A 140,223-nucleotide genomic window follows, 5' to 3' on the forward strand; every position below is an offset into this window, starting at 1 on the left:
GCCTTCTTCCTTTACAAAATATGTCCTCTCTCTCCCTTTCTTGTGATATAATATTACTGTTGCTTCCAAAATATTCAGTCCTGTTCAAGATTATTAGCCATTTAAATAAGCATTTTCTTCCCTCTTGAATCAATGCTGCCTTTAAGAACAGCTGCAACAGTTTGCCTCTGCCAGATACTCGAGAGAGAGGTCTTCTGTGATTCTTCGCTTATAAGCTATGCAATCCAGCCCAGGTACACAATGCTTGGATGTGTTCAGTTTATTGCACAACAAATAGGAGGACTGCAAGAGAAGACTCTGCCCGTTTTACAGACAGGTCAGTTGACAATATTAGTGCAGATAGCTACATAGAATACCAATGCTGTTGAATACTATTTTAAAACACACTTGAACTTTCTATTATCCATCTTGGGGACTGAAATGTACTGAAAAATAAATAGTCCTCAGTGACCAAAATTTCCCCTCTTAAAGAGATAACAAAAATAAAGAAGATAAAATGCAAGAGACATGCAGTCCATAGAATACCGGCCCCCCCCCCCAAAAGAACTGGAATGTAAAAACCTAGGATAAAGAAGTTTATAATATCTAGTTGTTACTCTCCCCTCAGCAAGATAAATTGGGGCTTGGGACTCTACGGGGAATCTGAAAGTTTAACTGATACTCATGATTAAATTGCAGATCAGCGGGTCCAAAGATCTGCAAAAGACTCATGATGCATAATTGTCTGCCGAGCCCTTCTCTGGTGGTGGCAAGGTGGGTGCGTCAGGCATACTGCCAGATGGACCACAGTGTGCCAAGGGTGATGCTGTAGGCCAACACTGCCACCAAGTAGGCACGGAAGAGGAGGACGTCCAGGACGTAGCCCACCTGCAGCCACTCGCGGGCAATATCTCGGAATTCATCCCGCTTCTCCAAGAACTGGCGGATGGCTGCAATCTCTTGCAGGATGTTTTCGACTGACAGCGGGCTCTCGCCCTGCAGCTGGGCTGTGGCACCACCTGCTCTGCCTTCATAGTCGCGTGCGCTGTCGCAGCTGTAGTGGTTCAGCTTGGCTGGAGGAAGTGGATGGAGACGGAAATTGGTAAAGCTGAATCAGGCCCAGAGGATGAATTTGCGCCCCTCGTTGCATGCCGAAACCAAGGCCCAATACTTTGCTTAGCCCATCCTAAGCATTCAAGAACCTTCAAGGCTCATAAAATAAGATCTCTTCTGCAGAAGAGAAATATCCATCCAAATATAGCTAGGCTTATGCATCACACGAAGCCTTATCTTTTTGTGTGGCAAACCCAGCCACTTGTGGTGTATTTGATAAACCATGGCTTAGTGCAATGTGTCTGCAATAGCAGGTGGCTAAATGATCAGGCCTTGGTTTGGGACATTAGCCATCTCACCTGTGCTGCCATTATTCTCTGTGTTCTTGGAGATGTCTGAACTCTGAGTGCAGACCGGGTGGAACGCCCTCCTATCCTGGATGCAGAGCAGGACAGTGGCCCGTTCTAGGACCCAGCGCTTCGCCCAGTCGGGAACGTGCGGCTGCAGGTCTTGTTTGTGCACCAGGCGTACAATGAGGATGGTCTCCGTCAAGCTGATAACCAGCAGGGCCATGCACACCACAAAATAGATGCCTGCAGGGGCAAAGCCAGAGCCCTCAGCGAAGTCCCTATCACCAGGAAGGACCAAGTCCTCCTCCTCCTGCAACCCCTCATTTCCAGCTCAGCGTTCTCTACTGCTTCCATTGAGGATCCTAGTTCCTCCTGATCCTCACCCGTTCAGATCTCCTCTTCGGGTTGATGCTAGATTTCAGCCTAGCAGTTTTAGTCCCAGCTACACCTTACATGCGAAATTCTCTGGTCTGAGCCATCACCCCCAGCGCTACTGGCTAAAGCAAACCAGAAACATTCTCGATAAGCCAGTCAGATAGTCCTCTTGGAATGCATCCGACTACTGCATCTCAGTAGTAAAAGATAGGAATCTCAGGAGGGTTCCTTCTTTTCCTCAAGCCAGCTGAGTGCTGCCCCTAAGTTATCATGCCCCAGCAGTGCACAAGACTCTAAAGGTATTATTATGCTGTTACCTATAAGGGGGGTTCCAATAGCAGTTGCAGGCAGCGTGTCAGACACAATGATCAGGAAAACGGAGTAGCCAAGGAGCAAGGTGATCTTGAATGAGACTCTTTCCCCACTGTCAGGGGGTAGGTAGAAGCCCACAATATCCATGACCATTAGAAAAATACTGGGGAGCAGCAGGCTGACAGCATAGAAAAGGGGACGCCTCCGGATGACCACCTGCCAGGAGAGGGAGAAAGATCTAGAGCCTTTGATGCTGCCCAGAGATGTGAAGGCCCAAAGCAAAACCTTCAAACTGGCCCAGTAGCTAATAGGTCAACAGCTTCTTTGACTGGCCTTCACACGCTGCCCCAGCTGCAGCTTCTAGAGTATGGGAAGGGTGTACGCTATAATTATCTGAGCGGGCAGTTACTGGCTCCTTCCAGGATTTCATCTGACCCTCCCAGCTCCAGTCTTTTCCACAGTTGCTGTGCCAGTGGTGCTCCTGGCATCCACCCCAGCTTCCCCTCAGGTGCCCACCCCAGCAACGTACAAAGAACTTCATCTCAGCATAGTGATCGCTGTCCCCAACACTGAACTCTCGAAACTGGCTGAGCACATGAAGAAGTTCCCATTCGCCCTGGTTCATGAAGACGCTCCTATCATTTTTCACCTCCTCCGGGGTCCTCCACAAGGAGAGGTTGATGTCTCGGACTGAGGATAAAGAAAGAGAGGAAACAGAAGAGGATGCCGGGAAAGAGTGATTTGCACCAGGCACTAGACTGGGTTGGCGGATGGTGCAGCGGCTGGTCAAAACCCAACCATTGACTTAAATGGGGTGTGAGCCACACCCTCATAGCAAGCCATGGGTACAGCATCTTACGAGAAGATAGCCAGTACGTAACCCAGATTAGGCTTTAGCATGTGGTGTGAATCCAGGTGCCGCGTTATCCTTCTACGAGGTGTCCAAATGAGAGACTGACTGGCCTCCCTACTCAGGTCACCTCACTTTAGTTCCCTGGCAACATAGCAAAGGTCCATTACAAAAGAGTCATGCCATTCCTGGAAAGCGAAAGAGAAATGGGCTATCGCCAACCCATTCTTAAGTCAGCTCAGCCTGTGATCAAGCCTGATTCTTTTCGTAATGGTTCTATAGTGACAATAGAACTTTTTTGCATTGGATCCTCCCAAAGGAAGGTCTCTGCAGAAGACTGTCTTCAACAGTGGCAAATACTCCAGGGACTCTCTCATGGAGCAAAATGGCAGATGGCTTCTGATTATGGAATTCCACCAAGCTGCTGTGGACAGCAGCGATTGCTAGACTAAGTCTCCATAGTCAAAAGGATTGCCTTCAACAGAAGGTTGAAGAGAGGAATATCTGCAGCAACCAGAGATGGCAGAGACCAGTGTGACCCTCCCCTTCCTAGTTAGACTACAGACATGGCTTGTCCCCCCAGCATACAAGAAGCCCCAAGGATAGCGCAACGCAGCTCATGACATACTGTTATGCAGCCAACTGGTGAAGGTCAGAGAACAATTCTGTACGTCAAAGGGGAAGTTGTAGATGTCCAGGCTACAGGCTGTTACGACTTGGACAGGCTTGAGATTCCTCACTTCCCCATTATAGAGGATGTAGACATAGGGAATTTCAGGGGATTTGCCCACATCCACACTGCGGGAAATGGAAGATGAGAAATAGGAACACAAGAAAAGCTACACCAATGGTCTAACATACAGGCAAATTCATAAAAGTAGATCAGCTATGGAACATCCCCAGGCCAGGTTTCCAAAGGTGGAGGATGGATTTTGCAAACGCATCTCATGATCTTCAGAACGGAAATGCTGACCTCTTCTTACAACAGTCAGTTTGTTATCTCTAGATCTACCACTCCAAATGTCCAGTTATCACAAGATTTATGCCAGGCCCAAGGAAGAGAATTGTAGGCTTGCATAGCTTCAGTTGCAAGCAGGCCACAGTCCCACCACTTGAGTCTTCATTGCCCACATGGACTATACTGATACTGATATACCTACTTTGCTATCACAGCTGTAAAACTAGCTTGCCCCTGAGGCAGAGGAGATGTTTGTGAACAGAACAAATCTCAGAGTGGCAGGGATGAAAGCGAGTGAGGTCTGGATTGATAGGTTCTTCCATGCTCTGCAACAGGGAACTTTACCCAAGACAACCTGTTTTTCTGTGCCCCTTGCGCAGTAGGCTGGAGGAAGAGCATTACTGCAGAAACTCTAATCATTCTCTATCTACCCCATTCCCGATCATGGAAGGAAGAACTTTAGAAAGTTTCCCTCCTGCTCTGGTCACTTTAAGTATTGGAAGAAGCACTGGTCTTGCAAATGGAACAAGGAGTCCCCTTTCCCAGCTTTATGGATCGGGGGCTGGAGGGGGAATTAGGCAGCTGTCCAACTCTGCAAATCTCGAGGGGGGGAACAGACACTGCCCTTCTGTGTCCTTTCATCAGAACTTTCCTCTAACTGGGTTGCCACAAACTGGTTTCCCTAGAGCTATTTCTCCCCTTACCAGAGTCAGTCCCAGGAATGACTTCTGTACCAAGCTTACGTTCCATCCTTTTCCTTCCATACCTTCCTTGAGAGCATGGCAAGGGTTTTCTCACAAAAGGGTGAGTCAGGCCCGTAGGAATAATCCCATTCTGCAGAAGACAGACTGGTTTGGTTGCTCCCTGCCTGCCTCCAGGTGGGTCCCAGCCACCCAAAATTCCTTTTGTTGTCTTTCTGGTCACTTTTTCAAACAGGACACGGTGTGAAAATCCCCTCCCCTCCCTCTTAGGATCCTTACTGGGCTTCTGTGATGGCTAAAAAGCAGCCCTGGAAGTCTGACATTAAAGGAAAATACTTTGCTTTGCAGCATGCCTGCTTCCCATCAATTAATTCATGTAAAAGAGTCTGCTAAAAACTCAGATCAGGAGGAAGAGGAAACAAGAACAAACAAGGGACATTTCGGGCGCATGGTTGCTTCTGTACCCCACGTTACTGTAAGAAAGCTGGTGTTTGCCAGTGAAGTTGTTTGACATTAATAAATTGCTATGGAGATGGGGCGAGTCTCTCCTCCCCAAAGGACCCTTCTAGTTGCACTTGCAAAGGTCTTGTAATGGCAGTAATAGGAGGCCTGTTGGCAACCACAGATCCACTCCCCTTTCTCTCACTCTTTCAGAAAGAGCTTGGCAGCTCTGCAGCTGCCCCTCCATTGTCTCAACAAAGACTTCCTCAGAATGTTTGAATCCCACGCCCAGCCCAGCAAGGCTAATTATGACTGTTTATAGTTTTCCACTACTGGAACCATCCCAGTTCCTCAGCCTTCTCTCCATCTGCAATGTACAGTACACAGAAGATGGAGCCGGGTTTGAGCCAAAGAAAAAGCATCACCGAGAATACTAAGTGCAAAGCAGCACCAGGGAGGGAGGGAGAGGGAGGGGAGGACCAAGCCAAATGGTCTGGTTTCCCCCGAACCTGTCCCAACACACACAGCGGGGAGGGGAGGGGAGGGGAGCCCAAGGAGGCTTCTGCAGACTTACAATTCGTTGATCAGAATATCTGGGACCCAGATGGCTTCAGTGGGAACAGACATCTGGGTGATATTGTCAAAGTCCTCTGGATTCCATTTCAAGAATTCATCAATCCAGTGCTGCAAAGTGAAAAAAAAAAAGGATGGGAGGGATTGCATTTACAGGTAGGTGTTGAACCACTCAAGTAGACCCCTCTTTTCCAAAACTCATGGCTCTCTTCTATTGTGGAGTCCTTGGGGTTCTCTGAGCTTGGTTGCTTTCTGGCAGATGTTTCGTTACCCAGCTAGGTCACATCTTCAGTGCTCATTCTTCTGTTGGTCACCAAAAGGACAGCCTCTTTCCCCCATGACATCCATCCATCCATCCCTTCTTCATCTAACCTGAACGCTACTCTACCACTCAACCCTTTGACAGTGCCGATGGGATTCTTCAGCTGCTCTTGCCCACTAATACCAACCATCTCCAACCATTCATCTGATAGCCAGGACTCTCTTCTTTGGGGCAGTGGCACCATTTTTTTTTAGGAGCTGAGACCATCCCAGATAAAATGACTCTTGTCTCTCCTCCCTGGAAATTGTGTAATTAAATGCCTCAGCTCTCCATTTCTGCAGCTACCTCTGAGGAGGTGGATAAAAGGGGAGGACCCCAGAAAACCAACTGTGACCAGAATCTGGTTTCCTACATTGCACTAAGCCACAATGGGGTTTGTTTCTTTTTGACTTATGTTGTTTTATTATATACTATATGAAAAATACTGTATATGACCCGCCTTTCCAATCCAGATGCAACACTCAGACCAGCTAACAACATGGAAGATGAATTCAGAAATTAAGGTCGTTTCTAAGAAACCAAAGCAAGGGAAACGAAAGAAGGCTAAAATCTACAGTCCCAGGTTACTTAACAATCCATGATTAAACAAACCATGCTTAGTACAAGGTGTGAAGGAGAGCCAACAGGGAGGGGAAAAGCCGAATGCTCTGCTGCCGAGAGGAATCAGCCTCCTTACCTGCCTGTACCAAATATACGTTGTCAGAACTTGGTTTTTTTCATCCTGCGGAAAGCAGAGAAGCAAAGATGAGGCTGAAGAGAGAGAAAGGCTGGTTCACTCCTAGGCCCACTTGCAAAACTAGCCGAGGTAGGGAAGGAAGGAAGGAAGGTTTTGCCCCCTTCCCATGCCTCAAGGCTGAGGGCTGGCTTGGAAGCAGAGTCTACAGAAAGTCCTCACATCTATATCTATCCCCTCTCTCTCTCTCTCTCTCTCTCTCTCTCTCTCTCTCAACCAGTCATAACTGTGCAGTTCTACTGCCCAATAGCAGGAATACTTTGGATAGTGTATAACCAGATTAATTGAATTAGAAAAAGTAAAACTATATAAAAAGCCACATTAAAACAGATTCTGTCCTTGGCATTTTTGGTTAATAGGTTCTTTGGTGGAAGGAGAACCTCAACAAGAAAGCTCTGTGAGCAGCTGTCACTTAGAGGAAACAGCCCTGAGTCTAAACAATTATTCTGATTATGAGGCCAGTTTCTGAGTTCCAGCTTCGCAGCGACAGGGAAAATACATGAAGCAGAAGAAGCAGCTTTAAATGCTTTCTGCCTTTAAATGCCTACAATTTCAAACACCTACATGTTATATTCACATTTTCCATTAAAAAAAAAAAAAACTTAGGTGCACAGCTGATAAATACAAGGTGGGGAAATTTTCCAAGGGGGTCTTCAGAACTAAAACCCTGGCCCAAACCCTGATGGCGTGTGTGACTTGGTCCCCATCCATGTAGCCATGGAAGCAGAAAAAAGGGAGTCCCTGCGGGAGGAGACGGGTCCTACCACACTCAGAATAGCATAAATCATGACATCGATGGCCACGTTGGTAGTCTTCCTCCAGTTCCAGACGGGCCGGACGTCCTTCTTGTAACTGGCGAATAAATAATCGGAGAGTTGGCGGAGGGCTGCCTTATTGGAGCTGGATGCCTTGCTGGGTGTTTTCTGAGAAACTACAAAACAAACCATGCCATTGTGGGAGCTACTCCATCTTTCCTGCGTAGCACTTCCTCCTCCAACGCCTTTCCATGCAACAACAATCCTGTGATACATGTATATTGGACACAAAGACAGAGTGTCCGGCCTAAAGTAATCAGTGAGCTTCTTGGTCTCCCAGTCCTAGATCATCACCCTAACCATCACATCACACCAACTACCTTGTTTTGGTCTTACCCCAGCCACTTTCTGCAAGAATAAGTTACTAATGACTTGACATGAGTGGGCTCAAATTTGGAAGAAGGGGGAAAGGATGGGAGGTGTTCCGTCTTCTGCCCAGTTATACCTGTTCTGCACCAGTGTCTCTGGGCAGAAGCCTATGCTGAATCTGAGTTTGGTAAATGTCTTCCCAGGCTGATATGTCTTCTGGGAAACAGCAAGAACTCTGGACAAAGGGTCTGACGCTAACCAAGAAGACTTCGGTCCCCAGAGTAAACATCAGTAGATACTCTTGAAGGACCTTCAGAATATGATGGTGCAGTATTCAGTGCAGAGGAACTGCCTTTCTTCAGTCCCAGAGGACACTAGTGCAGGAGTGCTACCTAAGAGCTTGGAAGCAGAAGTACCCTTGAGCATAAAAGGGCTTCTCCTTGTGTATAGGATTCACAAGACATGTGAAAGTTTCATCTCAGCCTAGAAACAACCACCAATTTGACTTTCCTAGATCTCTGTTGGGCCTTGCTTCCTTGACAATGTTTATATCATTGCTCCTGAATGTTGGCTTTACTCAACATTCTGGTTTATTAATTCCACTCTAATATTGGATTTTTATCCTGTGATGCTAGCACCCCATCCTCCCACCAGCTGGACTACAATTGGGTGTGGCTCTGAGCAAGATAGGAAAGTAAGAACTACTTTTAATTGAGGTCCTCTGAAGAATTGTTCTTAATAGAGTTCTCATGGAGGAAAGGGTGATAAGCACCAATTCAGTCTTCTTGGCCTCTTAATTGTAGCAAATAACTTTGATCTTTTATCACTGGGGAAGACTCATGCTCTACCACCCAGCACCCCTCTTTGATGGTCTCCTTTCAGGATGAACCTGGGCATACCGGTCTAAATGCAACACTGTTAAGAACATATCTATCTCTATCATCTCTATATCTCTATCTATCTTGCCCTTGGCTTCTCCCCTTTCATGATCTTCTAGCTCCAACGTTGTAGTCTCATTCATTGTCTTTTCTCCTAGTCCTTCTCCTGTCCTTGCAACATTCTGGGCTCTTGGTCTCCTTCTCTCCTTGTCCCCCAAGGCTTAACTCTGCATCTTTTCTTTCCCTTTCTATTAACAGATGTTCTACTGTGCAGCACTGGAACCTTCCTATGTACTTTTTGTGGGTCTTTATTCATTGTCTCAGTTCCTATTCCGCTGCTACATGTAGTAAGCCTTTTGCTGGTGTCTGTCAGCCCTTTGAGGTAGGCCAGGTCAAGAAACAGGCATGGCTGGCATTTTAGAAATCTTAAAAGCTTGTCAGAATTTCTCTGTGCCCCATCTCGTACCCAACAAAATTGGGTGGGGTTATTCTGAGTTTCTTTCTCACACTCACACCTTTCTTCTTTTTCAGGACCGAGTCATCTTTTCTGCAAGTCCCCCCTTAATGACTCACTCATTTCTTCCCCATTCACAAGGCCAGGTGTATATGCCTTCACGTTCTCAGTCCTGCCTGTTCTGCTTTCCATCCATGCTACAGGTAAAATTCAAGATACAACAGTAACAATATCCTTTGACTAAACCCATCAGGGGCCATGGAATCCTGCCTAGTAATTTACTGGCATTTAGACTGAGTTTCTTGTGGCAAAGTCCTGTGCATTTGTGCAGAATTTCTTCTATGCAAACAATAATAAATAACCACTAACTATGCAGAACTTATACTGAGAGAATATGTTTTCTACGAAGAAAGAGTCAGTTGTGTGGCCAACTGATGGGCAACCTTTTGAATAGCATATTTTGCTAATCTTGTGATATCCCCCAATTTCCCAGGAACAATTCTTCCAGCATCAGCAGCATAGATATTGGCTTCTGATGCAACTTCATCTTGTAAAGCAACTCACGATGAGGGAAGAGAAGACATAACCCCGAAGCTGCTACCTGCAATGTCTCTTTCTGTACATGACTTTCTACCATTGGGGCACAATTCACACCTTCCAAGCAGTCCCTAATTGGAATAGATCTACCGGTGCTTGGGGGGAGCAGACTTGGAGGCGGCTTTTCAAGCAGGCCTCTCTGCCTTTTCACACAATCCCTAATTCCTGCAAGCTCACTGAGCTCACGAGCACCAGGCAGCTGGATGGAGAGACTCTGGGGAGGGCAGAGGAGAAGGAAGAAAACAAATTAGGGGATTCAGCAGCAAGCAGGCTGCTCCCCTAATTGTGCAGCAGGATTTGCCTTCGTTTTTTCTCAGTGACCCTTTAAAACGCAACTGACATGTGGCAAATTCTACAGCTGGCCGGGCTCCAGGATCAGCCCTTAGACGTGTTGCTTCCATCCCCCTCCCCCCCCCGCCCCCCCGCCATGGGCAGAGTGTACTTTACTGTTATTACAAAGGAAAAGGGATGGTTTTATGGGCCGTAATACAAGTCTCAGATAAAAAAGTTTCATCAATTCAGGAAGGTCTTGAGTCAAAGCATTTGACATTCTCTTGGAGTCTACAAGTGTAGCGCCAAAGCTACCTGACACAGTTCTCAGGAAGAAGACTTTAATCTTTGGAAGGAGCTGGGGGTCTCTGCCTCCATTGCTCAGCACGTTTTGAAGATTATGGTTTCTAGGAATACCATTACTGATCTTACCATCTCTTCTGCCCCCATATTTTTTGCATGCAGCAGTTGGTCGTGGGATCTGTAAAGTACCCTTAGCGTTTGTTGGATTTTTATATGCTAGGAAGACAAAGTCCACAGCACCATGGAAAAGGCAAAGAGGCAGCTTGTATGGCAGCAGCTGGACCAGCACTGTGTCCATATGCAACAGGATGAGATCACATTGAGCAGAATGGGAAGAGATCTGAAGATACAGCTTTCCATTTCACTCAGTTCCCAAGAAAAGTGGATTCGTGAGGGAATGGAAAGACTCGGATTCTAGAAGGCTCGGTGTGCAACTCATCTCTTGGGTTTGGAGTTGACTGGCTGCATCTTGTTGATGGAAAGTCCCTGACACAACCCTAAATGCAGTTACCTAGAAAGGGTTACAGATGGCATGTGTGGCTATTTCCTGGACACCTGAAGACACAGATAACTGTTGCCAGCCCAGAAGATCATTCTGGGGAAAAGCAATCAACAATTTCATGTGCTTTTTCCCAGGACTAGAGATAAATAACTTTTTCATGTGGCCCTATATTAGGACATTTCTCTTGAGCTGCATGTAATCACAAGACATAGTTTCCTGTCATTACAAGGTACACAGGAAAATACATTGGAACATGTCCCCGTAGTCAATAGTATTGGTTAAAACTGACCACATTTCCTGCACCATGGCAGCATAGCAAGATCAGTTTGAGGACAAAAGAGGCTCTCTTTCAGCTTGCAGGAGGATCTATTTATTTATTTATTTATTTAGATTTAGAATTTAGGCACCACCCATCTCATGAGGAAGTGACACAAGGATCTAGGAAGAGGCTCCTTGAAAAGCGCAGGTGAGTCTCCTAGAACCTCAAGTGAATTCCAGGAGCAAGATGGAGCTAGTGGGAGTAAGGACCTTTGGGTGGAAACCACCTGTTGGGTTTTGAAAAGGAACTGTTCCATCTCTACCTAAGCTGGATCTCTGTCAGAAGCAGTTGGGTCAGGCAAGAATTGTCCTTCACCAGAATTCTTCCTGCATTCTGGAGCTGTCCAGTTTGCATCACTTGCAGCTCATCCCTTCAAGAAGGCAACATGCCACCAAGCCTAACAAGGAGAACTACTGACCTGACAGTCTTAGGAAGCCTTCTTCATTCTGATGCCCCATTGATGCTTAGAGAAGGCTGGTTTAGGGGACTGGTGTTAGTGTAGTAAGCTTCCATATGGAGTTGACTGAGCCTCTTCAAATAAGCCTTCATAAAGCTGCTTTGGATGCTTCTGGTTGGTTGCTAAGAAAGCAAATACTGGACTAGTCGCTCTTTTAGTCTGATCCAACACAATGGATCCTAATGGATTATGGAAATTTCAGGAAATAGCCCTTTCAAGTAAGCCTGGTGTGTGGAATCACCCTTCTTTCATTGGGAATCTCCAACAGTTTCTGCCACCTGTCCTTGACCACAGGAAGATGTGGATCTGTAGATCTGTAATCCAGTCATTTTCCCAGAATGATGGTGTTTGCTAACTTTTGGGGGATGCATTTGTGTGTCTCAAAATGTGTCTTCGAAGGGCAACCAAATAATACCAATTGTCCCCCATCAGCATTTTCCAGCTCCTCACGATTCTGCTCTTGTGGCTTAGCAAGATGAAAAGCTCCTAATTAACAAATTACCATTATGAGCAGCAGCACATGGTGCTTGCAGGAACAGGAAGTCTGAACAGCTATGCAGTCATCTGTTCTCTGGGCTCTTGGTATCATCCAAGGATTCAGCCCCCATTCCAAGCAACCAGGAATTTGGGATTGTTTTTCTGAGTCTGCTGGCCTTAGACTGTAGCTTCACAACTTGGTTTTATTATTCATTGGTATGTTGTTCTCAATAATTCTACAAATTTTTATAATTTCCCAGATGTGCCATTCTATTTAGTTGAAAAGCAGAAGAATGCTTTTACAACGGAGAAGACAATTAATGGGACACTAAATGTGAGTTCCTCTTGCAGCAATGGTGAGTTTATACTTAACTTTTGCAACCACTAAAGAACTATGTTTGAGAATGCTCTTAACATCCCCTAATAAACCCACCCAGCACCAGGAGCTTCAATGAAAGGATATCGGCTCTGAAGTGTTGGACCAAAAGTCTATTGAGCATCTTGTTTCCAAGCATGGCTAGCAATGGCTCCCTATCCCTGGGAGTATCTCATACAGGGCATGAAAGCGAGAGCCATCTCATGATTTACCCCCTGCCTCTTTTCTTTGGAAGTAGACCATCTCTGAACATGGAGTCTCTGCATTAAATTATCATGACAAATTTCTGTTCAAGACCATCCTTCGTGGATAGCTCTAATCCTCCTTCATTTTTTTTTAAAGGCATCTATGCCAGTATCCACCTCTGCCTTTTGTAGCAACCCTTTCCACACCTATCTTGGATAAGAAGGGTTTTATTTATTTTCTTTATCCGTGCAACCTCTTTTATTATGATGAATATTTAGCACAAACTCCAGCGGACTGCCCTTGACCAATTCATTTTCACGCCAAGATCAAGGGCTGTTCACCTGCATTCCTCTGTCACTGTGCCTCAACTTCTGAAGTAGAGATGCGTCACCAACTTGGAAGACACGGCCCTCTCTCTACGCGGACCCCGCTCGTACAAATGCCTCCACGCTACAGTCACCAGCCAGGCATCCCCAACCCTTTGAACTTTTGCTCGAGTTTCCTTACCTTTGCTTTGCACCCTGGAAGCAAATGCGAGCAGGAACAGGGAAACCCACAGAGCAGAGCGAGCCATGGATGCCTCCAGGAGGGTAGAAAGTGTTTAATTCGCCTTCCTTCCTCTGATCGGCTTGACAACAGCAGAGTGAGCCTTGCAGTTCTCCCGCACCCCTTCCTCTATCTTTGCCTCGGCAGAGAAATTAAATGTAATTAAGGAAGCAGGGAGTGCTTGGCTCCCCTCCTTTCTTGCTTTTCCCTATCTGTTGGATTTTTAAAAAATGCATAATTAATGTTGCAATCAGTCCCTCTCCGCTGCCTCAAGTTTCAGGCAGAGAAGATTCTAAGATACTCACTCCCCCCCCCCGCCCCCCCAGCTGATGTCATGCAAACTGATCGGGGATGGGTCCTCTTGGCTGCTGCCTCTTTTTTAGACGGCCACCAGGGGCAGAGTCCGCACGAAGTTTCAGGGACCGTCCCTGCAAGCAGGACCAGATAATGTTGGCGCCATCCCTGGCGGAGCCCACCCTCAGCCCCACTCAACAAGAATTCTAATGAGGGAACAGCCAAGATCTCGGGCAGACACCTGATGTGTGCAGGAAGTGGCTGTCACCCTAAAACAGCACCCACTTACCGACTGGGGCCTCGTGTTTGGCTAATTCAAACTCCATCGGCCTGGGGGTTGGAACCCATGAGCAGGGGCTGGAGAGAAGGGATCTGGCGGCCCTTTTTATCTACTCTTCTTGACCCTTTGATCTTTTGTATGAGGAGGACAGCAGCAACAATGCTATCTGGATCAGCATATATTCGGCCTTCCCCCCTCAAGGGTTCCGGGGAGTTTCTGTGAATGTCCTCTCTAATTATATAGAACTGTGAGTTAGGTGGGTGAGAGAGAGAGAGAGAGAGAGAAGGATTGGCCCCAGTTCACCAATGAACTTCTGTGGCTGAGCATAGATTTGAATCTGGATCTCTCCAGTCCTACACCATCCCCTTAACCACTGCACCAACCGATCCAGTTTGGGTCCTAATGCTCCATGGCAGCCCATAGGGGCATCCTCAGTGGGGAGTCAAAAAGCCCAACCATAACCAAGTGATCGAAGCCCATAACCACCACTTCCACCACGCCTTGCAGCAGCCAATTTCTGCCTCCAGTGTGTAAATCTTGGTAGGAGACAAGGGTTGGTCAGAAATCCCAAGCTTCAGCAGGATGTTCTTGGGAATCAGCCGGGGGAAGCGAGCACCAGCACCCCCTGGTGATGTTTATCCTCTTGTTAGTCCCTTGTAGATGATGGTTGGTAGATGGTGATGATGATGACGATAGAGATAGAGATTGATAGATGATAGATAGATGGAAGATAGGTAGATAGGTAGATAGGTAGATAGGTAGATAGGTAGATAGGTAGATAGGTAGGTAGATAGATAGATAGATAGATAGATAGATAGATAGATAGATAGATAGATAGATAGATAGATAGATAGATGATACAGACAGACAGACATAGATACAGACTTATATAGGGAGAGAGATAATCCAGTCTTTCATCCAGCAGGTCAGAAGGAAGGGAAAACGGAGGATGCTCGCCATCACCTTGCCGGTCTCCATCAGGTCAGTTGCATTCGAGAGCAGCACAGAGTCACTTAAGGGAGTTAAGAAATTAGTGCGCGGTGCTGATGGACTTAGCCCTTGACTGCCAGTTGTCATGTCGTGGAGAAAGTGAGTATAAAACCAGTGCTAATTTGATTTCCTGACTCTGTTAGCAGATAGGAGGCCTCCTCCCGGCAAAGTGGAAATGACTCAGAAGGGCAGTTGGCTTTTATTGAATTTTGATAATAAATAAAAAAAAAAAAATGCAGAGAGTAGTTGAGTTCCAGCCGGCCAGCCATGATGAAGCTTTCCATGTTGTTAAACTGCGGTCACCAGTTGTGGTGATGGCCACCCACTGAAGAGTTTAAAAGAAGCCTGGAAAAATTCATGGAAGACCCAACTATTAAAGGCTATTGGTTGTGGGGAGGAGATTCTATGGGGCTTATTACCCATAGAAAGGCAAAGTCTGGGGGGCAGGTGGTTCCTTTGTCCTTGGCTTGGGAACTTCCTGAATGCCTCTTGTTGGCACCCATGGGTGAAAGGAGGTGGACAAAAGAGCCCTTGGCCTGATCCTGCCCCACGGCTGGGCTTATATTCTTGAAGTGGGAGGCTATAATAAATTTAATAAAATGAACAAACAAACGAAGGACTCAAAATAACCCCACCTTGAATTGTTCACTCTAAGCTGGGACCCAAAGAAACTTGGACTGGTTTTCAAGATTTGGTTACCGTGCCCTATCTAATTACCCTGCCAGACCAGCATTTTGTATTTTCCGCACCTCCATGCCTTTGCCCCATCCATTTAGGACAGCTAACAGGATGCCCTGCAGAATGGATGCCTATGTTGTGGGCCATCAGAGATAAATTGGCAACATCCCAATCAGATTTACTTTCTGAAAATGGTATAATGGGATTTTATTAGCGCTCTAATCTGCTGTTCAGTAATCGGTTTTCCAGGAAATCAAAGACGCTCAGTGTCTAGAGACTACCAAGCAGCGGAAGGAAGGCGCTCTCCTTGGGCCATAACAAACTTCGCTGTCTCCAAACAAATCAGCCCGTTGCTGAGCACGGGGTCCAAGCCGAGGACTTTGTGCTTCAGTTGCTCCTGTTGTACAAAATTCCAGTCTGGCAGGCTAATTAGATAGGGCACGGTAACCAAATCTTGAAAACCAGCACAGTTGTTGTGCAAGCAGTTTCATGTCTCCCCCTTTGCCCACAAAACCTAGGATTGCAGATCCAAAGCAGGTGGGAAGGCCATTATGCCGGAAGGTGGTCAAGGCCCAACGGCAGAGGGCATCTTTCTTCTGTGCAGAAAGTCCTGGGTTTCACAGGCAAACAGTGCTGACATCCTCCTCCTCCTCTTTACTTTTAGAGGAAGCCGTGCAAGGTGACTTCAGTGCCTGGCTAACCGATTAGAAGAGGACTAAGCAATTGATACTCAATCTAGATAAAATGGGAGTAACTGATAAAGGGATTCATTTGATAGTTGTGTTTGTCATGTACAAGAAGATGTTGAAAGGACAGGTCCGTCTACCCTTGTCCCAGGAGGCACAGATTTGCACCATTTACCAGCCTAGAGTGTGGGTCCAGCGACACTCCTTCAGAACAGAGGTCACTTGGCCTCAATCCCCCATACTCTGGTAACTTCCAAGTTAGACTACATTGTGTTATGCTAAGTTTAGTGTTGGGGCATCCTTTGCAGGCTATTTAAAAATTGAAATTAACACATGAGGTGAAGATTAGATTAACCCCAGGGGCAGAGAATTGTGATCATCTGGATGGTTCCACATGACCTGAGATTAAAAGTGGGCTCTCACTTATGCAGAGACCCTGCACGTCCTGGAGATGCTCCTACCTAGACAAAATGAATAGCAACTTTTACTTCCAGTGGGCAAATTATAGAGTAGGGACAAAGTTTCTACCAAGTCAGTACACTGACCTGCTAAGTTTTCCACCTTCTGAGTGCAAATCTCCTTCTCCTTCTCCTTCTCCTTCTCCTTCTCCTTCTCCTTCTCCTTCTCCTTCTCCTTCTCCTTCTCCTTCTCCTTCTCCTTCTCCTTCTTCTCCTCCTCTTCCTCCTTCTCCTTCTCCTTCTTCCTTTGTACAAGGCAGGTTGAAAAGAAAATGGTGCCCCCTAAATTCTACAACACCCAAACTCTGCCATCTTGCTATGCAACACAAGAAGACCAGCCAGAGTTGATTAGTGGCCAGGTTTTTTCCCACAAGACTGGAAATGAAAACAGGCAGAAGGATGCTGGGCCCTTCCACTTAAAATACTGCAGGTAGGTCTAGGAATTGCATAGAAGTGAAGGATTGCATGAACTTGTTCCTTCCACTTTTCATTTCTTGTTTCAGAGAAGGTTATGGCCATTTTCTTCCAAGCTGTGGAAACATTTTTGGGAGCGGGAGGCCCTCTGCCAACTGTTTCCTTTCCTGGACAATTCTTGGGGATCCCTGTTCTTGGGTGCTGCTTGCTCAAGGAAAGTAGGTGAACGCATGACTTGCTTTGAATACCATTCCCAGAATTACCTCCCTGATTTTTCCCTACTTATTGAAATTCACATTCTCATTAGGGCATGGGGGGGGGGGCTGAGAGAAGTCTACATAAATACTTGTCACATTCTGCTGACTTCAACCCATTCCACTCACTGAATTTCTTTCCAATGTCCGTGCCTCATGCCCAATTACTTCCTGAGAAAGTGGGAAGGAGGAAGGAATAGGACTATTCCCCCCAGTTAGCATAGTTGCAGGCGCCCCCCCCCCCGCGGAGCTGCCGAGAAGAGGCCCCAAGGCAGAGCCCTGCCCCCTCCACAGCAGTGTGTCTGAGATGGAGAACAGCTTTTCGAATGGCTGCACGGTGAGCTATTCCTTTCCTTGATTGAGACAAGCTTCCCATAAAAGCTAATGGGTTTTTGAAGGATATCAGGCAGGTGGCGATATGTTGGGCTGCGCAAGCCTTCCATTTTGTGGATATTGACACAGCCTTGGGGTTGCATGCTATTGGTCACACCAATTCAGCTAGGTCTGGGCACACAACCTTCTTCTGAGATGAAGAAATGGGCAGGGGGCTAGCGCAGACCCAAGTCTCTGATGCATTGGAAAGAAAGCACTGAGGATGTCCCGGAAGAGGATATCTACTTGCAAATGAAAGAGACCCAGGTGAAGCAGAAGGTGAAGGGCATTAACTGCCCAAGAGGTCTGCAGGCCAGCCAAAGTGATGTGAACTTGGATTAAAACATGCCTCTTACTCTTTCTACTGCTGGTGGCTCACAAGCTGAAGATGTCCCCCATCTTCTACTGCAGTGCCTCCATGGCCAGTAGAGGTGGCCTAAATATAGTGAAGGCAGGGAGACCCATCTTGGGGCTCACAGGAGAGAGCTGCCTCCAGGCTCCTCTTTGCCACCCATCTCTTTGCCCCAAGTCATCAATGAACTCATTGCACAGGATGGGGCTACCATATCTGGGCTCCCAAGTTCCAGATGACCACAGGATGTCAGCAAAGAGTTGGCATGTTCTGAATCTCCTGGTTGCCATACTGCTGTTCTTCCTCTGCAGTCTTGACAAGACAACTGTCCCCCACCGCAGCCAAATTTTGCCAAAGTTCAACTGATCAGCTTGTGATCCTCACAGGAGTTTGGAAACCCAGTGACCCCATGGGGGTGAGTGACCACCCTTGTCACTGTAACATGGGCTTTATCCACGGCAGCCACCAACTCAACAGAGACTGCTGGGAAACGGAGCCCTTGGCAGTACTTCTCCGTGCTCCTGTGCTCCTTAATTCTTTCCGGTCTTTTTCCCACTGCGGCCTCTCCTTTAATGTCTCTCATTTGGGGAGTCAATTCTCTGTGGGCTATGAATGTGGTGCCATATCACCAGTCCGCAGAAGCAGAAAGCTTTTCTTCAAATGCCGTGGAGAGCTCTCTCTTGCTTCTCCCATGGCCTGGGTAGGGGGTGACTGTAATTCAGTTTTGCTGTGCAGCAAAATTAAACAGAAATGTAAGTACCTGGCCCTTCCCTGCAGCTCCTGGATCTGATCAGAGGAAAGCTTGGAGTACTTTGTGAGAAGAGAGGCAGCAATGCTACACACCATGCTAATTTAATCACTGTCATGGGTCATTTCCGACACTGATGGGTTTTGCTCCCTTACTAAGAGGCAGCTCATCACCAGCACTTGGGGGGGCAAGGGGGGGCTGCATTGTCTTGCTAATTATGAAGCCGTAAATGTCTCTTTAGGTAAATAACTCACCATAAAGAGAGATGGACTGGGAGCTACAGAGCAAAGTGGGACCTGAAAATGGCCCTGGTCTTCAGCTGAGTAGTTGAAAACACTTATGACAGGAATTTGCAGGAATGCAAATTACCCAAGGAACCGAGTGGGGTTGGCTGAGCATTTCTGGATTTTGTTTAAGGACAAGACTTCATCCTTGCTCACATTTGTCTGGCCACAGATCTGCTGGAAGCAAATTTGGTCACAACAAGGTCCATCAGATTTCGTTCCAATCTTCAATGGGCCATTGGAATGCTATGGGACCAAAACAGTGCTGGAAGCATGCATGAGCCAGTTGCAAGGAAGAGCCAAGGCACTATTTGTGAACATCGTCATGCCGTCAAAATGGTAACGTGAAAATCTTTGTCATCCTTTTATTTCTATTTGCATAGTCTTGTGTTCCTTCCACAGTTTTGATTTCATGAAGGCCAAATTCTAGTTCTGCTGAGTTATGTCATAAAGGCACGATTCCTTCTTCTCCTTCCAAAATGTAGTGTTAGTGTTGGCTAGAAAATACACAAATACGTGGTGCTTCTAACACGCCCTTCTCAGTGTGACTGGGACCAACTTAGATTCATGGAGAGTCCTCCCCCGCCCCCCGTCCCTAGCTTTCTTGAATTTTCATGAGTCAATTCAAGTGAGCAAAGTTGTGTGTACAGTAATGGCTTCTCAGTTGATGTGCACAGCTCTACGGAAATCAGAATTTATGAGACTGATAAGAAAACTTGCCCAATGTGTTTACATGCTTGATAATATAAGAGAACAAAGATAATAAAGAATGGTGCCGGAAGAATAAATGGCTGCAGAATGAGACCGAGAAGTCTCCTACTGTATTTCCGTGTTTAATTAGCAACTCCCTAAGAGCCAGCTCTGGGAGCATTTGAGCCCTGTGCTACTGAAAAACTACAAGTGACATCAGTGTTTCTCAACCTTGGCAACTTTAAGATGCGTGGACTTCAATTCCCAGAATTCCCCAGCCAGCTATGCTGGCTGGGGAATTCTGAGAGTTGAAATCCACGCATCTTAAAGTTGCCAAGGTTGAGAAACACTGATTTACATGAACAACTGAACTTGGCCAGGTGTGGAGGGACAGAGACCAGCTGTCTTCCAGTCCAGACTGAGAAGAGCACCAGCCTTGTTGTGCAAGGGTGGGAGAAACTGTAAGAAGGAAACTTCGCATCTTCTCCACAACTTGATTCCCTGCTGGCCTAAATGCTTCTGGCCTTGCTTGCTGGCTTGAAAATGGATGCTTCCAATGGCACGTGTCTGCGGGGAGTTGCCTCCAACATGAGTCCTGCCATCCAGGTTGGCTGAAGATCTTGAGAGTCTCCGGCAGAAAATGCTCAGGGATTTCAGTTAAGATTCTCTGTGCGTTCTGAGTGACTTCCTCTTTTTCTCACTTCCTTTAGAACTGATGTTTAAATAGCACAGGCCTCTAGTCCTTTCTCCACCTTAGCTTGATTAAGGATAATGGAAAGAGAACTGCTACTGTCTGTGCTCCTGTCCTCTGAAGATGCTGGTCACAGATGCTGGTGAAACATTAGGAAACAGAACTTCCAGAACACGGCCACACAGCCCGGAAGATCCACATCAGCCAGCATATTCCGGCCGTGAAAGCCCTCAACAATACATAATGGAAAGAAATACACATTTTTCCCCGGTGTCCTTGCCTCTGCGAGGTGTCCAGTCTGCACACATGGATAGATCTTTTGGTGCTTTGGAAAGTGTCATGCATAATTAATGCTGAGTGATGGCCACTGCACCTGTCCCTTGTATTCTCCACCCCTTGACTATAATAGAGGCTAAAATGGGCACCAACGATCAGGTCATAAATTGGCAGTTATCGCAGCCCCTTTGTTTACCTGATGATAAAAGTTCTGGAGAAGAGAAGTTGGCCTGAAGAGGGAGAATTGTGGATTTGGTCAGCAACGCTGTCAAACGTTCCCAGCTGTTCTGGGGAGGTAGGTGCAAGGGTTATTGCCTTCTACCGGGCACTGCATTTTGCTGTTGTTCTCAATGCTGGCAACCTTTGAGTGGAGTCTTTTGCAGGCCAGCTTCAGGCCTCCAACAAAAAGCAGGATGGGAGGGATAACATGGTCACTCCTCTTCCCTTTTCCTCTGCCTCTGTGCTTTATTAACTGTCTCTCCCCTCACCCGAGATCAGTAGTCTGAGCTTCAGTCCTCAGAAAGTGAATCAGAATCACAGACTACAGTGTGAGAGCTACTGTCAACCGATGCAAGCAGCGATTCAGATCGGCCACAATACCCTTGGTTGTCAGTCCTCCTTTCGTGTGGAATAGCCATGGAAGTGCATTTGGGATGACGGAAAGGCCCCTTCTCCACGCCTGCAGAAGTGACAAGATCCTCCTTGAAGCAACAGGTTCCCCAGCCTGCATTTCCCAGCAGAGATGGGGAGAGTCATGAATTAAGGATGCATATAACTTTAAATCTAATTACATGACAGTGATGAAACGGCTGGATCAAAACCAAGGATACTTAGCTCCTAGTCAACTGCCCCACTGATTTCAAGGGGTTGTGCCATTTAGTTTCCGGGGGTGGGAGAGGAGAGAGCAGGATATGGTGAAAGTAGAAGCCCAGGGGGGTTAGGAAGCAAATTAGAGTACTTGGTTGGAACTTTTTCAGAAACCACTTAAAACATTTTTATTTCACTCTGCTCTCTATTAATTGCTGCTGCTTCCCTTAATTGCTGTTGATATTTCAACTGCTACACTCAGACTGTAATATAATCTGAACTGGATGAGTCTTTATTAAATTTTATGACAATCAGGATGATATTTTAGGAAATCTTCTATACTATCTTGAAGGGGGCTATTGTGGCTCTAAAAGGTGCTCTCTCTCTCTCTCTCTCTCTCTCTCTCTCTCTCTCTCTGCGTGTGTGTGTGTGTATATGTAGGCAATGCCATCAAGAGTGTAAAGAGGATTGCATTGTCATCCAAGTATCAGAAAGATTTGGTGATCTTGGCTGCTTGTTTGTCGAATTTCAACCGTGCTAAGGCATAGAATCATTTTTTGGTTTGCTTGTTTATAAAAAAAAAAAAGGCTGTTGCCAGTAATCAAATGCATCTTCTGGATAGTAAATTCCACAAGGAACGTTCATCCAGGAGGCAAACTTCCTAAGATCAGCCACATACTACAAGATGGTGTGGAAAAGAAACACTTAAAAAAACACTTGGCTAGACCAAAGTGCCTGATGCACGACCTGTCCTGTCCTGATGGGGTACGGAGTACAGAGCTGCGGGGCCTTTTTACTAAAGCTGGTGGAAGTCAAAAGGAGGAGACTCCTAGTAGGGGTGGTATTGCTTGGAGAAAGCATCTGAAGAGTGTCTGAGGCTCAACATTTTGTGTGCATGTTATGGATAATTTGTGCCCAGTGGGCAAGGAACCAACCGCAGCAAGTAAGAGAAACTTCTCTTTGGAAAGTGGAACAGGCTGCTTTGGCAGACCTGGTGGCCAAAGATTAGAGAATGAGGATGGTGGCATTTTCCTCAGTGTGGCATGCTTTGGCCCAAATATTTGTTCTTCAAGAAGTGAAGTGACTCTGAGGCCATTCTGACCAGTCCAGAATACATCCCTCGGCTGCTTCTGTTGTTAGTGAGCTAGCTGCCCTTGCTGTCTGCTCCATGCCATCCAGAGAGAGTTCACTGTGACACAGTTTCCATGTTGTTGTTACCATTACTTCTATCCCTAGTTATACTTACTGATTAGGGTAGGGCCAGTTCCAGTGTTCAGCGGGATTTCTTTTGACTCTGAACCATCCTGCTTTTGAATGTTACCCTTGTTCCAGATTCTGAGGGTCCACAATTACCAAGAACTGGCCATTCATACTCTGACCACAGGGAACCTAACTGAATCCTATCAGTGCGGACTCAGACCAATTCCCACGAGAGCTTATGAAGTCCTCCTGGATCATGTCACCAGAGATCCATTGGTTGGTTATCCCAATTCCTAGGCTGGCCAATTGAATGCTACTTGGAAAACTCTCCCCCTCTAATGCTTTCTAGCAATACCTCAGGTTACCATGAGTTTATGAGTTTATCTTACACTGTCCTTCCCAATTTTTGACTACACTGGATAGGCATTATAGGAGCTGGCATTGAAGCATAAAGGATATCAATTTGGGGAAATCTGGCTTACACAGACTTACATAACTACCTACTGAAGTTATTCCAGATAATTTAAAGACTCCACTACAGGTCTGCAGAACAGCTCCCATTGAATGTACAACATTGGTTCGAATTGGATCAACTAATTTGATTTCAAGCTTAAAATCAATTTGGAAAGTCAAGTTGAATGGACTCAATACTTGAGGACGAAATGACAAATCAGATGATTTGATTCTCCAGTATTGATTTGGAAAAAGGCGCTTTTAGGCATGTACAAAAGTCCTTTTCAATCAGCTGATCAATGTAGAGGCATCTGATCTGATTCGACAGTTTGATTAGAGTTTTTGATTCAATACGGAAAGTTGGATTCCATCCAGAGAGTCAGTTGAATCAGTTTCAAATGAATGGCCAAATCAGCCAAGCCGCCGCCTCCTTCCGGGCCCACTTCCTGGGTGAACTGTCCGTGGTCCTGAATTACCTGCTCATCTCCGGGCAGCCGAATCCTGTCCCTTGTCTTACAGGCAAACCATTTCCTTGCCTTCAAATTTCCCAGCAAAGGAAAGGAAGCAAAAGAAGGCATAGTTTCGATTTAGCCACATCAACCATTAGACACCCTTCAGGTGTTAGCAATATTATGCCATTTCATTATCCATTACCGCCAGGTAATAATAAGTACACAAAAGGTATTTGCAGCCCATTGGCGCTAATGAATGGAATCAATCTCGTTCCATGCCCATTCAGCACTTGCATGCTTGAGCTAGAATATTACCCAAGGTTAGATGCCAACTGTCTCATCGGCAGAGGACCCCACTGGCACTCAATCTTGCATAGCTGCCTTCATGACACCAACAGAGGCTGACTTTCAGCCACAAGGTTGCAGATCAGGTTGTCTTCTCCCACCCTCCTCATTTCTCCAGCAAAAAAGCACTGAAGGATGTGGAATCTGTACAGAGAGAAGAGGAAGGCGGGCGGGTGGGGGGGGGGAGAGAAAGTCAGACAGCCTGCAATGCTGCTCCCAGTCTTTCGGTTATGTGAGCAATACTTCTGCAGCCTCAATCAGTGTGAACATTAGTGCTGAGCGGAAGCATGGGCAAATGCAAAGCACTGTGTCTTGTCTTTCAGTATGAGGTGGCTGAAGTTTACCCTTCCTTCCTTCCTTTTTTTTCCCCGATAAAAACTGATGGCTCTTGACAGTCTGGCTGCGTCTTTGGAGCACAGTTTCCCATGGGAATAACCCCATATTTTCTGGGGCTTTCTTGGAATTTAACAATAGCTGTCCCACTGGATTCACCAACCATGCCCACCACATGAAGGCATTTGTGAACAACAAAACTCGAGTTCTCAGAGGTGAGATTCGTAATCTATGAATCCACTAGATACCTGCTTGCCGTCCTTCTACGCTTCACACTTCTGTTGTCAGAAATCCTGACATGATGGCTCTTTGGGCTTGTTTGGAGGGCTTCCATCCTTGGAAACGGGGAAGGAAGCAACTGGCGGGAAGCCTTGCTTTTGCCCAGCTTCACAAAGACCAGTCAAGCTCTGAGAATCAGTTGGCCACATGCACATCTGGCTGGGTGTCTTCTCCACAGAAAGCATGTGCCCGCTTCCCCTGCCATCCTACAGAGGATGCTTCTGGCATGACTCTGTTTAAACACTCTCCTTTATTTGCTCCAACATTAATAAAGTTTGCAGGCTGGTACCTTTAAAACTAATGAAGTGTTTGCTCCCAGTTGAGAAGCTCATCTAAACAAAGAGGACATTTCCTTCCCCTTCATCCTTGCTCCAGTGAATGGCATGGAGAAATTAGCTCCCTCCTTTCTGCATACCTCAAGATAAAGCTCTCAGGTCTGCCTGAGTGCCCTACAATAGAGCAGGCTCACTTGCCCATCTGAGAGCCTGAGCTGGCAAGGCCAAAGGCCAGAGGCAGACCAGGGCACTACAGCAACCACACAGAGGGGCCAGCTATTGTTGCCCTGGCCAGATGAACCAACCCTGTTGGCCTGTTGCAAGGCACTGAAGGCTGCCTGTTCTCCCAGGCATTTGGGCCAGGAGGTTGAGCGAGCAATACTGGCTGGCGTGGTTTGTTGACCTTTATTATTTTATGTTGTTTTTATTGTTTGTGGACTAGTAGTGGCTTGTTTTAACTGCTGGTAGTTTGGGTTTGCTGCCCAGAGTCACTGCCAGGAGATGGGCGGCCGTATAAAATGTTTAGATAAATAAATAAACTACTTTTCCTACTGAGGAATGTGCAGCTCTCAGACCATTATGATGCAATGATGGGATCTACTCAATAAACCTGGGATCTACTCCATAAGTCCTAAAGTTTGTAGTAGCTGCTTTGATTTGTTAGTAAGGGTTTTTCTAGCAGCTGTGGAGGGGACGGTGTGTTCTGAGCTGTGTCCTTGACTCTCTGGCCACCAGCCTTCTTGATCAGGTATTAGCCTGGAAGGAGCCTGACAGACTGCTGCATTTCTACCCACAGAAGCAAACACGTTTTTCCCCTTTTAACAAGCTGGATTTTCTTGGAGTAGTTTCTTGCCTTCTTATTAATGCTATTAGAACCCACCTTTGCCCTAGCGCTAGCCTAAGAACTATGTTAAACTGCCCTGCCTATAAATGAATTAAAATATGAAGTACAGTATTCTCTTGGGGAGGTTGAGGCAGGGAAACAGAATAGGTATGCAGAAATAGAACAGGACAAGAGAACCAAGTTAGATGAGGATGTTTCCAATCTTCAGCTGAAACTGAATCTCAGCAAAGTGAGGAGAGAATTCTCCATGACCCGTATTATGAGTGGAGACCACACGATCTGCTTGGACCAAGTTTATCTGAACAGCGCTGGGGACAGACCACAAGGTTCTGCCCACTGAAGGAGGGTACAAACAACCTTTACCTAGCTGTATAATCAACTCTGACCAGTAACAATGTCAGCCAATCATAACATGGGTTAGATTTCCTGCTTATAGTGAGATTAGCAGAATAATAAAGTGGAGGTCAGCACCAGTCAGTTTCTGTGGTTAGTTATGTCGTGGTTCCAATGTAAAGATACAAGTGTTAGTTTAAGATAACCGATGAGCCAGCATCTGCAAATGCCTAAGCTATTGAAGCCCTTTAAAGCCCTTCATGGCACGGGACCGGGCTATCTGAGGAACCGCCTCGCCCTGGTCACTTCAGCCCGCCCCACTCGGTCCAGCAGAAGGGGCAGGTTGCAGACCCCACCGGTCAGGGAATTCCGATTGGTGGGGTCCAGGCAGAGGGCCTTTTCTGCTGTGGCTCCCGCCCCGTGGAACATCCTGCCTCCCGAGGTCCGGTGTGCCCCCTCCCTCGTGGCCTTCAGGAAAGGGGTTGAATCCTGGCTCTGCCAGAAGCCCTGGGGGCCGGAGGGGGGCTCGCACCTGTGGAGATGGCTGGTGGGGTGATGGGTTGCCCCCCCCCAGCATCTTACAGATTTTTATAGGGCCAAAATTAGAGGAGGTTTTTTACGGTATTTTTAATATGTTTTTAAATTATTTATAGTTTTTAGCCATCTTGGAGAGAATTGTATTTCTTCGTTTTTATTGTGAGCCGCCCAGAGTCATCCGTGGGGGAGATGGGCGGCATACAAGCCAAATAAATAAATAAATAAATAAATAAATAAATAAATAAATAAATAAATAAATTAAGGTGAGTTCAGGAGCCCTGGTATTTTGGAGGTCGTGGTTCAGGTATTTGTTTTACTCCTTCGAAGCCTCCAGAGTGAATACGCAGGCAAGGTGGCCCAGTTTTCATTGCCGTCCAGGAACAGCCGCTAGTCATTCTTGATCTCATTGTGGCTCCTCTCGAAAGCAAGGTCCCCTTCCTAGGCTGAGATGAACCCAAAGGAAACCATGAAACTGAGTCTCAAGCCTTCATTTGGGTCTCGAGTCAGACCAAGCACAAAAGTGAAGACGTCTTTACCAATCACTTGAGCAATTCAGAGGGAAGAAATTGACTCAGTTGCGGGAAACCAGACCTCCCTCCCCAAGGGGGAAGCAAATGTGAAGCCAAGCACATGTTGCTTGCAGCCTCCCCAAGAGTTATGCCGATTGTCCAAAACAACACAGAAGCCTGCTAAACTTTAACTCACAAGTTGCCTCACGACTGAGCCCCGATTCTTTCAACCTGCTCACTTGTGTTCCAAGTGCTGCTAAAACGGGAGTGCGGTTCTGGGCGTCAGATGGGAAGGAAGACTTTCCCGGGCTGCGTGCTGAGACCACCTTCCTGGGTTTGTTGTTCCTGATCACGTTGGTGGCATTTAAATAAAGAAATGGGAGACCAGGGAGTCAGCCAGCATCCCCTGAAGGAAGAAAGAGAGCTGCTGGCTTTCACTAAACCTACAGTTTCCTTTGCTCCAGGCACAGAGGCATTTGCAAGTGCAAGCTAAGGAAGTAAGTCTTAGCCGAACCGTGGCCAAGGCGAACAGGAGGCAGGGCTGGGGCTGGAAATGTCGGCAAGCGACGAAGCCCAGGTGCCAGGAAACTGGTCAGGCAGGGAAGCCGTGAAGAGCAAGACTCAGATGTCGGGGGGGGAAAGCGCCTCGATGTATGCCTAGAACAGGTGAGTGCAAGGGGACGGAGTGTGCCCTGCTTGTACAAGGCAGAGAAATGAATAGTGAAGCAGTTTCTCAAAAGCCTTTTTTTATTTCTTTTTCAGAAGCTTCTGGGAAACTTGCCAATGAAACTAAATTAGTCCTGACTATATGTCTTTCATGAGCATCTGGCAAAATGGTGGAGCAATTCTTCTAAAGAATAAAAGAGATCTGACAGGTAGGTAGGTAGATAGGCAGGCAGGGAAAGAGATGCCAGCAGTCAAGGATCAAGCTTGCAGGCGGATTTTATTTCTGGAAATCCATTCTCTTAATTAATTTATATTCCTTTAGACCCTCAAAGCAACTAAAAGTAATAACCCATACTTCAATAATAGAAGAAAAGATGGTTTGTCAGCAACAGAGCTTACTCACTTGCCTTTTCGGTAAATCAGAATATTTTCCAAGTTGGGTGGGCTGTTGAAATGTATAGAAAGTATAGAATTGCAGCCGGGAGTGGGTAGTGCTAGGCAGATACAGAAATGTATTAATGGTTTATTATTTATTACATGGCTTTATACACCACCCATTTCCAGAGGACCCAGGGTCATTCACAAAACGAATGGGTATCTGAATAAAATAGGAGCACCCGGAGCCCTCAGGGCCAAAATGCTTGGTGGGACAACCAGCTCTTGCGCGACCCAGGAAAGGCAAGAAGGCTTGGGGTGTTTTGCGTAATCACAAAAACTGACTCCATAGCAGGGGGGCAGCTACAGATGGCCCATGCCCTGTGGGGCCCCCACCCCCTTGGCGTCACAGAGTGGGGCCCCCTCAGCCTCCCCACCTTGCGAGGATGCATGGGTGGGGCAGAATCTGATGGGTCCTGACTCTCTGGGAGCCACGCCATGAGGGCACTAAGGGAACCACCCACACCGTGCTGGCAGTGTGCTCGAGGGATTCCCTTGTCATAGCCACTCTACAGACCCACCCTCCTTCCTCAGGAGGAACCTGTTGTCTTTGGCATCGCTTTCACTCGGTGCCTCAGGAAGAGGCTGCCCAACAGCGAGGGAGAAGGGAAATGGCCGGGGGAGGCAGAAAGCGTCAGTAGAAATGCCAAGAGGGAAGAGAGAAGAGATTCCGGATAGGGAAAGTGTTGGGTGGCTCTTCTGCCCTGAGATAACATAATGCCAAATGGTTTCCATGGGGCCTTCAAGGATGCTTTGTCCTCCTATTGTAAATGCAAGGAAAGGGCCTGCTCAGGGGTTGTCATTAGGCCCCTCCCCCCAGTCCAGATGCAAGCAAGGCCAGATGGGAGTGGGATGCCCCCACCCCAATCTCCTGGGGGTCCAAAGGGGAGGAACGTTCAGAGGGACAGGCCCAGCAATAAAGCATGAAGAAGAGGTGCTTCTTCCCACCCGCTGGGGCTTCTAGGTAGGTGAGATCCTTCAGCTGGCTAACTTTCCTTTGCCATCCCTCATCCCCATCTCATCCCAGTCTCAGATTAGCAGGAGCTGAGCCTGATGTCCGGTTTGGTTTTAAGAAATGGGTCCTTAGGAACTCCTCCCACCCCACCTCCCGTGCTGCTGCTGCTGCTGCTGCTGCTGCTGCTGCTGCTGCGGACCCCCAGCTCTTTGTGTCCAGCTCTTGCGTCTTCGAGGCCCTGGAAAATCACCATTGATGAAGTGGCAGGCTGCAGGCCCTTGGCACCATAAGCAAATCACCCACTTCTCTCTCTCTCTCTCTCCCCCCCCCCCCCATTAGCTCCTCTGACATTAAGCATGTTGCTAAGAATGATGCCTATTCTCTACATGTGCAGGGTTTGAAAACAGAGCATGGAAGTCAGCCGTTCTTACTGGAAAGTTTAGAAGAGCCCAGTCCTTCAGAAAGAATGAGGGAGGAATCTTATCCTTCCGCTTTGCCACCTCTGGTGGGAGGAGATGCATCACAGCGAGGCGGGCAGGAAAGGTGCCATCATCGCCCAGGAGGGATGGAGAAGCTGCAGAGCTCGCAAGAGGCCCAAGTGGTGTAAGAAAGGGAGGCTCCAGAACCCCCTCATCTGCCAGCCCGGGGTGGGGCTAGCACGGAAACTCTCACACCGAAGGGTGGGGGACGAGCCCTTGCCTCCACCTGCTTCGGTGGGTCGGTCGGTGGGTTCTCCTGGAAGCAGGAAAGAGCTGGAACGATCCTTTTCAATTGTCCTTTGGCCACCTTTGAGGAAGTTCTCTTCTCTGCCCCGTCTTCCCATGCCAACGAGGGGGAAAGCTAGGGAGACAGAAGTGAAGCTTGTCTCCTTTCTGAGTTTCTCGCTGTGCCAGCTGGCCAACGTAATTGCTTCCCGTGCTGCATCATTCACAACTCTGCCTTCCCTTCCCGGCGTGTGCATGTACAGATCCCTTCCATCTCGCTTGTTAAAAGCAAAGGATATTTGGGAGAATTGGAATTCATTAGTCTTCCTAACATGGGGAGCCTACTTAGCCTGAAATGGGTGGTTAGCAAACATCCCAATAATTCCTCCATGTTCTTATTTGTCTTCCGCCAGTTTGGCATCCTGCTGGAACAGATGCTTGGCGTCTGTCTGGGAGGCTCCTAGTCATTGGAGTGGAATAGGAAGGGACGTGGGATTCAGCATTGACGAAACTCAATCTAAACAAATTGGAGCTTTTTCTTTGTTGCTTAGATTATCTGTCTAATCAGATTTCCCCAAGGCCCTCCTAAGAACTGGAGGATGTCAGATTGTTCCCCCCTTTTATGGGTATAAAACAGGAGGGGAAAGATCAACAAAAGAAGCAGCGAAGACGGAGCGAGGGTGCTTCATGCGCGGCAATGGCTGCCAAAGGCTGCCTCCATTAGCGCATGCAGCTGCTGAGGCCTTGGCTGGGGCTTCTTCAGAGGCTGCCGCGTCTCAAGGACACATGGAGAATCTGTGTGAGGAAGAGGAGGAGGAGGAGGAGGAGGAGGAGGAGGAGGAGGAGGAGGAGGAGAAGGAGAAGGAGAAGGAGAAGGAGAAGGAGAAGGAGAAGAAGGAGAAGGAGAAGGAGAAGGAGAAGGAGAAGGAGAAGGAGAAGGAGAAGGAGAAGGAGAAGGAGAAGGAGAAGGAGAAGGAGAAGGAGAAGGAGAAATCATCATCCTGGTGTGGCAACGCAGGAGTAAATGCCACCCCTTCTGCCTCCTAGATTCTCACCTTACCTCCCCATGGCTGGCTGGGGAATTCTGGGAGTTGAAGTCCACACATCTTAAACTTGCCAAGGTTGAGAAACACTGGCTTATCTGCATGTAGTTGTTGAACAGTCTCCGACCGTCCCCTGGATTATAGGGCACTGTTTGGAGTCAGCCCAGGCTCCGCCTTTCCCATCTGAGAGGACCTCCACCAGGTTCCTGCAGAGGCTCTTCCATGGCATTCCTTACTTGGCCACACGGGCTCCCTCAGGGAAGTTGGCCCAAGCAAGCTGGGTCCTCTGTCCTCAAGATAAGGACCCCCTCCCCCAACAGATCATTAGACCAGGGGCATCTCCAGAGGGCTCAGACAAGTCAACGTGGCGACCTTGATGGTGTGGCCATGGCTATCGTCTTGACTTTTTGACACACACCCACACACCCTGGATGCGCTTGCCCATGAGGCTCCCGGTCTCTTCCTCACCTGAGGAGAAAAAGCAAATCCGAGTCTGAATCGCAGGCTCGGTTCACACGTTGCACATTTTGGTGAACCACGGGTTCTTGTACCCCTAAAACCACCACGCTGAGGAAGACAGGTGAACGCACCTAGAAGGGGTGAAAAGTGTATTTTGGGACATTTATTTATATTTATTTATATTTCGAATTTAGACACTGCCCATCTCATGAGGAAGTGACTCTGGGTGGTTGGAACAATGTCCCTGAGCAAGGGCAGAGCGCTCATCTTTCACCCCTGTGAGATCACTGCCTTCTGCCATAAATAAACTGTCCAGCAGTGATCTGAGATCGGGGAAATTAGGGCCTGAAATCCTCTCTTTCCCCCCTCTTTTTTTAAAGGGAATTCTCTCTGGATTCACATGAAAAAGCCACCCCTTTGTTGCTTATAACCATCAATCCTTGTCTATCCTACTTCATCACAACAGTGGAACGTTCTGGACAAAAATGTTCTGATTGTCATTTATGGAGAAGCTGCTTTGCTGAGCAAATGAGAAGAACTTATTCCCTTTAACAGCACCTCAGCACCGCTCTCTCGAAATGCTAAAATATTTTTCTTTGTGCCTCTTCAGCAACTGGTGTTATCCCCCAGATAAGTAGAGGGTTCGCTCCCGTTTGCTAATCCATTGTACCCGGTGATGTAAAATTAAAAGCATGCCACATTTATGTCTCTGTGGCTAAAAGTGTGTCTCGGGGGGTGGGGGGGTGGCTTTTATTTAAAGCCATTCCCCACGCAGGAATCCAAGGCATTCGTCTTCATTGGCCACCAGCTGTAAATGAGTTAGAAGCCGTTTTCACCATGTCTGGGACCGCCATGGCGGTCAAGAAGGTCAAGAGAGATCGCGGCGGCCTCCCACTGCCCGGACAGGCCTCATCCCCTTGCTCAGGAGCTACCACATCCAGTGAGGGAAGGGAGAGTTCTTGGGTTGTTGAGAACTACAGACCTGGAAGCAGGACGAAAGGTGCTAATTTCCTGGAGCCATCGGGAACTGACAAGAGCGCCTTGCCACCGCACGGCTTCAATCACAGCCAGCTGACTGGCATCCTTCTGGCCCGCTGCAGCTCGCTTTAATTTCTTCCAATCTTCCCCGAGTAAATTGGATGTATTTATTCGAACACCACATTCTAGGTTTATAAAGGGCTACCAGATCTGGGCTGCAAGGAATCCAGGTGACCGTGAAACGGCTGCGCCCTCTGGATTCTCGCTGATGTGAGGGAGGCTGCAATCCCATGCACCCTTGCTCGGAAGCGAGCCCCAGTAACCTTGGGGTTACTCCTTTGGGGTTTGAGGGGGCAGGCAGGGAGTGCAGGTGGGTGGTGGGGTGGAGCTGGCATCAGGTCACAGCCTTGGCAGCAGGTGAGCAAGGCGTGGTCCTCCCCCACCTGCGCCAGGCCTCCTCCTCTGACAGCTCTCCCCAGTGGGCTGCCCACCCACCTCTCCCACCAAGCCTCAAAGTCATTTTAATTTGGGGGGGGGGGAGGTAATAGGCTCGGTTGCCTGCTAATAGGGTTTTCATGCTGCAGATCTCATTCAAGACTCTAGACCGAGGAAGTGAATGTGAAATAGGAATTAGTGAACCCAGAAACCCATGTGGTTTGAGAGCTAATGAGATTTTGTCTGGATCCCGCATGCAGGCACTTCAGCCCCTCCCCTCCCCTCCCCTTTTTCAGACAAACCGGCTATTGTTGGAACTCCCGGCGTCGGTTGGTTTGCAGGGAGAGGAAACTATCTGGGGAGGGAGAAGGTGACTCGGAGGCCCCAAATCGCAAGCGACGCTTTCCTGAGCGGCCCTCAGAAACGCCAAAGAGCTCTGCGCTTCTCTCCCCGCTCCCCGCGCCGGAGAGCCCTCGGGGAGCAGCCTCGCCTTCCCTGCTGAGCTGGGGCGAACGGCCAACGGGGCGGGCAAAATCTCAGCCGCGGGGTCCGGCGCTGGCGCTGGCGCTCGCTCGCTCGCAGGCCAGCCGCCGAAGGGCCGCGCTCCAGCGGGGGACCGTCGAGGAGATGGCCTCGCGTCGCGTGCCGCGCCGGCTGCCTCTCCCCGGGCTGTGGGAAGGGCGCCGCGTCCAGGGAGGGGCTGGGAGCTGGGCCTGGCGGGGGTCGACGCCGCAGCCGCTGCGAGGCCGGCGATGCGGCCGGGGGACTCCCCGGGGCACCGCGGAGCTCGGGGAAAAGCTCCCTCGGAGCTCTCCCCGGAGGGGCGGCAAACGACATTCCCCCCTCGCCGGCATTTGCAGGAGGCGAAAGTGGGGACTTGCGCCTAAAATAAAAGCAAGACCCTTGGGGGGTGGGGGGTGGAAGAGGGTTCCTACAAGGCCGGTTCTCTTAATGGGACCCCGCAGGGAGAACCTGCTCCTGGATGGTTCTTGACGCATCGCCACTGGACGGTTAGGAAGGCCGGGTCGCCGTAAGGGGTGGCAGAAGGGGGAGAAATCGAAGCTGCCTCTCCCCTTCCCTCCCCTCCCCTTTTTCAGACAAACCGGCTATTGTTGGAACTCCCGGCGTCGGTTGGTTTGCAGGGAGAGGAAACTATCTGGGGAGGGAGAAGGTGACTCGGAGGCCCCAACCCTCCAGTCCCCACCCGACTCCGCGCTGGGAGGAAGCCGGAGAGAGTAAGAGACGTTCTGAAAGGCGTCGCCTCGCGTGGGGGGATGTCCGTGAGGCCTAGGCTGACGGCGAGTTAGGAAAGGCAACAGACCCCCGGAACGATGCGTCTCTATTTGTTGGAGATGATGATGATTGATGGTGATGATGATGCCGCCGCCGCCCCTGGGTTCAGAAAGATTAGTGTAGGCAACTCATCCTGGAGAGACCTCAGAGATTGCTGGCTAAACGGGACTCCTGGGAATCCAGCAGCATCCCGTTCCTCGGCAATTAAACTAGGAGAGAACCGGGTGGGGCGGCGGCGGCGGCGGGGCCCCTCCGTGCCTCCCTCCTTCTGCCGCTCGGTCTCCTGCCGCTGGGTGTGAACTTGGGCGCGAGGCGCCTTCCTCCTTCCCCGTCCTGCGGGCCTGGGGCTCTGCCGCGCCCCGAGTTCTGCTCGCTCGGAAAGCGCCGATCCAGGCACGGCCTCTCCGGAATGGCCCTCTGAATTATCGAGATGTGAAAGGTTTATTATGCAAACATAATAAACGTAATAAGGGATGTGTTTATTATGCAAACAGCAACTGAGTTATGTGTCCTTTAAGACTACTAAATAGTTTTTAATTACTGCTATATCAGTAAATCCCATAAATATGCAAATGCAATTAGTTTGCAAAATAGGCCCTAAATATCTTTATTCCTCTCCAACAAAGTTCTTTGAAGTTAATCGCCAGCTTCCTTTGTTCATTCCCCTGGCAGTGGAGCTGAAAATGATGGGAATTATGACAGATGTACAAATTTGGGGGGCAGGCACGCTTCCCCCTTTCTCTCAATGCCACATCTGGCCGGGCGACGAGGGACAAGCGGGGAGGGAGGGAGGCGGGGAGGGAGGGAGGAAGAGGTGAGTGACGAAGCCTCCTCCCCAGGAAGAGGGATTACGGTCGGATTGTCGCCAGCAGCAGCAGCAGCAGCAGCGAGCACCTCTCCAGGCAGGGCACGACAAACACGCCAGCCGGGACCTGCCACAAGGTGTTTACTTATTCACATTGCTTGTACACTGCCCGTGCTCAGAGGCCAACAAGGTAAACATGTAAACCCTCCAGGAAACTGGCAAAGCACATCAGCAGATTTTTTTTAGACGTTCAAGCACGGGAGGCCGCTGTTCTGGTTCTCCCGTTCCGGTTCTCCTCTGGTTCCTCATGCATGTGAGTCCTCCAAGAGTCGGCTCCGTGTCAGCATCATTAAGCCCGTTGCCTCGGTGGCGTCTGAAGCCACTTCGGCAAACTTGGGCGGGTTGCTCCCGCCTGCTGCTCTCCCCTTGGGCTACGGAACAGGCGCGCCCGCAGCCCCGACGTGGGAACGGGTTGATCTCGGCTTCCTTCTGAACGTCGTGCTTACGCGGGGACTGAGCCTCACGCTTTCTCTCTCTTCTCACGGGTTAGCGCCAGGCTCCGCATGACGCCAAACGCCCGGGCCCCTTCCTGAGCAGGCCATTTAAGAGGCACTTTCGGGGCCGGGAGGCTCCGGCAGCGCTGCGACGCTCCCGGCTGCGTTGGGAGGGCTCAGGGCGCTGCTGCGCGACGCCCGTCCGTTGCGGGAGGAAGACTCGGGTCCGCGCAAGCCTCCCCGAGGCCGGCTGCCGGGCTGTGCTCGTGACCCAGCGCGCCGGCGGAGAAGCCGCGCCGGGGGGGGCTCTGGGGCGGGCAGCGGCCCCGGCAGGCCCCCGAGAGAGGGCGCCGCGGGCCGCCTCGGCCGTGGCCGCCTGAGCTGGGCGCCCTTCGGAGCCTCGGGGCCCGGCTCCGCCGGCCCCGAATCGGCCCCCAGGCGGCTGGAGGGAGCCGGCCGCGCTCGAAGGCTGCTCGGCGACCCTGGCCCGAGGCCGCGGGGACGGCGCAGTGGCGGCGCGGGGCGGGCGGGCGACCTCCGGGCCCCCGCGGGGGGACCGCGCGGCCGCCGAAGGGCCCGGAGGAGCCGCCAGCCGCTGGCCCGGCTCCGGGGGTTCGGGGCGCCTCTTCGGGGGGCGGCTCCGCCGGCGCAGCGGCTGTCCCGGGCCGCCGGGGGCTCGGCTCTCCGCTGGCGGCGGGGGCGGCGCGCGGCCCCGACTCGCCTCAGCCGCTCTGGGGCTCCTCCCGCCACCGGGGCCAGAGGAGGCTGGTGCGAGGCACGGACAGGATCACCCCGTGGCGTCCTTTCCCCTCGGCGTCCTCGGGCTGAGCCCGTCGGCAGGCTGGCTGGGGCCCGCGGGGCCTTCTCCGGGAGGGTCTGGTTGGTGGAGAAGGGGACCCGGGGCCCGCACCAGAGGGCCGCTAGAGGCAGTGACGGCACGGCCGCCGGGCTCTCGCCCGGTTGGCCTTCAGCCTGCTTCGGAGGAGGAGGAGGAGGAGGAGGAGGAGCACGCCACGGACAGGGACACGCCCCCGCTCCTGATTGGATCCCGGAGCCTCGCGTTTTCCCGCGCTGCGGGAGGCCCCGCCCACCCCGCTCACCTGACTTCGCTCAGATCCGCCCGGCCGCCTTTTCGGGGGGCGGCCGCCCTGTCCGCGCGAACAGCAGCGGGCGGGCCCCCGAACAGCCCGAGGGCGGCCCGGGAAGAGCCTCCTTGGAGGCGGGGGCGGGGAGGGGGGCGGGCGCGGCCGGCCAATCGGCGCGGGCGCCCTTCCCCGCCGGGGGTGGGCGGGGCCGGTGGGCGTCCGTTAAAGGGGCGGAGCCGCGGCCCCTCCGGCGCTCCGGGTCCGGCGGGGTGGCCGCCCGGCGGGAGGATGGCGGCCGAGCTGCAGCAGGCCCAGGACGAGGGGGCCGCGCCCGGCGGGGGAGCACAGGTGAGGGCCGCGCCCCGCGCGCCTTCTTCCCACGACGGCCCCGCGAGGTGGGCCGGCCCGGTCCCCCTCCTCTCCCTCGGGGCCTCCCGCGGGACGCCGAGCTCGCCCCTCCCCTCCCCTCCCCTCCCCTCCCCCAGCAGCCTCGCGCCGGCTGTCCTCCGGGGGGCACCTGCAGGGGGGCGGCAGGGACTCCCTGCGCCCTTCGGGGCGCGCCTGCTGTCCCCCCCCCCCCGTTGGCGCCGGCAGGAGGCCGCCCGGCGAGAGGCGCCCGCCCGGGCCCGGCGACGCCTTGTGGGGCGCCTTTCCGGGCAGACCGCGGGGCCCGGCGCCTCGGGGCGTCTCTGCCCGGCCGGCCCGGCGCTGCGCTTCCTCCTCCCTTCCTTCCCAGCGCTCTCGGACAGGGTTCCTCACCCTTGGCGACTTTAAGACGGGTGGACTTCAACTCCCAGAATTCCCCGGCCAGCCAGGCTGGCCGGGGAATTCTGGGAGTTGAAGTCCACCCGTCTTAAAGTCGCCAAGGGTGAGGAACCCTGCTCTGAGACCCTCCTGCTCCTCCTGCTCGGCAGGGTGGCAGCCCACGCAGAAGCCATGGGCTGCTGCCTGCAGAGGGGGCACCCAGCCCTGGGCACACCCTGGGCCCGGGGCAGAGCAGAGCCCCTTTGTCGTGACCGGACCCAGGTCTGGCTTGCTCCAGCCTCGCCTGGGGACACACGCGTATTTCCCGGGGCCTGGACGGGTCTTTGGCAGACCCCGGTGCCTCCCCAGGACCCTCCAGGACAATGGTGCTCCTGGCGCTATAGGGAGAATCGCTTATTGCACCCCTGTTGCGTTTTCTTAGCATTTAGATGGTTAAAGCCAATGGGAGGTTACGGTGTGGGTAGGATAAAACAATCACAATTCTTGCTTGGGGTCCTGCATTAATTGGATTCTTCCTAGAATTCCAGGGCCTACTTAAAATTGCTGATTTTATTTCTTTGAGTCCTAGTCGAAGTACGGTTCAGCCTAGTTTCCATTGCCCGCTCGTTACCAAATGGCTCTCTTACTAAGAGTTGCTTTGTATAGTTGGGTTATATTTTTGCTCATACAAGTTTGTTTGAATGAGTCAGTCAAATCATATGCTTCCAAGGTATTCTTGGGGTAGTCATCATACTCTGGAAATGTGGTACAACTCTCCGAGGATAAAACTCTTCACGTATTAAAGAAATTGAAATTGCACCTTTTCTTCAGACAATTAGTTACGGAATTTCATAACAGCGCTCGTAGCTATTATTGCTAGTAGCTGGGGTAGAGGAACCTTCCTATTGTGTTTATTAGCCTTCTGTAAAGACTTGCTACTTTTTTTTGTGAATATGCAGTATGCAGGCATAATGGTGATTCTGGTAAGTGTTATAAGAAGAATTATTTTTTTTTCTCTCTCTAATAAGACCTTGGGAAGTAATGGAACACAGCTGCTCATTTCTTCCTTCTTTTAGAAAAGCTTCTGCAAAAGCTGAACAGGAATTTAGGCACTGCTTGAAATGCAATCTGGAATTTGGCATATTCTAACCTAACCTAGAAGCTGCTCTGCCATTACTCCCTAAACTCTGGTCTACTTCCTGGTATCTCTTAACATTTTTTTAAAAAACCTGGTTGGTGCAAATGCCAGTTTGCTGATCAGGGCGCCATTTTCACGGGCGGCCTGTGCTGTGTATCTCTGGCACCTTGTTGTAAAAGAGAAGTGACCAGCCGCAATGGCATGCGGAGCCAGCTTAAAATAGCTTCTCCCCAAAGCCCTGCGCATTCTTTGGGCTCCTTGTATGTCTGTGGGGCAGCATCTGCCACTGCTCCGAGGTAGAATAAATACCCAGCTCCCTGATTTTGCGGGAAGGGGCCTGTGGGCTGTTGTTTCTCAGATACGGCTCTTACTTTTTCCTTCCTATATTCCCTCTGAGTAATAAAGATCTGACTTGCCTTGAAAAAGAAAATGGGAGAAGCGGTGCTTTGCTTTATGAACACTCGCTGGCATTGAAAAGGTGCCAGTTTTTTGAGATAAGTAGCCGTCTCAGTTGGGACGTTTGGGTCGTCCTGGAAAGGAGACTCGCCATTCTACACAGAATTACTTCTAGCCGAGCTGGGTGTATCAGGGTGGGAAGAACTTCTTAAAATGGAGAGACGGGACTTTCTTGGGAATGTACTGATGGTGCTGCTCTTGTAGAACAAGAATGGGGACAGTTGCTAGTCAAGGGTAAACACTTTACTGACTACACATGCGGTACAAGTGCAGAGTTGATATGGTGGGAAATCTGCTGTCATCTTCTGTGTAATGTGGGACTGCTTTATTTCTCTCTTTTTATCAGCTGCTGTTCTGAGCTGCCCAGAAATAAATAAATGCCTTTGTTCAGCCCGTTGGCATTTGGAAATTTCTTCCAGTCTATTTAAAACACTGCACTTTCAAGTTCTCTTGGCTTTGTTGTGGGCCTTGCCCTGCTGTACGTCCTGCCTCTCCCCTTTCTGATACCCCCTCTCTGTTCCATGTTAACGCAGGCCTGCAGTTTGCTCCTAAACCAGCTGAAAGAGATCACAGGCGTTCACAATCCGTTGTTCCTCCAGGCGGCACTGAAGGTTAGTCCCCTTTGCTAACACGGGTGTCCTTAGGCTGCTTGCCGATGGCCACCGCTGAGATGGCGTGGGTTGGGCTTACTTGGAATTGTGGCTGCAGCAGCACAGGTATTTATGGTGGGCTCTGAAGGGTGAATCCACCTGCCGCCGCCACCGCATTGCCATCCACTCCCTGTTTCCTCCTGCTTCTCTCTGTACTCTCAACCCTGCTTGTTTTGGCCCTTGAAATCCAAGACAGGCAGCCCTGCTTTCCCTGAGGGCTTGTTCCAAGCCAGGACAAACAGTGGCATTTGGACAGCTGTCCACATTCGCTCTCCAACATACAGATACACTGTCCTCCCATTCTTTCGCCTGAGATTCCCAGCCATCTGGTCTGAGGTATGCGTAGTCTATTCCAGCAGCGTGTGTGAAAACACGCGTCCTCTTTTAAATGCACTTGTTCCTTTCTAAAGCTATCCTGCTCTAGCCACCAGCCAGGATGACAAGTTTAACAGAAAATCCTCTGGAGGAGCAGAGCATCCTCGTCTGCCAACTTTCTTTCTCCGCAGGCTGCAGGTGGAAACCTAATGCAGGCGGTTGGCTTCCTCCCTGAAGGCCACGACCAAGAGTCGGGGGGAGACCCCGCTGCCGGCGAGGGAAGGGAAAGGCAGGCGGCCAGTAAGCGTTTGCTCTTCTTTGTGGACTTCCCAGCCAGGGAGTGTTAAATTTTCCAAGGAAGGCTAAGTGCAGACTGTGAAAACTTAAACAACAAATTCTGCCCCCCGAGGTGTCTTTATAAATAGAACCGGTGGGAGACCAGAAAGGGCCCATTAACTCTTGAGCTAACCCTAAGCTAGTGCCTGTGGGATAGACTGCACAACAATTCTCAGAAATCTCCGTCATCGTGGCTAGGCTGTGCGAGCAGTGTTGAGGAGTCATTTTTCTTCTTAACGATGATGAAGGCATGAAGAGCGAACCAAGCTGGTAAGATGTCAGCAGATCACAAAGGGCCAGTGATGCATTTGGATCTCTATGTGCCTCTGGATGAGAGCATCGCTGTTAAGTAGGAAGTGAATTTGTGCCTGTTTGCAAGCCAGTTATTTCACTGGGCGGGGGGAGGAGAGGAGTCTGCAAAATCCTATGATAGGGGAGCGGGGAGATGTAGCATTTTAATTGCACCCTAATATTGCCTTCTCTCTTCATTTCCAGCTCTGAATGAGGCCCCACAAGATCATGCCGGTTTTCAGGAACCCGTTTCTTCTGGCGCCCAAGATCTTTCAGCTGACAAGAAGGATTTTCTTGCAACAATGAATGCGTATGTCACATTCAGTTTTATTTATTCTGCATTGTTGCTGTTGGTCCAGGTTGTGTCTGAAAGCTTCACATGCTCCCTCCTCTCAAGTGCCTTGCCTGCTCTGCCGCTGTCCAGGTCCCTGCTGTGATTGTGTGCTTCTGATCCCCGCAGCAGAGGCACGTGGCCAGCATCTGTCCAAATCGGAGTTTTCTGTTTCCAGGAAATGTCCAGCTGACCAGCATAGTGTGCGTTCTTAGCAGAATAGGCTTTTCTTGAGGGCCAGAATCCATTGGAAGAGGGACAACGGTTACCCTTTTGGGGGCTGTGCGTTCTGTAGTACCTCATCAAGAGCCCAAGAGGCGTACAGTGGAGATGGGCTGATTTCTTCTTGCAAAAAGACTTCTTTGCAGTAGCTGCTGCCTTGTGTTTCTGGCAGACACTACGAGCCCAGTATGGCCGAAAACAAAAATCGTTCCAAAAGGAAGCGCTGTGAAGTCTGGGGAGAGAACGCTACTCGGCGTGACTGGAGGCGAGCCAGAGGCTGGCCAGCTGGGATGAAGAACATTGGAAACACCTGCTGGTTCAGTGCGGTCATACAGGTAGTTTGGGGGTGCTGATGCTTCTGTGGGTCCCTGCTGGCGTTGTGGCTCTAACTCAGTGTTGCTCAACCTCCTCCACTTTGAGATTCAGCTGGCTGGGGAATTCTGGGAGTTGAAGTCCACCCCTTTTAAAGGGGCTGGGGTTGAGCAGCACGGCTCTAATTAACCACTATTTTTCTTTAGTTGAGGTAAGCGTGGATTAATTCAGGCTTCCGTGCCTGGTTTTCACCAGCGGGCTGGGCTTTAACTTGCCTAATGGAGCCTCGTGGGAGGGTGGAGAAGGTTGTGCTTCCCTGTCGGGAGATAGCTGTGGCCATACCTAGTCTCCCCTCTGGGTGAAGCCCTCCTTGATGGGTGCACGTATTAGGTAGACTCGACAGACAAGCACCAGTAGGGCAGGGGGCTAATTTCAGGGTTTCCCTCAGTCTCTCTTCCAGCTGCCAGAATTCCGGCGCCTGGTTCTGAACTACTCCCTTCCAGAAGCGGTCCTCGACAACTGCCGCAGCCGAAGCGTAAGCAATTCCTGAGGGACCGGAGGGGAACTGCTCTTCCTGCTCCACGTGGCTACGACAAGCCTGGCTGAATGCTGATAACACGCAGGAGTGGGGGACAGTTCAAAGATGAAAGATGCTTTCTGATTTCTCCAGAAATTTCATGGAGGCTCACTTGTTACGATCTTACTAGTTTCTCCCACATTCAGAATCCAGAACAGAAAGCTATGCCAACCTTTCTGTATCAGTGACAAGACTTATCAGGAGGCTGTCCAATTTATAGTTTTCTTTAGCAAGTCTGGCACCTTTTCAGTCTGGTTGAATGTTGCCCCAAAGAAAGAACGGGCCTCTAAGGGCCCCCTGGGTCAGAATGCTGCTGCTGCTGCTGCTTGTTTTGGCTGTTTTCTACAGTTTGCCTTTCGATTAAATGACTCCAGAGTAGCTCGAAACAGACACGTGGCAGCTCGATGCATGGTAATGAACTCTGCTCTAGAGAGGTGGTGCTGGAGTTGCTGGCCATCCCATAAAGGCATTCTCTGGAATTGTTGTTGTTAGTGAGTTTGGAGAAAATGAAGCACTCAGGTTGGGGTGCTGTTGAACAGCCCAGGTTGTAACTAGAAGGTGGCGCCCCTGGTGGTGCAAATTCCTTTACTCTCTCGCTGCAAAGCCGGTTGTTTATTGGGAGATCGTGTCTGGGGTGAATCACTACAATGGATTAAGCCATAATGTGCCATAGTTAGTTTTGGCTTAGTGCCATAGATGGTTTGGAAACGGAGTCCAGGGTTGTGTGAATTGTGTGAAACCAATCGCTCCAGCAAACATAATTTCTGAATGTGAGCTCTCTACACTTTGCTGATTAAAAAAACAAAACAAAAAACCTCAGGCTGTCATTTCTCTGGTTTTTTCATTGGACCTCTTGTTGTTTTGCAGGAAAAGAGGAACATTGCATTCATGCAGGAACTCCAGTATCTCTTTGCTTTAATGCTGGGAACACGCCGTAAATTTGTAGACCCGACTACTGCACTTGAACTTCTCAGAGGGGCGTTTAGATCTCCTGAGGAACAACAGGTGAAGCAACTATAGCAAGTTCTGTGCTGCAACTTGGCCAGGATCATGGTGGCAAGTATGGCCTAACTTGGACTATCTGTGGAGGTTCTTTTCCCCTATAAAACTGGGGCATGGGAGGACTGAAGATGGAGGAATTTAAATCATGAGGAAAGATGGCCCTCCATGGCCAGGGTTTGCCCCCTGAAACCACAATTGCCCTTGTTTCTCTTGGAGGTGCTTTCAAGCCAGAGCTGCTTGGCTAGAAGCGGCTGCTGTCTTTTTCTTTTCCTGTGTAAGGATTGAGTTGGCAGCTGAGTCTGTAAGCACTCCAGTAAGGTTGGCTGTCTCTGCTGTGGAGTGGAAACCTGCAGACGTCCTAGAAAGTGAGCCTGTTTGAGCAATCCAAATGTGGCCCTCCAGGATCTGGTTGCCTTCCACTGAGTCTTAATCCTTGTTTCTGATGCTTGCAGGGAAAGTTGAGTGAGTTTTCCTTCATTAAGGAGGTGAGGTGGTGCATAAAGACAAATCTTTGCTAAACGAGGGGCTTTTCCAGCATTTAACTCCTGCTGCTTCCCTCTCACACATACATTCCATTTATGCATTGCTCCTCTGGATAATTTAAGGGCAGTTCACAACTGTAAAATACCGTAAAATTTAAGAAGGTAAAATCATTCGTTATATAAAAACAGTGGAGAAAACTGTTCAGAGTAAATGTTTTCACAAACTGTAATGTTTGACACTTCAATCTTTCTCTCTTTTAGCAAGATGTGAGTGAGTTTACCCACAAACTCCTGGATTGGCTTGAAGATGCTTTCCAACTGACAGTGGATGTTAAGTGAGTCTAGCAAAACAACCACCAAAGTTCCTTTAAACTGCCCTGTAGCTAGAATTTGCAGTTAACTTGGGAGAGGATTAAAAAAAACAGAATGCCTGTTATTTTCCATTTTGTAGGGTGGTGTGATTCTTGCTCTCTGCTACAGCAAGGTGTTGGGGGGGGGGTAGGTGTGTGATCCTGAAAGAAGTAAAAAAAGGGATATTTCTGACATCAAGTAACTCGACCTGTTCTAAGCACCTAACTGAGTTAAATTATCAGGGACCGTGAGTTCCAATACAATTGGCTTGTAACCAAATGAGCTCTTAAAATTCCTGACGTATCAGATTTCACACCTGGATTCAGTCTGTCCAAGCACAGTGCATTTTAGTGAATTGATACAACTTCCCATCACGTATGGCTGCCTGGCACCTGACACGAATGGTTGAGTTTTGCCTGAACTCTTGGCTGTAGCTGGCAGCTCCCTGCTGAAGAAATGCCCATTTGTAAGGGAGGAGGGTTCTAGTCCACCTCTCTTCCTAGCAGGCTGCTACTTTTAGAAAGGGGGGACCCCTTGAATAGAGGAGCATCGCGTTCTGAGCTCCCATCTGCAGCCTGGGCTTGGTGAGGTCTAGATGAACCTCTGGCTTCCTAGAGACCGAAGGTGGAGAAAGCATATCATTCAGCTTTTAAACAAGCCGCCCTGCCGATTAGCCTTGTAAACCTATTTTTAAAAAACGGTGAGCTTGCTTTCACGTTTCCTCATTTTCTCCTTCTGCAACAGGAATTCCCAGGACAAATCGGAGAACCCAATGGTTCAACTTTTTTATGGGACTTTTCTAACTGAAGGGGTTCATGAAGGTAAGCTGGAAGACCTTGCTAACTGATATGGAAGGCTTCCGAGTGCTATAACTGCCCCCTCCTGCTGTCACCGCCCCCTCCCGTTCTTTTCTGCTGCGTTTAAAAGAGGGTCTGTTTGGGATTTGTTTTGGTTTCCCTTAAACGGATTTGTGTCTCTCCTCCCATATTTAGGGATAACGTTTTCCAAAATAGAGACCTTTGGGCAGTATCCCCTGCAGGTGAATGGCTACAAGAATTTGCATGAATGCTTGGAAGGAGCTATGGTGGAGAAGGAGAGCGAGCCGGGCCCTTCTAAGCAGCCGGTGACCTATAAGCAGGAGGTGAGTTTTGCAGTGTTTGCACAGCTCACGGGGAGACAAAACAGACACGACAGTTACCAGCGTGAAAACAGAATAAGACGTATGTGCGCATGCTGGAGTTAAGTGAACCCTGTGGAATGACTAATAGCATGTGGTGAGACCTTTATATTTCATACGTTGTGTCCGGACTGCAAGCGTGATAAAAGTATTTTTCTTTCTGTTGAAGCCTACCCGTAGGAAAGAGCCAGTGCCTCCGTATTTTCGGAGGATAAAACTGCCGTTTTTAATTTAATGGTATGCTTTTCTTGTTTATAACTTTTATCTAAGGATATATTGCACTCCTTTTTTTCACTCATCAAAAACCTTCCAACACTGCTGATTTTAATTTAAATTCTAAAGCAATCATATATAAGCTGCTTGCATCTGATACACTTGAAATCTGTTCAGAACTATCCTAGCCTACGTCCCAAGCATTTTGTCTGGTGCCGTGAAGTGAAAGGTGTGTTTTTTCTGAGGCTGCCAGTGCTTCGAAAGGGGTCTAGCGGTTTTCAGCCAGCAGCAGAGGACTCATCAGGAAAGAGGTTAGAGAGGAGGAAATGCAGGATTTCCAGGTGCCTTTGAGGTGACCCTTCGGAGTAACATTAGTGCTTAATCTAGGCAGCAAGAGGCATTCAGGTTGGGTAGAGCAGCGTTCCTCAACCTTGGCAACTTTAAGATGTGTGGACTTCAACTAGCTATGCTGGCTGGGGAATTCTGGGAATTGAAATCCACTCATCTTAAAGTTGCCAAGGTTGAGGAACGCTGGTGTAGAGAAGGGAAGTATTCAGGATTTGAAGACCTACTAAACCTGCCTAGGAGATGTTAACCAAAGTGTTGTAGTTCAGTTTGTGGTCCAAAGACTGGATGTATGGAAAACATTTAAAGGGCCTAGGAAACACTTGCCATGGTCACTGTGGAAAGAATTGTAGTAATTCAGCTTCCGCATCTGTATCCTGAGCAATCTGAATTGCTCCAGATGCCCTGCCTTCGTCGCGGAATGAAACGTCCAGTTGGGAAACTTTTGAAAATAGGTGGCTGGTTTAGTTAAAGGCATTCATTTTGTTTCTTTGCCAGTGATATAAACAAAGAACTTAAATAAGGGATGTACAGCCCTTTTGTAAGGGTTCCTTCCGAATACATTTGAAAGAGTAAATGTTACGGCACCTTCTAATATATTGAAGTAGGACAGACTAGTGAGCCACAAATAGCTTCAAGGAGGAGGTGCAGTTTTTATCACACACGGGCCCCGTCTGGCAGGAGATGACAGAAGTCTATTAAAAGCTTGAGTCCTTGGCCGGGTTTTTCCAGCATGGCTTACGGAGTTGCAGCGAAACTCTTCTGAATCCTGTGTTCAGTTTGAAATGGTTTTGCAAAAATTAATGATTTGTGGCTGGACTTGGTTCTGCTGCACCTGCATGTGAGTAATGTTTCTTTCTGCTTGCATCTGCTTGTTAATGAAAAAGGTCTGTTTATAATTAGCACCCTTCAATCTTCAACTGAAGTTATATCTTTATTTCAGCGCTGGTTTACAAAGCTCCCCCCAGTGCTGACATTTGAACTTTCCCGGTTTGAGTTCAACCAGTCCCTCGGGCAGCCGGAGAAGATACACAACAAGCTAGAATTCCCACCAGTCATTTACATGGATAGGTAAAAAACGGGGGAAAAAAGGCTTTATGGCCTGAGACCTCAAAGCCTGCAAAAAGATATTGTGGGATGGGGATAATGGAGAGCATCCAGTCGTCAAAAGTATGTTTTCTTTAGGTTTATGTATGGTAATAAAGAGATTATTCAAGCTAAAAGGGAAGAGATCGGGAAACTGAAAGATCAGATGACAGTTCTGCAGCAGCAGTTGGAAAAGTAGGTCGTCTTTCTCAAACTCTGAACTCCACTTTCCCTTACAGAATATATGGCGTGTAGTCTAAGCAGCTGGCATCTGTTTGCCACTTGCTTATCACGGAAAAAAAAGACCCAGCGTGGCTTGTCTGTTTGCCCTTGGATAGGGGTATTGTGGCCAAGCTTGTTAGACGCCTCCGTGTGCGTGCGTGTCTCTTAGATTTCCCAGAGAGCTGCGCAAAGCTTGTTCTTCAGGCGTTCCAGCCCACCTGCCGTCCCTTTCTGGAGCTGGCCGGCTTACTCTCTACTGCTGTAATGCAGCATCACGAGGGTGGCTTCTGCCTCTTGTACTGTTCGAAGAATCTGTTTGAAGAGATCCGGGAGCAGGACAGGAGAATTAGACTCATGCTTCAAAAATATCAGGAGCAAAACGTGATTTAATATTTGCCCCATGTCCAAGGGGTAAAGAAAAAACAACATTCCATCGCTGATACTTAAGTTTTAAAAATCAGGTAGCTTTGATCCCATTGAAATGGACTGATGATTTTAGAGAGACTAATGATTGTTTGGTCATAATTAGGTACGTAAGATATGGTTCTGGGGCAGACCGCTTCCCCTTGCCGGATATGCTGCAGCACGTTCTTGAATTTGCAAGAACCAGGCCTTCCGCAGCTACGTCCTGTGCAGCAGCTGTGACGCCGGCAGAAGCTCAGGCAGAGGAAGAAGCCTCAGACGCGCACACCAAGCAGAGCAGGTAAAACTGGGCCAAGCCTTGGTTTGGCTTTCCACCGTCGCTGTATCCCAACTAAAACGATGAGATGATAAATTGGATTATTTTGCCTGCTGGAGACATGCCTGTTTAGGGGCAGGGCGGCAGGGGGTCTAGGAACTAGAAGAGTAACACATTCCGGTTGCGGTCAACTGCATTTTTAAAGCAGTCCTGCTGACTTCCGTCTTCCGTCTCTGTGTTTTGAGAAACGGTAGCAGCACAGGTGAAGAGCGCTGAGTCTCCCCAGCAGCTGATGAGTGAATCTTCCTCTCCGTCCAGGTGCCCAGCCGAGACGTCAGAAGATCCTGCTCCTCGGGCCGTCTCTACAGATGAAATGAACCTTGTCATCAGCTGCTTGCAGCAGTGGCGAGAAGAGGTTGAGCAAGACATAAAAGGTTTGTGCCCAGATGATGCATTTCGTTCAAGAGTTGTGTTAGTCGTGGGTCTGCCCTACTGATATTTCCATTTTTGCGTACGTGCTCATTTTCATCCCATTCTTGTTCCAACTGGAGAACCTGGCAAGGAATGATGCCGTGGCACATTCGTTCAGCAGGAGCAGGAGCCTGTAGCAAACCCAGTTCCGTGTACCTGTCCCAATATTAAGTCCAGAGGCTTCTCCTCTGTGTCCGCGGGATCTGGTCAGGAAGCCGTTATCTATCTGTCTCAGAGCATTTTGCACAGCCTTCGTGGCTGGGACCAGGTCTGAAGCTTCCTCGGCAAAGGATAACACACGGCCTGGCCAAAGAGGACATCTTCAGACTCTTGAATCATCCAGGTTACGTAACGTGGATCCAGCTGTCATTCAGGGCTGCCCTTTCCCTGAATATGGGAATTGCCCCAGTTTGTTGCCGTGGAGGAAAATGGGCACTTTGTTTTGCTTTCCACAAAACATCCTGATGTGCAGTTGAGGACGCCTGTGCTAAATCGCACATCGTTTGTGTGGCCTAGTTACACAGCTAGTTGAGAAGATCAAGAGTAAACGCCCACAAACTTGGCTTCTCAATAGATTTGCAGATGCTTTGTGAACCTTCCTTTTTAAATTCAGTTTGCAGCAAAGAGGTACAAAAATAAGGAACAGTTTCCTAGTATTAGTTTTGCTGCCCAGATTAACACAACAAGCAGGGAGAGCCCAAGGCCGCTCATTTGGCGCTGTGGTTTATTCGATGGTAACAAAGATAACTCAGTCAGTTGTACGAGCAGGTCTCAGCGCATCACCCCATCAAAAGAGTCAGCTGCACAGTGAACGTTAGAGATAGTTTGGAATGTAGTGGATATTCTAAGAGTAGAATGTAAGTTGAATAACCAATGCAAAGACTTGATTTAGATTTGTAGACTGCTAACGTTTAAAAACGAGTCTTGTATAGATTAGGTTTTGGACCAAATATCTATTTTTCTACCGATTTGCTCTGACAGAATCACAGAACAAGTATCCCCTGCATTTTATTGTTCTAACTAAAGGGATACCGTATGTCCATGCTGTCTTTTAAATGACTGTCATTTCTTAGGCAGAAAGAAGACATTGATTTGCAGCCACAACGCACTGTTGAGTTCCGAGCATCTTTAGAACATCTTTAGAGATTGCTGCCAAACGTTAGGAAAAGGTAACGGTTGCCCAGTCTCTCATTGTTTTGCTTTGATTGGCAGACCTGAAGACCTCCATGGTGCTGCTTTCCGAGTCGATGGACCAGGTCTATGCCGATCCTGAACTCCGCCAGGTAGGTCTGCAGTTCTTACCAGTTGCATTGAGTGCTTTGGGCCTCGTGTTGGCACTGACCCACTGAAAGTAAAATCTTGCTGTTGTATAAGAGAAAGAGAGAGAGGGATTCTTTGTTGAATTGGTTAATATTTTCCATTTTTCTGATAAGGGAACTTGTTCCTCCGTATAAAATTAGCCTGGAGGTCTCAAATTAAATTTCTAGGATTTTTTTTTTTTAAATGAGGACTACCTGGGAATTCAGACTACATTCTCCTACAAACAATGATTTTACCTTGTTTTTGAAAGGGATTTGCTAATGTCAATCACATTAAAACCCAGGCGCTTACAACTGCCTGATATTCTGCCTGCTATTTTTTGCCACGCATTAAAATGCAAGGTAGAACTTCTGAGCATCATAACTGGCAAGGTTGGCTCACTGCTGTCTCTCCAGATAGACTGCAGAGGCTGTTTGGGCCTTTTAATGGCAGCGGTAGAACTTCCTTGTTCTCATTTGGAAAGCTCCTGCCTTTTCTCTCTGGCATCCAACAAGCAGGAGCTGGGTGTGTCCTGGACGGTACAGCGTTGGGCTCTTGGCTCCCATCACCAGGCTTAGACGTCAAGGTCTTGCTGTTGCATTTGTGAAGTTCTATCTGGTGAATGGCTTGCGTTTAGTGCCAGTTGGTTGAATGTTTCCTTGGTGGCTGGCTCCGAACCTGACTAGTCTGGTCGCAATGGCCTCTGAGGCCCTGTTGTTCCAAGAGGAAAGGAATTTGCATTAAGCCTCGATTATATGAATGGATCGTTCTTAGAGGCGCAGCAGCTGAGAATTTGTCTCACTGAATCTTCCTGCGGTCATGTTACTTCACCTGCTAAAAATAAACCTGAAAGCCTATGGAGTGTGCGTTGATGTGTGTATTTTCCAGGTCCCTTATCACTTGCATGCTGTGTTGGTCCATGAAGGCCAGGCCAATGCTGGCCATTACTGGGCCTACATCTACAACCCGCCTCAAAGGAACTGGCTCAAATATAATGACATTGCGGTGACAGAGTCTTCCTGGGAAGAGCTGGAAAGGGATTCGTTTGGTGGCTCGAAGAATGCCAGCGCCTACTGCCTCATTTATGTTAGTAAAAAGCTACCACACTTTGCAGCAGGTGAGGACTCTGAAATCAGTGCTTGGTGATGCCTCTCCCCTGTTGGTGGCTGGAGGCTTCTGGATAAGTTAAGATGGGCTGCTTAAGAAGAGCTTTCCTGTTCTCTGGTTGGGCGTGGACTATGGTCTCTTCTCCTTTGTGGTGGTAAGCGTCACTTGAAATGAATGGAGGTTGAGGAGAAACTGTCCCTCCATCGTGGTTCTATATATTTATAGATTCTATACATTTGGGGTGGAAGCAGCCTCGGTTAAGTTCTAACAGGAATAAATTTGGGAGTGGGTAAGCAGTGGGGCCAGTCGAAGAAGGCTAGGGCAAACCACTTCCAAACATGCTACCAAAAAAACTCTGAACTTGTCTAGGTGATTGCCAGGAGTCAAGACTGACTTGAAGGCCCAAATATACATACAAATAAAGCCAGTATAGATCGTTCATGAATTACTGGGTTGGGAAGGCAGGAAAGAGTGGGACTCTTCATATCTTCATCTACTGGGTCTTGTTCATGTACACAAAGCCACCACAAGTCCATCCTTGAACATAATCGTGCCCATTCTCAACAACTGGCATTAACAGGTGTGGGATCAAAACGCAGGACACAAATGCGGAATAATCAAGGCTTCACTGCAGTTTTTATTGAGCAGTACCTACTGGAGGGGGGACCCCACCAGAAGTTAGTGGGAGGCACTCCCCTACAGGCAAAATGGATGTTCTGATATTTATACAATTCTACAAGAAGGGGAAGGGAAAAAGAACTTATACGCATACATATTCATATGATGATGCAGGCATACCTAAATAGGCAATAGTTCTCAAGTTACACTCTGCCCCTCTGTTATCTGTTAACTGCTAGTAAAACAATAGTGTCACAGAGAAGAAGACACAAATTAGTTCAAGGTGCCAAATGCCAGGAAGAAGGCATCCTCCCTCAGGGCAGATGCCCAGGTTGCTGTGGGGATGTTTGTGATAAGGGGTTTACAACCAGCCTGGTTCACATCAGCTTCAAGGATGCTTCCACATGCCTTTATGTTTCAATCTTATTAAGGCGATCCCATTCATCTGAGGCCTCTAAAAACTTGTCTTTTTCACCCAAAGATTCATTTTTCTCACAGAGGCAAGCTGCTTTTGATACTGGAGATAATACATAGCCATCGTGATCGCCAGTAGCAACTTGTAACCGCAGTGTCCAAATAAGATTTCAGGGCCTGAAGTGTGAATAACAAGGGATTGACTATGAAAGCTAACACCCTCTGGGGGAGATGGGCAGCATATAAATTTAATAATAAACACGTGTCTTGCTTTCGTTGTCCGACAGGTGTTCGGACATGGGCCAACGAGGACACTCTGCTTATTTTTCTTTGGTAGATTATGATGATGGACAAACAGAGAGAGAAGTAGAAGTGCTGCCTCTGGAACTTCAGCGCTACATAGAAGAGAACAACTGGAGGGTAGAACAGGAGATGGCCGAGCTGGAAGAACAGTCCTACAAAATGGCCCAGATAGATCAGTCCTCCCCATCTCTGGAGTCCCAGAACCTGTCTTCTGGCTCAAGTCAAGGTGAGCAAAAGGAGTACTCCATTCAGGAACACCCTGTCTCCATTGATCAGCCTCTGATACCAGCAAACGGGGAGCAACCGTGCAGGCCAGGAAATGATTGGCCCACAGAAAGCATAAAACGGGTTTGATCAGGCTAAGAGAAACATGCATGGACCAGTAAGCAGAGAAGAACACACCATCCAGGACACCGTTCCATCTGTTTTGGTTTGTGTTCCCTGATGGTGTTCCCTCAAATGGGCTAGAGCTGCCCTCTTGCGTTGCAGGCTTCGCACAACTCTTGGGTGATGGCAAGAGAATAATAAGCACTGTAGGGATTCTGAAGCTGACCAGAATTTGGGACCTGGGTTCCAGAAGGAGAACCTGCTTACGTATGAAGGTCCTCATTGAGTTTTTTGTCCCGGTAAATTGGAGGCAGCCAAAAAGAATCTTCTTTGCGGTGTGTCCTAGCTGGGGAAGGCTCATCTGGTTTTCATTTTACTCTCTGATTGATTTCCCCTGAATCTTTCATATGCTAAATGTGTCTGCTGTTCAGTAGCTCATTTTTTCTGGAAGTCTGCTGGAGACGACCCAGATCAGCCTTTCAAAATAGCTTCCTTTAGCTGTAGACTTGGGACCTGTCAACCTCAATGGCTTCCCGTGAGATCTTTGGGAAAGCGTAAGGCCTACTAAATGCACGGTAGCCACTTTGACCTTTCTCCTTTCAGAGCACTCCATCCCCTGGGAGTGTGGGACGCATCTGCTCTCCTCTGAGCACACCACGATGGCGAAGGAGCAGACTGCCCAAGCCGTCGCCAAGACCGCCGATGCTTGTGAGACGGAGGGAATCCCAGCTGCTCTTGAGCAGGTCAGGATTGTAATCGGTTGTCCCCTCCTTGCTGTGCTCTTGAGCCTCTTGCTCTCCTTGGTCCTCTGTCGCTGCTCCTCTCACTTCCCGCTCATCCCTTTCTCCTCTCTCGGTGCCGCCACAGTCCGAGGAGGCAGATCCAGAGAAGGCCCTCCCAGAAGAAGCCAGCCCCCCAGCTCAGGCAGAAGAGCCACAGGAAACGGAGGGGACGGAGCCTTCTGCCCCACCCAGCTCTCAAGTCTCTGAAGTGGAGATCCCCAGTGTGGGGAAGATCCTAGTGAGATCGGATGCGGATGGCTATAACGAGGAGGTATGGCCTGTGCGGAGTGGAGAGCTTTGGGTGGCGTGATTGGGAACAAGTAAGAAAATGGGATGCTGAGCCCCTGCCTTCCAGAGCCTAGCAATGTTTACTTGTAAGAAAGGCTCCTCTTGGACTTTCTTTCAAATAACTCTGATTAGGATTTAGTTGTTTCTCCTGTCCTCTGTTGGAGGAGCCCTAATGAGATTTACAGAGTTGAGCTTTTTTCCTGCTAGGACTCCATAGTCCCGTTCCGGTGTCCTGTGTTTTCTTCTCCTGCCTCACTCAGTGCTCACTGAGGCACTGCAGCTGCGCTGTTGCCCTTCAGCCTTGGGTGGCCAGTTGCCAAGGTACCAGCTCCAGACGCTTGTGTCCCTCAGGATGGCAGGCCTTCTTGCCATCCAAGGACAGAGGCAAAGAAGGAGCAGCAGGCACACGGGGAGGTTCCAGCAATATGCCAGCCCTGAAGAGCATGTGGGCCTGTATGCTCAGAGCCTTTTGTGCCTACAGTGGCCCAACAGATGTCTCCAAGGAATTCACCAGCAGGGCACAGGCAACTCCAGGTGTCCAGCCGCTGGTACTGAGAGAGATCTGCCTCTGATATTAAAGATATCAGAATGTTCCCGATGGCCTTCTTCCTGCTCCCTCCCAAAATGGAAAACACCAGCCACGCTTTTAAACTTTTCCTGCTTTCCCGTGCAGTGCCAGGCGAAGGCAGTATTTATTGATGGGTGCTGTCAGTACGTGCTCACAACTGAGCAAGCTTCTTGCAGCATATCTGGGTCTGACTGTCAAACGTTACTGTGCTGTAGGGAAAGGATATGTGGCTCCTCCTTATTTACCAGGCACAAACATCTCCAAAAGCTTTTGGAGACGATGCAGAAGGGCTGGAGGGGCACAGCTTTTCGCGTATCTCCCAAGGATCTGGATATGTAGACCCGCCCAAACCATATCCTCTCTAAGCTGAACTTGGCTCTTTTGCCTGCATGACAATGGAGCGCTTGTTTCCACCCAGCCGGTCTTCCCCCACCTGCTGCCATCTCTTTCCTCTTCTCTCTTCTCTGTGACAGGTGATGCTTAGCCCTGCCATGCAAGGGGTGATCCTGGCTATTGCTAAAGCCCGTCAGACCTTTGATCGTGATGGGTCTGAAGCAGGGCTAGTCAAGGTAGTACTGCACACATAAGCGTGCGTTTCTCTTTCCTCCGTCTCTCCTCTGGGTCGGTGCCTGTCTGCCTTGTTTCCCCTTTTGCCCTATGATGGAACGGTGCATGGAAGTAGGCGGCTCAGCTGGCGGAAGAGGAAAGGCTTCCACCCTGAGCAGCCAGACCATTGGGAGCCCCTGGACCTCTCTGGGGAAGAAGGGAGCCCTCTGGGGTTCTGCCCTCCCCAGAGAGGCCTCCTGGCAGGTGGCAGTCTCTAGCTCTGCCTTGGCTGACCCCAAAAAGGTAATCATAGCGGGACCTGGTTAATACCTGGGTGGGAGATCCCCAAGAAAAATTGGGACTGTGAGGCAGGCTAGGAAGTTTTTAAAAAAGCCTTGAAGAAAACAACAACCAGGTTTTGCTGTGCAAACTGGAAGTCTTGCGTATTCTGATTCCAAATTTGTTTCCCTTACATGGGGATGAATTTGTGTAGATCAGCCTTGATGTGGATTAGTTGATAACTAATGTAGCATTTCTAGCCATGGGGCTTTAACTACCCCCCGAGAAAACTTCAAGGTGCTTTTTAAAAGGGGCGGCCCATCAGCAGGGCTTGGTGTTGATAGCCTGGTCCCCAGCTGGGTAGTCGGAGCCGCATCTCTTGAGTGCTTCAGGAGCGATACTTTTGTCCCACCTGAACCTCCTTTGTGGGGAGAATTTTGTACCTGGAACATGAATCCAGCTCAGGAGAGGGAGACTTTCCTCAATAATTAAAAGAAAAGGAACTCCAAAGATGGTTACTCGCCCTGCCCGTTTCTCAGTACAAGTGCTGATATAGTGCATCTATATAGCATAGATCTGAGCCCATTTCTTATTTATGGAAAACTCAGACTAGGAAGGCTCTTCTTTCCAGTTGAGATTCCAAAAGTCTGGAACAAAAATCTTCAAGATAAATTTCCTGTGGTGGTGTTTATTCAGTCGTTCCAGATCAGGTACAACTTAAGGTATCCATTAGCATCTGACGTGACCATTTGTGTTTTACAACTGTAGGAATTCTAGATACGTAGAACACTTATACGCTGTACTAGCAGCGTTCAAGAGCAATAAAATAGTAAAATAGCAAAAAACAAACAGTGAGTTCAAAAGAACTATTGTAGACAATCTTAAACGATAATCGTTTATCTTTACTACTGGTACTGATTATATATCCAGGAACTTTGTTCGTGCTACTATCTTGGAGATTCGTATGCTAACCTTGGCACGCAGGTTCCAGCAGATTCTTAGCATGTCAAGAACAAAGCCCCCTTGAAATCAGCTGCAAAACAAAGGAAGAATCTTATAGCTCCAGCTTCATTCAATTTGGATTTCAGTAGCTCCCTTGGGGGATCTAATGGTCATTTCTCCCTGAGTGAAAAACAGTTTGTGTTGTGGGTTCATAATGAGCTGGAATAATGCCGTTGCAACCACTGGCTTCCCCAGGCGTTCCGTGAAGAATATTCCAGACTCTATTCGTTGTCTAGAGAGACCCCAACACCACAGAATGATCCCCGCCTTCAGCACGTCTTAGTTTACTTGTTGCAGAACGACGCACCCAAGCAAGTGGTGGAACGGACCCTCCTGGAGCAATTTGCAGACAAAAATCTCAGCTACGATGACAGGTTGGTTCAAAGCAGGTGGGCTGGGATGCCAGTGAGAGCAAAAGGCAAGACCCATCTGTTGGGTCCTGAGGATTGTGGGGACCACTGGAAAACCACTTGCCCTCAGTGTTGAGTGAGGGCAAGTTAAATTTAAATGTTTGTCTGAATGCCATCACCTGGCTTCACATTGTTCCTCCCCTCTGTTCCTGGGAACAGGTCAATTAGCATTATGAAGGTAGCACGGGAAAAGTTGAAAGGAATTGGCCCAGATGAGGTGGACATGGAAGAGTACAAGGTAGGAAGCCCCGACTCTCAACACTCACACCACACCGCGTTTGTGTGAAAGTAGACTAGCTCCTCGTTCCCTGTCATAGCCTGCTCCGTGGAGACAGTTTGCACTGCTGCTTTTCAGGGTGTTCCTTAAGCGTATCTGTTACCTTACCTTTAGTCGCAATAGACAGCATATCTAAACGGAATAACAGGTCTCTGCTGTTGCTTGGCCTGACTCAGGCCTACTGGAAATTACCCACGGCTTCTAGTAAGCGGTGGAGGTTCTATCCAGAAGCGCCAAGAAGGAAGGAGTAAGTTGAACCTATAAATACCAGACTTGTGTTTTCTGTTTCCGGACAGAAATGGCACGAAGACTACAGCTTGTTCCGCAAGGTGTCCATTTATCTCTTGACGGGGTTGGAGCTCTATCAGAAAAATCAGTAAGTTCGTCAACGCTGCTGTTGAGGCTGAAATTTTGGGAGCAGCCAAAGACGTTAAGCCTGTTGGGTTGGCGCATTGGCAGACGCAGTGTGTAAGGTTGTAAACGCGCGTGGTCCTATCATGTCTGGTGTCATCTACAAGTGGGGGCGGTTTGGAGGGTTTGGGCCACCCTGCCTCTGTTTTATGCGGCTCTGCAAAAGCACTCAGCTAAATCATTATACAATTTTGTGCAATCTGAAGAGAAACTAGAGTATGCAAATGTAATAATGATAAAGCTACATTTTGTCCAGAAAGCTGAGCCTGTGCAATTCAAAACGCCTTGAGAATTCTCACAAGAGATTTCATGAGAAGAGAGGCAGGTTGTTCAAACCCGCTCTGTGCTTGTGAAGGATGCCCCGAAGTTGCTGGTGTTTAAGTTTCCACTATTCTTAACCCTATAAAAACAGTGATATATTTCTGGTGATTTTAACTGCAGGAAGAAGTTCTAAAACATCACGTATTCTTTACTTCAGTTTAACTCCCCTTGATAAACCCTTTTACCTCTGTGGGAGTGGTTTGCCCAGGCTCTCCCTCCTGCATCCAATAGACGTATCAGGAACGCAGGCCTCTTGCTGTGAAGGACCACTTACAGCTTTCCTCCCCTCGCACCCGTGGGAGCTTCCATGCTTGCTGCTTCACCGGGAGACGGCCTTGGGGGAAATAGGCAAAGAGAGCCGAAACATTCCTTACATCCTGGGAAACAGGTTAGTATTTGGAAGAGACTTGGGCAGAGAGGGGAGATTAAGCACAGTCAGGCCTGCAGAATTGATGTCAGCCCTTTGGGTAGATGAGATCGGGGAGCAGACGCCGCAGGAAGACTAGATCTACGCTGTATTGACCCTGGCTGTCGTAACGGAATCTTGCAAGCCTGACTGTGCTGTATCTCTCCTCTCCCCCCCGCCCCCGTTTCTTATATCCCACTGAATCAGGGAGGACTCTGCCCGAGCCTCTTCCAAATACGATCTCGATTCCTAGGATGTCAGGAATGTTTCAGGCCTCTTTGCTTGGAAAACAGTTCCTGCCAATTTCCCTCACGATCATCTCCCTGATTTCATACAGCACTAGCCTTTGGTGGCGCCGTTCCCTTTAGTCGGGGCCCTGCGTAATTTCCTCCCTCCGTGCCTCGCAAGGTCGCCATGGCTCTGTGGGCTCGGATGCCGGTAAGCCTGTCACCTGGGCCACCTCTAACCAGCTACCCGTCCTCTGCTAGGGCAAGGGGGGCCCAGTTCCACAGGAATACTTCGAATTCTGTGCAGTCCGTGTCTGCGCCAGGAGGGAGAATCCCTCTGGCGTAGTGGTGAGGATGCTGGCCAGTGACCAGGGAACCCCGGGGTCAAGTCCGGTCATAACCACGGAAACCCTCTTTGGGTCAGTCACTCTCAGTCCCGCTTATGGCAGAGTTGCTGTTTTGGGGAAGCAGCGTTTGCCGCCTCTGCCAGAGGAAAGGTGGGATTGGAATGGAATAAATTGAATAAAAATGATCGCCTGAAGGCGGAGAAGTTGTGTGCAGGCATAACAACACGTAGCAGCCAGGGGCTGAGGCTAGAGGTGTGTGTGTCCGTCCATCCATCACAATGACCGGGCATGACCTCCTTCCCCTTTTCTTGTCCTCTTAAGGTACTGCGAGGCTCTGACCTACCTGGTGTATGCTTACCAGACCAACGCAGTCCTGCAAGCGAAAGGACCCGGCAGGGGTGCCGACTCCTCCTTGATCGCTCTTTACAGGAGGAAGTGCCTCTTGGTTGGTATTCACAGGACTTCCCCTTCTTTTCTTCCCTCACTTTGAAGCTTGTGGGTAGAATGCAGAGTTTTCAAATCATTTCTCTAATTGTCATTTGGTTTTATACTGAAAATGGGACATTGTTAAACGCTCCTTACGTCTCTGTAGGTATTTTAAAAATCCCCTCTGGTTCCTGCCAAGGGTTATTCTCCCAGCTTGCTTCTTTTGTTTTAGAAGCTGTTCCCTGTATAGTTCAAGTCTGGGGCAACCTTGGCAATTTGTTTTGCTGTCCTTTTTCCTAGGCCTCCCCCCCCCAGCAGATTCTCTTTTTAAAAGGTTTGGTTGTGTGCCCTTCCTTTACAGGAAGGGAACCTATAATAGATGTTCCTGTCCAGAGCAAAATAACCACACTTAGTTGTTTTAAAACATGCTGTCTTGAATGCTCTTCTCTGAAACGCTCCTGGCGGTGATCTGCTGTAGAAGCTGAACGATGCTGCGGCTGCCCTGTTCGAAAGCAGCGATGGGGAAGACGCGGATCAAGGTGTGAGCCTCTTGAATGAGCTCATCATCCCCTGCATGCACCTTCTCACGAGCAACAATGTCTCCAGAGATGACCTGGACGCCATTGAGGTCATGAGGAACCGCTGGTGCGCATACCTGGGAAAGGACATGGGTGGTAAGAAACGTGTCTTGGGCATGGCATCAATTCCTTCTGTCTACTTTACTTGCCTCTGAGTTTCTCAGTTTTCCTATTTCTTGGTACTCGTAAGGAAACATCTGCAAACCTGCGAAGGTTGACTTTCTACTTCTTGGCCAGTCACTTTTGCCGTTCCTCTTCATTGCAATGGTGGCTGGGAATGATGGAAAATTGAATTTCCCTCTGGAGGAGCACATGTTATCTGCTAAAGTTTACTTGAAAAGTTATCTTCTGGGTTGTTGATAGTTCTGGATATATTCAAGTCACGGAACTGGAGTTCTCTGTGCCTTTAAGAGGAGAAGCTTGTCCGCTGATAGTTATTCCAGTGCAAGCAGCTTGAAACAACTCACTCTATTGAGTTAGGGGGCATGCCTGAGCCTGCTTATCGTAAGGAAGCACAGCAAGCATTCTCTGCTGCCCGAAATGGTTAGGTGTACATCTGTGCATCCAGGACAGTACTGGTTACTGTATTTTCATGGCCGCAGGCTCACTCCGGTGATCCAGTTGGTTGACCGAATCATCTAAGTCAGTGTTGTCCAAACTTGGCCACTTTAAAATGAGTGGACTTCAACTCCCAGAATTCCCCAGCCAGCATGGCTGGCTGGGGAATTCTGGGAGTTGAAGTCCACTCATCTTAAAGTGGCCAAGTTTGGACAACACTGATCTAAGTGCAGCACATCAAGTTTTATCACAGAGATTCTAAGAAATCATACAGCTGGAAGACAGGTGGCTATGCATGAGGAACAGTTGATTCTTGTGAACAAAACCAGCTAATAGAAAATAAGGTCTTCTGGAATCTCAGCTGCTGTATTTTTTATTTATTCATTTTATTTATTTAGCAAATTTGTATAGCCGCCCATCTCGCTGAATGTAATTCTGGGTGGCGTACAATGGACAACAGTTAAAACAATATAACAACCATTAAAACAACTAAACATAAATAAAAAAAACAAGATTGTGGGAGAGTAGCAACCACCTAAACACAGTACAGCCATCTTGCAGGCTTCCCGCGGGGTCCGCAACGTTGTTGGAAAACCACGTTTTAAGGGCTTTCTGAAAGGCTAGCAGGGATGGGGGCTAACCTCGCCTTGGGGGTGGGGGAATGATGCTCCAGAGGGCAGGAACCACAGCTGAAAAGACACGTCTTCCAGGTCCCATCAGGTGGAACCCTTTGGCAGACGGGACCCACAACATGCCCCTCCTGCTGGACTTGATGGGACGGGTAGATGTGTACCTCCTCCATCTTACAATTCTGAGAAGCTACTGTTAAGCAGCAAGCTTGCTGTTTTTCCATAATGTTCTACCTCTTCTCCTCCTGCAGAAAAGTTGCAAATGAAGCTGGGTGAATTTCTGCCCCGCCTCCTGGATTGCTCTCCAGAGGGAGTTGTTCTGAAAGAGCCCCCCAAGATCCGCCCGAACTCACCCTACGATCTCTGCAGCCGATTTGCAGCTGTTATGGAGTCCATTCACGGGGCCTCCGCGGTGACTGTGAAGTAACAGTGGCCAGCCATCTTAGCTTAAGCTCCAGGGGCCACTGAGCCCCCCGAGAGTGGAATCCAGCTGCCAGACGACTTTGGGAAGGATCCTTGAGGAGAGGGACTGCACGGAAAGAATCCACCTTCAGCCTGAACAGAGATCCTGTGGATGTCTAGGAAAGTGCTAGAAGGTGTGTGGTGCTCTTTGGCACGCGTTACTTACATGCAGGCACTAATTTTGGAACGTGCACTGAGGTTTCAAGTTACACTTTGGCTTTAGCTCCTGCAGGGAAGTTGTGGGAAACGTTTTTAGAAGAAATCTGCAGTTTTAAACTAAACATTGTATATAGACAATTCCATCTTGCCAAATTGGCACATTATCTGGCCGGTGCTTCTTGAGAGCATGTGATGTGTACCCCTTTAACATTTTAAAGGTCCCTGCCACACGTGCTGATCTCCTGACGGGTTAATTTGGGCTCCATGAATGGGTCAGTGCATGGGAGTGAATTTAATTGTGTTGAGGGCTGCATGGAATACTGGCAAGGGCCCCTGAGCCCTTGGCGGCCTCAAAGCACAGCACGTTCAGGCATAAGCAGAGTCATAGCCAGGGGGTTAAATGACATGTATGTTACCTCTGGGTGAAGGAACCTAAACTGTAAACAAGGTTTATTCTCATGGTGAGACGATACACCTGTTGGCAGTCCATCGGCTGTCTTGGGTAGCCATTCTTGTACATTCTGCGGATGAGCAACTCAGAACCGCCGTTGCTGTCGGCTTAGGACCTGGCAATTGTGCCGAGACTGAATGAGGACAACACAACTGCAGAGCCAGTCCCAGCAGGGGCTAGAGGTGGGAAGCAGCTTTTGTGAACCTCCCCAATCATATTTCCTTGAACATCAATCACTGAAGTTTAATTATCTGGGTAGTATTGGCAAATAAATGCACTGAAGTCCAGATAAAACCATGTTTAATAACTCACACTTTTACCTGTTATATTTTCCTCAAGATATTTTAAAGTAATCTGTTTTTATTAGAATGCTAACAAATCAAGATGGAAATACAGATTTGATGAGATTTCTGGTTTCAAAGTGCAATAAATGTTACCCTATTTAAAGACGTTTGTAGTTTGTTTTGCTTCTTTCTAGCCCTTCAACTTCAGTCTGTCGTCTTCTCGTAACTTTCAATAATAATTTTGAAGGCTTAGTGCATACTCATGGCAGTTATTTCTCTCTCTCTCTCACACACACACACCCCTAATTTCCTTAGATCTGGGGAATAAATCAGTTGCTTCATCACATCTGGCTGTCATCCTCAAAGAGGTTGGCTGAGGGCCGCTGATGCATGCATCGGACTGCAGAAGGTTGGATCTAGAACTGTTTTGATGTTTAAAACTTCCTCCGTGCCCTTTTCCGCCAAAAATGGCGGAGCAAGCAATCCAGCTGTTGTCCAGGGCTGCTCCAGGAGGGCAGGTTGGCTTGCGAAGGCATAGCATCCTGTTTCATTTGAGAGCAAAGTCCACTGGACAAAATAGAGCTCGCTACTGAATTCATCTGTGCGAGAATAGTTACTGCCTTGGTTTATGGAGAGTTTTCTTCTATCCCCCTTCTGAAATTATCATCGAAGTATCCCAAAGCCTGCTCGAGACTGCTAATCTGCCTCTTATGCAAAGTAAACAGTTCCAATTTCTTGTAAGCACTTAATTGCTTTTTAAAGCCGAACAGTTCTTGTTGAACGAACCTTTATCTTGCTGTTGATACTGGATCTACGCCTACAGACATCCTATCCTTTTTGGCCCACATTCTTTCCATCAGTAAATGGGATGTTTTTAAGTCTTCAAATAATTATATGTGGGGGCTGGGGGGGGAGGTGGGGAGGAGAAAAAGTATTCGTCTTGTACATAAGAGTAGATACGGTCTCAAGTATTCTCAAACAGTACATATTCACTATATTTCTAACCTGCACCCAGTGTTAATTATGGAGAGCAACTGTTACCTTTGAAAAGCTATACAACATAATAGAATGCTAGGTTGTCCGTCTCGTTAATGTCATTTCCCAAACCATCCTTTGGAGAAATCTAAACCAGAACCCTAATGTTCCACATGTCAGATACGTCGTCCCATTCCAGATGCACAGGAACGTGTGTCAGATAACGAGGTCTGCATTTTTGCGTGCTGTATACTGATGTCGATTGGACAGAGCGGCTACCTCCATTTTATGGTGGATCGCTGACTTCTTGGATGACTTCTTGGTCTCTAGAAAACAGGCAGCACTGATTACAAGACAGCCACCTAGTAGAAGGAAAAAACCAGCGAACCAGCCCAGGAAGAGCGCTTCACCAAATTCCCATCTTGGGACAACGTCTGGTATGGTTTGATCCCAAAAGTCTTGCACTGTATTGTAGGCTACCCAGGAGATGGGGACCAGAGTTGCTATTCCAGAAACACAGAAGAGAATTCCGCCAGCGATCCCAAAGTGTGTTTTGTGTCTTGTGTGTCTCGTCTTCAGACAGTTTGATCCCAAAATGGCCAAAGAGAATGCAAGACAGCCCAGTCCATTTGAAGCAACCATTAGAACCCTGGAAACCGTGATCTCTAAAGGCAGGGCCAGCAGAGAAGCATAACTTTCGCACTGCATTACGCTTTCGTCTTGAGTGACGCAGGTCTGCCAAAGTCCCGTATTCCAGATTTCAAGGTCATTTAATTCCAAGTTAAGGCTCTTCCAGAGAGGCACGTAAGTTGTAACACATGATAAGACCCAACCGAAGAGGGAGAAAACCAGTCCACTCAACTGAATGGTGGTGCTCTGGTGCCAATTCATACCTGGACCGTTGTATGACCTCTTCTTAAGCTGACTTCTAAGCTTTTTGTCCAAAGCTTGGATAGAAACGTTCCTGCAGCATTTTATGCTGTCAGAAACTTGCTAAAATTGGCTGTAGGAACAGAATAGATCTGACTTGGTGCCAATCCTTTCTTAAGGATTAGATGGAGGAACTGAATCTGACACCATTAATTCTTGGGTGTGGCCACAAGACTTTTTCATAGCCAGTTGGCCTCATTCATTTCTTTAAAAAACCTGGCTTCCTGGTTTAAAAAGCTTCATGTCCAAGGCAGAAATGTCACTGTTTATTGAAACCAACCATGCAATCCCCTTCTAGCACAAGATATGTCAGATACAGCAAGCTTCACCAACAAAGCCATCCAACAACGATACAACAGGACTAAAATCCTGGATTTTATTTCCTGGATGGTATAATGAACAATGCTTTTCATTGGTTATAAGCTCTATCCTCGGTTCATAAACGTTGACGAATGCACAGTTCAGAAACTTGTTTATAAAGGAACAGACGCTGGTCTTGCTGCAAAAAGACAGTGGAATTCGTACCGACTGCTTCCCGGTGTCTTCCTCTATAAGCAGATTTACAAACAATGTCTACTTTCACAGGATTTCCCATTGTTATTGCAGGATTACGGTCTCTTTCCTACTCATCTCCCCACTGATGCTGCTGCTAATGGTTTTCATTTTCCAGAACCTTGGTCTTTAGGATGGAACGAATGCAGGAACCTGCTCTGTAACATCAACAATACGTAAGTAAATAGAAAAGAAAAGCCTCACCTTCCAATTTTTTAAAAAAGTTCCTATGAACTTTTCTTGAAAAAACCCACAACCGTATCTTCTCTTCTTCTAGGGACAAAATAAAACCGGTACTGTCCGCAGCTGATGTCTTTGGAAAGATGACTCAGTGAGAAGCTCCACGCTTTTCAGGCAGTGAAAAGCAATATTTTCCCATGACGCTGCCTGTGAAGCAGAGATGCCCTCCTTCTAGTTATTGGAAACCGGAACGTTGTGATTGATGACGGGTGATGCAAAGAGGTTGTCTTGAATGCATAGCTGGAAGGAACAGTTCGTTCCTGTGGAATTTCTGGCTGCTTCTGTTGAGGAAAAAGGCTCTCAGGTCCAATTTATAAAGTAAGGTGAGTACTTATTTCAGCTTGTGAGCAAGAAGTTGTTATTCCCTGTTTCTCTCTCTGGGCGTGCCTGCCTACATTTTTGCATATTCGACACAGGTAATTATACTTCTAGCAATTGGGATCCATTCAGCAGAAGAACAAACATTCCTTCATTATCTTGCTTCCACTTATCAATACCCAAACCATTTTACACTCACTGTTAATCTTGGATGTTGCCAAGACTAAATCCCACATTCTTTCCCAAAAACATCTTAGAATGTATATCAGGTCAGAGCAATAGTTTTCTTACAGCTTTTTGTTTGTTTGTTTAATCCATTCAATCGTGTCCGGTTCTTGGAGACTGCCTGGACAGGTCCCTGCAGTTTTCTTGGCAAGGTTTTTCAGAAGTGGGTTGCCATTGCCTTCTCCTTCCTAGGGCTGAGAGAAAGGGACTGGCCCAAGGCCACCCAGCTGGCTTTGTGGCTAGGTGGGACTAGAGCTCATGGTCTCCTGGTTTCTAGCCCGATGCCTTAACCGCAACACCAAACTGTCTCTTTACAACTTACCGTTTCACAAACAGGGAGAAAAGATTCATATCAAAGGGGTGACAATAACAGAGGATATACTGCATAATCAACCCATTCCAATATTGTATTTCCCATCCACTATGCTTTTTTCTAAATAAATAAAAATAAATTTATTTTAAAACATTTAAAGAATAAATAAAAATAAATTTATTTTAAAACATTTAAAGAATAAAATAAATGTCTACGCAGAAGAAAAAAGAAGAAAATGAGAAAAAAACATAGTGGATGGGAAATACAATATTGGAATGGGTTGATTATGCAGTATATATTTTAAAATAAATTTATTTTAAAAGCCTGTTACAGCTCCCTTCACATACTGGTTAGTAACTTAACTTGAAAGGCACAGTAAAAACAACAACAGTACAATTCATGTTACTTCAACATGAACTCAAGTTCCGAGTCTTCTGCTAAACCCCAGTCTACGAAACACGAGGTTAACCTGGGCAGGTGTCACCAACACGCCTCATAGGCTCACCTGAGCTGGAGGCGGCTCAGATTCCAGCGGAGGACCTGAATGTTGTAAACGCTTACGGAGCCAGTGGGAGAGGTTGGCTACTTTCAGGAGGTATTGCAAAAACGCAGAGGATAAAGTTCAGGTCAACCGAACCAGCTGCCCCAAGACTCAAGTCCAAAACTCAGGAGTGGCCGAACAAGGAAATGATGAACTCTTACAGGGCAAAGGATGACTTGCACAAACGACCAAAACACAGTGTGATTAGTGGCACTAGCTCTTGAGGGACAAATACCCCGGATAGCCTGAACTGTGCCCAGAGTAGGCTCATTTAAATCAATTGGAATTGAATTAACACTTGAATCCCATTCATTTCACTGGATCTGCTCTTAAGAATAGCCAGTGCTGGATCAAACCCACCCGTCCTAGGCTGTCTGAGATTTCATGGATCAAAAGTAGTACTTCATGTCGCGTTTCGGGGTGGCCGACTGGAAGGGGCTGCAGTCAGTACCTTCAAGGATTAGCAATGAACTCTTGACGCAGCGAACTTTGCTGAGCGCCCCAACCTGGGGCTGTGGAGCTCAGTCGGGGTTGGAGCTACAAGGAAGAAGGCAGGCCGCAGACTGGAGGAAGGGACCCCTCGGAGTGCCTCAGATGAATGTTAGGATTGCAGCAAAGGTCACTTGCCCCTTGGACTCTGAGAGGACCACCGGAGCCATTCAGATTTCCTGCGCGTATTAATAAACCTTGAGCCGTTTACAGCCCAAGCTCAGCAGCTATTTATAACCAGCAGGTTAACCGCTGCTATATCTAAGCTCCCTCTAGGAAGGTCTGGAGTTGGCTTGGCAGCTCTCTCCTCTCTGGCCCCCGGGCGGAGAAGCCTGCGCTGGCCGCACAGCGGTCGACCTGGACTTCCCTTTCTTTTCTTCCCCCTTCGCCAGACGCAAAGTGACTTCTGATACCCTTTTAATACCGGTGTAGCCTCTCAGTCCGACCGAGCAGCAAGAGCAGCAGCAGCTTTGCTTCGTGCAATTTGAAACTCGGGCCGGTGTTTATTTGCGGGAGCTCACGTTTGGCTGTGCAGCCGGCCGAAAGGCACACCTCCGGGGTGGAAGAAAGAGGGGCGGTGTCGGTTCTGGACCAGGAAGCCCCGGTTAAAGCTGGGAAAGATGGAGGGAACGTAAAGCTCCATCGCTGGGTTGGTTTCTGTTTCAAAGAGGAAGCCCGAGGTTCAAGCTGTGGCTTCAGTGATGAGGGGCTGCCGGAGAAGTTCCACAGGTTTTGCAAGACTTCTCCTGGAGTTCAGCACCCTCTATTTTCTCTTGTGCAGGCTCCTTCCATGAGACACCAGTAGATCGAGCGATGGGGCCCTCCGTTTGCCTCATGCAGACGCGCTGGGGCGCCTCCTCATCTTTCATTAACATGTTTCATTGCATCCGTGTCAGAAATGGACTGGGCTACATCAGCAAGGTCTTGCTTGCCACCTTCTCAGATTGGGCATGACCTTTAGCACCACCTTTATTTGCAAGAATGCTCCTGGGCAATTGCTGGCCCTTGACACTGAATATGCACATGGCAGAAGGCACCAATCCCATTCCCCCACTTCGCTGACTCCCTGCCCTGTTCCATACATTGCTCAAATGCATTGCCTAAGTCCTCCCTGTGGGGCTGACCTGAGGTGCAGCAGTAGGGCACCCAAACTGCCACAGTCTCAGGACCCAGCATTTCCTGTTGAAAGGGCCAGGTGGGAAGAGAAAAGAGCATATTGGAAAAACATTTCCATTTCATAACCAGGCAAGTCAAAGAATCCTAGCATCTCCTCCTCCTCCCATATTGCCTTCGGATAGCAGGTTTCTTCCGGGGAAGTATCTTTGTAGGACCAGGGAATATCCCTCTAGGGCTGAGGTTCCAAAGCTGGTAAAATTGGGGGCAGCCAGAAGGTTGTGATTCTGTTCACCAGATTCAGAGATGTGTTTAATTTGCTCGTTTGAAGATTTAGCAGGAAATATTGGCCCATGAGGGTCACAGACGCCTTTGCAATTTGCAAGTGCAGTCATGCCTGAATGCTGGCTTGGGATCTGGCCAGGTTGCTTCTTGATCCCCTTTACATAAAGCCTGCAAGAAGGAAAGAGATTGTGAAACGGTTCCTAATGAGAAATTGAGTCACGGGGAGCACCACGGGGATCCTCAGCCTTCTTGGGAGAGCTGCTGTCTCTTTCACCAGAGTTTTTACCACATTGTGGTTTTGTCATTCAAACGTACACCTGGAACTCCTCGGGAGGATTATGCTAAAGCGTTTCGGTTAACTGGTTTTTCTTCTCCCTAGCCTTGTCTGGGTGTGCATCTCCTTAAATGTTTTCATAAGTAGGTGTAGGTGTAAATTTAGACTTTTAATCTCTCCACAGGATAGGAGTTTTTCAGCAATTTTCCAGGTGGGGAAGATGAAACTCAGGGTGAAATCCAGTACATTCCCTCCCCCCAAGCCTTTCTTGTATTCTTATTCCCCATGTTTCCTTCCTTGTATGCAGGAATTCTCATTGATTCTTAGCATTTTCTGTGTCCCACAAGCATCAATGTCTCTTGCAAAGCTTGGGCAAATGCTGGCAAAAGTAGAGAGTAGCATTTAGGTCCTTCTCATCATGGGCCTCTCTCCCCAGGATAGGAGTGCTGGCAGATTAACCCTGTGGGCACTCTGAGTCTCCCACCAGCATTCCTCCTCCTCCTCCTCCTCCTCCTCCTCCTCCTCACCCCGTCTCTCTGATTAAATCATCTTGAGATAATTCTGTATGTCATTGAAACAGATTAACAGATGACCTTCTTCTTCCAAGACTGAATTGAAAGGCTGTTTTCTGGCTCTCTTCCTCTCTTCTGTGAATTCTGAAGGCACAGACAGAGAGAAGGAGACAGTTTGCCCCTTCCAGAATGGATGGAAATCTTCCAGGGAGCGGAACGCATCTTAAGTTGAAAGTCTGCTCTTGAGGGCTCTGGAGTCTCAAAGAAAGACCGGCGGGACAGATTCTGCAGAACAGAAGGCCTCTCCATAACTTTGGAAATCCTTGGCTTCGTCCTCAAATCACATCCAGCTGGAAAGATGAGGTAGGTGCACCATTCAACACCAGCCCTGTCTAGAATAGAGATTATGGACTGAAGTGGCAGTTCTTCGAGTTGTAAGCTAGTGTAGATATGATTTTGCTTCCTGATCCCTTTTAATTTAGAACAGTTCTGGTTAAAGATACCTCTTTGGGTCCTTTTTTCCCCCCAAAGATAGACTTCTCGCAGTCTAGGGCTGCCCTGGCAATTCATTGTATTTGTGGTGGTGGACCTTTTAGTTGTTTCATGTCAAGAGTGTCCTTTAGAAAGGAGGGTGGGGTTCTCTACCTCTTTCCCATTATATGGTTGACCTCATTTAATATTTCCTTGGTGTCACTGATATTTTGGTTAATCTAAGGAATTCTGTCTCATGCAAAAGGCATTTACTCTTTGGTTTTGGATATGTCTGAAAGCAAGGCTTTGACTCCACTTCTGTTGCTTTCCCCTCAGCTTGAAAAGCCACTCCTGACATTGTCCTCCACCTTGGTCTGTGGCGCCCTTGAAGGACATCCAGAAACTTCAACTACTAAAATATGGAGCTCAGGCTGAGATGCTTTGTCTCAGCCGTGCCCCCTCTGAAGCCCTCTGACTCGGTTGGCACTATTATTTCCAGAATTCTGTTGGCTGGGAATTCTAGGAGTTGGTGCCCCAACACACTGGATGCTTCCAGACTGGGGAAGGCTAGACTGGGCATCCCAGGAAAGCACAGGGGCGTCATCTCAGTGCCTTCTGGACTCTAGCCACATCGGTATGATATGGCTTCCCTATATGTAGCAAAAGCACATGGGTCACCCTTGTTCCTGTTGGTCCTGCATGTTCAGTTTGTCAGACTGCAATCTGTTATTTCCTATTCTCAAGTTGTTTTCTCTTGTTGTTGTTGTTTTTGGACTTCCTTACCCAGGTTTCTAAAACCCAAGAATGCTCTCACCCCAAACAGATCCATATTACGGCAGGATATTGGAAAAAATGGTGCAAAAAGACATGAAGGCATTTGTGTGTCTGCCCGAATGCTGGATGAAATCGGTCCCCAATGAAGAGAGATCTCTTGCCCCTTCTCCCTTCAGCTGGCACTTGCCCAGAGGGCTTTAAATCCAGAGGAAAAAGGCTGAGAACCTCTTGCTTTCACCATCTGGGAATTGGTCTTCGGTCATGTAATTGGTTTAGCCATCTGCTCTTCGCTGTCATCTCCCGTACCCCCACCCAATATGGCCAGCAACCAGATTTTAAACCCATTATTTTAACACAGGGCCAGTCCAACACAACTTTGAATGTATACATCCACACGTGCCACCTGCCAAAAACACAGAAAGGCAAACCATAGCAAACAATCAGTTAAAGGGAAATCTCATGTTCTCCCCAGATTTTTGACTGCTTAAGATCCAGCCTGTTTTGCCCTAGGTAGTCCCTGCTACCCCAACCACATAGGCGCAGGAACGAGCAACCTACTTTGATAGCTCTATGCCTTCTCCAGGGCTAGCATCTTGTTCTGTAGGTGAACTGTTACCTGGATTGGTATCCTAATCTGCCTCAGACAAAGAGTATGTAACACTCTTATTTTAGACTGCGTTTCTTGGGGTATCAGACTTGAGGGTACTCTTGGCTTATGAGGGTGTATTTGAATGTTGATCTCCAGGTTCATTTCATTCAGCTCAAGCTTTCTTCTGTCTTCTACAGTAGTAGGACAATACTACTTTATTATTTGTTCATCAGTATTGGTGCTCTTGATGTTTCAACAGATCGAGCTTGGGGAACCAGTATTCTTCCAGATGTTGATGGACTACTTAATTACTGTTCATAGTGGCTGAGGCACTACAAATTCATCACTCCACAATTGGACAAATGAACTGATAGAAATTTCCTAATTACTAGGAAGACCTCAAAACTCTATATGCCTTTTGCCCATGTGAACATTCACTTCTATAGTGAAAGTTTAGAATCTATCACCTGCCATATGGGCATTGATAAGAGAATTGGAAATAAAATGAAAAATTCAAATGTATTCTTCCTCATTTTAATGCTGTATTTATTTCGGTTTATAGTCCATTTTATCTTTGGTTTGTATATATCCTTGACACTTTCTCTATAATCAACTTATGTAATAGGTAAAACTGACTCCTGAAATTTCTGAACAGTTTTAAATCTTTCAGAGAATCACCTGGTCCAAAAGCTGCCAGGACAACTTGATGGTGCCTGAAAAAGAGAATGAACTTGAATCTCCCATATTCAAATGACATTTTTCTCTTACTTCCTGCTAAAAGCATTACCTGTTCTTTTCTGATCTTCTCTGGAAGGATCCCTCCCTGGAGGAAATGAAGTATGGGATCAGGTCACCTTCTGGCCTGAAGCAATCACGGTGCTACCCATTACTAGCAGCAACATGGAATTGCAACTAGACAGGAATCTCTATATCCACAACAGCGTTGGAGACCGGCGGCTGAAATATGATGATTCCAGGATCCGCAGAAATTCCATCCCCCCAACAACGTCCCCCACCGCAAAGCACATGTTGGCTTATCTCCCACGGCCTCCCACAGAAACAAGCAGATATGGGACCTTTTCTCAGAAGGTAGGCACGCATGAATAATTTTGCTAGGAGCCTCCATAAACCATTCCCCTTAACTGAAGAGTGTCCCACGTTACTTTAGATCTTCCTTCCATTTTGATTTTTCACTTTTTGTGAATGACAGCAGTGGAAGGTTGGTATCTCAGGACTGTTACTCTAACAACATGCCCTCTTCCCACATTAGAGATAAGTAAGATTCTCAAAGTCAAGTTTACTGAGTAGTGTCACAATGAAGAAAACATACAGTATGGTTCTGAAAGATACTCTCAGTGGACAGATTAGCAAGATGATAACCCTACAGAATGTGTGTGGTAATAATCTAAAGTATTATATTCTGATTTAAAATTAATAAAGCATCTTGGAATCAGATCAAATTGGATGGGTGACCAGCTGGGCGTTCTCTGACTTATACATTAAAGCACTGTTTCTCAATCTTGGCAACTTTAACATGGGTAGACTTCAACAGCCATACTGGCTGGAGAATTCTGGGAGTTGAAGTCCACCCATCTTAAATTTGCTAAGGTTGAGAAACCCTGCATTAAAGGAATGTCAAGGTACTTGACCAATACCTAGTCAGCAAGAGGGAATGGGACCATTTTCCCTAAACTTAAAAAGTGAGCATCTGTGCTTCAGTTAAAAGCTTCCACGGCAGCCCTCTCATTCAGTTTGGAGAAAGAAATCAAGTGACTGGGGGGCTCCTAAGAGGACTAATGAATTACTTTTTTTTTCAAGCCTGAAATGACAACATCTTTAGACAAGAGCCACCAGCAAACAAAAACCATGACCACAAAGAGAAATGCTCTGACGTGCAACTATCTTTCCATACCTTGCAGTACAGATGTTTCCAATGACAGGACAGTCCTTCTCCAGAAAAGACTCAGCACGGTGGAACAGGCCAACTATAGTGCCGTTGGGCCTCCCAAACATCAGCCTGGTTTCTCCATTAATACAGACAAGTTGCCTAAATATTACTGGTCCTCCCAGGCTGACCCAGTGCCACCTCCTCTCTTGCGGGGGTTGAACGCTCAACTATATCCCCAGCATGCTTTCAGTGTGCCCAACATCATCAACTCTTCACGGAGCAAAACCCTAACCCGCAGCGTCATCTCAATGCCAGCCTCGGACAAAGGTCAGAGCAAGCGCTGCAAACTCATAGATGAAGACCGACAGTTTGGTAGGAGTAGTAAGCACCAAAGACAGCGCTATGTGACCAAAGTAGGGAAGTGCAAGGTCAACTTAGGCAACATTCAGGAAAAGAAGAGGTTCTTATCAGACATTTTTACCACCGTTGTGGATCTCAAGTATCGCTGGTTCCTCTTCATCTTCAGCATGTGTTACATTATCACTTGGGTGGTCTTTGGCATCATGTATTACCTTGATGCCTGGATGCGAGATGATGTCAACCACATAGGTGACTTGGAGTGGAAGGCGTGCATTGAGAACATTGATAACTTCATCTCAGCCTTGCTGTTCTCTGTGGAAAGTCAACGGACAATTGGCTACGGCTCTCGCATTGTGACGGCCAACTGCTCAGAGGGAGTCCTCTTGCTAATGGCCCAGTCCATCATTGGTTCTATGATAGATGCACTCATGGTGGGATGCATGTTTGTCAAGATCTCCAGACCCAAGAAGCGTGCCCAAACCTTAATCTTCAGCAAGAAGTGTGTGGTTTCCAACCGGGATGAGAAGCTTTGTCTTATGTTCCGCATTGGAGACCTTCGGGACAGTCACATGGTAGATGCAAAAATAAGAGCCAAACTCATTAAATCCAGGCAAACCAAGGAAGGGGAGTTCATCCCACTGGACCAATCAGAACTGAATCTGGGGTATGGCACAGGGGAGGACCGTCTCTTCCTGGTGGAGCCACAGATAATTTGTCACATCATCAATGAGCTCAGCCCTTTCTGGGAGATGTCTGCAGAGGCACTGAAGAGGGAACAGTTTGAAATCATCATAATCCTCGAAGGCATTGTGGAAGCCACAGGTGAGCGTGCCGTAGAGCAGCCTGCTGTGGGAAAGACCTTGTAGACCGTGGTCTCAGGTGGGAGACTTACATGGTAGCCTATCATACCTATCACGTTCTTAAACTTTCAGAGCTACCTACATATTACAGGTGACCTCAGGGAATCCAGATTTTTATTTCAGGCCCAACTCTGGTGCCATTTCTTGACTCCTCATTTTATCCAGTGGAGAATAGGATCCATTTGTGTAATACAGTTCCCCACCCACCACCCCCTCCCTTTATGTGATTTATGTATTGTACTAAGCCAAGATTTCTTTACCTAGAGTGCATTGAATAACTCACAACTGGCTGGGTGTGTGTAACATGCTCAGCCCAGATCAAAGAAAGCACATTTGGGGAGGGGGGAGATTTCCCCAGCATGGAAGTTTTTAGCCAGGATGAGAGGAGGGAAAATATGCCACATAAGACTGTAAATTTAAGCAGCAACACTTTGAATTGTGTTTGGGAACACATCAGGAGGTGGGAGGCTGTATCATTTGACTGGATTCATTAAAATTTCAGAGCAGAAAGTGTATTAGACACAAGCAAAAACTCATTCTAGGGTAAGAAAAGCAGGAGATAAATAACATTGAGCCCTGGGAAAACCTAATCATGAAGGGAGTCATATTAATGTTAATAAGAGATGTTAAATTCATTCCATACACCCCTGCTGTGTGTTGCACTTTCACATTCTCTTCTTTTAGGAATGACATGTCAAGCCAGGACATCATATGTAGAGAATGAAATCCTCTGGGGCCATCGTTTCGAGCCCTGCATGACCCTGGAAAAAGGTGCCTTCCACGTAGATTACACCAAATTTGAGAAGACTTTTGAAGTGCAGACATCACTGCTGAGCGCACGAGAAATGTATGACCTGAAGGAGATGGAAAATCAGGACCAGTCAACGCTGAGCTTGTACTGGGATCATCTGGCCCAACCTTGCTTTTCAGCAGAACCCAACAATGGAGCACAACGAGGGGGTTGTCCCAATGAGGAAGGCTTCTCCAATATCAGAGAGGAGGAGAGGAGCAGCGAGGACCAGAACCAGGAGACCAGACTCTAAGCGTTTGGAACTATCTCTGTAAGCTTCTGTGAAAAAACAGGGAGGAAAAGAAGCAGTTGCACGCCACCTCCTCGTAATGTGGCTATGTTGAAATCCATGGTGGAATCAAATGGAAAGCAGAGCATTTATGCGTCATCTCGTTTGGACACAATTTGGGATCGAGATCAAAGAGACCTCTGACTAACCACTCATGACTTCAGATTAGTCCTCCAATCACCACCCTTCCCTCTTGGAGCTGGAGCCATTTCAAAGTCCATGTTGCATTCCCAACTGATTGTCTAGGACTTCTGGTTTCTGCAAGCAGAGATTGCACGTGGAACCTGTTGCACTTTAAAAAAAACAACAACGTTGAACTACTTTTGTGGGCATGCCTATCCTTGTCCAAAGTAGTGGAACTTGTATGTGGTTATTTGAAATGTGTTTGCTTATTTTGCCACAGGGAAAACCGTGACCTGACTTGCATCAGTGTTCTGCATTATACCCAGTCCTCTTTGCTGTGCCCCATACATTGTACGCACCTGGGTCTGCTGTATCCCAGGCCACTGGTTTGGCCACAGAAATGAATGTGTTTCATATTTTATAGTGCCATATGGAGCTCACGGCGGGTGCCCCCATTCCCTTTCTCCACGTGCCCAAATAGGCCTCTTACCTTCTTTTTTGCCGAACAGATGCCTTTAGTTCCTGAACCCACCTTTGGTACTTGTTGCAGGGTAAATGTTATTACAAGAGAGCTTTTCTTTTGTCAGCAAGGATATCTAGAACGGGAGAGGGCCCTGGCAAGCAAATAAAGTTCCTTCTTGCACAGCACCTTGGAGCAACCGAGCATGTCCCTTCAATCGGTCTTCCTTGCACCACGCATTGAGGCGCATATCACCAGCCTTCCCTGCTTGCAGTGCTCCATGGCTCAGAGGTGGGCATCTTGAGATTGACGTAGCCTTGATCAACAATTGGGTGTTTGTGGGACACCCCCCCCCCCCGTCAATGAAGTCAACACTTCTGTGATCTTGGATGGGCAAATGATTCATGCTACATGACCAAGCACACAAGGAATTCTTTGTTAACCCCCTCGCTGGGTTGATTACAATATAGCGAGGCTTTGCTTAAGCAGACACACACCCCTTTCATATTCACCAAGCTGTGCCAAGTGACTGAGAGGAGCGGAGAAGATGGATCGTGACCCAAGTCCCTGTCCATCCGCTTCTTTTTATAATGTGCCACTACACGTCACTTCAGCTGTGGTCTCGGTGGTGGTTGCTCTCGTTGTTGGGCTAGATACTGCTTGATGCGCCATTTTCACCTAGTGGCCAGCGTGTGGTCTGGTTCCAACTGGGTCACTCGGACTTTGCACATCCATGTTTCTCAGGCTTCTTTGTTCATGGTTTTTCTCAGGCTTACGTGTCACTAAATTCAGGTGGGGACCCATAGATTTTACAACACTTCGTGCTTCTAGGATGGGTGTACAAGGTGCATGTGAATGAGGGAAACAAATCTTTTTGGAGGGGCTGAGCACGGGGCTTTCCGTTGGATACCTCCGAGGGGGAGTAGAGAAGAAAAAAATTAAGGGACCTCCTCCTCCTTTAGAAACAGCCGTGCTTCTCCATGGACGGTGGCAGTTAAGAACTGGAGAATGGCTGCTGGGGTCAAGGCTCCATGTCCCTTCTTCTCCCGCTGACCCCACGGTCTCTGAAAGCTAAGGAAGGAGGGACTGATTTCCTTATGCTCTTCCTTTTTGCAGTGCAACCTGGACAGTGTAGATGGCAAATGGATCTGCCTAGATCAACCAGCGTTTCTCAAAAGGTTCCTTCTGGAAGGAGACAAACTCAGGCCAGCCATGCATGGGATAAGTCACCAGTACCAATTATGAAAGACATAAACCGTTAGAAGAAAGAAATACTTGCAAACGCTAACCCCTGTTGATTCACAATCCCCACACCTGGCCGGCCCTTTCATTCACAGTGGATTCTTCCAAGCTGCTGTGATGGCAGGGTTTCATCTCATCCTGTAGCCCTACCCAAAAGACGCTCCCACCAGCAAAGGACCTCGTCAGAAATAGCCTTTTTCATGTTTTAAAATGCGTTTCTGAAAATTTAATTGAAGTCCAGCGCACTGAGGACAACGCTAGGATATCGTTTTTACGAAGTCTCTGCTGGGAAGTGCAATGAGGAATCTCAGTCTTTTCCAGGGGGGCTCATTTTAGTTCCTCTCTCAGAACAACCCTGCGCAGGGTTAACGATTAACAAACTCCTGCTCGGGCTGCGAAGGGGAAGCCTGTGGTGCAGCCAGGACTGATGCCCGGGGCTGGCGGAGAAGCGCCCGTCCCAGGCCCAGCCAACAGGAAGCTGCTAACTCCAAGGGCAGAAGCCCCTGCCCTGCCTTTAGGGCAGTGTTTCCCAACCTTGGCCACTTTAAGCTGTGTGGACTTCAACTCCCAGAATTCCCCAGCCAGCCATGCTGGCTGGGGAATTCTGGGAGTTGAAGTCCACACAGCTTAAAGTGGCCAAGGTTGGGAAACACTGCTCTAGGGAGCCTGTGCCAGAAGGCACCCCCCCCTTTTTTTTCTGCCTCAGAGGCTAGTGGTCCATGTGCAGGAATACTGGTCTCCCCACACCGGGGCTCTCCAGAGCTGCTGGACTACAAAAACCATAATTCCCAATGTTGCTGGAACTGTCGCCCAACACAATCCGGAAGGCGTGCTTGAGGAAGGCGCATTTGCACATACATACGTCTCTGCACGTGTATCTGTCGGTGTGTGTGTATATATGCGTGGATATACAGTGTATATACGCGGAGAATGGGGCTCTCTTCCCCGCCCCACCTCCAGGGGAGCAATACAATCCAGCTCTACCGGAAGCTCCTCTAGACCTTCAGCTTTGTGGTTAAAAACGGAGCGAGCGCCACTATTGGCGGGGAAGCCGACCCTCCCGGGGGAGGAAACAGGCCTTCTCTATCCCAGCGCAGCTCCATGGTTCCCCGCCATGCAAAATACGGAGGGGAGGCGGCGCTCCCCGGCGGGCCACTCTATGGCTGTCGCAGGGCCCGCCGGGAAGGGTAGTTGGCGCTCCCCGGTGGGAGAGGCGTCGCCCGCGCCTTCCCGTGAGGCTCCGCGCGGCGCGACGAACGCAGGAATGGCGGCGCGCGGCTCGTCGCTGGTGGAGGCCGTGCTGGCTTGCTCGGGGCGCCTGGAGAAGGAGGGCCTCGGCGGCCGCCTGGCCCAGCTCTCTCGCCGGGCCGAGGAGCTCAAGGTGAGCGGGAGCGAGGGCGGGCGGCGGGTCTTATGTGGGCCACGCCCCCGGAGTCTCCTCGCCCCCATCCCTCTTCGGCGAGGCCTTCCCGAGCGTGCGCAGAAGGGGGCTTCGGGAGGGGCTCCGTGCCTCTGAGCGCGTGCAGAGTGCGGGCGGGTGCGGGCCTCGCGCCCTCCGCCGGCCGCGCTGGGGGTCCTCTGGCCCCGCCGCCACCTCCCGCCTCGTCTCCCCAGGAGGAGGCCTGCAGCGTGGTCAGCCAGAGGTACGTGGAGTTCCTGCCCAGCGTGCGGAGCGCCAGGGACCTGGAGGCCCAGGTGGAGGAGCTCTCGGCCGGCGTCGACCAGCTGCGGTCCCGGATCGAGAACGAGGTCAGGGCGCGGCGCGGGGCTTGGCCGGGCGCGCGGAGGGCAGAAGAGGGGTCGAGCCCGGCACGGTCGCGGCGGGTCTGTTCCGGCCCGGGGTGTCTTGTGTCTTCTGCGGCGCCCAGAGCCGTTAGGGTGAGATGGGCACCCCATAAACTGAGCGAATGAGGCCGTGAAACGGCCCTTTCTCCTCCCGTTCCGACACTGCAGCGTCGTTGTACGTTCAGCGCCTCCTACGACCGTAGCTGGGATCTCCAGATGCTGTAGTAGCAGTGGGAGCTTTGTTCTGCAAATGAAAGAGGTTAAATGGTGTTTTCCCCTCCGGGGTTTCCTCAGGTCCAGCAAGACCTTAACGTGGCCCTTGCAGACTTTGCTGAGCTGAAGCAGCAGCTGGAGAGAGAGGTGCTGGTGCTGGGCGTGCTGAAGCAGCTGCAGGAGGTGAGACGGGCGGGAATCTCTCGTCTGCCTGGTTTTGGTCCTCTCGGCCCAAGGCTTGCTCTGAGCTATCGGTAGCAGCGTTCTTTCTTCCCTGTTTTCTTTGCCTTTAGTTCGATGCTGCTCTCAAACAGTTTGGTACCTTGTTGCCGCTGAAGAAGTACATGTCAGCAGCTTGCCATCTGAACAAGGTAGTTCGTGGGGACAGCCGTCTCCTTGTCCCCCTTCCGGGTTGTTTTGTGACTCCTTCAGAACGGAATTGGGGCAGGCTTTGGGCAACCTTTTCCTTTTCCCTGCCAGGCCCGGAGGAGCCTGAAAACGATGGAGTCTCGTCGGGGCTTTGAGCTAAAGATTCTGAAGGCGCTTGGCCAGGAGCTCACGATACAGACTCAGAACATCCTGTACGTCTTGGGCCAGGAGTGGCAGCGCATGGTGGCATGGAAACTTCCCCAGTCACAAGGTGCACAGGCAGTTGGGTTGGGTGTGTTTCTCACTCCTGGTGAGGGGCTGGACTAGTTGATCCCTAAAGTCACTTCCAACCCTGTCGCTGAGCAATTCTGTTTTGAGACGTGCTAATCTTGGGGTGGCCTAGAGGTCTGTGGGGGAGCGTGTGTGCCAGCTACTTGCTTCTGATGACTGGAGACCGGGGGTGGGGGAGTGGCCGGGTTGCAGTTTTTCAGCTCTTTTGCAGCTTTGGAAGTGCGGTGTTTGTCTGCCACAATTTCCTTAGAACTCAGCTATCTAGAGGCAGCTACCCAAACGGAGTTGCGCTTGTGTCTGCCCGTAGAAGATGTGGCCACAGACCCAGGAGTTTCAGCAGTCCTTCAGGCTTTGGCCGTCCTGGGGGAACTGGACATGAAGTTCAAGCACTTTGGTAAGTCCTTTTTCTTCTGCAGCAGGTCTGTGAGTGTGAAAGAGGTTCGATTTCTGACTTTGCACGCTTGTCCAGCACAAAAATATTCTAAATTTGGGGGGGAGATGGGCGGGGGACAAATTTAATAAATAAATAAATAAATTTGGGCCTTGCGGCTTAGCTGTCCTCTTTTGGGGCCCTGTTTCCTCTACGTTCGAAAGAGAACTTTGGTGCTGTCCAGTTATTGAAGACAGGAGGAGGCATAGAAGCCTAGTTTTATAGGGGGCATCCAGGACAGCTGCATAATTTTTATGGCCTTATAGAGCAGAGGGGTTCAAAGGAATATCCCACTTAGGGCAGGAGATAAGTAAATAAAGCAGATGCTGTTTGATACAGTGCTCCTTTTTTCCCTGGAGGGCAGTATTTTAAAATTCCTTTTCACCTGGTCCAAAAGGAAGCCTCCCACCGTTTGTCCTCCTCCAGTCTCCACACACTGCCCTTGCAGGAACTGCCCCCTTCAGTGGAGCAAGGATAATGCAGAGGAAATGGCAACAGGCCACATGGGAAGTGCCATCAAACCGCGTCTGATCCTTTCCCTTTGAGCCTCACTCACCGCCCTTCCTTTCCTGCTTCTTCTTGCCAGGACAGTTACTGCTGAAGCACATCCTCAAGCCCTTGATCTGTTGCCCCTCCTTACGCCTGTTGATGGAAGAACAGCCTGATGCCGTCACGCTCAAATTTGAGTCTGTGGGCTCTAGTCTTGGCCATCCGTCCCCCTTGGAAGTGTTTGCAAAGCTCAAGTCGGTGTTCAAAGTTCTCCACCAATACCTGCTGGGTGAGGAGCTCATCCCACACTTGCATGGAGGAAAGCCATGAGCTGGGGGCAGTAGGAAAAGGACCCTAGACGGCCACAGGGACTGTTGCTCCTGTTGTTTGTTGGTTCACAGGGGGTCCCTGTCAAGCGGGGGGGGGTGCACAAGGAGACCACAGAGCATTCTCGTCTCCCCAGGCACACCGCTTGCCCATTGCGAGGAAGAGGAGGAGACCAACTCCCAGCCCATCTTGGCAGAGGTGTTGGGCAACATGATCTGGAAGAAGATGTCAGATTGCCTCATTTGTGATTGCTTGGTGCACTCAATCCCCAACAACAGCAGCAAACTGGGACAGTATACAGAGGTGGGTGTGCTGCCACATTTGGTCAAGGGAACACAGCAGGCAAGCCAGACCCTGGGACATCTTTCCTTCCTTTCCTTTCTGAGTTGCTTCTTAAATTATGGAGGAGGAGGTTGGCACAGGAGATGGAAATGAAAGTGGGAACGATGCTTTTTTAGCACGTGTTTTCCTAATAGCATTTTTAAAGAGCGAGCAGGTTTGGTTTTTTCACTGCTGAAGAATTCTCAGTAACATTAAAGAACTGCTGTGGGGCTGGATAGATAATATTGCTACAGCTTGCCTGTTTCAGAGGGTGGGAGTGTAAATCCCCTTATCAGCTTTTCTCAGGTGCTTGACTGTCCTCCTTCCTATGCCCCCTCCACCCCCAGGTTATTAAAGCAACAGAAGAGTTTGAAAAAGCCTTAAAAGACATGCAGTTCCTCAAGGAGGATTCCACAGACTTGTTGACATACGCCCGCAATGTTAACTGCCACTTCGCTAACAAGAAATGCCAGGATGTAATAGTGTCAGCAAGAAATCTGATGACCTCAGAAATACACAACACTGTGAAGGTAGTGGAACGTTGTTGTTGTTCATTTAAAGTAATTGGATTTGAACACATTTTGCAGTTGTCTCCTCGGTGGTCTTGCAGTCTTTAAATTCCACACCATTGGATAAGTCTACCCTCTTGGCCGTTAAGGGAGAGTTGCAGAACGCAGGGTGTCATCCGCCCCCCAGTTGCTACCAGATCAAAAACGTTCACTGTGTTAGAAATGGAAACTTATAAAAATACGGCTGGGATGTTGTCATATTCATTACATTTAAATATAAAATTTATATTTATTTCATATGAAGAGTAAATAGAATTTCCTTTTTTGGGCTGTCCCTATCCACACCTTTTTGGAGTATGGCCCTTGGCATCACTCAGTGGCCAAATTACTGGCCTGGAAGAAGATGCAGCTTGCCCCTTCATGAAGTATTTACTAGGCGACCTTGAGCCCCTTGGTTCATCTGTTTCCAGGCTACGTTATCTGGAGACAGGTAGTTATTAGGGCAAAATGAGGTTGGGAGAGAAAAGAACCACGTGCAATTCTGCCTTTGGCATTTGCCAACCCTCTGCTTGGCCCAAAAGTATTATCATTCCTTCAGTGTTCAAGCCTGCCAGTTTACAGGGATGGTAGCACTTGACCTCTTCAGCCTTTCACAGCCCTCATTGTTTTTCCTACAGAAGGCTGAAGCGAGTATGTGTGAATCGGCTCAAACGTGTCTCTAAGTCCCCTTGGTCTTTTAGATACCCTGACCCTCTGTCTTTCAGTATCAGGTGCTAAGCAGTGTATGCCTTCCATTTCTTCCCCAGGTTACCCCAGACTCTGTGGTCACTCTTCCCACGCTGCCTGACTCTGGTGCAGGTGACCAATTAAAAGTGCTGGAAGCGCCCCAGGTGCTCCTCAAGCAGGTGACAAACTTGGAGAACAAGACCAAGCTCAGCCGCCACACCTTCTCTTTTCCCACCTGCCGCATCAGCGAGTCTGTCCAGAAATTGATGGCTTTGGCCTATCAGACGCTCCAGGAGGCATCTGCCAGCACAGATCCGTGGTGAGGGCTGTTACGGTTGATTTCCATCACAGATTGCTAGGTTTGCGACGTGGGCACGGCTGTTGGGCTCTTGGCGGTATGGAGGCAGGCCACCCCTGTGGTTGCCTTGGCAGTTTGATTCCCAGCCTGGTTTTTCTCAGGCGAGAACCTCCACACCCTTCAAGGGGAGGTGACCCCAGGTTTGTTAGACAGCTAGCAAGTTCCCCTTTTGCAAACACGGGTCCCAAAGGGCGTGCTCAGAGTTAGATGTGGCCCTCTTGTCTTCTCTGGCAGTTGCATCCAGCTCTTCTACTTGGTGCGGAACATCTTCCACCTGTTCTGTGACGTGGTGCCGATGTATCATAAGTGAGTGATGGCCTTCCTTAAGGGGAAATTGGCGTGGGCGAGGGGTGTGCGAGGCGCAGCTCTGATCCAGCCTAATTGAATTACTGAGTTCTCCTCCCCCTCCTTTTAATTTTGTGGAGTTATTTTAAAACACTTAGAGCAGCAGCAGCCCGTCCAGTTCTTTAAAAGTGAGTTTATAACTTCCAAAAACCATATTCAGTGAAGTTGAAGTGAGGTATATTTCCCGCTTGCGAGTCTTAATCCAACGCTAGTCCAGATTTTGAGTGCGGTCAAGGAGAGGATGCTTTCAAGGTGATGATGCTCTTACCGCCTCCCACGTTAGATTTTTTTGTGCACTGGTGTGCATGGAGCTTAGTTCCTGCTCTGCAAATCCGCCGGCTTCATTCCCTTTAGATTGTTGTAACCTGGTGGAAAACAGCCCCAAGTGTGTTGGGACCCCTACGTTCTCTGAGCCCTCCGGCCCCTCTCTTCTTTCCCTTGTCTGCCCAGAGAGAACCTCCAGAAGCTCCCCCAGCTGGCTGCTATTCACCATAACAATTGCATGTACATTGCCCACCACCTCCTGACCATGGGCCACCAGTTCAGGAGCCGCCTGAGTGACGGGACAGCCACCTTCGTTGACTTGGTGCCCGGATTCAGGAGACTGGGTGAGGCTGGAGTGAATGGGGTTGTGTTGTGCTTACGTAGATCCTGTGCTGCTCCCGCTGGATGGGCTCCCGGTGCAGCGCTGCATTAAAGTGTGCTGAGACGGGGTGCCTGGGTGGGGGCATCCCCTGGGCCTGCCGCTGGTGAATACAGTTCCGATCCTAGGCTGTTCCCAGAAAGGGGTGGATGTCTCAGCCCACAGAGGGAGCAGCTCTTCTGCTGATGGTCCTTTGTGTAGTATTTCGGCGAACCAACCCAGGATGCAAACAGCCTTCTCTCTCTCTTTTTTTTTTAATTTATGTTTGAGAATGTTACATTCAGTAAAAGTCGAATCTAAAGAAAAAAGGTGCAGGAAAAGAAAGCCATGCAGTATAATGACTTCCAAGCTTCTCTTCGATGGTTACAGTCTTATAATCCTCCCTCCCTCTTAGATGTTATACAAACCCCTTCAGCCCCTCCCTTAGTCCATATCTTTTTCAGACCCATAAATCGTACCATTTTTTCCTCCTTTCAGCAAAAAGTCCACACAAGGTTTCCAGTCTTTCTGAAAATATTTTGTTGCTTTTTTCTCTGGCCAGACAGGCCAGCCTTGCCATCTCAGCGAGTTCTGACGTTCGCATGATCCATTCCTCCGCTGTGGGCAAACAGCCTTCTCCCTGACCCATAAAAGTTCCCCAGCAGTGAATTGCAGGGATGTGCTGGGTGGCAAAAAAAAGAACAGTTGGGGGGTTGTCAGATTTCATATCAAGGGGAATCTCTCCCCCTTCCCCTTCCAACCTGGGCCATTTATTTGTTCCTCTCCACAGGGGCGGTGTGTTTCCTTGCCCAGATGCGGGTGCAGAAAGAGGAGTTGCTGGAGAGGCTCTCCATCTCGAGGAATTTCTCCAACATGGATGACGAGGACAATTACTCTGCGGCGAACAAAGCTGTGCGTCAGGTTAGGAGGGGTGGAGCTCGGCAGAGCCCGGAAGGCCAGCGCACGGATTCCGCATGGGCTGCTTGGGGGTCCTAAGTACAGCCCGGACGTAACAGCCCTCCCCCACCTCATCCGGTCCCTCCCTGCATCTGAGATCCAGCAGCATTCTGCTGCTGATCCTGCAGGTTCCACGTTGGCATTCTGCCTAAAAGCACCAGAGACTGCCCGCCTCTGAAGCCAGTTACGCTTGTGACCTGTTGCCCTCTCTGGCAGCAGCGAGTGCTACATGTGAACCATGCATATGTACAAAAAGCCCTCCCTCCCTCCCGAACGTGCCACCAGTTCATTTTTCCTTGGATGTCCCTGAATCCTTGTGTTATGAAAGAGGAGGAGGACCCACCTTCCTTGCTCCACTTTGTAACTTTCTAGGATTTATTCACATCTCTAGCTCTTCCCACAAAACAGTTGTATTGTGCAGTATCACGGGTTCTCTCTCTGACTGCTGCTCCTTGCAGAGGATAAAAGGGCTGTTTCACTTTCTTCCAGGTTCTGCATCAACTGAAGAGGCTTGGCAAAGTCTGGCAGGATGTTCTGCCAGTGAACATCTACTGCCGGGCCATGGGGACTCTGCTTAACACTGCCCTTGTGGAAATCATTAGCAGAATCGTTGCTTTGGAGGTGAGGACCGAGCACAACATGGGGAAGTTCTTGGTGCAAATGTGTTTCTGGAGATCCAGCTCTGCTTCTTGGCTGAGCGGCTCCTCTGATGTGCACCAGGTCCAAAGGCTGGCAGTCTACAGCCACAGATTGCATCTCTCCGAGCAGTGGCACTTGTGCCTTCTAGTTTCCATGGAGCGAGCTGTGTTGCCTGAAAAATGATGCTTTTATTAGAGCAAAGAACGTTCGGTCGATAAGGTGCTTGATGTTGTGGGATATGGCTGGGGTTTTGTGAAGAAGCAGAAAGAATAGTGAGCTAAACCTTGCCTGCGCCATTGCTGGACTGGACTGGATTGCAATGTGTGTTTCCAGCTTGGTTAAAAAGGGCGCACTTTGTACAGGTGCGTAAGAGAAGCACCAGGAAACAATTCTCAGGGTAGCTTCTCTCATCAGACTTGGTGGTGGCACAAGAGCTTTACAGCCGGGTGTGTTGGATCTCATTTCCCATAATCCCCAGCCAGCACTGGATTGTGGAGAGCTACTGTAGAAATGGAGACCTTGAAAAGACTAGATTACAAGAATGTCAGTCTTGTTCATTTGAAAGCCGTTTCTGCTTCAGCCCCTGCATGGGGTAGTTTTCTACTAATTTGTTCATGTGGGAAATGTGGCTTTCAGTAACAGGTTGGAGGAGAAGACGGCCCCAGCAGACCTGGGGCCAGGCTTTCTGAATCCCTTGCTCATCCTCAACTCTCTTGCAGGATATCTCTGCTGAGAACGCCGACCGACTGCATGCCTTGTGCAAGACAGTGGTGGATGAGGGGCCTCAGGTCTTTGTACCCCTGCCAGAAGAAAAGGAGAACCGGCATTTCCAAGAGGAGGTCCCAGTTTATGTGCCAAAGTGGATTATGTTCAAGGAGCTCATGTTGGTGTTACAGGCCAGTCTGCAAGAAATCGTGGACCGGTGAGAGTTTCACCTGTTCCTCGTTCCGGTTTGGGTGGGGCAGCTGGGTGCAGAGATGGCGGGGCGTCTGCCTCTGAGCTGGGCCCCCTCCCAGTCAGATCGTTTAACCTAGGCAGACAGATTGGACTACTGCAGTGGTAAAAATCCTGTGCTGCTTTGGTATCCTTGATTCTGCTGAGTTCTTGATTTTTCAAAAGAGATTGTTGTCTTTGTAAAGCAGCTCCTTTTGAGAGGGGAGGAAGAAACTGAGGCAAGGATGGGTGAAGCAATAGTGCAGGCTTAGCCCTCCTCCTGAACCAGACTGTTGGGGAGCGGTGTTGGAACCGGCCACCCTGCCATGCGCCCTCTCCTTCTCTCCTCTTTCCCCTTCTCCCATCTTCTGAAATTAATCCTTGCTCCTTTCCTTTCTTCTTCGAAGCTGGGCAGGCAGCAAAGGGCCTCTTGCAGCAGAGTTCTCCCCCAGCGAGGTGAAGAGCCTCATCCGAGCCTTGTTCCAAAACACAGAGCGGAGGGCAGCTGCCTTGGCAAGCATCAAGTAGCTTTTGCACCTCTTCTGTTCCGGAAACGTCGCCCTGGGCGTGTTGCAATCCCTGCAGCTCGTGCTGCTGCTTCCCTTCCTAGAGTTCTTTCTGGGGCTGGCACGTCTGGGGCTTCTGGAGGCTGAGCCTCTGGTTGGAGGAGCCCACTTCGCAACACCGACCGAGTCATCCGAGTGACCACCTCTAGACCTCCAAAACTAATTTCACGGCAGAACATGATCAACTGGAACTTCCACCCAAAGAAGATCCTGACTGGTCCAACTCCTGGTTCAGATCCTGGCAGCGTCCCTGCTTCCTGCGTTTGCCAAATCCATTTGGGCTTGCTGGAGCTCTGGGCAGCTGGGCCTCGCTGGGGCATCTCGAAACAGGATGTGTGGAGTCTGGATCGTGAAGAAACAGCATCTATGCAGCTTCTTCAAAGGGAGCCCTCCTCTTGTGCGCCTTACTGCTTCTCTTTTGCAAGTGGCTTTTAAAGCACATGTGACTTGAAAAAAAAACAACTTTCAGTGGCCTTTCAAGGCTCTTAAAGTGCCAAAGCATTCTTGTTCTTGCCGGCCTCGACCGTTGCTCCGTGCGGTCGGGCTGGGGAGGAGGAGAGGGGACTGTTGTGACGGGATGTAGAGGAGGAGAAATGGAATCAGGTGGCTGGTCCTGTCCGCAACACTGCAGGCACCATTCCCGTGCTCGGAGCACCCCCGTCGCATTTGTAATGGGAGACGCCTCTGCGCTTTCAGGAACTCTGCTCCCGTGGGAGTCAGCTGAAGGGCCAGCGGCCTCTTTAATGAGCAGCATCCGGGGGTGTAGCCCGCTGGTGTTTGAGGCTGGTGCTTCAGTTGTCCCATTTCTTGACGCTGTGTTTTTCTCAGTGCCAGGTCCCTCTGATTTAATCCCTGCATATTGGCTGTTTCTAAACATTCTCACCTTATGGGCAGGCATCCTTTCATCTCTCTTCGTGTGTAGAATCTGAGGTCGTCTCTTTATACCAAGGTCATCCCCGAGTGGACAAGAGCGTGCTTTTGGTGCGATATCCCCTCTCTTATTTGAGGTTTTTTTAGCATTTAAAATTAAATCATTTGAGGGGACAAGAGCGTGCTTTTGGTGCAATATCCCCTCTCTTATTTGAGGTTTTTTTTAGCATTTAAAATTAAATCTATCTCACAGAGTAAAACCCAGTCCCTGCCCTGTTTTCAAAAGATTAAAAGAAAGAAGTGCTAAAATGGGGGAGGAGTGTTTGGATTACTTTTTCTTAGGAATTATTTTGTATCTGATTTTGGTGATGTAGCCGGTGTTTCCTCTTACATACTGCTGTATTTCATTCAGTAGATAGAATTAAATTCACATTCCCCCTCAGTGAGTGATCTTTCACAATCAACACTTGTAACTTCAATAAACCCCAAGTTCTCAACAGAGCCGGCCATCTTTGTTTCTGAGCACTAGAAGTAGGAGGGTCTGGCGAAAGAAATCCAGGCGCCTCAGGGCTGGCCATGGGGGGTGGGATCCTGCAAGGGGGGGAGAGTTAGCCAGAGAACCTCAATAAGTAAATTAATTTGATGCTTGTTTGCCAGCCTGCTTGTCCTCTTGATAATCTCAGGAGCTGTTGAACTCTAGGCATAAGGATTTGGGCCTTAACTGCTTTTGACCACTGATCTGCATATTTCACTTAGAAACCTGCATTCTGAGCTGCTTCCACTTTGCTGTTTTCTACCCAGGCAGCTCATGGAAAGATCCCAGGACAAAGGCAGTCCTTCAGACTAGCTTTTAGCTCCCTTTGAGAAAGACATTGTGTGGAATGCTCCTCCTGATCCCCTTCAGATTATGGACAGTCTCGAGGTTGCTAATCTCTTCCTTGTTCCTTAATTATCCTCAAACCTGGGGAAAAATCCTGCTCTCTCACTTCGACCCTATGTTTATTCACTCAAGTGCTGTGTTCCTCAACATTTATTTCTTCTGCCTCTGCAGCCCTTGGCCTGTATGGTGCAAATTAATCGTCCTCCATAGTGTGTGAATCAATGCAGTGAGTTAAGCAGTTGTTAAACACAAGTAAAACTTTGGAGAGCCTTTGGTGTTGCGATGGACTCTTTATTCTCACGCCATCTTACGCTGCAGCAGCTTAAGCTCAATCTAGCAAATGTCTGATGGGAGGAGGGCAGCTTGGTTTTTGCAGTGGGGTACCAGTCTTGGGCTCAGCTGGTCCACGACATTCCCGCAAGGTAAAATGGGACGTCACAACACACTTCAGGATCAGGCCAAAAGCCAGCCTAGTTCAGCACCTTTGTCCCTCGCAGTCGTTAACTGGGGAGACAAGGAAGGGCTGGTGGCAGTCCGTGAGCCTGGATCAGGGGTCCCAGGCTTAATTGCTGCCCCCAGAGACCCCAGGGCAGAGCCTGAGGGCTGCACCATGTGGCTGCTGCTTAGCTACAGGCATTTTAAAGATGCTGAGAGACTGAGGTGGTCTGGGGAGCAACAGGCAGCTGTGGAGATACCGAGGAGGCAGGAGGATGTCTCTGCCTGCCTGCTCCATGCTGTAGCCTTTTTTTCCTCAGCTAGAAGCCCCCAATTGCAATCTTGCCTTGCTCTGCTCCTTGGATAATTCTGCTTGCTGTTTTCTACGCTTTTTAAAATTCTGCAGTGGGTGTCAGAATGCCAAACTCTGCTTAAGAGTATTTGCAGGACTGTTTTGGTGTGAAGCCATTCTGAAAGTGGCAGTTTTATTCTCAGCAGTAGTTCTTTCCGTATCATTTCCATTGTGGAATCTGCCTCCTCTCACAGCATCTGCAAAGAGGGTCAATCATTTCATTGAGTTATTCCCGGGAACCCCAAAGTTGAACTCTGGCTGCCAACGTGGACCCCATCACTGTATGTGTAAAACTGGGATCTTTTCCCCAGTGACTCTCACTTTAAATTTGCACTGACCTTATTTGCAGGTCACCCAGCAGCAGCTGCTGTTTCTTGAAAGCCTGGAAGAAAGAGACGCTCAGTTCTTCCATGGCCAGAAGTTGCCAGAAGAACAGTAATACAAGTAGGGGAGATTTCCTGGTCTGAGTTCTAGATTCTTCACAGCTGATGGACACATCAGTAGTTCTTCCTTGGTCACTAGTGGCTCTGGAAGGCAACAAGGTAGAGTTTGCAAAGAGCTGCTGAAAGAAACTCACTGAATGTGGAAGGAGTCCCTCTTCCAAGTTTGGTTGCTTGAGGGGAGACAGCTCTCCATCCAAGTTTCATCTTGGAGCCTGACATTTTGCCAATTTTTGAGACAGGGATTGCTCCTTCCCCCTCTGTACTCTGGTCTTGTAAAATGGGTCCTCCAGTAGGTATGTGGCTAAGAGAAAATTGGGACGCTGCAGTTTGTCCTCTTCCTGTAAAGTGGGCACTCATTAGAACAGTATGAACATCATGGGGATGAAGAGAAGGTCTTTTTCTAGGAACTGCTACATCTCCAGCACAATAGTGAATTATCTCCCGATATCTCTTCGGATGAATGGATTGCCTCAGGGCCTGAGTCTCTACAGGATCTCCAATACTCACCATGAAAACAGGTGTGTGGGAGAAAATCTTTCTCCCATCCACATGCATGAAGACCTATTCACCTACTTATGACCTCATGCTCCCTAAAGAAGCTATGCAGTCCCAGCCACTCAGAGGTTTCCACCCTTGTCCTAAGAGCACAAAAGTCACTTGCCAGCCCAATGGACACTTGTTATGCCCTTACTTCCATGACAACATGGATCCAGTGCAAGAGCGCAGCCACGTTGGGGTAAACCTGCGATTGCTGTGGTCCTGCGTGCTGACAAAATGGGAGCTTTCTGCTGCTGCCCTGAAGAACCCAAGAGGTAGGTCTGGTTCATTTAATCTGGGAAAGGGAACAATTTGGGGCTGGTACTCTCACTGCAAGAGTAAATGTCCAGGTTTAGCAAGAATGGTTCGTTTCTGGGAAAAGAATGTACTTGGGGCCATTTTGCTGGGGTCTTGGAGAAGGTGCATTCCAGAATTACGTTGGTCTTCTTGTGAGAATACACTTGCTTTTGTTTTTCTCATATTATGTTTTTCTGGGTGTTCTGAATGCACAGGCGGTTTTTGAAAGATTAAATTTTAACTCCTCTCAGCAGATGGCAGTGCCTGGCCAACTTCAGCTGATCTCAAGAAGCTAATCTTGGCCAGGCAAAGAAAAGTAAAGCTGTAGGCTAGTAAAGAACAACAACAACACATTTTGGAAGAAGGCAATGGTAACACACACACCCCCTAAAGTTGTCTTGGTTCACCAGGAGCCCAGCTCCCATCAAAAGCATCTTTACCTTTCATATCTGGGGTTCTTTGTTCTTAAGTTGTTACATCTTCTTTTCAGGAGCTTTGGCACTTGGGGTTATCCCATCAGCAAAGTCCAGCCTTTAAGAACTGGAAATGCAGTTGGGTGGCATCTAGGCTTGGGATATCCTTCCTCTGAAGGTTCAATTGGTGCCAACACTAGTTTTGTGAGTGGGGTGGAGGTAGCAAGGAATGTAAATTGGGACCTAGAGTTCAGTCTAGGTTAATGGTGGGAATTTTTCTCTTTTGGTCCTCGCTGACGGTTGTGTATTTCTAAAACAAAGATGATGTATATGTTCACTATCCTGGAATGGTTTCACAACAAAGTGTTGGGAAGGGAGTGGTTATAAGTCAATAAAGCTTTCCGCTGTTGAGCCAGAAATGTAGTGAGAAGGCTTTGCTGGGTACTGAACGATTAAAACAAGGTGTTTTCAAGTATCTGCAGGAGGTGGGCAAATTAGAGGCAATAAATGGGAAGGGTGGAAGAGCAGATTCAGGTCACCACAAAGAAATTTTCAGACCAGTCTTCCTGAACAGTCTGCTCAGGAAGTGGCCGGCTCTTTGCCTGAGGTATGGGGGCGGGGGGGGGGGGATGCGCTCAGCTCTTTGGCTATCTGTTGAGCAAGGGGCGGGTTGGGTGGAATGACCCCCTAGATCCCACCCTAGGATCTATAATAGACCCCATGCTCACCTATCTCCTGGAAACGCCATACTACTTGCTCCCTCCCGTCCAGTGACCTTGCAGGCGTCAAGGTTTCCATCCACAGAGCAGCCACACAACACCTGAGGCCTGAGTTCAGTTTTGGGTTCACGTGCGACTCTGCAATTCTGGAGGTTGTTCGGGGTCATTGCCACTCCCATCGGGGGGCCAGCTGCAATGGCTGGGGCTGTGAGACAAGCAGGAACAACTGCCTTTTCTACTCCGCAAGCGAATGGATGTTCTCCCCAGAACAGGGCTCTGGGCTGACTCTCCTCTGTAGTGTCTTCTGTCAGAGTCCCACATGGCTTGCAATTAAACTACAGTGAACAGTTGATTTAAGATAACACACACACCGTTGGGGAGTACTACAATAATGGGGTGAATGGTCTGAAGAGGAGAATTGAAAAGTATTCCAGGTTAATAACAAACACTAGCATTTCCATTTCGTTCTGGTGGAATATATCTGGGCAGAGAATGGTTTTTCATCGTTTTCTCCTGGTGGAGACAGCTTACTGTTTTCTGTCCTTGGAGGCTCCTGAATTAAGCTTTGGCCGTCGCAGGATGGAGGCAAACAGGCAGCCTGGACAGTCTCTGAGAATGAAATGTTTATTGTGCACGGCCCAGAGTCATGTGCGTGAGACGGGCAGCTATATAAAGCATCATCGGTTCTGCAGCTATTGGCACTAGATTGCTTGTGCAAACCTGCCCTAGCTGGAGTTTGGGAAGGGTCTGTATGATTTGCATGGCAAAAGTCCCTTTTCCAGGGTATTCTACTACATTGTACAGTTTCTCTCATGGTTCATTCTTTCTCCTCCAAGAGTCAGGATTTTGTATTGAGTTAATAGCCTTCCAGACATGGCTAGACTGAAGTTCTCCTCTGAGGGCATTTTCTCCCTAAAACTCAATGTCTGCAAACACTGGGCTTCTCCTGTGTCTGCAAATGCTTCTTTCCCATACATGGATCCATTTATTTGGGCTGTGTAAGGATTCACCCTTGGTGGGTGAATTTACTTTTCCTAGAGGACCCACTTCCCAAATTCTGCTAAACTTTCCAGTTTGGGCTGGGAAGATCTTTTTAGCTCCTGCAAGTTCTTGCCTCCAACTTTCTTACTCATTATACTTTAGTCTGCCCGTTCATCAAATGCTTCTGAGTACGTTGTGAATGCACTTAAAATCCTAAAGTACAGATAATAAGCAGTGCAGGACAGACAGACAGTACAATGTGGGCACTTGGAATCAAAAACTAGCTCTACAGATTCCTGGAAGAAAAGGAACGACTTTGCTTGGCTCCTAAAAGATGCTGATGTTGGCCCCAGGAAGGGCATTCCATGAGTGGGACTCACAACTGAGAAGTCCCCTCTCCCTTCCCTGGTAGTAGTGGGATCTGGTCGAGGAAGGCCTCTGAGGAGGACTGAAAGGTCAGACAGGTAGATAGGAAGACCTTTCCCTTGACTTTTCCCGCTCCTCTTTCCGTCTGACCCAATTCTTCGCTATTTTCTGAGACCTAAGAATGATTCAACCCTAACACCGATCCCATTGCATCTTCCTTGATGTGGGGCAGGCCTGTTTCATATAGCACACCACCCCTTTCCTCCCTCTGGTGTGTTATTTCACACCACTTTCCCTTGCTCTCAGCAAACCTTAGCACAGCCCATCTTTGTGCTCCCTATAAGATTAAGATGGGCCTGATTCCATTTTTTCAGTTCACAAGGTTGTCGCCAGATGGAACGGAGCAGAGAAATCCAACGCCTCTTTCAGCTTCGGCATTGCAATGCCACAATCGTGGCTTTGGTTCTTGTAGTCTAGATGGATGACCACTTTCTCCAAAGTGATTCCTGTCATTTCTTTAACTCCAGGAGGGGCCTGGAGCCCTGCAGAAGCCCTCCAGTTGGAAAGCTGATGGTGCCTAAAATGGGACAAAAAGTTGAGTGTCCAGGGCCTTTCCAGACTCTCTTGTTGGGCTTTTTTGTTCAACCAGCTCCAGAGGGTGGTAAGAGGTCAAAGTGTTTTAAAGGACTTCAGGCTGGTCAAGGGAGGCTCACTCGGGCTAACAGTTGACATTAACCATTCCGATTTCCCTGGACGTGACCTCTCTATTCAGTGGGCAGCGGTGACAATCCGTTCCTGTGATAACCCAGCAGCTGCACAGATCCTCTTGGCCCTGAGATGGAGGCTGACCTGCCATGGCCAATGCGCCAGAGGTGCTTCCTTTCCCTCTGTTGTCTGTAATGCTCTGGAATGGCTGCCACACTCTGTAAAGAAGGGGTAGAAATGAATGCTTCCTGTGAATACGGTAGGTACAAGAGTCAAAAGACCACAAATCTCAGCATCTCCTCCAAGCTGCTGGGCTTAAATCGCAGATAGCCTGTGGCATAGCCGGGCTTCTTTAGGACAACTCAGCAGCCTCTTGGTGTCAGTTTCTGGAGTGGCCCACAGTGAGATGTGCAAACTTACGAAAGCATTTAAGGGCCACTATTCGATCGGACAAGCATCTGCTCCTAAAGGAAATGAGCCAAGAATTAGTTGTTGTGAAGCAGTGAGAAAGCGAAATCCCCACATGCTGTCCCTGGGGTGAGCTTTCCAAGTTCCTCTTCCAATCTGAATTGAATGTTCGGATCTTCCTTGCTTTTTAATAGCTCAGCTTTGTGTAGAATAGCCTTTCCCAGCCTGGTGCTTCCAGGTGTTGGGGGGGTGCAATTCCCACCATAGCCATCCTTGTAGGAAAATGGCTGGCAAGAAAAAGAAATAGCTAAACACATCCACATGCTAGCGTGAAAGGGTTAGCTGTCCATCGAAGAGCTTGGAATGGGAGCCTACCTGATCTGCCCCCTTCCTGAGATGCTCCCTTTCCAGTTGGGTGAAACTGGAGCAAACCCTTGAGTATTGTTGGCTGAGTGAGATTCACCCCTTTGCACTGGGTGAGCCTGCAAGAGTGACAGAGAAAAGAGGTTAGGATTAGCACTGGGGTCCAACTGAGCAGGTTGAGGTCTCTTAGGGAATGTGCAAAGATGCCCACAGTGCGTGTATTTGCGTTGCACTGACTGGCAAGGATGGTCTGGAGCTTCAGACACCCAGAGGTCTTTCCCCACCCTCTGTTACCTGATCCTTTCAAGCCAACTGGAAATGGCCAGAACTGACTGTAGAATATCTCCGTCACCTATCAATGTCTTTTTTTTTCAGGCTAGTTTACAAATCACTCCCTAAAAAGCTCATCAGTGTGGGAAACCATTCAACATGTCAAAACACGAAGGAGCATTTCACAGTCTATTCTAAATATCTTCTTTAAAAGGCTTTTCAGAAACTTTGGAGAAGAGTAGATCTTTGTCTAATAGGTAAGTGTTTGGGTTACACGTGTTTAGCTTCCAAAGATGAAGAATGGAGCTCTGGAACTTAGGAGGCAGCCTGTAGCTATACTGTTTGTTGGAGCAAGAGGGGTTTACCTTGTCAATGGCGCGTGGGCACACGTGATGGGAATTGCTGAGACCTAGTAGCCATTCCCCTATGTCTTGTCTTGTCTCCTGCCAAGGATCCATTGCTGGATGGATCTTGGACTTGTGTAGTTGCCCATCTCAGTCCAAGGCAACCCTGATGGGCTTCACTTACCCAACATGGCCCAACCCTCTGCTTATCTTCATTCCCAGAAGACATCCCAGTTTTCATGGCATAGTAGAAGCCAGTTGGAGTGACCCTCCAACTGTACTTCCAGTAAAAAGTTGCTGTTGATTCTGAAAAATTCTAGAGACAAGTGGATGATCAAAACACTTAAAATGACTGGAGTATTGATCTGTCTGTGTTTTGATATCTTCTCTTCCTGCAATGATCTAGACGTTGTAAGAGGAGAGCTGCCTGTGGTAGCCAAAAATCAGAAGAAGCCTAGTTGCACCTTTTCCGGCTAACAAATTTAATTAAAAGGCATAAGCTTTTGTGAATTTAACAAGTTAAATTTGTGAGTTGGAAAAGGTGCTACCGGATTCCTTGTGATTTTGTAAGAAATTATAGATGAATGTGAAGCTTTCTTGGTTATTGGTAATCACTGGAATAGAATAGTAAAAGAAGCCACATTTCATCAGACGGGACAGCTTTTGCAAAACCCCAGGCCCTGTTCCCTTAAAGAGCTTACCAGGCCCTGCAGGGTCTTGTGACCCTTCTACACCTTTTGTTTCTGAAGGACTGAGCATGGAGCTTTGAGCCTGAGGGTCAAACTACAGGTTACACTGCTTGCATACACTTGTACCCGGGAAGAGGAATTCCTCAGCCACTTAGCAAGGGACTCCAGAACTTCTGTGGCACTTGAGAATCAGCCCCACAATTGTTCTCAGAAATAATTGGGGTCTACAAAGTTACCCCCACTTTGCTTTGTTATATAATCTCCGCAGTGGGATAAGCAACCATTGCTTCAGGCTTAAAAACTTAACATTCAGTTAAGATTTAGATTAAACTTCTCAGTTAAACTCCTCCGTTCGCTTCAGTCTGGCTGTACTTTCCCAAGAGACGGGAAAATTCCCCTTGCCTCTGATTTCTAGATGGTGTCATTTCTGAAAGCAGAAGACTTCAATTTTGTGTGAAGATTAATCCATTTTTCATCCTATGCAGAGGATGGAAAAACCCTAGGCGGGTGGGGGCACCGAACACATTGGAAGATGAGTCCAATTTTTTAGAAGAATCATCCAGCAAATGTGAGTCTGAGAAATAAGATTTTGCAACAGACCCTTTAGGATGATTAGGGCTTTGCGCTCACGTCTCCTTATTCCAGTTCAGTGCAATTGCATCCAACCTCTTCGTCCCCCTCCTTCTTTTTTCAGATTGGGGCTACTGATTGCTGGGTTGTACCTACGGTTGTCCTGCTGAAAACAGGGACATATTTGTAACATCTGTAAAAGCAATTGGCTAAGCTGTTACCCTCGGATGAAGCTTCTGCGCGGTTTTTGCTCTCTGCTAGTTTAGATGAGGCTGTTCAGGCTAAGATATGCTAGGCAAAACAAGAATTGGCGAAGGACCATGTTGGCCATGGATAATTGGGTAGTAGTCCAACATGGCCGGAGGGGCTGTTAGGGAAACTCTGCCATAATTGTCCCACTAGCTGTGATGTGCTGTTTTGTCAAGATGCATTTTTGGCACAGCATTTTAGCATTCACGTGTCTTCTGCATAAGATACAGTAAGTCTATTTTCCACTGGGAGGTCTGACCTTTAGGCTGATTAACCATGGTTTTTTGAGTAAGCCACAATGGGCTGGGCTCACCCAACACCCTGAAGGAAAAACCAAAGGAAACTGAACCCACAAAGTTGCAGATTGGCAAATCACGTCATTTCTAAAAGCATGGGAGGGCAATGGACCGTCAGAACCATGCGAGGGGGCTGAATTAATAAATCGGGACAATGGATCTCTCAGGAGCTTTCATCTGCGGCTCTCTTGAGGGCTTCTGGCTGCATCTGCAGTTGCAAGAGGAGAGGCTCCAGACCTGGCTGTTGGCCAATTCTAGCTGGAGCTTTGGCCCCGATTCCGTCAGGCAGCTGCTGAAGGTTAAGAGGGCAGAGAGAGTGCCCAGTCTTTAAATAGGGCTCACTTGACCTCTTCCTGTGCATGGGTGCCAACTTACCAGTGCCCCCACCCAAGGGTGAATTGAGGCCTTGTTTCACTCAGGTCAGACCATTGCTTGCCCCCCCCCCCCCGGTCCTCTTCTCTACTCTGTTGCCGGAATGCCTGGAAAGAGAGGAAGGGGTGTAGTTGCTTAGCAACCTCTGCCCAAACCCCCCAACGCAGCCTGGAGCAGCGTTTCTTGGGGCTTCTTTGCACAGCTGACCTTTGCAGTTGATGAACTTGATGAAACAAGGAAAGACGGAAGTGTTTCCCCTCTCCTTCAAGAGTCAACTCCGATGGAAAGGTGATAATTATAATGATGGGGAATTCTGTCCTCTTCACGTTCTTCTTCTCTCGAAAGGTCACACCAAATGTCATCACTTGGAGGGGGGAGAAAGGACACACATCTCCTTTCTCCAACCGTTGGTAGAGAGGAAGGGAAGGAACCTGTTGAAGTGAAGAGCTCCTCCCTGCTGTGTCTCCAGCAGTCTCACCACATCTTTCACCTCTGAGGGCAGAAGGAAATCACCACCTGGTGTCTGGACCAGATCTTCATGAGGAGCAGTTTCATAAATGGCCTTGATCTCTATCCCAGGGCCTTGATTTATGATCCTGCTTGAGGTGACCCCAGGAACATTGCCAGTGTTATTTCTGCTGTGCCAGGGTGGACCCATGAATGCGTCAGAGCAAGCAGAGGTCCTGGGGGCCCTGTCCATGGACAGTCCTCAAGGCAGCAATTGGCACTGAAGGGCAGTAAGCAGAGATAAACAGACTGATTCTCCGGGTTCATCTTGGCCAAGTTTATGCCGTCCTCAATTAGAGATGTTGAATTGGCCCACCTGTTTTCTTTTATAGCTCCCCCCCCCCAAAAAAACACAAATCTTTGAGTTTGACTGCAGATAGTACTGTAATTTCTGGAATCCCAGACAAAACATTTTATTATTGTTTTAATGGTTACTCTGGGGGTTCTTTCCAAAAAAGGAACAGAAATGTACAAACTAACTGATGCATATAATGAAACTAAATCTGTAATGTGCAGTAAACAATTACCAGAAAATGCCATCAATCCCCCTTGCTCAAAAAAATCAGAAACGTACAGTATATGTCCCTCTTGCTTCATTTTTTCCATTTACTAGATGTTTGTGTTCTTAGACTTCTGAGTTCTGGAAGAAAACAGCACCAGACTCCACATGAATTTTCAGTGCTCTCTTTTTTTCTGGAGGAACTTAGCTTTTATACGGAGAAGGGATTTGCAAATGGCCTTCCAACTGTAAAATGTTGCAGCCTCAGTATTTCCAAAAAGTGGACCTATAAGCAGCAGCTCTATAACTCTGGAGGCTCCATAAAAACACAGGAGGAAAGCCCGGATCATCAAAGTCTGTGGTCCTTCCTCCACCCCAACTTACAGGATCTTCAGGCAATACCAAACCTGTCTCTGTGCTGTGATTTTTGGCTCAGCGGTGGTTAGGTAACTCTAGAGCTGTGTTTCTCAACCTTGGCAGCTTTAAGATGGGTGGGCTTCAACTCCCAGAATTCCCCAGCCAGCATGGAATGTGTGAGAACCCACCAGTGAGGAAATGTCTTCAGGGTGTTCCCCCCCCCCCCCCGAAATCTGTTCACCAAACAGTGCTGTCTCTTGAGTTTTCCCTCCAATTTCCCCTTTTCTGATAGAAGCAATGTGGATTCAGGGCAATGAACCACTTGCCCTCTGCCTTCGTTTTGGGAGCTGTGCCTTGAGGTAGTGTACTCCGGTTTATGAAAGCAATTCCGGGGGCGCTTATTTCTTTCTGCAGATGTCTTAATGATCCCCTGCAGCCAGGCCTTTGAAGAGTTGTGCATTTGAGAGAGGAAAAAGTGCAGAAGAGGTGGCTTTTTGTCATTCAATGCCATCTGGCCACCTCCGTAAGTTACTTGCTTGGGTTTAGTGTGCTCCTTTAATCACCCAGCCTTTGGGGTCTCCCCAGGATGGTTCACCTGAGCCATCCATACCTTCTCTGATACTTTGCTTCACAATTCTCAAGTGTAAAAACCGCCGCAGACTCACTAAGAAGCAGAGTTATCAGGGTGGCACCCAGTCACCATTGCTAAGAGGCCCTCAGAAGGGCAGGGCAGGGCAGGGTGTCTATCTAAGACTTGAATTGCTTCTCCCTGTTGTTGGAATACTGGCTGCTCTGAAGGTGCCCCCAACTCCTCAGCTTCAGTGGTATTACCCTGAGGGCAAAGGGCTCCATCGTACCTTTCAGTAGTGTGGGACAATGGCTCACCCACTTGGTGCGTATCACTCCAGCCTGGGGCTCCTTGGCTCTGCTCTGCTCTGCTCAGGTGCCGGACTGCGGTGCTTCTGTTAAGAAATCTGAGGGGTCTGAGATAACGAACGGGTGAGGAGACAGCGGCTGCAGGAAGGCCCTGGCAGGAACCTTTGTTGCAGCGCAGGCCTAGTTACGCACATAAAGCAAGCTTAGATAGGCCTTGGTGGATCATCATGAGCAGTGGGGCAGTAGCTACAGGGAGGTGCACACAGGAAGTCAAGAAATGATGGCTGCAGTGAGTGTGCACGAAATATGCCCAGAAACTGGCAAGCACTGCTACAGAACATTGGTGCGAATTGTTGACCAACTTGAAGCACGACCCTGATCCACCCCCTCTAAATACAGAACTTGCAATTGCTGATTCTCAGCACTTTGGGAGCCAGGATTAGAACAGGAGCTGTTAGACCGGGTTGCCTCTGAAATCCTGACACCGTCACCCCTTTCTTTGGGGGAGCTGCTGAAAAGCTTTGGACTCCAGTGCGAGCCTTGCTCAAAGGTGTGCTTTGATTCTGTGGGTTTCTGCCCTGAGATGAGAAGTTCTGCTTGGGCATGGGGTAAGGGAGAGAAGAGAGGGGTGAGCTGGGAGGTTCACTAAGAAGGACATGGAGAAGAAGCAACCGGGGGTGCCGGGGGGGAGGTCACTAGGAAGTGAAGGAATCCCTCATGTGATAATATTAAAATGTGGATTATTCAATATAATGACTTCTTCAGCCTGCCATGATTTAAAGAAGGATAGGGAAATGGCTGTGTGTGCTAATGGGCTTTCTGCCTTTAACATTTAGATACGTTGCAGAAAAGCTAATCTTTTCCTCTCATTTCCTATGACTTTTTTTACTTGAAGTAAAAAACAACCCCAGCCCCCAGCTGTGAGAGCCCCCAACCAAGCTGGAGGCACTTCTTTGATGAACAGTATAATCTGATTTAGAAGAAAGCTTTAACCATTTTCCTACAGCATAAAAGGAATTGCTGAAGGATCCATTATCCTGCAGCCTGTATGAGAAAACTAGCTCTCTTCTCTGAAAATAGTTTTATCCATTTTCTGCTGTCCAATTCATTCTGTGAAATTGCATTTCTCATAAGCAGATTAGACAGTTGGCCAAAGGGGGTAAAAATCAGAAGGGGATGCTCGGGGGGTGCCTTTAGTGGGACAATGGCCTTACTGGCAACGTGACATTGCCAATCACAGCAGCCTTGACCTATGGAGAATGCCTGCCCCATCTTTCAATAGTCTGAATGCAAGAAGAGGGCCAGGAAGATTACAGGAAGAGAGGCAGCTTCCCATTTTAGGAATTTATCAAGAAGCTCCCACTTCGGACACGCTTCTCTGGAGTGTACAAACCCAGATGGACAAGTCCTTGGCACAGGGGCCTCTTCCATTATGTTCACATGTTATGAATGCTGCATGGTTTCTGCTTGCTATCTCTGACCCCAAATTCCTTCCTTTTTGAAGCTTCTACTCAAGCTCTGGGTCTTTGGGTCCTTGCTGTATGACTTGAAATGTAGAAATGGACAGCTATCTAGATCTTCAGCTGAAAATAGGGTACAAGAAGGTGAAACAGGTGGATCAGAGCCTCTTACTGTGACATGTGGCTACCAAGAATGGACTCTCCTGGATTGTTGAATGTCCTTGTTCCATTTGCATTGCAAAGTACAAGTAATTACTCTCAGCTTGCAGTCTGGATCTTGCAAATTGTTGAAAGAAGCAGAAAAGTTCTTCTCCTTCTGTACTGAAGACCTGGGCACTTTCTTAGTCTGAGCCGAATCGCAGCATTTCAGTGCAACGAATCAGACCTAAACATCCGAGCCAGAGAGATTGTGCTATCACCATATAAGAAAACCACTGGCTGCTGTTTATCATTGGTACTCCTGTAACTGTTGCCTTTTGTTTAAGCATGCTAATGTGTAAATTATCTTGAAAGTTTCACAAAAAGGGATTATATAAAGAGGTGGAGTAAATCAAAACAGCTGTGAGCATGTGGGAAACGTTTCCTTCTTTGTCAAGGAAATCAGCTCTTCCTCCAAGCTGGCACTTCCTTTTGGGTCAAAGTTTTTGCCTGCACACAAACACACACAGGTACATCTGTGAACATCAGTTCCCCCATTTCAACCCCTGCTGTCATCCAGAATCCCATTTGGCTTCCAGAAGCTCCTTCACCCCTGGTGATTAGCACTGGTTTGTATTCTTACTCCAAACAATCTGAAATATTCTTAACTGATAGAACTTATAACTTACAAGTTATGTCTTATGACTTAATGATCATCCTTTAAGCTATTGGCTTACTTACCTGTCTGATGATGTTCCACTCAGTTTCTGGGATGAGATTTATTTCCCCTACTTTAGAACATAGACCAAATAGAACTACATTCCCTTGATCATAGGGTGATTTTTCAGTGACCTTCAAGATAGCAGCTCCCGGAATATTTTGTTGGGTCATTACAAAAAACTTCGGAAAAGATATTCTGGTATATTTACACTTATTATCAAAGATCATCGGGGGATGGATCTTTGGAAACCAGCTAGCTCATTTCGTCATTGTTAGCGATCAGCGCATCATACAGCCCAGGCTATCTTGGAAGATTGCACTGGGGACAGCGGTTGTGATCTGGGGGAGTGTCAAGCATGGACGGTCAGTGCCCTTTGTAAAAGATGCAGCGTCTCGGTCTAAACTTCCCCAGTTTTACCCTTTGGGCGTTCCTTTGTAGGAGTACGTTGTCACACCTGCCTGCCTGCCTGCCTGCCCTCTTATGAGAATGGGTGTGGAAATGGGCCTCTGAATGGCAATAAGAGGAACAGACGTGAACGGGGAGGAGGACAGGACGGCATCGAAGTTGGACTAACTCACTCGGGTTGTGTCCAGCACAACCCTCCTCTGGGCCGCGGGCAGACGCCTGCTCACAGGTGATGCTGAAGTAAACCTGGAGCAAGCCAGCATTTTGAAGTGCCTCCATCCTTACCTGAGTTTGCTTGCGGAATTACGTACCAACTTAAATTTCTGTCCTCGGATGTTGTTGAAGGGAGTGGAAGAGTGTGAAGGAAAAATTGGCTGACGTTGACACCATCCCTGATCCTTAAATATGGGCCAAACATCGGTTTGGTTTGAATGGCAGTTTATTGGAAGTCTGACTTAAATGAGGATCTGCTACTCATAGCTTCTTGGACTTGAAGGATGGTTTAATAATCACTTGCTCTGTCTTTGGTAAACTGCAGTCACAACAAAATGTAACACTGGGATATTGAGATGGAAAGGCATGTTGTCGATGTTGGTTTACTATCGGTGGCGCAGTAATTCATTTCTTGGCATTTTTTGATTCAATACCACTGGCTGGTTTGATACGATCAACGGGCAGTTTCCAACCAGAAGCAGAGATTCATTGTTTGCATCCCTTGGCCTCTGCCTGCGTATTTGCTGCTCTCTCTGGTGGAAGCTGGTAGACCTTCCCCTTCTTTCCGGTGTCCTCAGAGCTCTTCTCCACCTGGACCACTGAAGAGGCTCAGAGCAAGTGAGCAGGTGCCTGGAACAAGTGCGTCATGACGTCGTCACGTGCATTAGCTTTGTTCCAGATAGCAGGGCTACAGCTTCTGTTCCCACGTGCCGTGTTGACAAGGGGCACTTTAAACTTCTGGAACACTAGTGTTAGCATAGCTCGTTATGCTTCTTAAAAGCTTTGGGGGACAGACAGTTTGCAGTTGATACGCATCTCATACCTTGTATGTGGCCACCCAGGAACTTTTAGGCGCCAGCTGCTCCAGAACCTTTCCCAGCACAAGAGATCTTGTACGCACGTTGCATGAGTGAGGTCGTGGTTTACATATATGTATGTACATACAAGTGAAAGAAGCCATTGGGTCTCACCATCTTGATTGCATGTAGATTGGAGGTTTGACAATGGTGAGACTGTAGCTTCTGGGCCAGGATGGTCAAGGAAGCTGCGAGGTTCCCATTGAAAGCTAGACTGAGACAGCTGCCTGTTGCTTGGCCGTGGACTTGTTAAGCCTCGAAACAAGTCATAGATTGAAGGGTAGAAGAACTGGTGGCGGTGCTGATGGTAGAGAACATGTTCTGGCAGGCCACAATCCTGCCTGTGACCCAAGGTGCTGTTTCATCGGCGCACAGAAGGAATTTTGTGAGGAACTTCAGTGGACTGAGAGAGCAACTTTCAAAGGTTCTTTAACCTAATGTGCTGCCACAGCCTTAACCTTAAATTCTGTTTGTGGGCAGAATGCTTCAGAAAAGATCCCTCAGCACTATGTGCGTAAAGAAACATAAACAAACTGCAGTTTTAAAAAAATACCTAAACAGGAGCTGCTAGTGAAACTTTACTGCTTTAAATGCTAGTGGACCTGGGTGGTTCTAAAAGGCCAAAGTCCTTCCCAAATGTTTTGAACCTCTGGGTATGACTGGAAATTTGAGAGCAGATTTAGTGGTTGCCCTGGAAGATGGGAGTGCCTATTCACAAAATGGTTCCTCAGGGAGCGGTAGGCAAGCCATAATACATCAGTTTACCGAAGAGGAACCTGGCTGACCCTTCTTCCCATGTCCCCCTCGATGGTGCTTTCCTCCCCGCTTGTCAAGGTCATTGTATGATGTTTCAAGGGGTAGGCAGAAACTTGTTACTTCGGATCAGGTCAATGGAAAACTCTGTTTCTGGACAGAACTTTGGCCAAGATGGGCAAGGCAGTTTCCCCACCATCAAGAGAGTGAATTTTTATCCCAGGGAAATTTCCCAGGGAATGTTATTTTTTGAGACACGTGTTTCTAATAAACGATTCTTATCTGACTGACGTGATGCATTTCACTCCGAGTCAAAACTTGTCAGTTTCATTGACAGGTTGGCAGGGCGCCATCCATCTTGGATGAGAACAATTTGATCGGCTTCTCTGTTGGTGTGTCTCTCTTGCCCGAGGCTCCTGCCAAGGGGGGGGGGCATTCCTGCTGACTGGCTCCTTGGGGGATTTCATCCACCCGAAGGAAACTTCCCAGTGCTTGAACTTTGTTTTGCCTTTAGCGGGAGAAGGTCTGCTGCCTCTCCATGCTTTTTGCAAACGGGCTGTCCCCGTTTGATTCCAAGGGAGCAGAAGCCCAGGTCCAGCTCTTCTGCCTTCCTGAATATCTGACTGGTCATTCCCTGCTTCTTGCCCTTCTCTGCAGGGCGGGTTGGCTGGCTGCTGGGTGGACCAGCCTGTCAGTGTCTGCCTTTTCCTTTGAGGGGTTGTTCCCTCCCCTCTAGACCTGTGCCTTTCCTTTGCTTTCCCAGATGGTTGCAACATGGATGCCTTCAAGGCCCCTTCCCATCTTCTCCCCTTTGCTGCTAACCCAAACCCTTTCTAATTTTTCTTTTCTTCTCTTAAGAGGTCATTGTGAAACATTTTTTCTTGTTCATTCCTACATTTCTTTGCAAGTCCATGGAAATGTTGCAGCAAGGAAGAACTGACCACGTGGGGGCCATCTTCTCTGGAGGGCTTAAGACTGCTCTGGGTGGAAAGCAGTGGTTTTGAATCGAAGCTGGACCACGGGGGTGTGGGGTGCCTTTGCAATGGGCTGGGAGGGGGAGGAGGGCCAGTCATCCTTTCCTGCTCTCCGAAGCAGTGGGTGGCCCCTGCTGGTGATGGGCCAGGCAGAAAGGGTGGATCTGCCCTGAGGCTGCCGTGCAGAATTGCCCTTAATCAGGGCAAGGCTCTTCCAGGCCTCGTGGTCCAAGTTTCATCTGTGGATTTTGAAATAAGAAAGTCCCAGCGTTCCCTCGGGCCTTCTCTCCCATCGGCTGCCTGTTTGGGTGGGCTGGCTGAAGTTACCCTGAATGTATGTCAAAATGTAATAGAGAAAAGCTATAAGAAAGCACAAAAAGAATTGGCACTGAGGGAGAACCTCTCTGTGCTGGTTTACCACCCTTCCCTTCCTTCGTGTTATCTCGGGATGAGAAGACAAAGGAACAGAAGCAAGGAGGCTGCATAGGGAATGCTCCAGCTTGCTTGATTTGGGTGCAGTTGTGTGAGCTTAATCTTTGTGACTTGTAACTATGGCTTCTGGTTTAGCGTGTTGTCTGAACCTAACCCATTGTGACTGCATTCACAAATGCACATTTGAGGTTGTTAAGCCAAAGGAGTGAGAGCCAGTTTGGTGTCATGGTTAAGGCACCAGGCTAGAAACCAAGAGATTGAGTTCTAGTCCCGCCTTGGGCACAAAGCCAGCTGGGTGGCCTTGGGCCAGTCCCTCTCTCTCAGCCCTAGGAAGGAGGCAAGGGCAAACCTCTTCTGAAAAATCTTGCCATGAAAACTCTGGGGACTTGTCCAGGCAGTCACCAGGAGTCAAAAACTGACTCAAAGGCGCACGTGCACACACACACACACAAGCCAAAGGAACTCCTGGAAACATTCTTTAAAATGATGTGAATTGAGTTCTCCTTTCACTCCATCTCCAGCCTTGCAAAACCTGGCTAAAACTCTTTGCTTCTGCCCACCTTATGAAGTTGCTGGGACAGTTCCTTGCACATTCAGGAAATGGAGATGAAATAAGACGGGTGCCCAGCTTTGGTACTCCCCCCACCCTTTGCATGCGGTGCCAATCCAGGCAGTGGGATTTCTGCCTTAGTATATTCTACATGCCTCACCATTGTGGCATAACAAAAAAAACACAAAAACCTTGAAATGAGCTGCAGCTTTGTGTAATGTACAAATCCATCTAGTGAAATTCAATAGGCAAAAGGAGGATTTGACCTTTAAAAATCAAGTTGGCACCAGACGAGTCTTTCTGTCCTTCCAGGCCTTACAGATCAGCCATTGGAGCCAAGCCATGTGTGGGTTAACCTGCACAACCGTGGGTGCCAGGACACAAGGCACAGGAAAACAGAGAGACCTCACCCCAAACTTTACACTTCCTAGACCTGCTGCCACAGATGGTACAAACCCACCTTTTAATGAGCAGGGAACAAGCAACAAGAACTATTTCTCAAACTCATCGTCCTCTTTAACTAGGAATCCTGGTGCCAAGTTTTAAACACCCTCCTCACCCCCGTGCCCCCCGCAGTGCAGCTGGCTAGAAGTGAGAAGTGATCTGCTGATCTCGGGGTCAGAGACCAGCGAGAAAGCTACATTCAGCAGGAAATCTTCAGGGGCCTTTTATTTTATTTTTGCAAACAGCACGCCCCTATTCCATTTCTGCTCTGCGTGAGCAAGTCAGCTGCCCTGCACAGGATGTTGTTTGGAAAAGGGTCGGGGCTGGCCGTCTTCCCCATCCCCTGCTCAGCCAAAGGAGAACTTAGTTCTCACCCATGGACATGCCCGGTTCTTGTTTCTCATCTGTTGGGTCTAGCTTGCTTTTGCGAAGGCAGATTTTACAGCAAAGGGTGTGGGGGGAAGCCAAGGGGATGGCACGGATGCCCAATTGCCTGATGCCTCTCTCTTGGCACAAAGAACGTCTGGTTGCTGCTCCTCCTTCACCCTCTGCAGACAGTGATGGAACTGGGGTACAGCTATCTCCAGGTTAGAGAGCTGGGTATGGTCAGGCAAGGGGGAGATTTCCAAATCTGGAAAGGAAGAGCTGCCCCACGGAGGTGGCTGCAAGGCCCCAGAGGGACTGCTAGCCAGCCGAGGCAGAGGTGAATTGATTTCGTACCACGGTAAGCCATGAATTGGCAGCTTAGGGTAACTTTTCCCCTGTTAAATAAGGCTATGCAAACCAGGTATTCATGTCCTGTTTCATTTGTCACCCCGGGAAGGGGGACACAGTTTTAATTTTGCTGGCGTGGGCCACATCCTTGGCAGCTGGGGTCTGAGTTTGGGTATAGGATTTCTGAAGCAGAGAAAAACAGATTTTCCACCCTGAAAACTAGCATGTTTCTGAAACTGCAGATAGCTACAGCCAAGGGCTTAATATTTTGTCTTTCTTAGATTAGTTTCTCAGTTCATGAGATGATTCTTCGCCCAAAGGAGAAGTTTATATTTCTTAAATGCACCTATTTCAGAGAAGGCTGTATTTCCTTCCTATTTTTGCCATCTGAAGTCCTGAGCGTGTCCGAACAATGTTCTCAGCCAAAGGAATGTCATGTCAGGGTAAAAACCATAATCATCTACAGCTTATTTCCCCAGCCAGATCAATCCGTTTTCACATTGATTTTTCCAAATTGCCCATTATTACAGAAGAAAATTATGTAAGCATGAGCTGAGTAAAGTACGAAAAGAGAAACTTTTCTCCAGCCTTGTGCTTAGTCTTCCACCCCCCCCTCCCCCACTGTCCTTCCCCCAAGGAAACTGGCTGCTTCTGATCTAAGTACCTGAACAAGCAGTTTGGTTGCAGAGCAATCTGGACCCAGATTTTTGAACGGTTGCAAATGGTGGTTAAAGGAGGGAAGGCAGACGACATAAAGCTGCTTGTCTTACCTGGAAATGCAGACTCTTTTGAGTGCAGTCATGCCCTGTCTACCTGGGTAGGGGTCAAAAAAGTCAAGATGGCAGCCACTACTAGGAGATTGAAGCTTCCCCCCTCTTTTTGCATGTAATGTACATAAAAACCAGGCAGAATTCAATCACACCGTTGTGGGCACCATCTTAACATTTTTTAACCATATCTTGTGGACAGTTATGGCCAAGGCTGTTCTCTACCCCCCCAGCTGATTATCTCTCCCCCCACCCCCATTGCATTATGGATATAAGAGTCAGCTCTGCCCTTGGGGCTTTGTTTAGGCCAAGAAATGTGCCAATTTTATCCATGCTTTCTTGAAGAAGAAAGATAGGGTTACGGTTGAAAGATTATCTTTCTTTAAAAGAAAAGAAGTCCCAGCAGCGGTTTGGGGCAACCTGCCAGGAGCTGGTGCTCTCTATCCACAGAAGGGCAATTTTTCCTTGGTAATCAGGTTTTTGTTTTGTCATCATAATTGCAAATTCGGCTAATCTAACAACTCATTAGACGGGAATCAAAAGAAACAAAGGGAAACAAAATTGAATTGCTGCTCCTGAGTCCTGACTGCCAAAGCATCATAGGGTTTTGCTTGGGGGGGGGGGGGGAGTTGCTTTCTTTTCTCTTTTTTTTCCTTGTTGGAGAGCTGGAAGCCTAATAACAACAAGCCAGAATAGCTAAAAGATGGAGGTGGTGTGGCTGGAACAGTCTGCAGGAGGCATGAAGACCTTTCTGCACCTGGAATTCAGGTGCTGTGGACCTCCAATCCCATCCGCTCCAGCCAGCGGGGGCAAAAGTCAGGCGTGATGGGAACTGCCTCACCCCTGGCCCTCTTCTCTCAGGAAATTCTCCTTGGCAGTTGAACCAGCTCCCAAACTTATCAAGGGGTGACCTTCAAGCGCAAAGACGCTTGAGACTTCCAACTGTTTTCGCAACAAAGCTAAAGGGAGTTTGCAAACAAGGGAGTTGCCATCTCCAATGAGAAGGCTTCAGTGTTGGCTTGGCAGGGGAGACAACCAATTTGTTTTAGAAGAAAACAGCCTCTTTATCTTGTTCCCAAACTGACAAAGAGCCCACCACAGGAAACCAGTGATTTTCTGTTGTTTGGGGGTAGGGAAGAGTTAGTTGACCCTCCAGAGAGACCCCGATCACCTACCCAGTGGGGAAATTGAGACCGACAAACTCTGGGGGCCACACTTCTCCGGGGCGAGGGCCAGAGGTCCCCCACCCAAGAATTAAGGGAGGGGTGGATATCTTTTGGATGCTACCCTTGGTGGTTGTGGGAAGAGCCAGAGCAGAAGGATTGATAATGCAAAGGGGCAGAGTTCTGCCACACCAGTGAAGTAAGCCTTAGGTTTCCTTCCTTCCTTCCTTCCTTCCTTCCTTCCTTCCTTCCTTCCTAGGTTGGGAGAGGATTTGAAGAATTTATGGGACAAAACTGTCCCCAGTCATAAGTCATGACTGGAGAAGAATCTGAAGGCCAGAAACAGTGGAGGGGAAGGGGGTGGCTGGAGAGAGGTGCTGATACCCAGATTACCTGCCCCTAAACTGGGGAATGGTGAGGCACCTGCAGCCACTACTATGGATAGGAAAGTTGCAGGACGGGGTCCCATCCCATCCCTGTTCCCATGCGCCATATTGCTTTCCAAGGGAAGAATTGAGACCCAATGTGTCAGGCAACCTGCTGAGTTTGAACGTTGTCTTCACCTTGTAAAATGGAAAAGATCCTCGTGAACTTGTTAGAGTTCTTAGAGTTGTTGTCTGAACAAAGAGACCAAGGACTATAGAGAGAGCAATGGAAATGATTCATTCTGGCACTCTAATCAGATAACCTGTTTAGCGAAGGTACAATTCCTGGGAGTTTTGTGCAGCCGTGCAAGTGAGGCAGTAATTGGCCAGGCTTGGTCCCATTACTTTCTGTAAGCTTCATAAGCCTACAGTATACCAAGCCATAAGATTTTGGCCTGGTTTTTGTGTGAAATAACAATTGTGGTTTGTAGACCACAGGCTATCGGTTAGTGAAACCAGTCAATGGTGTTTAGTGGTGAATGGACAAAGTTTAAGGGTAGTTCCTGTAGGTCTTTCAGAATGCTGATCAAAGCCCAGGGGGATTTTCAAATCAAAATATTCAAATGTAAAAGTTAATATGGAAATCGGACAGAGCTGACTTAGAGGGAACACAGGCAAAACTGACATATGCCAGAAAGCGTCTTCCATCTACTTGTGTCAATAGATTCTACTGGTGATGATTAGGTGGTGCCCCAAAGATGTCTGAAGGCCACTGCCTGGAATCAATGGCTGAACAGATCTGTGGCAATAATGTTCTGCTCACTGGCTCTGTAGAAACATCTCACAGGTGCAGGAATAGACTTTTTGTCTGATTCAGCATGACTATTCTTACTCAACAAGGCTCTTTTTACATTGTTCTACTACTATATTTTTATCAGCTTAGCTAAACATCTGTGGGGCCACCAGTTCTATGACTATTGAGGGCAAGACACCTCACAGCTGGCCTTGCTCTTATGGCACAGAACTTGTCATACTCCATATGGCAGCCAGGAATTAAAGAAACCATCTCTAGCTACCAACCTTCTTTCCTCCGGAGACCCCACATTGTCCAGTGGGATTAAAACCCTTCGTGTTGTACTACAAGCTTGTTCTACATGAAGACGACAAAGTTTCCAATGCTGGAAATAAGAGTTCAAGCCCCACCCCCCAAATACCTTTGAAAAAATGAAGCTAATATCAAACCACTGTGTTTGTCCCTATTCTCCAAAATAAACATTGAACAGTTCAATGCAAATTGATTCAGAAATGAGGCCACCAACGTGGGGAATGAGAAAGTGGTAGCTGAGTGTCTGTCTCAGTTTGTTCTTCCTTCTTCCAATACAGAGGAAGTAGCAGGCACACCAGCTACAAAATACACAGTGTGTAGCTATTGATATTAACTATCTCTATTTGGAAGTAATGCAAATGACTTTAAAACACTGATTTTGGAAAGTCTCCTTCTGGTTGGCTGTGACTGGTGATATTGAACTCTCTGAAGCAGAAGAGAAAGGAGCAAGCAGCGAGAATTTGATCATAGCTTTTGAGGCACAACCAGTTGCCTCCTCCCTTCCCCTCCCCACCATCGCATCCTGCTTGGCTACTATTAAAATTCAAACTAGAATCAGTATTGAACTTTCACTTGCAAAATGTCTCCATTGATCTGAGCAGATAATAACCACTTAACAACATCCCTGATGTTGAATTTTCATCTGCCTCTCTTGTCACTCAGATGGTGTGGAAACGCTGCCAACTCCGGTCAGGGATCAATGTTTGGCAACCTTCAGACATTTCCTCTTCCTCTTTTTTGTATTTATTGAAGACAAGGAATAGCTGGGTAAGGGTGAGCTTCTGACAGAAACATTATCACAGCTATTAAATTAACATTTAATATTTTGTTTGGAGGGGAACACATCAATAAGCACTGATTTTATGTCACGGAGGAAGTAACCGGATTGTCAGAAATTAACTTTTTCTCTAGGAAAAGAAGGGTTGGAGATTTAAAGCCTGACATTGGATGTGGAAGCCTCTATCAGTGTTTTTCAAACATGGCAACTTGAAGATGCTGGCTGGGGAATTCTGGGAGTTGCAGCCCACACATCTTCAAGTTACCATGTTTGAGAAACACTTCTCTAAATTTTAAGCCATTTATCCAAAAGGCAATATAATTGTTCCCAACCTCTTAGCTCCAACATTGATACCGTATTGAAGATGGAACCAGTGCGATGATATCACTGAGCAGACAACTTTGGGCTAAAATTCCCAGGGAAGGCAGAACATTAAGTTAAAAGTAGCTGTGCATTCTAAAAGCAGAATCAAGAATCAAGCTGGCAACTGTATAATTTGGTTTATATTAAAAGGTGTGGTTCTTGTGAAGAGGAATTGTGAGGGTGTCAGATGAAACAGCCTTCCCTCTGAATAATTTGCATCCTGCCACAGAGAGTCATAGTTCCCCAAAGAGGCCTTGGACTCACCAGGTAGCCAAGGCTGCTTTGGGGTGGTGTTGGGTGAGGCACCCCTTCTCAGCCTTTTCTCCAATAGTATTCCAAGGGTTTGGGGTTGGCCCCCCAAGTCTACAGAGTCTTTTGAAGGAAGTTCTCCAGTGCCTGTGCCTGGCCATCCTCAATGGCACAGACCGCTCTTTGCTCATTCCGCTCTGCCGGGAAGCATAAATCAAGGTAGGCATTGTCCCTTTTCCAAATGTCAGAGGTTTAAGTGAGTTTCCTTCCCCTGGAGGGACTTTCTTTGCTTTACTTGCAAGAAGTCTCATTTAATCAGAACCATTTTCTTCCTTGCCCTTTCTCTCTTCCCAGCTCATTAAGTTGGATCGCTAGAAGGATCTTTCCCTCGGCTGGGTTTTCATCAAGCCCTTTCTGGCTTTCATTATCATTTATTTTTCTCATTAATTCCGTTAATTTGGAGCTCTTTCCCCATCCGCCCCCATGCAGTCAAGTCAAACAGGATCATGCTAGAAAGCCCTGAACAGTTAAGTAGGCAAGGAAATGATTCCTTTGGATTTGTGATGAAAGTTGTCTTCTCATTTCTCAGATGCCTTCTTTTTTGTGATACATACACTCACTCACTCACTCACTACAAACACACACACACACACTCACTCACTCCTTCACTCTTATTCTTGAGGTCTTCAGAATTCTGAACTTCTTTTGAATCCCTCTTGGTGATGTTTTTGGCTTACTCACTCAACTGGCAAGGGTTTTGTTGTCACTACCTTCCACATTTCTCCCACAGACTCCCTGGATGTCCCCTTCCTGTTCTGAAAAAGCCCCCTGGAAAGAGTTCCCCAATGATGTCTTCCCTTAGCATTGAATGAAAGTGTGGGAAGCCAGGGAGGCTGGAGAAGGATTGTACAGTCAAAGGCTGGACATTCACACATATAACTTGGCCACCTGAGGATTTCTCATGGCCATTCATAACAGCAGGAGTTTTTTCAGCCAAACTTTCTATATTAGTCAATGATCTCAATAGAAGATGAAATATTTGTGGGTTTTGTTCTTTGCAATTTGATCCTATCCAGCCATTCCATGGTGGGACCTCTCCTTCATATTCCACCACTGAGAAGTGGGGTCCATGGAGATGACACTATTCCCAAGACTTCTAGCTGGTTTTACATATACAAAGGGATTCCATGGAAAGCTTTAGCTGCCTAGAAATTGTAGTTTCTTGCCTTAAAAACAAATCCTGCTAGCACCATGGCATTTCTTGAGAGGTCCTATCCTCAGTGCTTACTTGTTTCTTTGCTCTTTTGACAGCCCCAATCCCTCATTCTTTCATTCTTTCATTCATTTAATTATATTTATATTTGTATAGCTACCCATCTCACATAGTGATTCTGGGCGGCGCTTTCAAATTCAATCCAAATTTGTGATTTGCTGAAACTGATAGAGGAAAGCCAAGACAGAGTTGTTAGAAGGGACCAGAAATGCATCTGTATGTCACAAGGGATTCTTGCAGAGACCTGCTAGGGCTAGTCAGATGGTGAGATGGACTTTGAAAACAAGAAGTAATTGAAGTCAGATTGTTCCAAGAACAACTTACTCCAGCAGTCCCAAAAGTTTGAGCTTCTCTCCTGGCCAGCTATCATCCCCGCTGGATAGATCAGACCAGGAAGTCAATCCCACAGGAAGACTAGAACTACTCTTTACTGAGGTTGGCTATCTCGCCCACCCTTTCTTATACCCTAGATCAGTGTTTCTCAACCTTGGCCACTTTAAGATGGGTGGACTTCAATTCCCAGAATCCCCCAGCCAGCCATGCTGGCTGGGGAATTCTGGGAGTTGAAGTCCACTCATCTTAAAGTGGCCAAGTTTGGACAACACTGATCTAGTGAATCAGGGAGGCCTGAGTTGCTTCCAAATGTTAATCTTGTTTCCCAGAACTCAAAGAATATTTCAGCCCTCTTCGCTTACATAAAGGTTCTTGCCTACTTCCATCAAGGTCCTCTTCCTCACTCTCTGCACCAGGAGCCATATTGAAGAGAGGCCGTTGATATACCACAGTGATTAAATCATTGGGTTTGGACCAGAAGAACCCCTGGTTCAAACCCCTCCTTGGTCATGGAATTACTGGGTGATGGGGGGACTCTCTCTCTCTTTCTCTCTCCAGCCAACCAATCCTGAAGGATTGTTGTTGAGGGGATAAAATGAGCAAAGAGATGGTCATATAATGAAGGGTATACAGTACGTTCAGTAATGAAAATAATTGCTGAGATAATGATCTGTGCTTCTAATTCCTTTTGTCCCTGCTACTTCCTCAATAGATGCTCTGGCATCCATTCATTTTCGTGTTCTTTTCCTCCACAAACTCTTCAATTCCCATTCAAAGACATTGGTTGTTCCTGGGCCTTTCACATCTTGTGGCAATGGATGCTGTCATTTCAGAATATTATTATTATTATTATTATTATTATTATTATTATTATTATTATTATTATTATTATTCCTCCTCCTCCTCCTCCTCCTCCTCCTCATCTCCCACCATATCTTTCATAGTTTTCTCCTGCCAAATCCTGCTTTAACTGCAAGATTTCTAAAATAAATTCCAGGATTAGAACATGCATGTCTTGCCACATCAGCATTACTGTGCATTGATAAAATATCACAAAACAAAAACCAGCAGGCTTCCTAAGTCTGATTATTCCAAGATATATCTTTTATATGGTGTTTTATTCCTGTGAATATACGGGCTGTAGAGCTCCAAACATTGCAGAAAAATAACCTTAACATAATCTATACATATATTAGCTACAGGACATTTTTCTGTAATGCAATGGATCAAAGTGGGACATAAACCTAAGGAATTAATCACTGCATGTATCATTTACACAATTTAAACCACTTTTTAACTTTCCCCATGTTTTATCTGTGGCAGTTGTGCAAAATGGAGTATAGGCTATGATGAATGGCAAGAACCGCATAACAATTCTGCTAACAAAACTGAGAACAAGTGGGGTATTCTCTTTGTTTCAATTCAGGTACAAGGCCAGCTCATTGGATGCGTCAAACTCTGGGGAAAGTTTAAAAGAAGGACTGTTCTTATTTTAATGTACAGAAATAACTCTGGCATTATGCTTAAGTACAACAGGATGTTCCACTTGACTTTAATACATTTTTTAAAAGAGTATCTCTGGTGATAAATAATGATTGTAACTCTGCTCTGAAAAATGTGCTCTTTCTGGTGTCTTTCAAAAGGCACCAGAAACACATTGATCTTCACCCACTACAAGAATTGACCCAGAAGGGGTTAGATTAGTTGAGGCTGACAGAAATGGGAGGGATATGCCACAAATCGCTCTTCATACCCTGATCTAGCGACTCTGATAGCCCTCAACTGGATAAGTGGATTAAAAAGAATATCTACTTTTAGGGTTTGCTTTTTTAAAAACACACAAACTCTTTTTGACAGTAGCTTTGACGGTCAGAGTAGTATGAAGCTCTGAAGTGAATTTTTCTTTTTTTATATATATGATTTTTATTGAAACTTTTAAAAAAGAAGATAAAAACTAATACAAACTAATATAAAGTAAGGAAGAAAAAAGAAAAAGAAAGCAAAGGGAAAGCAAAAAGTGCAAGAAAAGAAAAAAGTTAAAGAAAAATAGAAAAGAAAGAAAAAAGATACAAAGCAGGGGGTTCTGATATTCTTCACCATGGTTATAAGTACAATTAAATTTTAACCTCTCTCTCTAAAGTTACGTCATATTACTCTTCTTTCTATAATCTATCCTGTCTAATCATCAAAGCCATAAATTGTGTTCATTTTTTTCATTTTTACACAAAAAGTCCATAGGAGGCTTCCAGTCACCAATAAATGTAGATAATGTCTTTTCTCTAATCAAAGAAGTCAATTTATCCATTTCCGCAAAATCTGTCAACTTCACCAACCATTCCCCCATTGTGCGTAGTGTCGAATCTTCCCATCTCTGTGCACAGAGTAATCTCAGCACAGTAATCATATATTGAAATCATCTTCCATGGCTTTTTTCTAACTGTGTATCCATTAACCCTAAAAGGAAAAGTTCTGGCTTCAACTGATTATTGATCTTTAAAATCCTCTGTATCAAAGTATGTATTTAAATCCAAAATTTTTTAGCTCTTTTACATGTCCACCAAGCCTGATAAAATGTCCCTTCATGTCGTTCACATTTCCAGCATACATTTGGAGCGCCTTTATACATTCTAGATAATTTCTCTGGCGTCATATACCAATGATACATCATTTTATAAAAATCCTCTTGAAGATCATAACCCAATATAAATGTAAGCCCTTTTAGCCACGTGTTTTCCCATTGGTCCATCTGTCTATTATATCTAAAATTCTTGGCCCACTGAATCCGCCTCTCTCTCAGCTGATCCAAATGTGATAATAAGGCAACGAATGTGCTGTTGTTTATCAGGCAACGGCAGGGCCATGATTTCTCAGGAGGAATTCCAGCCTTGAGTTTGCCTCTGGCTTATGCTATAATTAAAAAAAACGTGGATAAAGTTTAATGGGAACAAGAACCAACCAAACTTTGCCCAGGAACTGAGTCTGCTTTTTATATTGATTTCATCAGTTGTTCTGGTGGCGTTCCTTGGGAGGTCATCTTCTGGTGGCCAGAATTGGGGCGGGCAGAAGGATCCTTCTTTCTATTCTTTTTATCTTTTATTTCTGCACTTTTGTCTTTCCTTTCTTTTCCTTTCTTTGTTTTCTTTATTCTGCATTAGTTTGTGTTAGTTTTTATGTTTTCCTTAAAACCTTTAATAATACAAATAATAATATGAAATGAGGCCTGCTCTGTTCTCTTTTATTCTTCCCCGGGAGTAAAGCTGTCTCAGATCCGTGGCTTTGGCTTTCAGTCCCCACCAAAGGAGCTCTTGGTGGCACCTCAGTGGCGTGAACCAAAGGCGTGAAGATGTGGTTGCCAGGAGAGAACCCTTCCTTGGCCCAGATGGCATGGACAGGGCAGCTTTCAGGGAGGCTGGGGGCACAGTTGGCTTTGGGGGGGACACTGGGGGTCACACTCCCAAACGCAAATATAGCTAGGGATCTGTGTGACCCGACAGAAACAACAGTTGATTTGACGTAATTGAAAATCAAGTCAAAAGAAATAAATTAAAGCCAGTATAAGCTCCCTTTCTGCCGTATTAGAAATGAGAGCCTGGTGATCCTGTTTCGAGGGGCTGAGACTCAAGTGGCCCTGAGATCTCAGGCCATGGACCTCTGCTGGCTATCAAGATTGCCCCAAGACATTCTTCCTGTCTGCCTCACTTTTTAGGTCTTCGTGCAGAGCACCCAAGGGGCACAAGCATTCCCTAAACATCCCCCTGGTGCCTAGGTGCAATTCTGAAGAGCAAACCTCAGGTAGATCACAGAGGATTGCATGTACAGTACATATAAAATGCTCTCCCCAAAGCAATAAACTAGCAGACTGGAGGAGAATTACCTGCCACTTCCCATTTTCTTATGCTTTACTTGCAGGAGATTTGCTTTTTGGAAGGGAAGGGAAGGGAAGGGAGGCAGGAAGGCAGGAAGGAAGGAAGGAAGACACCAGTGGAATCTCATGCAGGGTTTCTTCATATCATTCTGCTGCAGTTTTCAAGCCAAACTGAGTGTCGGATCCTTCCCAACTCTGTCACGATTGCGTCAGCATTTTGCCCAAAGGCAAAGTAACATCTATCCATCTATTCTTTTGTAGACTCAGATCTAATACCTAATGTGGAAATGTCAAGTATTCAATTTCAGACCATTGGAAATGCCCAGAAGAGTCATTATTATCTCATAAATTGGGGGAAATGAGCTGCTGTGGCAGCTTTCAACAAGATTTTCACAGGGCCCCATTGGCAGAGCGTGGAACACTTTTCTCAGGTTCTTACTCAGAATAAAGCTCACGGAGTGGCCTTTGGGGCACTAAATTTCTGGACTCATCTGCAAACTTGATTTTTTACATAAAAGAGTGAAATCTCTACCCAAATAGGGGATCTCAGTTCACCAATGCATTTCTGCAAGAATGGTAAGAACAAAGGAGTACCTTGCAGATGCGTTAGGCCCATATCTCATATTTTTCAGTATTCTTTGCTCAGGAAGACCAGCTGAATACCTTTGAAACAAGAGCTCCTTCCCATTCACACGATCCTGAGAGGAATCGATTTCAGCACCAGTACTCCAAAACTGTATAGTGAACATAGGATTTGTCTCACTCTCTTTTAAAATAATCCAAGCTGGAGGTGGAGGTGACCACTGGAGCTGTGCTCATTGGAGCTGTTCACTGTATTCCAAGTTTGCAGAAAGACGTTGCAATATTAAGGTGGGATTGATGATCCTCATCCCGGGATCAACCTCTTCTAAAGCAGCCAGCTTCCATCTCCTCTCAATCCCTCAATGCCACCTCATCCCCCACCAACGGCCTTCCTATCTGCAGTCACGATGACTGATTACTCTTTTCTTTGCTTTCCAATCTTTAGCCAATGATCAGTTTTAGGGGACGGTTCTCATAATTTGCTTAGGAGGCTTTGGAAATCTAGAGTAGTGGATGGAAGAATCTCCTGGTTAGTCCTTACAGCATTTTAAAAACAACGATATAACCTAAACGAATTTTTTGTGCTTTGCTTTCCCAAACAAGTTGCAGAGAGATGCGCATGTAAACAGATCCATTACTTGGAAGGAGAGGACGAAGGAAAGAGGGTCATTCAAGAAGAAATCCAGTGAATTATTTCCATGCAGTTTCACCTGCAGAAGAAAGCTTTTTGGGAACTGTTATCAGTTTGAAGTTGAGATATGGGTTCACAGTTTAGCAAGTGAAAATGATGCTTTATTTTTTTTACATTTTCAGGGATGGGAGAGGGGAGCCTTCTAAATTTACTGCAGTTGGGGCTGTTTTATGCTGATGCTTTCACAAATCCTTTCTCAAAGGAGGGAGAAGGTCATGCAAATCCATTCTCCATTAGCAGGTATAAAATGTACATTCTGTGATTCATGGCAAGGCAACACTGTGAGTGTTTGATTAACTTCAGCACCCACCCTGGTATTTTCTGTTCTACTCTGCTCTGTCACATGCAGCACTTGTTATCCCAACACTTTTCACTCCTCTTCCCATTATATATCCAGGGAAGAAAATGTGGGTCATATTAACTTTTCAAGAAAGAGAGAGAGAAAGTTGTTGTTGTGTTTGAATGTCAAAATAGATTCTTGCTGGATTCTGTTTTAGGTGAGAATCTGCACTGCTGCCCGTGATGCAGGCGAGGAGTTATTCATTGGGGCTAATGAATTGCTGGGTTTGAGTCATTTAAAGTGTGAAAAAATGCTTGAAGGTAACAGGGAACATAATTACAAGGCCATCTCTCGCTTTTTGTCATTGCAGTGGCTCTGTGTCCTGTATGCTGCTTAAACCTCTGGCATTGCTTAGAGTTATAAGATTTGGGGGAACCTGCACTGGGTCCCAGTAGGAATAGGGCAGATGTTTTGGGAAAGGCCAGCAATGACCTATCTCCAAAATCTTCGTGCAAGGAGAGAGCATCCAAGAGCTCATCAAGCAATCCCACTTTTTGCCACCACTGTGGCCTTAGATTCCTATCTTATTTATCCAATGTGGATTCTAAAATTAGAGCTATCAAACTAAGTTTCTCGACACTCATTCAGCTGCCTGGGGCTAGAACCCCCAGAAACCTTGACCAGCCATTTGTTGTGCCAGATAGGAAGTTTAGAGCTGCAGAATAGTACCTGTAAGATACTTCTGTCCTGGGGATTTGGAGTTCATCTCGCCTAGTGGGCACCAAGTTGGGTAAGGCTGTTGACTGTGGCCTGTGACATCCCTTGCCTCCCCTTTTCTGAAGGGAAAACAAACCTCCAGTAGGAGACGCAAGACATCAGGTGAAATAACATTTTGTTAACTCAGTAGGTTTAGATGTGTCTCCCAGTTAACTTGTTTGAGTTTTCTCTTGGTGGATGGTGTCATCTCCTTTCGGATGTATCTCATCCGAACCTTTGAAGGTTTCTTTGGAACCTTCACATCTCATTTTCTTTCAGTTCCTCAACACAAAAGAGGTTGGAAATATGAAGGAAAGGAAGAAGGCAACATGCAGCGAAGAGGGTGCTCTTCTCCATTAGTTGCTATGATAGCAATCTTTGGTCTCCCCCCCCCCCCTTTTTTTTATGAGGCTGAATATAGGCAGTGGTGGAAGCTGATATGCTTTTTGGACTGCTAGGAGGAATGTCCCTTCCAAGAGCTGGCTTTGCCTAAGGAGCTACTGCAGCTTAAGGAGTTTAGGAGCAGCAGAACATCCTGAGATGAGACAGTCCCACGTTGGAGAAACTGCCAAGGCTTCAAAATATTCAGAATGCACCGTGCAGTTTACCTCTTTGCACAACCTTGTGATAGAAGCGATGCCCCCTTTAACATTCCTAATCTGTACAGCTAGCTGTATCTGTGTCTGCCCAGATCAAAGATTTATGCTGGGTACGCATATCCCAGAACGTTTTGATTTTTCCTCTGCATGAAGTAGAAAGCACCCCATGGTTTAACATTACCTGTGAACCAAGCTAATGGCGAGATCCCTTATGACAGATACACCCCTTCAAAAAGTGGCTAATTGGGAAATACATTCTTGGAAAAGTCTGTCCCCTTCTGAGCCTGGCCCTGTGGTTTAATAAGACTATTTCATGTCCATATGAGATTGGCTCCTGTTTCATCCATTCCCGAGCAGAGTTAGATGATCCCAGAACAGAAACCATGGACAACTTTTCTGGGTATATGACTTTCTGATATCCATCTCACAGCCCCAGGATTTCTCATGGATATCTCATGATATTCTCATGATATCTATCTCGCAACCCAGGATTTCCTCTATTATGGGGGTGGTGGAGGGGTGGTAGATCTTGTGGAGCAATTTTAGACTCAGTGATGCATCTAATAACACTTAATTGTAATAATAACACAGATCCCCTTCTACTGCTGGGAAGGGCAACTTGTTAAGATCAGAGGCCACGTTATTTTGGGTTGTTGCGCACAAGGGAATGGCCGTCATGCTGCGAGATCCCTAATGGAGGGGGACCTGCAACTTCTGCATTCTCTCTCTTCAGTGCCTCGGGGTCTCCCCACAATCAAAATAGGGATTTGAAGCCTTTGTGAGCATCACATGTCCATTTTATTTCTTATCTGTTTAAAAGAGACACAAATGCACCGAACAATTGATTGCCAAATTTCAGAATTAATATCTGGGGGCTGGACAGTGGCAGGGGTGCACGCAGGTCAAAACAATAAAAATGGCAGCCACAAGAGTGCAGTCAAAGTGCTGCCTGTTTTTCTAATGTGCGTCTGGCCACCGACTTGACTTTTTTACCATACCCTGCAAACACCCCTGTAGAGTAGGATAGGAGGTAGCAGGTTTGCCCATTGCCCTGAAAAACCTATGAGTATTTGTTGGCTTAATTACAGTATTTTAATTTTCTCACGGTGTGTAATTTGACATCAGACTAATTATTTTCCCATCGGAAATGCAATTTAATCAACTTCTTGTTTCTAGGCTTATTCCAACCGCTGAAACGCCTGACTCTTTCAGTGCCAGAAAAATCAGAAACGTGGTGGAGAAACTCTGTGAATTAAAATGTAAAGAGATCTGAGAGTTAGCTTTTGAAAGAGCAAAAGAAAAAAAGAAAAACTTATGTGTTTCCCTCCTCCTGTGATTTCTTATAAACTGTGACAGTCCAACAAACCCTCCCAGAAAATCAGTGCTCCATGTTATTAGCAAAGGCCAATTAATCCTGCTGTATCCATAAACTAATCAGCACCCTGCTGGAAGTATATTATTAAAATGCACATTCCAACATAGCCTACTCCAGAATAACAGCAACAGCATAATAAGGCATTCTGTATGCAAATGCAATCAAGAGACTGTAACTGACATCGTTTGCCTAATGACAAAATAGGGATTTGGGGATGAGACGATTTAAGGCCTGCGGGGCAGGTAATATTTAATATACGTCCCACCGTCACCATCCCGTCCTTGTTGAGTTATGGGATTTTGGGGGGGTGGGGGGGAGAACAACCTGCAAAGTCTGGATTCAGTCCCTGAACACACAGAGGAAGAAAGTTGCTGGTGGGCTTTTCCGCATGTTGAGGCAGGAAACACACGTAAACGGTAGGAAGTATCTTGAAAGAGGGTTAACATAGTTTTGAAACAGGAAAATGGGTTATTAGCTGTATTTGCCATACAGTCCTGGCCACTGTAGTTTTCTCTCAATAGAGGAAAAGGCCCCGGCCCCTGGATTATTGGGAAAAATGGATTTAAGAATGAATCAATAGTAATGTGATGGAAAGCCTTACAAATTGTGTCCACAGGAACAATTTTTGATTTCATGGTCAGAACTCAGATTGCTGGAGCTTTACCAATAAGGGAACCATTATTACTGCTTTTTGTTTTACACTTAATCCTTTCATAGATGACAGTCGTTGAAACCTTTCTCTTCTTAATATTCAGATGGTTAAAGGAAACCTCTTTTGGTTTGTTCCTTCCAAAATTCATCCGTACCAGCTGATTTTCAGACGACTCTGTCCCGTTACTAGACGGCAACATCAGTCCCATCGTGTCTGGTATCCTGTTGGTCAACAGACTGCTTTTCCCAGATCCAGATTCCATCATTCCCAGGTTCCATACCAAGCAGACCCCAGGATGGAAAGGCCTCCTTTCTCCAAGGTCCCACTTGTGCAAAAACTGCATTGGGATTCCAGTGTCGTATCCTGCAAGTGTTAGATTTATTTATTGAGACATTGACAAGGAGAGAGGGAAAAAATGAGATGGCAACATTGCTTACTAGCAGAAGGCCACCTGTCGTTCCCTGCCTATTGATCCCAGCAGCCATTTAGATTCTAAAGTGTGAGTAATGGATTTGCAAGAGCCTCTCTCTGAAATGTCACGGAACATCTCTGAAATGTGCCCATACTGATGGGAGAGGTGTGCCACCAGGCTCAGTTGCAAGTTAAGGGCCCTCTTGGGGAGGGAAATGTCTCTGCATGGCCATATCAGTTAGTTGTTAGATATATTGAGCAAAATTGAGTAAAGGAAGTGTGATAGTGGAAGGAAGAGAAATAAAACAGGGAAATGATGGGAGGAACTAAAGGCAGACCAAAAAAGAAAATGAACATACAGTAATCAGTTTTGTGTCACGCTCCTCTTTCTTGATCATCCAGACGCTGCTTGAATATGGATACAGAATCTTCTTCATATGGTCCATCTATAATTCTTGATGCTCCTGTTTACATTTTTCTAGGCACCAGCAAAGAACACAACTTCCCCTTTCCTACTCATCATGGATGGCTTTAGACCAGGGTTTCTCAACCTTGAGAAACCCTGCTTTAGACTTTCTGACCCAGCTGCATTTGAAAAGATGAATGCTGAGGAAGTCTGTTGAACACAATAGTTTCCTTGGCCTAAGGAGCACAATGTGTTAGAAAAGAAAAATCAGATAATTGAATTAGGCAAAGTCAGGGGATGTTTTGAGTCATGCTGCTTTAAACTAACTTTGATATATCTGTTCCTCCCTTCTCTGCCAATCCACTTCAGATTGGCACTCAATAAAGGGTTCCACTCCACCTTCAGTACCAGTTACTTCACAGGCCCATGCAAATTGACACTAATGATTCCTCCTTAGTGGCCTTTCTCAGAGCACCACCAAGCAAAAGAATTTATTGCAATTGATTTTTCTAAAACGATCCCATTCTTTCCTTTCTTCTCCTTTCCCTCCTCCTCCTCTTTTATGTTTAAAATGTAATATCTTTACATTTCTGCAAAGTATGTAGATAACCAAGAAGTACAGTTCCATTCGTTGCAGGCATAGTAGCATATTTAGCAAAAATGGACAAGAGGTTTCTAGTGCAAATTGGAACCATGATTTCCCATGCTGCATTTTTAGCGTAATGTGATGACAATCAGCAGAAAAGCAATCAATGCATTTGTACAAACAAAGGCAAAGTTGTTGCTTCAGATGCAAATAGACCATGATTATGAATGTGATTTTTGCCTTTTTATTAATGTCTTCTGAAAAAAGCAGTGAGGACAAAATATATTCTACACACACACAGATATACTAAACCAGGAAAAGATCTGAAATTCAGTCTAGATGTAACCCATGAAAGAGAAAGTCGAAGTCTGTAACAGCCTTGTGGCCCCAAAACTTTCCAAATATATGGGTCTGAAATGCCCAGGACCATCAGCCAGTTGGCTACGGGAATTGTAGTCCAACACCAGGAGGATACCAAATAAGAGAGGTTTGGCCTGGGGGGAAGCCAATAATGACCCTGGCTTGGAACATCACAGAGTCTTCCACCAGTGGCCTCATTTTCAGCTATTTTTGACATTATATTGGCTTAATATGTCATCTATTAGATCCCTGTTGTACCCCAAACTCATAACGCTCAGCTGTTGTTGCTCCTGGTTCTTTAGAGACTATGCCTCTAATTCCATTAGCAACTCGGCAAGGCCAGGATGGAGAGAGCTCTCTTTCTATAAAATAACTCTACCCTTGTAACAGAGACAAGAGCCAGAGAGGAGCCAGATTAAACATTTGCTTGAGGTTCTTACAGTTCCTCCTAAGGTCTGCAGACCACAACTATCAGCTTCTGACCTTTGCTTCCAAGGCAAAATCATGGTTGGAGTCTTCTGTTCACAACAAACACTGGTCTACAAAAGACGAAACTAGGATACAGCGAAAGCCTGAATTTGCACCATGTTGCCACAAGGGCAACAGTCTTGGTGTGATCTTAGATCAGATAATTAATCCCTTCTTTGAGGAAGAGATCCCAACTACCAGCAGATAGCATTTCAGAGGTCTGGGGGTGAATCTCTGGTACTGATCTTGACCCACAGCAAACTATGGGCTAAAATCCTGAGCCCCAATCAGTCTCCTCTAGTTGTTGGAGTCCTCAATTTCCCTATATTATTCCCACAGTAGAACTGATGAGTTAAAGATTTACCTTTCATCTACATGTATTCCTGGTTCACACCTCAAAGTCTGTTTAACATGGTTGATTTGAACCATCCACCACTACCTAGATTCCCACAATGTTACAAGCCATCAGCATGGTTTACAAACCATGACCTATGGGCTTGTCCAACTCTAACCCACATTAGGGATTAGCCAGGTCTTTGTACAGATTCTGTGTCTGTCTGTCCCTTGAAGTTTCATGGCCCTTCACGCATCTGCAGGACTGATGAATTTCTTATCATCATTACTGTGGGTGTTATTAGTTGATCTGCAACTTGCAATTCAATTCAAGCAGGATGATAAGATGGCTAACAATATAATAAATAAAACAGAAGTAATGAAATAAAAGCAGCTTAAAATATAATTTAAAATACTGCCAGAAAAGGACAAGGGAAATGAGACTATGGGAAACGGTATCTGCTGATGTGCCCCTTTCTCTTCTTTAAGAGAAGTGCTCCAAACAGGGGACTGACCATAGCTCCAAGCTGCCTCCTTATCTCCATCTCTGCCTCTCCCTTTCTGCAGCTTCCAGTCAGGTCCAATTAGCCCATGTCTGGGACAGGACAAAGTGTGTTCACACACCGCCATAGTTCAAGCTGGATCACGGACATGAAAAAACGAGTGTGTGTACACAGCTGGGGAAGAATGATCCATTTCACTGACCTGCTTTCTCATCTCTGGCCTCTCCTCCAGACAGATGAGAAAAGCCCTTGATAAGCAATTTAGCTCAATGGGGTTCCATCACTGGGGGGGGGGGACGAGAGGGGATTTGTAGGAAAAGCAGAGTGGTAGCACCCAAAGAACATAAGCAGGTCAAGGAACGTGCATCAGCTGAAAGTGTTGGGAGTAACATTCTGAGATGGGAGAATATCCAGTCTCTCTCTACTTTTTCCATCCAACAAATGATTTCTTTCTTTCCTTTTTTCCTGGAGGGAGAGAGCCTTTTTCTTCTCCAAATGGTAGAGTTGACATGGGTCAATTAAAACATTCATTTTGATCCATTTTCCTCTCTACTCAGGCTTACTTTTTCCTTTTCTTTTGGGTGGGGGAGGCCTTTCCTTATTCTTTTTCTAAGCATGGTGTCTTAGACTGTTGGGATCTACCTGACTTAGGAAGACCTCTTCTGTAGGATTGCACCGTTCTTTTGCAGAAGCATCCATTCACACTGAAAATCCTGAGGAACATCTGGAGATGTTGAGTAATCTCAGGAGTGGGTATATTTAGAACTGGGGACCTGTCCCTTAGTTCTTTATACCTGGGGGGCGGAATGTATTTTGTTTGCTCTGCATACCGAGGCGAACACAGCAGAGAAACAGGGTTTCTCTGTTTGCCAAAGAATGGATGACACGCCATCCACATATCCTGGCGCAGACCGCAGCTGCAGGCCATCCCCCGGCAGCTGCCAGCTGGGCTGCTAATCCAGCCAAGTGACTGAATACATCTCAAGTCATCATCTTGTCCCTTTGGAAGGGTACTCAAAGGCAGCAGGGCGAGGGAAAGATGACAGCCTCCCCAGTTATTTCTGAAATTTCTTCCAAATGAAAAGGCTGCTATATGGTGATTGCCATTATTAGAATTCCTCCATTTATTTAGTTTATCAAGGTCCAAAGGGCAACTTCCTAGATATGCTCCAGATAAATTAAATGTTACATTCTAGGGGAAGGAGAAGTGGATAAACTTTATTGGGTTTTTTTCTCTCTCTCTAAAAAGCACGAGGAGCTTTTTTGTTTGTCTCCTCACTGCATTTGTTTCTTCTCAGTATATCTCACAGCTTCTTGAAGGAGCAAAAAACAGCGCCTGGGCTCATCAGGAAACAAACGCACCACTCATCCAGCCTTCCCCAGCCAGAACCACCTAGAAGTTCTGTGTTTGGGTTGTCCATTGTTCCCATCCAAGTGTCACCCCTTTGAACTAATGTCAGCCTAACATCAACCCAGAGGTTCGTGGTGGAATCAAAACAGGAGCAGGTGGATGGACAGGGATGAATATAATGCATAAAGGCAGCCTGGTGGGCCCTTTCCAGAGTTACCTTCTTGTGTGCAAAGGGAGACGTGGTTCTGGATGAGCTGGGCTTCCTTTGGCCCAGTTCAACAGGGCCGTTCTTCAACTTTCCTTGAGACTCTTTGATGGAATTAACCACCCTTTCCATAATCAGTGGAAATTTGCCATGGAGGGTGACCTTGTTTCCTTGCGCTGCAAAGTCCTTTCCTTGCCTAACAAGCAAAACGTGCAAAGTATTTAGGTGGTCCTGTCATTTAGAGTGGTGTTCCTCAACCTTGGCAACTCACAGGCATGTGGACTTCAACTCCCAGAATTCCCCAACTGGCTGGGGGATTCTGGGAGTTGAAGTCCACACATCTTAAAGTTCCCACGGTTGAGGAACACTGCCCTAGACAGCGGCAAAATCCTATAGCTCTTCACTGCCTTCTAGTAGACATCCCGTATTTTTTACTGCCTGTTAACGTAAGCCTAGGAGAAGAATTGTATTACCTTATTGGACCTTTGGTAATACTAGAAATAAGAACATCTTACAAGAGAACATCCTGGCCATCAGGAGATTTGGACAGGCCTGTCTGTTGTCTTGCCCCAGGCCTCTTGACCTTATAAGGCAGCCCCTGATCCAGAAATGTCTTGGCTGGCCGTGGGATAATTCTCTCTTAAGCAATTGCATCAAACACGTATCACGTCTTAGCTGGTGAGGTGGCAAATGGGGAAAGAGGACATGTCATTAAAACACTGAGGTCATCCTCCTGTCTTAATGTGCTTAGCGCAGGGGGCTGTCAGTGAGCAGAACTTCCTCAGGGTGGAAAGAGGCCTTTCATGATGAGGAAGGAACCGGGCTGCTTGTATGGGCTAGACCAGGTGAATGACAACTTGACGTCAGAAGGACATTTACAGCATGGATAACCAAGCTTGTTTCCTTTCCCCAGGTTAAAATCAAATTGAGATACAGAAGGCTTCCCCACGTAGCATCTAATCACTGGTGATGCACATAATGACCATTTAAAAAAAAAGTACCGTTATTTTCTTCCTTCCAATTACGAAGTGGAGGAATTGAGAACGGGAGCTCTTTTGTGTCTGAGGGAGGGGAGGCGTTCTTCAGCGCTTCGTTTGTCCAATGAACCTTTTGCTCCACATGCCACCTTTCTCTTCCCAGATCGCTGATCAAGTGGAAACCGAGTGCAAGAGGGTGGAAGGCCCTTGGCAAAGGGCTGATTAGACCTCTCCTTTCTGGTGGCCTCTCCCAGCACCCACAGTCTTAATCAGGGCTAATTGCAACATTTCATTGGAACTGCCCTCCTTGTAATGAGGTCTTATTAAACTTTAGAGTTTCCGCGCAGAAGCCTGGTAGCTGGGAAGGACCGGGGAAGTTGCCTCGGAAGGGTTAGAGAGAAAAGACCTTCAGCCAATTATAAACTGGCTCTTGGTAAAAGTGAAGGGCTTTGGGGAATATCTGAAATTCATTTGGAAAAAAAATCCATTGTCAGAGCAGTTGTTTTTCTGAGCTCGGGGGAACGAAGAAGGTTGATGGATGGAAGTTGCGTCTTGCCAACATTCTCAGATGGATTTTCACGTTTATGTTTGAGGCTGTATCTCAGCTTCTTGGGTAACTGCAGGTGGGGACGAATGTCCCATGTATCATGATGTCATTGTGCAAATGATGCAACTTTGTATCATTTTTCATTATGTTGTCATCATGTGTATAATGGTATTGCAGTTTCTACCAAATGGTTATGTTCAGCTTCTACTACCTTCTGAAACATTTCTGCCTGTGTTATCTACCGTTAGTTTAGCTTTAAAAGTACACAAGTACCTCCATGAATGGGGTGGGGACATAAGGGAAAAGAAACAGATCCTAAGAAAGACCTTCTATATCTTAGGAGAAGAGATATTTCTGGAAATAATTATCTGCTTTAGGGCCCCATTAGGCTGGATATGAAAGTAGCCTTCTTCAACCCTCGGAGAAGCAAATATATTTTTATTTAACCAGAGCTCTGGCATGGAAGGAAATGTTTGTCTTCTGGGGCAAGTTTTAATATAGTTGGTTCTTTTTAACAGATGTGCTTTAAAACTAGGTTTTAATTGTGATTAATGTTTTCAATTTTTATTCCTGTGATGGTTCACCGATTTGAGGACCATTTTTAACCGAAAGCCAAAGCTGGATCTAACTTCAAGAACAAGTCAGCCAGCCCATTGTGGCACGCCTGGCCTCCAGAAGTCTGGGAACACAGCATGAGTCCTAATATCCATCTAGTCATAGGCCATTTAACCTTGAACAGCTTTCATTTTAACCAGTGCAGCAGTGAAAGATTCCTTTCACTGCTGAAGCTGCAGAACTCACCACCAGCAAGTAGGCAAGTGTGTGTGTCACTCTGCGTGTGTGTGCAAAGGGTTTCTCATGAACTTTACTTTGGCTGCCTCTGGGGAAGCAACCCCTCACGTCTCGCTCCGCCTTATAAGGGAAGGCCTCTCCTTCTGCAAATATCGGCACCTTTGCCCAACGTTTCTCATTAGCCACCATAAAGTCAGAAAGCAAAATGGAACGTGAATTCTCTGTAGAATCCCGGCTCAGGGAGGGCCCTTTGTCTCCTTGCACCAATTTGCCTGAGAAACGTACGGGAAGCATCACCATCCAGGTTGTGCTACCTTTGCTGAAGAAAGCACTGGTGATTTACGTAGCACTAAGGATTTGGGGGGGTTGGTTTGTAGTATTTGCTTTATTTTCAGATGTGGAGCATAATGGGGCTCCCCCTAAAATCTGGATGGCTTCCACCTTGATGGCGTTTTGGAAGGCTTGAAGGACCTGATGCTTCTCCCAGGATTTGGGCTAGGGAGATGGAAGCCCTTGTTGGGTGTGTGATATTTTTGTATGTGTTGATCAGATGTGCCATCTGTTCGCTGTTTATGTGGATTGTTAAGTGGATCGTTGATCAGAAGGTTGATCAGAGTGAATGAATGAATGAATGAATGAACGAACGAATGAATGAATGAATGAATGAATGAACGAATGAATGAAATTGAGCAAGCAAGCAAGCTTTAGGGATTTTGACAAGGCTATAGATCTACAGCCTATGCCAGGCCACCATAAGAAGCATAGCACTATTGGGGTTCAGCCAACTCATGGTTTTCTCTGCCTCTCCCCCCATTTCCCAAGCTGCAAACTTCTGTTTCATGCCCCTGCCTGGTTCATATATCAGGCTGAATCATGGTTTGCTTAATCACAGCTGACTGGGATCTTGCAACACACTAAGCCTACCTCACAGTTCTCCAACCACAAGAGCACATCCATCTAACACACTAAACTGTGTAAAGCAGTTTTGTCTCCTGCATGCACCCACGTTGTGTGATTAGCACAATGGTGGCTCTTATGTGGCCCCAGATCTGCCAGTAATGTGCCTGGGCAATAGAAGACAGTAGAAATCCAGTTTGGTCCAGTGGTTAAATAGTAGAGCCAGCTTGGCCTAGTGATGAAGGCACCTGGCTAGAAAGCAGGAGATGGTGAGTTCGAGTCCCGCCTTAGGCAGGAAAGCCGGCTGGGTGACTTTGGGCCAGTCACTCTGTCTCAGCCCAATTTACCTCACAGGGTTGTTGTTGTGGGGGAAATAGGAGGAGGAAGGAGTATTAGGTTTGTTCCCCACATTGAGTTATTTATAAAAATAATAAAGGTGGGATAAAAAAATCAAGTATAAGAGAAATATAAATCAAATATATAAGAAATCACACAAGAAAGGAAGGCTTGGAAGGCCACATTTCTAACTTGGTGTCCTCTGGCTGTGTGTTGGGTTCCCAGATTTCCCAAAACAACCGGAGGACCCTGCTGGTGGAACACATTTTTCCTGCTGGCAAATGCTCAGAATAAACCCCAGGACCATCTACCCTACAGACATTTCCCTGTCTGGAGTACCGTTAGTCCTTAGATGAATCTTTACTAGAACTGCTGACCGTGGATGGAAACACAGATCCAGCATAGCATAATCCTCTTCTCTCAGCATTAGCCAGCTGGCCCTATGAAGCGGGAATCAATTGATCTTCAGAGACTTTGCTTAATTTTTCAGTATAAATATATGCATATTTTAATTATACTTCTAATTAAAAAAAAAAAAACCTTTGGTGCAGCATTGGGTCTGTTTTCCTTTAGTTCAAAATACATTTGGTCCACGGTACAGATGTTATTCCTTCCTTGCCTAAAAAGAGGAAGGAGGTGCCCTTCAACTCTGTGAAGTGTAAAATGAGAAAAGGGTCGGGCATATCCCTTGGAATCGCTTTGGTTCAAAGGCTTCGCCGGCGCCTCCCTTTCAAGTCAGCCGTCCTGGAGAAGATAAAAGCCAGCTGGAAATGGCCTTTATTGTTTCCAAAGAGCATCTTCCCATAATTGCAAACCAGTCCCAGCTTTGATGGCATGGCTGAGCGGGCTTCAGAAGGACACCTGGCGTTCTCAGCACGCAGGCAGGGCAGAGATAGCTGGAATGCCTGTGAGAGCGTAGCTCCGTCTCTGGAGCCAGAGGAGAGAACAATGCGGCCCTTTCGCATTTAGTAGCTATATGGCCAGAAGTCCCTCGAGGTCCACTGGAGAACTCTGTGGCACCTTTGGATAGCCGTCCCCATATCTGCTCCTGGAATAAGGATGCTTATCACTGGAAGTCCCATTTTGTTGAAAAGTAACTTTAGGTGGTGTGAAAAGAAGAAACCTCCCTAGCTTTGTAACTGAGGCAAAAGCTTGTTCGTTGAATGAGTCCAGCCTGTTCAATAAGAGCACCCAAGGTCACATTTGCAGTGAAGACACACATCGTAGTGATAACTTCCTGTGGGCCTTTTTAACTCAGAACATACTTACTTGCTAAGTAGGTTGTATGGGAACGGTCATTCCTGCTCTTAAAAGAGAAGTGCCTTTGAACTTTAATGAGGCAATTAGACATTCTTGGCACATAATTCACAAAGGGAAAAAGCAATTAAAATAATAGTACGGTCTCTATTGTGAACATCTGGGCTTTTAAAGTTTGGTTTAGAATAAAATCAAATCTTTATTATGATCACAGAACAGCATAAAGTTTGGTTTAGAGACAAATTAAAAGCTAGTTACACAGTGCAGCACATATACGTGGCGTAGAGTTCCCCCCTGCCCAACATGGCGATTGCTTCTTGATGCCTTTCCTCCCCTTGCTTCCATGGGACAAACTAAGCTGGTTTTAGGAGGCATAATTACGCAGGTTGTCCCTAAAAAGTTGTGGGTCCAATGCAAAAGGTCTCAGGGCTGAGGGTAGCTTTGTTTCTTCCCCAGCGACTGAGGAACAGACCAAGATGAATGCTGAAACAGTGATTGGGCTCATACAAAGCCATGGTTTGCTCAGCTGTGGTTGGCTAGATTAGCTGCAGTTAGCTGGGTTCTAAGCCGTAAACTAGGTTTTACAAATGCCACATGGATGGATTCTCATAACATGAGAAGCCAAAGCCGAGCAAAGCATGGAGTGGCTCGTAACAGTATGTGAACCTAGTTACGGTATTTTTACTTAGGTGAATTGAAACCATAGAGTCAGCGGTATTATGCTGTTAGTTAGGGAAGACAAAGCAGGAGATGGAGGGAGGACCTGATTCACAGCGCCTGCAGATCCAAGGACGAGCTATTTAGGTTAGAGCTGCAAAAACATTCAGACAGAGAGACTTATGTGGATCTGGAGCAACAGGTTGCCTTGGACAAAGAAACGGGAAGGGGCAAAGGAAAAACTAGGATTAATCTAATGAAATTTAATTAGGTCTAACGAGTACTGCACAGTGTGAAGGAGTGAGCAAACCACCCCATCAGAGTTGTTTCACAATAAGGGCTCTCCCCCTACTTCTACAAGCCAAAGGACGTCCATTTTGCTACTCCAGGCTCCTCTGGGATGTCTAGTAGCTGGGAAGACCTTTTCTGCAGATGGTCTCCTGGCTCCTATTGATGCTGGAAGAGGAAGTCCAAGCGAGGTAGCCCCAATGAAACAAACTGCTTCCCACAAGCCCACTCCTTAACTATTTGATCATCAAAACAACAACTTGTGGGGAGACTCTGGAGGCCAAACCAAAGACTTTTGGAGCTTGTGCATGGTCCAGGATGGTCAGCCCAGATCTAGTCCTGCTCGTCTCTGAACTGTTCTTTTGGTTCACTCTGCTACACCAGGGAAAACGTGACTACACAAGAACAGTGGCCCAACACAGACTCTAATATTTCTGGGCCCAGCATACAATCACTAACCTGGTCCATGGCAAAATCCTGGCCTGTTTCTCTTGTCTCCTTTGCTGCTCTTCCTTCTGGCGGTGAGGCAATCATTGCTGCAGGGAAAAGAAGGTGTAAAGAAAGCCTTACAATAGGCTTGTCAGTTCTGCTCATCTGCACCATTGTCAAATTTACCATGCTTGGCACAGTAGGCAGAGAACTGACCACCCCTTGTGTTTTTCATTCTGGGTAGCTTTATCCAACAACTTCAGTTGAAAAGCCTTATCTATAGGGAGCATATCCTTCAATGTGTGTCCAAATGTATAATTAATCTTGGTTTGAGATGGAAGTGCCTACGGAGTTCAAAGGAAGAAGAGCAAGAACCTGTGAAGATGGCGAAAGAGGCAACCTCTGAAGAATCATGCTGAACATGTCTTTTCTCAAATCTAAAGCTTCCTGATGCCTCGGAGTGCAGCTCCCTTTTCCACCTGTCAGCCTAGCTGATGTTATGCCTTTCAGGAACAACAAATCTCATGCCTCCTGTGAACATTTGGAGGAAGGCATCTCTTGCTGAAATGGCACCCAGGGGAAATGAGGAACAAAGCCACAGAAGGCCTTGCAGCCAGTCTGCAAAATAATAATGAAGGGGGCACCAGCATTCATCTTGCCAGGAGGGACAAGTGGCTAGTTGAACATTCTGTCTTCTACTTGTCGCACCAAAGTTCCTGTCCTCTCCCAAAGGGTATTTTTCACCAGCAATGTAGCTTCAAGGAACAGGAATGGGATTAAGCTTGGCTATACATTCTCCAAGGAATAACTCTTGGGCTTTATCTAATCCCAAAGGAGGCTGTGGGCTCTGAAGTAACAAGCAAGCTCTGGCAGAGATTTCCAGAATGGAAACACATTCATCCCTCTCCATCAGCAAAGCATGGCATGAATGTTGACTCATCCAGGTCTTTGCAGTTTCCCAAAAGACCCTCCATGACCCCACAGGCAACCGAAGTTAATGACAATGATCTTTGCAGTAAAACAGAATGCTTTCCCTGTTGAACAGTACACGACAGGAAGCAGCTTGAGGCAGATATTTACAATCGTTCCAACAGGAAATCAGAACGTGTGGAGGTGACTGACAGGTGCTTGTCATCAGGAGCACCAAACAAGAGTGAGATCGGGTAGAGGAAGGAGAGATTGCTTAGGGCAGGTTGGAAACCTGGTTTTTGTGAAACTGCTTTGCTCAAGACAGAAGGCATTGAGATGTGTATTTATGCCACGGTGAGAGAAAGGCCATGAGGGAGAGTGTGGAGGGTAGCTGGAATAAGGACCACAGCTACTCTGGGACTCATACTTTGATTTCTCCTTCCCCATGTTCTCAACTTCTTCTGAAGTCTCTCTAACTGATGGATTGGTGATCTCTTCAGCACACAGGATTCTTGTTAATCTCACCACTGCCAGAATGTGAAATAAATATGGGGCAAGGTTCTCAGATGCTGTTTGGAGGCATTGTGGCCATGCTGCTGACTCCTGTTTGAACCCACTAGATGACTTCCTAAAGTGCCACTGGTGTGTCTGGCAGGGAGTCCCAGACCTGATGGAAGTAGAAGGAGCAGGAGAAATGGAAAACTTGCTGAGAACGAGAGAAGGCAGGCTTCCTCTCTTGCTTGCCTGTGTGTGCTGCTCATTACCCCATCCATGCTTCAACATGATCTGTATTGATCTCTGCCCTGGCGAGTTGGGGCCTCACCCAAACGTCCTTCAACAGGGACAAATGAGCAAGGCAGGAAAGGGAGCCGTCTGCTCTGCTAGGGGAGGGCAGGCTGTGGCCCCTTGCGGTGAATGCCAGGACCAGATTCCTTCCCAGTTTCAGCTCTTCTGCCCGCACGTTGTCTTTGGGTCATATTTGCCAGGAAATAGAATGTCTGCAACTCGTTCAGTCTCTTTCTTTTCAACCCAAGGTATGGCCTGGCGAAACACCCAAAATTACTCTCTGGCTTTGGTAATATGAAGAATACCCTGTTCCTCCCTCGCCCCTGTGCTCTACCAGGGGAGGCGCCCATGAGCTTTTCCAGCAGCAGGCAAGACATTCAGCTGCAGACACTCATCTTTTCAGAGTTGGATGCGGGAGCCCCTATTTTCCACCCCCTCCCTTGCCATTTTCTAGCACATTTCAGGATAGTTGTTTCTAGGAAGACCCCAGTTGCACGTCTGAAAGCTCCTTCCTACGTCAGTCCATGAGGTGGCCTGACTTTGAAATCAGGCAAAGCTTTTGCTTCCTTACACCCTTGCTGCCTTGTGGTTCTTGAAGCCAGGTGTGGAATTTCTCCTGTTCCGGAAGTGTTTTTGTGTGCACGGAGAAGGACGGCTTAGATCTTGATCCCCTTGTGATCCAGGCCCCTTTCGAAGAATTCATATTAAAATTCCAGAAAGTGGAATCTGTGGATGGGAAGGCAGATTTTCATGTTCTGAAATAAAGAAGAAACGATTAGTAATCCCAAAGCAAACACATCCCCGCTTAAAATGTGTCTTCTATAGATGTGACTTAATTATCACTGCATTTCATTAACTTGGAAAATTATCTATCCCAACTTAGAGATGAGGACACATGGAGGTATTTAAACACCAAAAGCATCCATTGAGTTGAATAGTTATTAATAAGAACACAGACAAGAGACAATGCTACACATTTAAATATATATGGAATTGCTGCCAAGAATTTCTTTCAAACTCTAATGAATCTTTTTAAAATTCTTTTGTACCTGAAGATACTGTTTGAGAGACAAATCTTAAAAAAGGGGGAAAATACAACCAAGAAAAAAAACCTTAATGAAAACCTGCCAGACAAAGTAGGATTCAATGGGGAACGGAGCTGGAGAAGATAATGATATGCACCCCACTTGGAGAGGCTCCAAAGCCATTGGAAATGATGGAAATGTAGGGAATTCAGCTGTTCATGCCACCTAAGCTTTGAGAAAAGAGTTCCTCCCAAGAACAGAAAACTTCCAATTCACCTTCCCACCCCACCCCATCATTTCTTTTCAACCACTGGAGCGTGAATGAAGCATCTCCAGTGACAAAGGAATTATATCCTTTGCTTCTGGCAGATTTAATCAAAAATTGTCCAGTTGTTGCTGGTGGCGGCTTGTCCACCTCTCTCTCTTTGGACACAAAACGAAGACCCATGGGTCTGGAGGGAAAGGACCGTAGTCTCCTCTCCTTTCAGACACCCAGCTGATTAGTGCCTCTAATTCCTAGATAAGGAGGAAAAGAAGATGGTCACAGAAAAGGCTCAACCAACAAGCCAACTCAACCAACAGCAAGATTTTGGCATACCGTTACTGAACGGACTAGGTTGCTAGAGAAATGCACTCACCAAATAGGTCTTAACCTGTTTTAACTGTGCCTTGAACTCTATAGCATTTCTGTGTGCCAGAGAAATGTAATGGACTGTGAGAAGAACCCTGAGGAACAGAAGAAAGAGCCACAGCCAAAGCAATGGCCAGATAAGAGAAATCTGAGCCCGAAGCCAGAACAGAATTTGACAAAATGTCTCAGATGCGACCCTCCCTAGTTCCCTTTAGGATAAAGGCAGGGAGGGGAGAGGCACTTTCAGAGTTGCAAGATTCTGTTACTGTAACCCTATAATCACAGTCGTTTTCACATTCATGACTTTGGTGTTCAAGTCTGGTCTGCTTTGAAGGGCTGTCAAGAACAGACTGCCAAGATATCAAATGTTATATAACTGAAGCTCCCTTAAAATATCCCACAAAGACTTTGCTTACCTGTCTAAAGGTAGGAGTAGACATACCTACAGTAGTCTACTTTCACCTCCAGAATAGGATCATAGCTTTCCCAGGACCAACTACAATGGCATAAAACAGTGTGCCAGAATAAGCATCAAGCAAGGTGCCACAAAAAACAGAGGATGGAGATTAAATGTGGATGTCTAAAATCAGGCTAGATGTTTCCACCACGTAGTCTGCAGGACAAGATCAGACCAAAGATGGAGAATACAGACTGGACACATAGCTGGTATTAGAGATGTTGACTGAAGGTCTCTCTTACGACCCATGGTCAAAACAATAAATAAATTGAATTGAAGGTCTCAGCTAGCATTTGGAAATAAAGAAAATGGTTGTTTCCCCCAAACACAAAAGTCATTAGACCCCAGTCTGTCTACTGCTGTGGAGATGGGCCGTTAATCAGCCATTCATCTACTAGCAAAAAGCAGAAATAAAGACAAATTATAATCTATACATCATCGAAGCTGGAGAGGAATTTGGGTCTGTGTGCTGGGTACAAACTTCTTTATTCATAATTCCAACTCACCTCTGCAAAACTCTACATGAAAAAAGATCACTCAAAAGAATATTTACATCATATTTTCATACATATTTAATAATGTTTCTACATTCAAAGCGTCTATTTAAATGTACATTATATTATGCTTGTGCAGCAAAATCTGCTGGTTGGCCAAGCTATGCTCTGCATATTAATCCAAGAGTTGCAGATCAGAATATTCGGTATTAAGGTGAGCAGGGACTGGATGGCTCAGGTGTCTTTGCTGGAGCCCGCAGAGAAGCCGGATCGGTGCTGACCATCTGCAAGCAGGAACTGAACACTTTTGATTCCCAACTTGAAAGAGGAGCCTTTCTTCCAAAGGGGAGTTATGCACCCAAGAATCAAAGATACCTTATATATTCATGTGAACCGTGAATAATCAGACCCTTTTGCAGCTCAGTCCAGACGTTTAGAGAATGGTAGAATTTGATCCACAAAGACTGTTCAAATCCTTGGAAATAGTTGGAGCAGCAGCCAAAACCAGAGACATTTTTATTGAAGAAACAGGTCTGATGTCGTGTTAAAAGTGCTAAAATTAACTCCCCCCAACCCCACCCCCATTCCAAACAGGCTTGCTTGTTGGAGCTGACATCATTATATTAGCATTTTCCCCGTTCTCTGTCTTTGGGACCCTGCTTTCTCATTATGAATTTCTTTACAATCTCTTTCTCTTCCTTTTAATGGGCTGGCATTATTTTGAGGATGACTTTTTCACAAAGATTAGAAATGAGAATCTGGGCAGTGAAAGGGGTGGTTTCTATGAGTGTCAAGCTCGCTGACTAATAACAGTATCGCCCCACAAAGGGGGAAAAAACACACCTTGGGCCCTCACCTTTAACAAGGTATTTTGCTAACAACACCCCAAAGGATTGCAAATTAAAAATCCTACATTGATTGTAGATTGGGGATATGAGTTTTGCTATGGAAGAATATGTTCCTCCCTTCATACCTAGTTATCTCTGATAAATTTATGCCCTTGTGAACCGGATATGTAAATTGTTATGGAGTTTATATCTTTGTGTAATAACCACTAGGTAATAATTTGGCAGACATGTGGCTTAGATCCTGAGAATGAACAGGGAAGGGGAAAAGGTTTCAGGAATCAAGAGGAAACAGGGTCAGGGAAATATCTGCTATCCAATACTTGGCTCATACAATGCAATAAACCATGGTTTGCTTAACTATGGTTTACTGAATACACCACAGTGGCTGGGGTTCCCATAGCATGTTAGACCATTAATCATGGTTTACAGGATATAGGGGCTGGGTTTGCACATCATAAAAAGCTAAACCCCAGCAAACTATCCAGCCCCTGAGTGCATGAAATTATCAATTATAGTCCACATCAGACCACTAAACTTAACTCTTGAAAACAATAACAAAAATAGAGTTATACAAGTGCTATTAATTCTATTTTTTAACTTGCCTTCCTCATTTGCTGTTTGTTAGCCTTAGCCACCCTGATACTCTGCAGTTGGGTTGGACTACAGCTCCCATCACCCTCAGTAAAACCTAGTTGTTTCTATCTAACATCTGCCTATCCCAGGTCTTTGGGAAGGACTCGAGAGATGGATAAAAATGCCAAATCCAGTCTAAACATCTGGCTGACTGTGCGACCACTACCATCAAAATAATAAATTTGTATGCTGCCCAAGTCTTAACAACTCTGGGTGAGTATTATGAATGGAGGCAAGTTATAATATTTTGAACAGATGCATCATAGTGATGCAACTGTATGTTGGGGCAGAAAAGTTTCTGGGTTCCCCGGTGACTCTCTCGGGCCTTGCTGTCCTTACAAAGCTGCTCAGGTTCGCCTTGCCAGCTGCTGAAATTTGCAAAACCCTTCCTGGTGCAGAAGTGTGCATCAGCCAACCAGCGATTTTGATGCATACCTGCGGAAATTGAAACCTTTGCCAATTATAAGCAAATAAGTTACAAGTCAGCAGCTATTATTTCTTGCAGGTATACATTGGCTGTGGAAGAATGCCAACCTGGGAAGAAAAAAGTCAGTGCAGATAGTGAGCAAATATGGGAATATGCATTTGGAGAGGGAAGTAGACCAGCTAGGGATACATAAGCGATGCAAGCCCCTCGGATATTTTTTAAGGGAAAAAAATAATAATTTAATGCTTGGAGGTAGTAGCCTAGCTCATATATTGCCTTTTGGCAACGGGAAAGTAATTCACTGGGGCTCATGAGAATATTTATCAAGAGGCTGGAGAAACGGCTTTGCGGTTCTGTTTCTTGTTTATTCAGCAGATGGAGTACCAGGAGCATTAAGATCCAAAGACACTTCATGAAAAAGCAGCATTGGATTCAAAAGTGGCACTAATTTTACAAATCTGCCTGTTGTCAAGGGACCTTGGCTTCAACACGCAGTGACAGCAGCTTTGCCATCAGGAAACGTTCCCCTGTTTATCTCCATAAAAGAAAGCGAAGGTGGTGGGCCGGTTGGTGCGTCCCGGAGTTAATTTAATCTCTGGCTGTATTTCCAGAATTCGCTTGGAGTCCTGGCTTCTAAGTGGCTCCCCCCTCCCCCAAACGCTTGGCCTGCCCTTGCAAGTCGAAAGCGTCGGAAGAGGGACAAATGCAGAGGGGGCCGCTGGGCTTTTACTGCTCTTCGTGTGGAAAGAGTGGCCAGACGCCCGGATCGCGGCAGGGGCTTCCTCTGCCCTATGTGTGGGCAATCCGTAGCCCACACCTGCTTGCCCTCGCTTCTTGCCGATCCCCCTCCAGGCAGCTGTTGGGAAACGAATCCCTGCAGCTGACAGCTGGAAACCCAGTTGCTGGGCGGAGGGCAAAGCAGCAGCGTGCCCGGGGGCTGTATTCTGGGCAGCTCTGACCAGGGTGCCTGCCCTGTTGCAGGAGTGAAAATATTCACTTTCAGGAGAAGGGCTCAAGAAGTTTCTAAATGGAGCTCAACCCCTGGGGGCTTCGAGGTCTTCTTCTTGCTAGCAACCCAGGGATGCTTGGCCACGGCCTTCTTCAAGGGTGTTTCGGTTTCCCAGCCAGAGCCTTGAGATTTCCCACGATCTCCCATTCCAGCCCTAACCAGGCCGGCCCCTGCTTAGCTTCTGAGCACAGACAGCACATTAAAAGGGGTCGTTCCTTGCTCTGACCCAGTCACCTTACTGAGCTCCTATGAAGCCTGGGTCCCTTTGCCTGACCAAAGTTGCAGTTAGATATCTGGGCACGATGGTCATGTGGTGGCGTGCACCTTCTGAACCTGAAGCCATCTAAGAGAAGCACAAAGTACCATCCCTGCCATTTGCCTTTTCATTAGCCAGGTTCTCTTTTTCTTCAACAGAAAAGATGGATTTTGTTTCCCAAAGTCTTCTGCAGGCCACCAGCCCGGCATCCATGTAGGAAGGAGACAGACATTTACCAAGGGCAGCTGTGGGAAAACAAACACAAGCCATTTCGTAGAGAGGCTCTAACCTGGAGGTTTTCCTTCAATTCTTAAGAAAGAGAGCAGGCTGACAGAAGTTTCAGTCAGCAGAGCCTGCTGTGGGAAAATCAGCAGAGTGTGCCCCAGGCAAAAAAGCACAGATTGCAAATGCAGAATGTTCCCCCCATGGCAAGTCTGCTATTTAATGATACTGCACCTCCAGACCTTGGAGCTTCCTAGATTTTTTAGGATCCTTCACAGGAATCATTGACGAGGCAACTATTATTGCTTCTCTCTGTGTGCGTAAGTGTACGTTTGTGTGTGTAAGTATTTTAATATCACAAATATCACTGTCAA

The 140,223-nt window shown here is 47.3% G+C and overlaps 5 protein-coding genes and 1 long non-coding RNA gene across 11 annotated transcripts; 3 read left to right on the forward strand and 3 right to left on the reverse strand.

The window, feature by feature from the left end:
* Window positions 1-369: 369 nt before the first annotated feature.
* Window positions 370-13,164, reverse strand: HTR3A (5-hydroxytryptamine receptor 3A). Of its 3 annotated transcripts, XM_025164315.2 has the most exons (9): window positions 13,098-13,164; window positions 7,412-7,578; window positions 6,591-6,635; window positions 5,594-5,703; window positions 3,548-3,717; window positions 2,599-2,759; window positions 2,075-2,285; window positions 1,392-1,625; window positions 370-1,052 (listed from the first exon to the last, which is right to left on the reverse strand). In XM_025164315.2, exons 1-9 carry the CDS (start codon window positions 13,162-13,164, stop codon window positions 763-765), a joined length of 1,455 nt encoding a protein of 484 aa, XP_025020083.1. In that variant the 3' UTR covers window positions 370-762. The 3 variants fall into 3 exon arrangements, with proteins under 3 accessions (XP_025020083.1, XP_087995277.1, XP_087995278.1); XM_088139151.1 differs by lacking the exons at window positions 6,591-6,635; window positions 7,412-7,578; window positions 13,098-13,164 and having other exon boundaries at window positions 370-1,047; window positions 1,378-1,625; XM_088139152.1 differs by lacking the exons at window positions 6,591-6,635; window positions 7,412-7,578; window positions 13,098-13,164 and having other exon boundaries at window positions 370-1,007; window positions 1,365-1,625.
* A 16,172-nt stretch (window positions 13,165-29,336) lies between these two features.
* Window positions 29,337-36,491, reverse strand: LOC148216184 (uncharacterized). 2 transcript variants are annotated; one of them, XR_015795821.1, is made up of 3 exons: window positions 36,338-36,491; window positions 30,791-31,241; window positions 29,337-30,525 (listed from the first exon to the last, which is right to left on the reverse strand). It is a non-coding gene; the product is annotated as an uncharacterized LOC148216184 (long non-coding RNA). The 2 variants fall into 2 exon arrangements; XR_015795822.1 differs by having other exon boundaries at window positions 30,786-31,241.
* A 23-nt stretch (window positions 36,492-36,514) lies between these two features.
* On the forward strand, window positions 36,515-61,366 carry USP28 (ubiquitin specific peptidase 28). Of its 2 annotated transcripts, none has more exons than XM_088138913.1 (26): window positions 36,515-36,670; window positions 39,194-39,271; window positions 39,817-39,925; window positions 40,457-40,562; window positions 40,978-41,140; window positions 41,566-41,652; window positions 42,562-42,699; window positions 43,440-43,513; window positions 44,274-44,350; window positions 44,522-44,670; window positions 46,208-46,335; window positions 46,450-46,545; window positions 47,102-47,275; window positions 47,570-47,685; window positions 48,935-49,005; window positions 49,910-50,138; window positions 51,498-51,689; window positions 52,394-52,533; window positions 52,658-52,843; window positions 53,902-53,997; window positions 55,451-55,629; window positions 55,825-55,903; window positions 56,239-56,318; window positions 57,976-58,099; window positions 58,559-58,754; window positions 60,097-61,366. In XM_088138913.1, the coding sequence occupies exons 1-26, from the start codon at window positions 36,611-36,613 to the stop codon at window positions 60,270-60,272; spliced, it is 3,303 nt and encodes a 1,100-aa protein (XP_087995039.1). In that variant the 5' UTR covers window positions 36,515-36,610; the 3' UTR covers window positions 60,273-61,366. The 2 variants fall into 2 exon arrangements, with proteins under 2 accessions (XP_087995039.1, XP_087995040.1); XM_088138914.1 differs by having other exon boundaries at window positions 58,559-58,725; window positions 60,097-60,236.
* Window positions 61,367-62,194: 828 nt separating this feature from the next.
* Window positions 62,195-63,919, reverse strand: CLDN25 (claudin 25). The gene has a single exon (XM_007424578.2). It carries the CDS (start codon window positions 63,065-63,067, stop codon window positions 62,393-62,395), a length of 675 nt encoding a protein of 224 aa, XP_007424640.1. The 5' UTR covers window positions 63,068-63,919; the 3' UTR covers window positions 62,195-62,392.
* Window positions 63,920-64,981: 1,062 nt separating this feature from the next.
* On the forward strand, window positions 64,982-74,747 carry LOC103055739 (G protein-activated inward rectifier potassium channel 4-like). 2 transcript variants are annotated; one of them, XM_088138915.1, is made up of 4 exons: window positions 64,982-68,331; window positions 70,062-70,891; window positions 71,621-72,872; window positions 73,595-74,747. In XM_088138915.1, the coding sequence occupies exons 2-4, from the start codon at window positions 70,703-70,705 to the stop codon at window positions 73,951-73,953; spliced, it is 1,800 nt and encodes a 599-aa protein (XP_087995041.1). In that variant the 5' UTR covers window positions 64,982-68,331; window positions 70,062-70,702; the 3' UTR covers window positions 73,954-74,747. The 2 variants fall into 2 exon arrangements, with proteins under 2 accessions (XP_087995041.1, XP_087995042.1); XM_088138916.1 differs by having other exon boundaries at window positions 70,617-70,891.
* Window positions 74,748-77,021: 2,274 nt separating this feature from the next.
* ZW10 (zw10 kinetochore protein) lies at window positions 77,022-87,714 on the forward strand. The gene is made up of 16 exons (XM_088138917.1): window positions 77,022-77,195; window positions 77,429-77,563; window positions 77,894-77,995; window positions 78,106-78,183; window positions 78,293-78,452; window positions 78,723-78,866; window positions 79,489-79,680; window positions 79,855-80,021; window positions 80,387-80,569; window positions 81,355-81,593; window positions 81,867-81,938; window positions 82,428-82,585; window positions 83,390-83,520; window positions 84,046-84,177; window positions 84,915-85,117; window positions 85,536-87,714. Exons 1-16 carry the CDS (start codon window positions 77,079-77,081, stop codon window positions 85,654-85,656), a joined length of 2,334 nt encoding a protein of 777 aa, XP_087995043.1. The 5' UTR covers window positions 77,022-77,078; the 3' UTR covers window positions 85,657-87,714.
* Window positions 87,715-140,223: the final 52,509 nt, after the last annotated feature.

Source organism: Python bivittatus, unplaced genomic scaffold, assembly GCF_059951505.1.
Source record: "Python bivittatus isolate LINGU-HERP-01145 unplaced genomic scaffold, Pbiv_v1 ctg000320_np1212, whole genome shotgun sequence".
Taxonomy (NCBI): domain Eukaryota; kingdom Metazoa; phylum Chordata; class Lepidosauria; order Squamata; family Pythonidae; genus Python; species Python bivittatus.

Bases quoted from the DNA above. Each gene is read 5' to 3' on its own strand.
- HTR3A (XM_025164315.2), bottom strand. From the start codon at position 13,164: ATGGCTCGCTCTGCTCTGTGGGTTTCCCTGTTCCTGCTCGCATTTGCT. The intron at 2,760-3,547 runs GTATGTCATGAG...CTTTATCCTCAG, and splicing joins CACCAGTTGGCTGCATAACA to TCCGAGACATCAACCTCTCC. The intron at 2,286-2,598 runs GTACGTTGCTGG...CTCTCCTGGCAG, and splicing joins ATGCTGAGATGAAGTTCTTT to GTGGTCATCCGGAGGCGTCC.
- USP28 (XM_088138913.1), top strand. From the start codon at position 36,611: ATGGCGGCCGAGCTGCAGCAGGCCCAGGACGAGGGGGCCGCGCCCGGC. The intron at 36,671-39,193 runs GTGAGGGCCGCG...ATGTTAACGCAG, and splicing joins CGCCCGGCGGGGGAGCACAG to GCCTGCAGTTTGCTCCTAAA. The intron at 55,630-55,824 runs GTTGGTTCAAAG...TCCTGGGAACAG, and splicing joins AATCTCAGCTACGATGACAG to GTCAATTAGCATTATGAAGG.
- CLDN25 (XM_007424578.2), bottom strand. From the start codon at position 63,067: ATGAATTGGCACCAGAGCACCACCATTCAGTTGAGTGGACTGGTTTTC.
- LOC103055739 (XM_088138915.1), top strand. From the start codon at position 70,703: ATGGAATTGCAACTAGACAGGAATCTCTATATCCACAACAGCGTTGGA. The intron at 70,892-71,620 runs GTAGGCACGCAT...TTTTTTTTCAAG, and splicing joins ATGGGACCTTTTCTCAGAAG to CCTGAAATGACAACATCTTT. The intron at 72,873-73,594 runs GTGAGCGTGCCG...CTCTTCTTTTAG, and splicing joins AGGCATTGTGGAAGCCACAG to GAATGACATGTCAAGCCAGG.
- ZW10 (XM_088138917.1), top strand. From the start codon at position 77,079: ATGGCGGCGCGCGGCTCGTCGCTGGTGGAGGCCGTGCTGGCTTGCTCG. The intron at 82,586-83,389 runs GTGAGGCTGGAG...TCCTCTCCACAG, and splicing joins GCCCGGATTCAGGAGACTGG to GGGCGGTGTGTTTCCTTGCC. The intron at 85,118-85,535 runs GTGAGAGTTTCA...TCTTCTTCGAAG, and splicing joins CTGCAAGAAATCGTGGACCG to CTGGGCAGGCAGCAAAGGGC.